This window comes from Lampetra fluviatilis, chromosome 16 (genome assembly GCF_964198595.1).
Source record: "Lampetra fluviatilis chromosome 16, kcLamFluv1.1, whole genome shotgun sequence".
NCBI lineage: Eukaryota > Metazoa > Chordata > Hyperoartia > Petromyzontiformes > Petromyzontidae > Lampetra > Lampetra fluviatilis.
In genome coordinates, this window is record NC_136290.1 from 8262227 (window position 1) to 8372552 (window position 110326).

At 44.6% G+C, this 110326-nt stretch overlaps 1 protein-coding gene across 4 annotated transcripts; it reads right to left on the minus strand.

Annotated features, from left to right (window-relative positions):
* Positions 1-22260: 22260 nt before the first annotated feature.
* Positions 22261-68932, minus strand: LOC144936497 (tetraspanin-18-like). 4 transcript variants are annotated; one of them, XM_078863609.1, is made up of 9 exons: positions 68784-68932; positions 47523-47618; positions 36740-36855; positions 35845-36042; positions 31614-31688; positions 29343-29441; positions 28592-28783; positions 26178-26261; positions 22261-23397 (listed from the first exon to the last, which is right to left on the minus strand). In XM_078863609.1, the coding sequence occupies exons 3-9, from the start codon at positions 36800-36802 to the stop codon at positions 23350-23352; spliced, it is 759 nt and encodes a 252-aa protein (XP_078719735.1). In that variant the 5' UTR covers positions 36803-36855; positions 47523-47618; positions 68784-68932; the 3' UTR covers positions 22261-23349. The 4 variants fall into 4 exon arrangements, with proteins under 4 accessions (XP_078719735.1, XP_078719734.1, XP_078719736.1 ...); XM_078863608.1 differs by lacking the exon at positions 47523-47618; XM_078863610.1 differs by lacking the exons at positions 47523-47618; positions 68784-68932 and adding an exon at positions 46050-46344 and having other exon boundaries at positions 28604-28783.
* Positions 68933-110326: the final 41394 nt, after the last annotated feature.

Consider the following 110326-nt stretch of genomic DNA (forward strand, 5'->3'; position numbering starts at 1 on the left):
ACCACAAGTATATGTGGTTAATGCAGACATAACTTGCAAAAGGTTGTTGTTTAGTGTTTTAACATCTTAACAGTTGTTTGATTGCCAGAGAGGGTGAAACACTATTTTAATATTTTGATACTGGCCAGGGACGTCATACGGTGTTACTTTTTGCATTTGATATGACAACTTTCATGTAAAAAATAACCAAAAGAGTATTTCATTGACATGACAGCTGCGGTTTTTTTTCCTTTCTTGTGGGGATTGAAATGAACCACAAACATTTCACTTGTATGTCGACGGACGTGAGGATACGTGGTCATGTCAAAGTCTGAGCGGCAGAAACTTCAGAACAGGCAAGAGAACGTGTAACATGAAGACGTCTTAAAAGCTGCCTTGGAGTTTTTCATTATTTTTAAAGTATGCACCACTGTCTAAAACATGGCTAGGTCTTATATATCATAGTGGAATGAATGTGCAATTCATGATATTTGAAACGAGGCACTTTATACGGTTTTTGTGCTTCAGTGAACGAATGTGTAAGTGCATCTTTCACATCACTTTCTCTCGTAGTTTGTGTGTTTTAATGCCACCATGTTAATGTCCAATGCACGTTACGAAATCCCTCGGTTTGGGGAATAGAGGCTGATCGACAGATCGAATAAAACATACATTTGAGACCAATAGTTATTATTAAGAAGTAAAAATAATGATCTGCGGCATTTTCTTAATTCACTGCCCCTTCCAAAGAGTATTGAGACAACTCTCCCCATCTCTGAGAGGGTGAACCAGTGACCTCTGGATTGCAAGTCCCGTGTGCTAACCATTACACCATGGCAACATACCTCGTATGTGTGTAGGTTGAACTTCTTTCGCACCGTACGTAGCCAGCCGTGCTCATCGGAGGTGCGAATAAAAACCACGGCAATTAAGAAATACCACTCAACGTTTTAGAGAGGTGGGTGCATAAACTCAAGTATTTGTATTGCCTTGCATGATTCCCCCAACTCTTACGTCCAAAGTGCTGGACTATACCTGTGAGCCACATTGCTCTGCTTTTAAAGGTGCAGAGTTAAGCGTTCATGAAACGCCGAAAATTGTTAAGAGTCATACCGATGAAACAAGGTATTTAGGTTGTTCAAAGTTGATCACTGTAGCCGGATTGTGTTTTAGAAATTCCTGACTTTCGTTTGTCATCTCTGTGGCCCTGCATTTGTGTCGCCCTCCGGTATTTTTTTGCTCTCGGATGCGTTCACGGGTTTGCACCGCGTGTCGTTCAGGCACGGTGTCCGACGTTTTGGCTCCACATGCTGGGAGCTTCTTCAGGAACTAACTGAATGGGCTCATATTCTCCCTCCATGATGTCGTGGCCTGCCGCCGCTGCTCGTTTCCGACGTCTTGGTGTGAAGGCAGCCGATGTTACTCGTGAGATTCCGGCAAAGTTCGTTGTTGCAAAAAAAAGTTCAAGTTCATTTATTAGGTATAGCCCTGTGAGCCATTCGGCTCTTGAATCGGGTGCAACCGCAACAAACAAAAAACTAAAACATGAACAAAAAAACATCTTAAAGTGAATATGTGACTGAGTGCAAACAGAAAATCCAAGAAAAGACAGCAAAATATTGCAGAAAAAATCACCGTACACCAACGCTGTGTGCAAAAATCCCAGTGGGATGCAAGTCAAACAACCAACAACAACAACCATAAAACAACTTAGATTAAGGCCATCAGTCTAACTCTGTACTACAACAAACAAACATGGCTCAACCAATACACTTTTCGAAATCACCAAAATAAAGCCATGAAACCAATGCAAAAAAAGGCAGCGCTGCAAAGTCACTTGCTCTTCTGCATGCGACGATTGTCGATTGTGATCGAGTTGCAAGCCTCGTCCACGTTGGGGTGACGAGGCGACTTCAGGACGTGCGTTGTCCAAGAAGCTGTCGGCACGTGCAAGAGAGGGGACAACACATCGGAGAAGGCACACACGGCACGACTGCAAGAAACAAACTCCACGAATTTCGATTTAAAGCTTTCGTGACTGCAGGGATTCATCTTGGTTCTTTCGGTAAAGTCACGTAGAAGGGAAATAATAATACTTGACAGACCTGTTCTCCACCTGAAGACGGCTGCTTGCGTTGTGGCCGAAACGTCGTGAGAATTATTTTATTATGTTTTATTTTTGATTATTTTATTACTTCCCTTCTACGTGACTTTACCGAAAGAACCAAGAAGATGAAACTCCACGAAGTTAGAACACTTGCCTTTCACCAACACCGCGTTTGACTGAACGCTGAAAATCCATAGGTCCAGTGATAGCTCTGCCTTTATTAACGGCGATGTAACACATCTGGTGTCAACTGTGGGCAGCTGCAATTGTGATTAACAACGCGTGTAGATCCACTGTCCTATTAATGAGAAGTGAATCAACGTGGGACATTGTCCAGAAGCGTGGGAAGCCCAATGGCTGCTACGTTGTGTTTATATTGTTGAATGGGTTTGCTGGTAGATTCCTTCAACAGTTCCACTCAATCAATATTAACGGGCCACTGCTATTTTTCAGAAACTATCCAGACACAAAGTTTAGCGATTTCCTCGTATTTTCGGAACGCGCTGGCTGTATTTCAACGCATTCAATCAGAACATGTATAATACCACACTGCAGGAATACACTGCGTTTGGAGATGCATACCTTTTCAAGATACGTATCTTATCAATGTAGATGTGTAACATTTAGTGTGTAGTTATGCATGGGAGTGAAGCATTGTGGTTTGTGAACCTGGCGATCCTAAATCACGGTTAACATCAGTGGTGATTTATGCATAAGCAGACCCTTGGCCGAAGGCCGTTCAACCCGCAATGACCAACGTGATGAAATATCGCCCAGCAACCTCCAGGACTGACACGGTGAATATAGGGAGACCATTCAGCCGTGGATTCACAAAGCGCTTGCACGTGCACGTTATACTTCACGAGCCTTTTGCCCGTCCAAGGACGGGGGTGCATTGCAGTAAATCTGAAACTTGCAAGCGAAAAGCAGACCTCGACGTGATATTCATTGCATCCATTCGTGTGCAATTTGTCAGGGCGCGGTGACACAGACCTATGTCATTTAAAGGTTATAATCCCTTGTTCATCATGACGTCCTTTTTACTTCGATGTCTCAATAGCGTTACGGAGATCACGTGACGTGAGGGTTCTGCCTTTGTAGTGAGGGTTGTGAGTTGACGCCGAGGGGGGAGGAGGCGCCTCGCCCCCCCCCCATGTGGAGTGATGTCATCCGCTAATTATTATTAATGAGGGCGGGGGGTCCATGTGGAGGATGTCAGCTGTTCATGATTATTAATGAGGGGGGCTGTTCCATGTGGAGTGACGTCACTTGCTCATGATTATGAATGAGGGGTGGGGGGGGGTGTACATTTGGAGGACGTCACCTGCTCATGAATATTAATGAGGGGGGCTGGTCGATGTGGAGTGACGTCACGAGCGTTAAGGATATTCCTGGGTGATTATAATAGGTATAGCAGACTACATAGACAGGCATCAGTCAATCAACACACTGTGCTAGAACATTCACGTTTTTACTTTTGTTAAACTAAATATATGCACACATATAGGGTAATTATATCATTGCACACTATATATAAAAAAACTGGATAAAATTTTCTCCAGTTATGTTCTACAAAGCGGGCCTTGAATGCAGCGCAGGCAATTGTAAAATTGCTGCGACATTTACAGATTGTTCACGGCTGATAACGGAAAGTACCTCAGGTCTGCAAACTTGTTTAACTCGGCTTTTGCCAAACAATGTTCTGTGCAATCTCAACGACCTTTAGAGTGTTACGAAACCAACTAAGACAAGGGCCGATGTACTTCCACGCAATTTTATTGCGGACAGGTTTCTTTTCTGCCCGATATCATTTGCCTGTGCGTGAGTTGTTAGACAGGAACCTTTCGCAATATATCGATGGTAAGCACACAGCTCGAAACGGAACGGCGCTTTGTCTTGTTTGCATTGAGCAACGCAACCTGCCAGTGCAGAAGTGAAATCTGCCGGCTCGTGTGGGAGGAGTCTTGACGTGGGATGATTTGTAGCAACAGCCCAAAAAAAAAACACGCCTCCCTCTAAGTAACATCAGCACGCACACACAGAGAAGAAGAAGCGGTAAGTTCGAGACACAGAACCCACAGGCGAGACGCACTCGTCAGCGTTCGTGTGCACGAGGCAAGCGCGGACACACGATGTGACTTTAATGTTCGAGCTCGCTCGCAAGACGGGAGTGTGTCGGGAGTACATCGCTAACCTGTTTGCGTTTGTCGGACGAGGAGAGGGCGAAGTGGGACTGTTGAGTGAATTTGTCAGATTTTCCCACGTCAAAAGGAGCAAAGTGAGCAATTATTTGTTGTACGCATCTGTGCGAGCGTTTCGTGGACGGTATTGGACCGCGTGTTGAATTTAAAGACGCGTGCTTTTGTTCATTTTGTTTGTCGACGCAAAGCTGTTGAGTCAAAGTCCGTATTTTAATCGGGTACGTTTGATTCCCCTCCTGTGTTGCACGTTCATCAAAAAGCTCACACTGCCTTCCAAGTGGGCTTACAAGCATGCGAGTGTGAGAAGACCCCGACTGCTCTGATCAAGAAACAAGACATGCGTATTCGGACTTTATTGAGAATATCTTCACCTGCACGGCCATTATATGCTGTAAGTGATTGTCCGCAATTGTATTTTTACTCACCAGCTTCAGGCATATTTGTCATCGTAGTTAAACGAATTTGCTTTAAACAATGGGAAAAAAATTCAAAGGGCCATGCTACCAGAATTTTCTGCTGGAGATGTAGTGAGTTGAGAGATGGATGCAAGGTGTATGTATGTTTAACTTCTTTTGCACCGTACGTAGCCAACCGTGTTTATCGGAGATACGTGGAAGATAGAGGTACGAGAGGGGATTTGATCTTTGGCTAATGAGTTTATTCGGATTTTATTTTATTTTTCAACAACCTGTTACCCTTTTAGCGACTTAGGTCCCTCAGCTTTTGCTTTGTTTTCTTTGTTATATCCTCAAACCACCACTGCTGCAAGACTCTACATTATATCTATTTTAAAATCTCCAAATCGTTCATCTCTGATTTATTTTTCCCTTAACGTGCCGTGGCTCATTCGTCAAGCTTCTCTCATGAACAAAACATTGCAAGCACGGTTGTGTTACTTGTGTAACAAATGAGCCTTGTAAATATACTCATGTTAATATGTACTCTACTAAGAGTGGAAAATGTAGCAAAGACATAAAAATGTACGATGTTAAATGAAAAAAAACTAATATGTTACTTGACATGTGCTTGGCTTGATGGAAGTCGCAAAATGCGCTTTTCAAAAGTGTCAAGATTTTGATGTATCACTGGCTGATGTATATTTAAAGAATTAGATGGCGTTGTGGCCAAACCAGTTGTTGCATACCTTCTTTGGCAAAAAACGTTGTCCAAGCAAAAAAAAACTATTGCGCACTGATTCTAGTATCAGTGCTATAGCGCATTGATTCTATCGTTTTTTTGTATCAGTGTGTGCTGCCTTTAGTTGTTTGACAATCGCTTGTGCTTCGTCAGTAACTATGTTGTGAATATATATATCCTAACCCCGTTTTTAATTCAACTTCAAAACAGAGTTGGACTGAGTCACCATTCATCCAGCCAAATACTCTAAACGCGTGATGTTGATGCTCAATGTGGAGGGGAAAAACCGGAGGACCCGGAGAACAATCCACGCCACCAACGGGAGGGAGACATGCAAACTCCAAATATAGACACGTCAATTCTAGATTTGAAGCTTTCGTGACTGCAAGGATTCATATTCTTAGGTTTTTTCGGTAAAGTCACGTAGGTAAGACATCAAAATTAATAAAAATAAAATAAAACACAAAAATCACGACGTTTTATTTTATTATTATTAATTTTGATGTTTTACCTACGTGACTTTACCGAAAAAACCTAAGAATATAGACACGTCAAGTTTGAGATTGAACCTACGACCTCCCGCATACCGGGAAAAGGAGATAATATCTCGGCCAGCACCACGATTGGGTTACTGTGCAAAGACCTGGTTTGCCCAATGGCCCACTCTAACCCTGCCTATGCACTTAATTCAGGTCATATCTTGGCGTCCTGTGCAGTGATTTGTGGGATGCTTTTCCTTTAAAGGCTAACGGTGGGGTCATCGGACATGGGTGCCCATTTATCAGCTTGAGCGCTGTATTGTCATTTGAAATTCGAGATTTCTCAAAGCTCTCCAAATGTGCAGTGTTGATCGATTGCAATGAACGTTGACGCTTGTTGAGATGTCTGCTAATGTCTGTCTTGCGTGTGAGCCTGAAAAGTAATACGGTACTTGTGATATTGACATTTTTAGATGCTGATGCTTCTGCTTTGCACGCATGTCATAAAGGTAAGAATCAATGAAAGGATATTGCTCCAATTACATCTGAACATTTATGAGATACAAATTGTTAACAAAACCCCACATGTTTTATGCAACTACATATAATGATACTTGTTTTGTTTCAGGGAAATGTTGATAAGAGAAATTTAAATTGTAATAAAATGATCGATGTCAAGGCAAGACAATATATTGATGAATTTGTAAGTATATGAATTCAGATCAAGCATATATTATATAAATATACATTGTTACATAAAAGCGTATATATATAAAATATAACATGAATGAAATACCAGATTAACATAGTGAACACATTCGCGAAAATCTACGTGTTAAACTGATAGTGAACACATTCAGTGGAATAATGAAATATGTTGAATTCCATGCCAATTTTATGTTAACCATGTAAGCAAATACATTAAATAGCAGAGACTTTGAAATTCATTGCAATGTCTATATAAATAAAAATGTATATGGCCTTGTACATGTTATGCCAATGTTCTTTTAATGTCAATAATAATCATGAAACGTTGTGAAAACTGGATCGTTGTATTATTTCAGAGCAAAGGCCACGATAAAAGACGTCCTATAAATTATCTTCAAGTAAATTATACATTCTCAAATGAGGTAAGCAACCACTACCGCATTTAAATTCGACATTCACATATACTGTATGTTTGTTTGCTGAAATTGCCTTATTTGACTTTTGCAAATATTTTAATCGATTCTTTTTTTTACATTTATAGGAGAAAGACTGTAAGAGCATCATCAATATTTGTTTGATAAGAATATATTTTCACGAATACAAAACAAATGTTGGAGAAGGGTCATGTCCTCATGAAATCACATCTTACATTTCTGAAGCGTTAAATGATGGCTGTAACAACACGTTCAAATTGGTAAGTTTGAAGCATCATTTTAAATGAAAACAACTTCATCGTGGATTCAATGTAAAAAAAAAATCATCAGGAGCTGATATTAAATTATCTGAGCTGTACCAGCATATGTCCAAAAATTAAAACTATTTGTTTTTTTACCAAACACCTTCCCATTTAATTTGTAAATTCGAGCCCAGTTTACCACGTGACTTTAGTACATGTTTGTGAGTAATTATGCATATATCAACACAATGTATGTGTAGTGGTGGTGTTGACGTGCGCCGACTGTGACAGTGATGGATCACGGGGCGGCGCGGGGTGCGGGGTTGGGCACGCGTTGTGGGCGTGGTGTGGACGCGCGCGCCGGGAGTGACAGATGACGGGGCGGCGCGGCGTGGGTGGTGAGGCACGCTGAGATGTGGGAAAACAGGATCGTAGCCAGCGCCCAGTGATTGGTCGAATAAGATGGGTGCTCGCAGCGACGTCCGCAGGTGGGGTATAAAGGGGGACGCGCGAGAGCACTCGGGGAGAGTTACCCAGTTGAAGACCAGAAGACGGAGCTGAAGACCTAGTGCCCCGAGACCCCTAGTCCCGCCGTCCTTGTGGGGACCGGGGCCCTGTGTGGCTCGGAGGCGAGACTGTGGGACCCGGGGTCCGATGCCCACGTGGGTCGGGCTGGGGACCCACAGTCAAGACGGACACCCCGGGCAGGGAGTGTCCCGAGTAGCTCAGTGGGCGTTAGTCGCCAGGATAGCTAAGTGGGTGTTTGTCACCCGAGTAGCTCAGTGGGCGTTAGTCGCCAGAATAGCTCAGTGGGCGTTAGTCGCCAGGGTAGCTAAGAGGGCGTTAGTCGCCAGGGTAGCTAAGAGGGTGTTAGTCACCCGAATAGCTCAGTGGGCGTTAGTCGCCAGAATAGCTCAGTGGGCGTTAGTCGCCAGGGTAGCTAAGAGGGCGTTAGTCGCCAGGGTAGCTAAGTGGGTGTTTGTCACCCGAGATACTAAGTGGGTGTTTGTCACCCGAGTAGCTCAGTGGGCGTTAGTCGCCAGAATAGCTCAGTGGGCGTTAGTCGCCAGGGTAGCTAAGAGGGCGTTAGTCGCCAGGGTAGCTAAGAGGGTGTTAGTCACCCGAGTAGCTCAGTGGGCGTTAGTCGCCAGAATAGCTCAGTGGGCGTTAGTCGCCAGGGTAGCTAAGTGGGTGTTTGTCACCCGAGATACTAAGTGGGTGTTAGTCACCTGTGAACGAGTTTGGTAAAATAAAGAGTGTGCTCCCCGTGAAGTCGTCTCCCGCCGAGTTACTACATTACATATGCAACATGTGGATGTATACGAACAATTATTTTATATTAAATAATTGTGCATTTCAATCAACTTTCCATGTTTAAATAGTTTATTATTGGTGTAGAGTTTTAATTTTGGAGCTTTCGTGACTGCAGGAATTATTCTTTGGTTCTTTCGGTTAAGTCGGTTAAGTCACGTCTAAAGATAGAGTTGTGGCACTGTGATTCGAGCGCTGTTCTACGCACCCTGTGACTTGAGTTACATTCTGCGCTGTGAGTCCATGTGTAATAATCTTTCTTGAGACGGCTTCGGAATCAGTCCTTTTATTTCCACTCCACAATACACTTTGCTCACTCACTCTCCGTTGCTGGCAGACAACGGAGAGAGGACAGACCACGCACTAAGTCCCCACCGCGCACGTGGCACCCCGAGCCCCCGTCCGCGCGTGACCCTGCTCTTGTCAGTTTCAGTCTGCTCCCGATCGTTCCGCTCCACTCGCTCTTAATACCTTCGTCACGTGGTCCCCCCAGCCAATCGTTCATGGACAGCTTCGACCATTCTCGATGGTTCCCTGTCAATCCCGGGACCACGCCCCTCATCCGGCTCCCCATTAGCTGGGGCCCCGAATGGCTAGGCCAATCACTCCTGATGACCTGTCGTGATCACGCCTGGGCCATGGTCCCTATCTCAACCCTTATTGGCTACAAGCAGGACCGGCAAGCCAATCCCCACGTGAACCCTCTATGGCTGTTATTACACATGGGCCCAGAACACATCTCTGACTCGCCGATATTACTCCGAGGTGGCATAACTTTAGTAGTTCCAACGTCTTTATGTGGCCAAGAACATCGAATTATGTGATGACAATTTTAAATGAGTGGGTTATAAAATGAATCACTCTCATTAGCCATGCAAATTCAACAATACTGCAAAAGTTGTGCTACCTTAGGTGGTACCAGTTTTCTGCTCTGACCCATTGGACACATAGATAACACCATTGGTTATATCTGAACTGGTCTTGGACCTCCCCCACCTTCACCAACTCATGCTGACCAGCGTAGTGAAATATGGTATGGGGAAGCCATCATAGGGCATAGATTGGCAAAGGGCTGTACTTTCTAAGATTTTTTTTTAGTTCTGCAGCTAAGGTTAGCTACCTGAATTTGTAATGTAAAAGGAATCTATTTTGATACATTAATGGTATTGGTAGTAATGTTGGTTTATTGTAATCAATTATGAAATGTTGAATTTAATACGTGTCAACGCTGTAGCCGGGCTTGCAGGAAATGAACAGCAGGTACTTGACTAACGTTGAAGAAAATCTGGACAAATTCATGGTCCACTTTAACTCAACAATAGAGAGAGTTGAAGAATTCTTGAAGAGATGTCCAGACAACCTTAAAAAGAATGAAGCTGTTTGCACAAATGTTATGCGAGTAACTACCGGTAAGCGGATATTACTTTTGTCGGCACAAATGTAAAATGTACACTTGTTCCAATTGCACTGGTGATTGTTAATTAGAGAATCGTACACAGTAATTATAGGTGAGTAATTTATTTACGAGGCAATTACAAGCTAATGACAAAATTCAGCACTGATCTATCACGTACACACAAACACTTAAACCAGATCATGTGCCTATGGCATCAAACATCATGCACGTTCTAAAGCTGGAAAAATTTAAATTAATAATATACAATGCATTCACTGGTCCTTTATTTTCAACATCACCCATTTGTGAATTTGCCACCACATCACTGCAGTTTGCAGCACTCCATGTACTAAGCATTGATTATTATATGGTCGCTCGAAGAAGAATTTTGATCACCATGATGCCATCCCACCCCAACCCCTAACTTCCACAATTACCCAACACGACCTAAAAAACGCATCCAGAGGAAGGGACGGGGGGGGGCTTAACATAAAGAGGTGGGGCCTAGTGAGTAAGGGGCAGGGCATACCCATGAAGAGGGCGGGCTAAATATTAAAAGGGCGGGGCATAAATATGAAGAAGGTGGGGCCTAAAGAATTAAAGGTGCCAGAGCCCAAAGAGTCAAAAGTCGTGGCCTCGTCAGGATGGGGTGATGCCTGGGGAGTAAAGGGAGAGGCTTTAAAGTGGCATGAGGTAGGGAGTTTCGCAAGGTTGAACTTCCCCGTTGCGTTAAGGTCAAAGTGTAGAATGAAACACGTGCAAGCAAGCAGACAGCATGACTTAAACTCCGCAAATGCAACCACAGGCCACCCAGTTACGGAATAGTTATATTTATATGTGCTCCATTAATTTCCCCAAAGAGTAAATAATTGGATTTAAATTCCAGTACTTTCCGCCATCTTTTGAGATTCGTGGACGCCAACATATTTCCTGGACTATAATTATTAACAATTTATACTTAACAAAGGCTCTTTCTAATGTCTGTGTTCATTCTTTGTGTATATGCTTATTTACTTTTTACGGCCCGTCTAGTCCTGTGCTTGTAAATACACGAGTACATACAAGGGCTCTATCTTATAAATAAAGGTCATAACGTACAATTGCGTGGAGTGGTGGAGCAGGGAGGTTCGTACATTGTGCTACGAACCTGTCGACCTGAGTTTGATTCCGTCCACCCTCTCCCCTTCACCAACCCGCACTGACCAGCGTGGTCAAGTATTATCAAACAACTCTCCATGACCGATGTGGGGGGGGGGGGGGCATGGGTAAACCTTCATCCGGCAGTGAATGAATGAAAAAAAAACGTGTCTAGATAATTTCCCCACATCAACGGTGACGTTTTGCTTTTTTCAGATGGCGATCCTCATACGGAAACGTATACGAAAACATACGCAGTGGCATTGACAACGTCAGGTGTTGAAAAAAAAAAGACCACAACACAAGTTGATTGCAATGGGTGTTTCACTGGCGAGTGTAATGTTGACGGAAAGAGGCGGGGGCTAATGAATAAGGGGGCGGGGCATAACAAAGGAAAGGGCGGGGCTAACATTAAGGGGCGGGGCGTAACGATTATGGAGGTGGGGGCCTACAAAAATAGAATGCTTAGAGCCAAAATAGCCAAAAGTTGTGGCCTCATCAGGGTGGGTTTGAGGCCTGGGGGGTACAGGGGACAGGCTTTAAAGTGGCGTGAGGCAGGGCGTACAGAGAGGTTGAACTTCCCCGTTGAGTTTAGGTCAAAGCATAGAATCAAACACGTGCTGCTAAGCAAGCAGGCAGCGGTGGCTTTAGCTCCGCAAATGCGGCCACAGGCCTTCGAGTTACTGTTATAACCATTTTCTAAAAGTTTTCCATCAATTTTCGCCGAGAGTATTTTGTTGGGTTTCATCAAAGTAAATTCCAGTGTCTTGCTCCGATTTCATGACATTTGTGGACATAAACTAATTTATTGTACCATAATGAACCGCTTATTTACACAAAGGTTCTATCTAAACTGTTTATATTAATTATTTGTGTGTATGCTTTAGCACTGGCCAATCCAGTCCTGTCCTGTGCTCGTAAATACACGATTACACGCAAGAGCTCTATCCTATAAATTAAAGGCATACAATATAATTGCGGGGAGTGATGGGGACGATCGTGCATTGTGCTGCGTCGAACCTTGCCACCTGATTAGAACGTTGTTGGCTTTCGTGACCTATATCCATAATAGAGGTTTTTGGGTTAGATCGCGTAAATATATAAATGTGTCGTTAAAACCCGCCACCACCCGACACAGCCAACTAGTAAGGGTTGTCGCGTAAACAGAACGTGGCCAATGCGTCACTAGTACAGCACACCGGTTGTGTGTTGGAGAGCCAAGCCACAACATTTACAAACTGAGTACCACGTATTCTTGGTTCTTTCGGTAAAGTCACGTAGAAGGGAAATAATAAAATAATATAAATAAAAAACAATAAAAATCCACAGCAAGAAAATTTTCTTGCTGTGGATGTCACACCTGATGACGATTGCTTGTGTTGCAGTCGAAACGTGAGAATTTTTTTGTTTTATATTTATATTATTTTATTATTTCCCTTCTACGTGACTTTACCGAAAGAACCAAGAATATGAATCCCTGCAGTCACGAAAGCTTTAAATCAAAATTTGAGTACGACGTGTCGCCAGCAATTACAACTAGCTTCATCATGAAGTTAGTCGTACTCAGATTGTAAATGTTGTGGCTTGGCTCTCCAACACACCGGTGTGCTGTACTAGTGACGAATTGGCCGCGTTCTGTTTACGTGACAACCCTTAATAGTTGGCTGTGTCGGGTGGTGGCGGGTTTTAACGACACATTTATATATTTACGTGATCTAACCCAAAAACCTCTATTATGTTTGCCACCTGAGTTCGATTCCCTCTACCCCTCCTCATCACCAACCCGCACGGACCAGCGTGGTCAAGTATCGTCAAACCACTCTCATGACCGATGTGGCATGGGTCAACCTTCATCCAGCAATGAATACAAAAAGAAGAGGTCGAAATAATTTCCCACGTTAACAATCCACTCTTTTTTTCGTTTTGTTTTTGCAGGTGGCGGTCCTCACACGGAAACACAAACAGGGACATTGACAACGTCAGATGATATTAAAGCATACAAAAGCATCTTGATTGCAACGAATACATCATTTTCGATCGTAATACTTATACTATTGATCATATTGATAATAGTCTCATATCTTCTGTATCGTGCAAGGTAATAGCGGCACGAACGCAACTACATTTGTTTGCAGCTGTGTTTGATTCATATTGCCACCGGTAACATTGCAGCGATCTCCATGGCAGCATTGCCATCAATAATTAAAATCCTCCACCATCACGATGTGTTTACTGCTGTGTGCAGTGGCACACACTTCACGTGGCCTCAGGGTGCACATGGCCTGGCACAAGCGTCGTGGTGACGTCACCGCCACTTAGTGGCGAATGACGGTTGTTGCAGTGGCACATGCCAGTAATATAACACTTTTGAGGTTGGGTAGGTGGATCACTCAAACGTGTGTGTGACTATCACCTGTTCGACAATAAGGTGGCCAGCATATGGGTTGGACAGCAAGTGGGTTGCTGGGCAATCTTCCACTTTCTATTTGTAGTTATCATCTTGAATATTCGTGAGTTTTTTTTGTAAATCTTCCAGACAGTTTCACGATTTAGCAACACGGGATCCTCATGTTAACGAGCTGCGAATTTATTCTAATGGTGATATCGACATCGGGTCGTATGATAAGGAATCCATAAGGAAATATCACAGCAATTAAACTTTGAAGTGTCACAGAAAGCCTGCAAGGGAAGATTTTTTGTCACAGGACTTATGTGAAATTCTCTATTATTTACGCAATTAGGCCAGGGGGGAGGGGGGGGTGAAGGTGCACTTTCCCCACACATTCTGCAATGAGATCGGTGCATGACAGTCACATTTCACCAAATCAAGTGCAAAGCAAAATTCTTAACTTCGTTATTTTTTTTTCGTGCAGTCATCAGTGACCAGGCGGAGACAATCGAATCCTTACGCTAGAGAGCCACGTTCAACCACATTGACTTCTGAGCCACACGACTAACAATGTTAAAGTGATTTAAAGCTTTCGTGACTGCAGGGATTCATATTCTTGGTTCTTTGGGTAAAGTCACGTAGAAGGGAAATAATAAAATAATATTGATATAAAACAATGAAAATTCTCACGATGTTTCGACTGCAGCACAAGCAATCATCATCAGGTGTGAAATCCACAGAAAGAAACATTTAAAAAAGTGAAAATTTGAAAACAGTGAAAGCACTTTTTTCAAATTTCCGGTCTCTCTCTCATGTCGGATCGTGGACTCTGCCTACTCCACCGACCGGAGAGAGAAGCAGCTCTACGGCTACCACCGGCTTCTCCCCAGACTCCCTATTCGATCCCTCTCTCTACCCCTGGTTCCCTCTTCACCCTGCTTACGTTACCCGTTCCCACGGTGACCCCGCTCACGTCATGGGTACTCCCTTAAGTACCCTAGGAGACGTGACGTCATCGCACTGAACGGCACACCTGACGTCACGTCCCCATTTTACTCCTCTACACATGTATCCAGGTGGCGCTATGGCAAGAACATTTAATCGCAGACCGTTGCGGCTAGAATGCCACATTGGGGCCTAATTGAGCGTATCAGGACTCTAGGATTGGTACAAGTATCAGTGTGTAGGAAGACAGCATCGTTTGCACTCCGGATGGACTGGCAGTGTCCATGTGAATGTGGATTTTCCACCAGTGGTACAGGGCTGCACAGCGGTGATAAGCACTGCCTCATTGTTTGCTTAAACGGTGAGACACTTTGAGCTGACCTGAAAACAGATGTAAACACTCGATTAAATGGCCAGCCAGGTAATTACGTAATGACCCACATTGTGTGTCGAACGATACGCCAACAAAAATTTTAACTGCGTTGTGTCTGGAATGGCAGGCGCAAGAAAAGGACTTCAGGGGAACAGCAATCTCGGCATAAAGCATTGGAAATTGAGACTGGTGAAAGGCCCAGCACATGTGATCAAACTCTTCAATCTGTTGAATTGCCGGAAGTAACTTCAAAGCATAAAAGACGCGGACAACAAGACCACAGATGTGGGCTCTGATGAAAATCATCAATTGGAGGCTCCTGTACAAGTCTCCTGCCTCCTTGTAGGGCGGAACACCTGGGATGCGGTGTGGTTGCACTGCCTAGAAAGTCCACAGGTGAAACTGCTCGACGAAGGTGTACATGTTCACTGAACACCGCAAAGTATGGAAACCAAAATAAACCCACCCCCTACGACTTTGAAGGCAATCATCGGCAGCAAGCGTCTGCCTTGACATGCATTGAGGCCCACGTGTGTGGAGAAGAGGGACGTGACACGAACGGCTGGCAGTGTCACACGTCCACGAAGCTGCCCGAACGTGTCACCCAATGGCATCAGCGAGAAGATACCTGCCTTCGATATGAAAGCCTTCTGACAAAAAAAAAACTCTCAAAAAACACCCCTGAGAGAGAGAGATAGAGAGAGCGTGCAACGAACGACAAAGACTGCGACGGTGGTCCGGGGTAAATGGTGACCGGCTGCAAAGGAAGGCGGTGATGGAGCAAGACCGGGATCTGAATGGACGTCATTCGTCGGGACACTGGACGGGATGGAAGCTGGCTCAGTTGACAGGTGCAGTGATGGGGACAGGGAGAGCATGGCAAGGAGAGATGAGCGAAGGAAACGGTCACGCCTCGACAGCTCAAGGCACCAAATAACGAGTGGAAGATGAATGACAACGTGAAATATGGGTTCAGCTTGGTTTTGCACAACTATCAACTCAAAACATCAGTTGACTTCAATTGTTTTTTTCACAAATCACATTCTGGATAACTGAGCGGAACGTGCAACTTTTTAACAACTCTGCAACTTTGTGTCCAAGATGACAACGATATGATCAGATAGAAAGAAAAAAAACATCCAGCCATTCAGGTTTACTTAAACCTTGACACTGAAAATAAAGAAATGCTTACTCAATAGCACTCTGCCTGAATACCACGTACAAATACCTCTTAAATATGTATATTTTTGTACTTTTTTACTCGGTCAATTTGACTATTAATAATGACTTGTTTCAGTTTTAAATCCGTTTGTGAATGACAGCAAATGCAATTACTCTCTATCTCATTAATGTCACTCCAATGTAAGTTTCTCCTACATATAAGAAAAACAACCTAACACATGAGTCTGTAACACTGGCGTCATGATGGGGCAGGGTTGTTGGTGAGTGTGTTGAGTTGTTTTGCTATGTGTGCTTGTGCATCACTCTTAAAGTAATACACATGTGTTTCGTCCATAAAACACTCCCTTAGAGGCAACTGACGTCACATATTCTTCGCATTGTAACGCTTTATTAAAAAGCAACGGACGTTGTATCCAACATAGCCCACACAATAGAGCGCATGTCTGCGTGCACAACGTTCATGGACAACGATTGTATCTATAATTGATCAGATCCAAACCACGTATCGAATACACTCCTTCATATTGCGCCCACGTGTGCACGACGTGTAAGCTCAGCTCACTGACCTATACAACTCTTTTTCGGAAGCGACCTGGCCACAAATGCGAACTCAATGAAGTGGCTTATCACGTGGACATGTATTGCAGCCAAATAAATGCGGAGGGAAAACCCGGAGGTACCCGGAGAAAAATCCAAGCCACTACGAGGAGGGAGAGAGACATGCAGACTCCAAATATACAGCAGCAGGCGTCAGGGTCGGAATCGAACCCACGACCTCCTGTGTACCAGGCGAGGTAGTTAACATATCCTAGCCACCGTGATGATGATGAGAGAGAGAGACGCAAACTCCAAATATACAGCAGGCATCAGGGTCGGAATCGAACCCACGACCTCCTGTATACCAGGCGAGGTAGTTAAAATCCAGCCACCATGGCACCCTCTGTTGAAGTAGTACATTATATTTGAACGCGTGTGTCTTCCCCACTATATGCCATAACAATTGGTGAACCAAGTGATTAAATGACAAGTAATTGAGGCAACTACTATTACGAGAAAACTTACATCGATCAACTCCCTTTCCACGGCGGTCACAGCTCTATAACAAACAAAAAACATCTGGCAAAGATATTCAAATAAATGTTTTAAAAACTGCCTGACATGTAAAATGTATGTGTTTTAATAAATAGTTAAGCTTGGAATTATTAATTATTAATGAATTATAATTTCAACCAAACTGTTCAGAAAGAGAAAATAGGTATTTGATGTGTCATGCGGCAAATGGAAATTGTTGCTAAAATGTGAGATTCACACTGTACAATGAGTGACTATAATTCTATTAAATCGTAATTATTTAAGCGTCTTACACCACCAATTCTTCGTGGCACATTCAAGTCCAACATTTATCGATGATCACAATGTAAAATAAATGCACAATTGTTTGTAAACGTTTACTATGTGAATGATTAACAGTGAATTCTTTAAACAATTATTTATCACCATCATCATCATTAGCCAATATCTTTCCACTGCTGGATGAAGAACTCCCCAACACTCTCACCATGCCTCATAGCCCATCTAATCCCTGCACAAAAAAAACTGATTTCATCGCTCCACGCGGCTTCCATTCTGCCAGTCTTGTCTATTAGGCATCATCTCTCGGAGCAGAATAAGAATCGTTATTCATCCTGGACGAATCCGGTGAGCTTGTCAGATCTTTTTCACGGATGTCCAGTCGAGGAACGGGGTCAGCATGTTACAACAATAAACAAGAAAAAAACACGATTGGAGCGCAAAGTATAGTAAAGGTAAACAAATCAGTTAAAACATATATACAAATGAAGCTAAACAATTTTGTTTCATTTTACCAGCAACGTGTCCTAACCAAGCCCACCTATTTTCCTTAACAGGTGCATGTGACGAAGCATATTTATCTCTCCATGCATGGTTGTGTATTGTTCAGCCTTTTGTTCCACTTTCATTGTCATTGTTTTTGCTTCTAATCCATGAGCAAAAATAATGCACTGATTGTAAACCATTCCCCTTTGTAAAAAATGTTTACTTATTTAAAATATATACCAATTATCCGTGGGCTTTGGACACATTGTTTGAATGGGAGACATGTTGATAGATTTATCGAAGTTATTTCATTAACAGCTCAGACACCTCGAGACGCAGCCCTGTGCCAGAAAATGTGTCTATTGACAAAATGTTTTTGTTCGTTTGTGTGAGATTTTTCTTTAAAATCAGTTCATGGAAAAAGAACCCAAAATGCCAAGAGGGTAGCAATAAGCAGAACTGTCGAAGCAGTTGAATTATACATCTACAGTGACATTGTGGATGTCACTGTGTGGTGCCGGCCCTGGAGGGCCGTGGCGTGCGATGTCCCTACAACGCGGACACCCCGTAGGTGGGTGTAGTACCAGCCCTAGCGAGGCTTGGTGAGCGCTGGGATAGCGAGGGCACCACGCATAGCGTGCAGTGCGGGCTCCCACAAGGGGGAGCGGGAGAGTGTCAGCCCAGGGGCAGGGTTGCCCAGGGCCATGGCACTCTGGTTGACCCTGCAGACACGTGATCTCGAGGGTCCACAGAGAGGCCCCCAGGTGGGGGGCTAGGGGTGATCACGTGTCCAGGGAGAGCTCTTGAGAGGGATCGATTTTATCGATTTTAAGCTTTCATGACTGCAGGAATCCATACTCTTCGGGGGCGGAGCCGGCCCCGACCCGGGAGGATATAAGGTGGGTCCCTTGGAGGGACCGGGGTCGCTTCGTTCTACAAGCTGAAGCTCCATGTCCTACGTCTGAAGACGCGAGTGAGAGTCCGGTCCATCGTAGCCATAACTCCTGTATGGTTGTGTTGTTAGCTGGGTGGTCACCACCCTCGGCTGTATCTGGTAAAGGGGCAGTTATCCCTTTTGTATATACGTGTTGTGAAATAAATGTTGTTGCCTCTCAAGAACATGGTCTGTGACTCAGTTGGACTCACTACACATCCATGCAATAAACTTTTTTGAATGCATGCAAATATTTTTGAAGAAAAAACAATTAAGAGTGTTGATAAACGAGTGAATTGGCCAATAAAGATTTCACTGAAACTAAGCGATAATACGTTGCCGGGAAATTCCGTACCAAAGTACAACGTACTTTGCATTATTGCACTCTGGGGCATACATTTGCGCGGCAAGCACAACCAATAAAACCAAGACCTTTGGCATTTTTACGAGTTGGTGATGCATGACAACACTTTTCACTTGGACAAGTAAAACGTATTATTTATTGCTACACAGGTTATAAATTTAAAATATAGCTTAATATATGGGTTTACTCCATACGTATCACGATTATGTTCACTGCTAAGTTGATGTCCATCCCTTTGTTCTCAAAGTCAGGTCTCGAAAGTTTGCCAAATGCTTTGCAATATTTATTGAGCAATATTTTTTTTTCCAGCTGTGATTGTTATCCTTTCTTCATGTTTTCCCCACACTAGTCGGCAAAGCTGCATGCACTTCTCCATTGATAAAATCCCCAAAAAGTAAACGCGTTGTCAAGCCTGGAAGACATTTGGAGCCTATAACAGCACTCGGCATCACTCATGTCACCGTTTTCTTTCAACGAAGTAAGCCAGGCTCTTAACTTCTTCTCATAATGGGGCCTCGCCTCCATAGGCCCGAGCCTACTTTCTTCTAGCTCTAGCCACTGATTTAACTCGGCTAACCCTAGACACTACCTGCTGTCTTCGAACACAAGTCACAGAGTTAAGCTCAGCTAACCCGAGACACGAGCCAAAGTCTTATAACACAAGTCACGGAGTTAGCACTAGCCAATGTCTTTTAATCTGATTTTAAGCTTTCATGACTGCAGGAATCCATACTCTTCGGTTATTTCGGTAAAGTCACGTAGGTAGAAAAATAATAGATCACGACGTTTCAATCGTAACACAAGCAATCGTCATCAGGTGGACAACCACAGCAAGTAAAAGCTGCTGAAGTAGGCGAAAGATCTGCCGTGGCACGAGGTTATATAGACCTCGGCAGTAGGGGGGAGAGAGAAGGGGGGAGGGAGAGAGAAGGGGGCGGGGAGAGAAGGGGGCGGAGAGAGAAGGGGGCGGGGAGAGAGAAGGGGGCGGGGAGAGAGAAGGAGGGGGGGGGCATAAAATGGACCCCGCGGCAGCACCCAGGTCACTGGAGTAGAGATCGGAGAGAGATGAACAGAGAGAGAGAAAGACACACAGAGAGTCGGAAATAACAGCTGACATAGGCAGGTAGGATGTATACATCACAGTCAGTTAAGACTTTACCTGGTTAATAACGTCCTTCCAATGATTGCTCAGTTTGTACCCATCTTCTCGGTTGAAGTTGTGTCTGTGTTTATATATCTGGATGGCTTCATGAACAAATCTCTGATAATAGCTGGTGGGTTTGCAAAGTACCTTCGTCTTAGAAAAGTCAATTTCGTGTGAGCCCACTGCGTTAAAACAATGATCAGCAACGGCAGAAGTATTGGTCCTACCGTGTTTCAGATCTGACTTGTGTTCGCGAACCCGGTCCGAGACATGTCGTTTAGTTTCCCCAATGTAACTGCTGCCGCAGCCAGAACTCAGTTTGTAGACACCCGGGTATTGCATATCAGGAATCACATCCTTTACAGATGGGATCAAATCACCGACTTTGTATAATATTTTTGGTAACGCCTACTATGTATGGCAAAGTGATGGTATTTGTTGAATCCTCAGATGGTTGTCTCCCCATGGCTGGGGAGACAGCTTTGCGGATTGTACGGTCAGAATATCCGTTCATCCTGAGAGCTTGGTGTATGTGCTCCAGCTCACTGGCTAGGTGATGCTCATGGTGTAGACAGAGTGTCCCAATGAGCCATCAGGTCTCTTCTCGATAAAAACATTCAGGAATAGTAGCTTGCCATCCTTTTCCACTTCCATGGTGAATTTGATAGATGAGTGTATGGAATTGATGTGGTTGAGATATCGGTTCAGTGCTGGCAGGCCATGTGGCCAGATGACGAACGTGTCATCTACGTATCTCTTCCACAAGGACGTAGGGTGGATGTTTGGATGGCATCTGTCTCAAATTTCTCCATGAAAGCATTCGCTACCACTGGCGATAAGAGAGAACCCATTGGGGTACCCTCATTTTGTTGAACCGGAATTGATAGCTTGAAAGCATTTAGCGCGGGGCCCTTGAAAGTGCGGGGCCTGTAGCATTATGTAGCTACTTTTGCTACGAGGATCATCCGGCACTGCTATCGCCCCGTGTTCAGAAACAACCTGTCTCCTCGTCCAGGGGTTGGCGGCCTGCGTCTCCGAAGCCGCATGTGACGCCTCTTTGGCTTTCAAACCCCTGGCGGCTACTTGCGGATCTGTTGCTGCCACCAAGTGGGCAGCCGTTTGTTGAAAAACAACCCTAATCTTAAACACTATTTAACGCAAAGATCTTCTTGGTTCTTTCGGTAAAGTCACGTAGAAGGGAAATGATAAAATAATACAAATAAAACATAATAAAATAATTCTCACGACGTTTCGGCCACAACGCAAGCAGCCATCCTCAGGTGAAGAACAGGTCTGTCGGGAAGACAGCGACAGACCTGTTCTTCACCTGAGGACCTGAGGACGGCTGCTTGCGTTGTGGCCGAAACGTCGTGAGAATTATTTTACTATGTTTTATTTTTATTATGTTATTATTTCCCTTCTACGTGACTTTACCGAAAGAACCAAGAAAATGAATCCCTGCAGTCACGGAAGCTTTAAATCGAAATTTAACGCAAAGATAATTTGAATTTTTTTATAAAATGAAAAGTCACTATGGAATTGTCTTGGTGACACCAAAATGTACAAGGGTCAAATTGTATTCATAAAGAACATCTAAAGGGGGGACAACGACAAAATGGCCGCAGTTTATTCCATCACCTATTTTGTTGATTTCAGTCGGAATTTGTTTCTTTGTCATCTGTCGTAGAACCTGCCATGTTTGTGCACGTGTACAAGTAGCTCTGCGTGTGATGCAAAGCTCTTGGGCTATTTTGGTCGAAAAAAAAAATGTCTCCTTCGTAAAAGGTTGTCAACCCCTTGTCTCTAGTCCAATGTAAGCATGTGGGGGGGAGGTTGGGGGTATTGCGGAGACGCAAGACACCCGCAGCGTCTGCACCCATAACTAGCTCGCATTCTATCCAAGGAGCACACGTGGTGTGTATTGCAAAGCGGCAAATCTAAACAATGTCTTCAATGCATAGGCTGAGTATGGACAACTTTATTATTTTTTTTCAAAAGCAATGCACTTTAGTTTTCCTGTGAAGGGTACAGAATAGATTTATCATGAACGTTTACACAAGATTCATGAAATCTACACCAGCTGCACATTTTAGTTTCGTGGTGTAATCAAAATTTTGTAAAAATGTATAAACATAAACAACCCATCTACACTATGGGAACCTCATTTGCCAGTAAAAATATGATAATTGGTTTTTTACCCTTCTATCTGGCGTCATCTGGTCCAACCCATGTGAGACTAGGCTCTAAGGAAAGCTGTCTCGGGTGTTGACCAATCAACTTCAAGGACAGTGCACATTATCAGAGTTATGTTTTTTTTTGCATTATGACTGCAGATATTGCGGTCTAGGCAAACATGACTCCTTGTAAAAAGGTGTCAGTTTTGTTGCCAGATAGAAGGGTAAAAAACCAATTATCATAAACAACCCAGTTGTTACGGAATAATAATAATACAAGTCTTGAACACATTGCTCACACTTAGTGCACATATATGGATTCATTTACTGAGAGATCAGGAGTTTAATCGCTTCGTTTAATGACACGATTAATGGGGCGAATAATTACACAGTATACAAAAGTAATATCAGCTACAAGGTATTTGTAACAGACGTGTTCACCGCATACGTTGATGGGCGGCATTCTTAATAACTGGCAGGTGTCTAATCTTCCACAGCAAGCTGTTATCTCTCCACTACGTCGACAAAAAATGATTTAGATCTTACATTTTGATTTCATAAGAAACACGTAATAGCAAAAAATTAAGACACACCATACAGTACAGTCAATATGTACACGTGCTGCGTAGAAAAGGTGATCATTAGCGGGAGACGTTTTCATCTCCTTCATAAGTGAAATCATAAATTGCAATTTGTATGTTACAGATGTACAATTGCGCGTGGTGGGAAACTGTCCACTTCCACACGCACCGCTAAACGTCAGGAGAACGTTTGCTTCCCTGGAGTTTTTTTTTTAAGAGGAGTTGTAGGTTCTTGGGTTTTATGATGATGATGATGATAATGAATAAATCTGGTTGTCGGATACGAACGAAATAAATCATATCATTCTTCGGAAAAGACACAGGGTGAAGGACATGGCAAGCAGCTGTTGAAGAGAGAGAGACACACACAAAAACACTGTGTTATTGATGATTTTTGTGTATAATATGAAACCTAAGGAGTGCCTGGGGGAGACATGTGATGCAAAGCAATGTGATATATAAACAGCATCATAATCCTGATATCAACATTGGCATTAAGCGAACATTTTAGCAACAGAAAATCATACGTTAACAATTTGACAAGTTAGGGAGTATACTTTTTTTATCGACATATAACTAATTTTCCAGTAAGCGACACTGCAAGTTATATTTGTTGTACATTTGACATTTTAAAATAATAATATAAAATTGCTCTACATTTGTTATATATTGGGTACAAACCATATATGTGACCTAAAGTTTGATTGTGTTCATTTCGTAATGAACGGAAACCTGTATAAACATTTAAGCAACAATAAATCATACGTTAACAATGTAAAACAATTAAGGAGTATACTTTTTACGTACATATAACTCAATTTCCAGGAAGCTACACTTCAAGTTATATTTGTTGTATATTTGACATTTTACATAAAAAATATGTAAAAATGGCACTACATTTGTTATATATTGGGTATAAATCACACACGTTTGATTTTGTATACTTTATTTTCATAAGTATAATAAATGTGTGCCCTGGAACAATCTGTTTTCATTTCGTAATGATTGGAAACCTGTAAGGGGTGCCAGCGGTCTAAACGGCCACGTCAGGAGGATTCTAAATTACCTTTTAAGTAATGTTGTACTGTCCCGCGAAGAGAATCAATGCACTTACACAATTTAATTTGGACATATACAGAGTGGAAATTCAGGAACCATTTCAACAATCAATCCCAGGAATTATTCGTCCCCGTTCGAGACGTTCACTTCCTCGCCGGTACGAAAGAGTTCGTGGCTTCGATCCCGACCCTGACGACGCATGCCTGTTGTACATTTGGAGTTTGCGTGTTTTACCCCGTGGTCGCATGGATTTGAATACCTCTCGTCCGGTTTTGCCACTCCGACTTTAGAAACCCGCGTTTACATTACTTCGCTGCTGCGTGAAATTCCCACGTGATGATGATGACGATGATATAAACCACTGCGATGAACTATCACATGTGGCCAGGTCACCTCTGACAAAGAGCTAATAACTCAGTGGGGGCTTTGGTTGCTGATGTAAAAAAATTATTACAGAAGAGAAATATAACGAGAGAAACAATTCCGGAATGGATTGCAAAAATTGATTCCTAAAGGACGTATTGAGCCAAACAATCGTTGTAATTGTTTCCTCTCAACTACAATGTGTGCACACAGGATGGTATTAGAATTCCGTGGGGTGGTTTCAATTTTGCATTTTCTTTTAATTACAGCCCTGGAGGAAAAGGGGGATGCAGGCGTAAGATGAAATTCCATCGCAGCAAACAAAACGTGACCTTGATTGCCAATCCTTAATGGCTTTCTGCATAATAGCGGGCGGTGTTTTGAGAGCATTACAATTATCCGCAGTCTCAATTTATTTCTGGATATTACGTTGACCTACTTCACCGTTCATTCATCGAAAATATTGTGCGCGGTGGGCTTGCTGACTGAAAAATATTATCGCCGACAGAGCTATCCTTGTGTGGCAACAAATTTGGTGATGCTGCGCTGGCTGTCAGTGGTGCACTAGCACAATTGACACACATACACTCGTGACCAACACTGTGTGGCCTTAACGAAAGAAATATTGAAGCGGCCACATTTTGGGGAATTGCCCTCCAGCTTCATAGCGCAACATATAGCACGTGCTGTGGAGAAGGGTCATTGCCAGAAATGTCACCCATTATATACAAGGTGGCCCAAAAGGCTGGCACTGTGCATAAGCACACGTATTCCTTTATTTTAAGGAAGTGTTGTTGACGACATGGCCGGATTAAGGTTCTTATAGGCCTTCGGCACTTCTGTTTCATAGGCCTTTAGTGATAACTTCAGTGATAATGTCTTGTCTTTCTTTGCACCACTCTCTATTGAGAATTAGATTGTGCAAAAAACACCATTTGAAGATGTCATTGCTAATTTTTACGTGAAAATATCTCGACAAAATTAATCTCTGGTGTTAATTCCTCTCACCTTGTGAAAAAAACATTAACATTGACATGACTCTGCCTCTTAGTATATTCACTGTGCCTCTCCTAGTTATATGAATATATTTCTTCTTGGTTCTTTCGCTAAAGTCACGTAGAAGGGAAATAATAAATAATAAAAATAAAACATAATAAAATAAAATTTTAAATGTATTTTTTTTTATTACGTTTTTTTTTCCCTTCACGTGACTTTACCGAAAGAACCAGGAAGATGAATCCCTGCAGTCATGAAAGCTTTAAATCGAAAAAAAATGAATATATTTATTCAACAATATATCTTGGTTACATTTTGTTATCATACAAACAACAAAAAAATATGGTTAAACATTTTTTTTCGTAGGCCCTTTAGTTTTCACTGTGCCTATTGGATAATACGGCCCTGGTTGATGGGCGTGTTGAGTTCTATTGGCTGGCAACAGTCACAGAAGGACATCTCCAGTGGCTTGCATTAAGTGATTGAAAGCACGCGTTAAAACAAACATCGTGGGGCCAACGAGTTCTTGTGAAGTGCACATGCTAGCTACAGATTCAGTAAACATTGTGATCAACTAACGGGTGCCATTACCTTCAATGTAAAGTTCTGCTACTGAAGAAATGACATCGGATGGTGTAGTGAATTATTATTCTCAACACGAACAAATTGACTTCACATTGAGTGAGTATAATTGTGCATTTCATACCTGTATTAGGAGTAACCCTATGACCACTCCTCCCACAGTCAGTATGTAGTTGTGAAGGGACTGCATAATTTTCGTGTAGCATCCCTGTCAAGGAACATTTCCACCAGAAATTAGTTTCGTCGCTAATCTTGCTTCGTTACGTCGGCAGACCTGAAAACAAAAAATCGTGTGCGCATTCTACGCGCTAAGAATACTTGACCGTGAGACCATCTGCCACCCGGTTTTTGCTGACAGGTCCCAACTCACTCCCTTGGTGCGGCTCCGTAAAAACCACTGCTACCCTGGGGGCTTTAAGGAAGAGCAGACCTATGTCTGTCAGTGAAATTAAACAATTAAACCATGACGCTGTGCTTTTTGCAGCTGCTCACAGTTTAGTGCAGCCACGCTGCATTAGGATCTGTCCAGCGTCCCACTAAATTATAAATGGAAAACACATAAAGCATAACGACCACCCAGTCTCCACATTTAAATAAAAAAACAATATTTTTAATTCAATCAGCCTATTTGGCTTTCCAGGCCAATGTTATCAAGCAGCCTTTGTTTAAGTGAGCAAAGCGTGAACCAGTTTCAACTGTCCGCGTCTTAATAGCAGAGCCAGGCTTGTTAAACAATTGCTGTTGGATTAGCAGGTACTATTAGTAAGAGCACTCCACCTAAACTGTGAGGCCCTGTTAATAGCCAACAGCAAAGTTATATGAAAGAGGTATTTGTATTTAGCTTTGAGATGCAATTGGACGAAAGATGCTATAAATAATAATAATGATAATCATTATAATAGGTATGGAAAATATAAGACTCTAATTTACCATGCCTGAAATACCAATGTTAAATTGAAAAAAACGAGACAAATTTAGCAATAGAAAAATATATACTTGACAGGCACTAGAATGAAAGTGTGTGTTTGGTTTGTACTTCTGTATTTTATATTTTACGTGGTATTTTTTAAACACAATGGCCAGGGACATAATTCCATAATTAGTACAGAGCATATGCCTAAAACAATCATAAGAAAATTAACCTCAAGAGCTACAAAATGATAAATTTTAATGCAATTCTCAAAATGGAGTGGTCGCTATTATTCCGAGTATGACATATCAATAACAATAATTATTTTATGGCTCTTTGTCAATCCACTGCTGAATAAAGGATTCCATAAGCCATGCTGGCCAAGGGGATTGTTTCCATGCTGGTCAATGTGGGTTGGTGATGTGTGGGCCTGATGTTAGCCATGACCAGGAATTGAAATGTGGGTCGCGAGGATCATAATGCAGCGCCCTCACCACTTCGCCACCACGCCTGCCAGATGTAACAATATCTGCGGGTAATGAATACAGTGAGGGAAAAAAGTATTTGATCCCCTGGATTTTGCTGTTGTTATTCTGTCTCTCACTGTTCAAATAAACCTACCATTAAAATTATAGACTGATCATTACTTTGTCAGTGGGCAAACGTACAAAGTCAGCAGGGGATCAAATACTTTTTTCCCTCACTGTAGATGCTGTAAAATAATCATCACCCCACCTCCATTTACAGTTGTCTCAGTCACTCAACTCCAGTGTCAGCCATGGCCGGGAATCAAACTCAGGCTTCCATAGCGCTGTGCGCGCTAACCGCTGCACCACCGTTTCCCCTTCATTCGGATAAAATTGCAAGATTTAACAATCGTTCCACTGAATTTCCAAAATTTCGAAACTTATATCGCCATCTGTTTTGTGGCTCTGAATCGTATTACTATGACGATATCATCACGAGGAGTCATACTCCCAGTATGAACATCGTCTTCAAATCTCGAGCCACTGTCCGGTAAATGGTTTCCCCACGGCATAGCCATTCATCACGGTTCTGCAGGTCCTCTTGGAAATGTATCCCGAGATATGTTTTGTTAAGTAACAGATATCGTTCTTTTCTATCATGTGTATCAACAGGTGCTTGTACATAGACATGTCCACGTACACTTGCACCCCGTACTCTATTTTAGCCCCCCCCCCTCCTCGTCCAATACGTTATCATGTGCAACAATAGTTACTTGTGCACAAACACGCCCACGTCGCCGACGCCTACGAGCACTTCGTGCCTTCTTTTAGCCCCGCCCCCCCCTCCCGATACGTTCCATTCATTGGCTACCACATTCTGATAAGCTCCCCCCCCCCCTCTCCTCCCCCTTAACTTGTATTTAAGAGCTTGCATCTTGGAATCCCTGCCTCACTTGATGCAGCAAATCTGGCTGTGACGGTCCCACCTGATGACGGAGACTTGTGTTGCCTCTGAAACGTCGTGATTTTTATTTTATTTTTATTAATTTTAATTTCATTTTTTTACCTACGTGACTTTACCGAAAGCACTAAGAGTATAACGGATATCCGCCAGGCTCTTCCACTGCTCCCCTTCCACCCTGGAGGTGCCTGTGGAGGTACCTGTTCATGTACCTGCTCATTCCGGTGTCGGGGGTCCCCCAGCAAGCATCTGAGCCTGTCCATCGTGGCCTCACTCTCTGCGTGAATGTCCCCCTTGCAGCATGCCTCTGGGATTATCTTGCCCGAGGACAGCTGCCAGAAGAGGGTTCCTTCCCAAAAATCCGAGGGACCTCGCACCCCACAGCATCCGAACTGGATATGCAGCGGGGAGATAGTGGTGGGGGCAGGGGGAGGGAGGGAGGGGGAGGGAGGGAGGAGGTCAGGAAGAGGGGGTTGGGGAGGGAGGGAGTCAGGAGGAAGAGGTTCAGCAGGAGGAGGTCAGGAGGACAGGGAGGGAGGGAGTCAGTTGGAAGAGGTTCAGGAGGTTCAGGAGGGAGGGAGGGAGATTTTACAACATCAAAATCAGCATCTTTGTTTAGACTGGAGGAGGAGGAATCTGATGATCTATGAAGCTCTTTTTTCACAGATGTCCAGCATGGGCGGGTCAGCGAGTTTCGACAACAGCAAACGGTACAGCAACAGCAACAACAAAAACCGATAGGAGTGCAAATGAGAGAAAAAGGTAAGCGAGTCGCTAACTATAAATTAATAAAAGTGTTTTTATAAATGAATTAAATGAGTCCGATTTATCAGGCTTGGGCAAGGCAGCAAAAACAACAACAAAACCGAGGGATGGGTGGATGTTCCAAGGGCACGGCATTGACAACAAAAACAGCAACAAACAGGTCCCATGAGAAAAAGGACTCTTTACCGTCTTCATAGCTGAATTCCAAAACCTTGAGAAAACATCAGTGGCGTTGTCTCCTTGATAGCGCATCTTGAGCTCGAGAGCAAAATAATCTTCGTTTAACTACGCAGAGGGAGGGTTAAGGGGGAAGCGAGCACAACGGAATTACCGATGGAAGCATTGCATCGCCAACTCCTGACACATAATGCGTTTATGCGTATATTGTAGACTTTTGAAGGCTTTGTCTGTGAGTAAGTGTTTGCGAATGAAAAGGGTAACTGTTGATCTTCCAATTTAAGAACGGTCAATATCGACGTTGTTTTTCCTCCCTAAAATTATGTCGATCAGGGTCCCATGGTGTCAGTGTCCAACTATTGTTCTACTCAATCTCTCAGGATCGTTTTAGCTCACCCCTATGAAGAAAGGGGCATTGCTAAAAACATAACCTCTTGTATTTTTTTCCATTTTTTTGAGCGGAAGTTATTGGCCAATGGTTTGAGCTTTTGTCTGAAAGCATTGCTATTTTTAGATGGTACTAATTTGTTAAAATGTCCACATAATGTACCGTACAGTTTATTGTGTTTTATGAATACGATGAGAATGATTCTGTGTTGTAAGAAACAAAAACAAACTTGAAGAGGGACACACAGAGAAACAACGCCTCTGTGTCGAGGCCTTAAATAGAGAGGGGGGGGCAGAGAGAGAGGGGGGGGGGTGTCTGTGTGTGTCTCTCTCTGCGTGTCTCTGTGTGTGTCTCTCTGCTTGTGTGTGTCTGTCTATGTGTCTCCGTGTCTGTGTTTTCTCTCGCTCTCAAATTTAGCCATCTTTGGAAGAACGTAATCAACCAGGTGGGGTGTTGACTGTTGTGTTAGCCGACTCTCTGTGTTGTATTGCATTATATTGCTAAGTTTACTAGGTTTGTTTTTTCTCATTCATTCTTACCTAATGATGGTTGCTTGTGTTGTAATCGAAACGTCGTATTCTATTATTATTTAATTTATTTTCTTTCTACGTGACTTTACCGAAAGAACCAGAGAGTAATCCCTGCAGTCACGAAAGCTTCAAATCAAGTTTAAATCTTGAAGCTTTTTTCAAGAAGCCTGCATTCAATAAACTGGGTACGCAAATCGCAATAGGCAATACATGTGGCATTGAATCACGTAAAATACGTAACTAATCCTCTATTCCGAGAAGAGGTGAGCGTGAAGAGGTAAAGGTGCAGCCCAGTAACATGTTTGTCACGCCACTGCTGACAGAATGGCCTCAAACAGAAGGCGCTCTAGAATCTAGACAGTCCCTATAGAGGGTAACTTGGCCTACTCTTCCACACCAGCCAGACACCGTAGAAGAGGTGGAGGTACCCATACTTTACCTCACCACACGCGGCATGCCGATCAACTAACTTGTGGGTGTGTAACCAATTTACACTATTGGATTTAAGAAACTTGACCACTGACTTTGCAAGGCAGATAGTCGAACTAATGACCTCTAGGTGGAAAATTTGGTTGTGTTGACCATTACACAACAGCAGCATCAGGCAGGATAAGTACAGGGGATTCCTCTACTCACGAACGAGTTAGGTTTCAGAGGTCTGTTCGGAAGTCGATTTGTTCGTAAGTTCAACTTTACTCCTCTCGATTCCAAACATGTTGGACGGCATGTACACTAAACACGGGGAAAGGCTTTAAAAGTTGTATCATTATCTGTAGATGTAGATGCCACTGGCTCTTCATGTTCTACAGATATAGATGCCACCACCGCCATCTATTGCGCGGCGGTTGAACTTACGTCTCTCGGTCCGAACAGGCAACTGGACATATGGACAGGTTTGTTCGTATCGCTGAAAGTTCGTGAGTCGAATGTTTGAAAGTAGAGGAGTCCCTTTAACACGTCAATTGCCCGATGATGCTGGATGTAATTACCAGCGAAACGTCGTACTCAAATTTTAAATGATGTTGATTCACTCTTCAACACACTGGTGGGCTAAAGTAGTGAACTATTTGTCTTTTGTAAACGTGACACATTTTTAACTGTTTGGCCATGTCGGGTGGTGGAGGGTTACGACACATTTATAAATAACGCGATCTAACCCAAAAACCTTTATTATGAAGAGGAGTCCCTGTATGGCAATACATAAACGACAGGTCGGTGAGGACGGAGGATCATGTTATGTTTAAATCGTTTGCTGCATTGGCCACTGTCAGAAATCAGGAACGATCCACTCCGTGTCTAGAACACAAGGGGCTGGGTTCAATGCTTGCGATGGATAGAAGCCACGGTTTTGGAGTACAGTACCTGTTCTCGAAAAACAAATGCCACGATCGCCGTAACTAACTCGACCATGAAGATGATCAGCAGCAGAATGAAGAACTGGAACCGAAAACACACACCAGAACAATCACTTGAATCGTTGTGGCTGAAAATACAAAGGTCAACAATGATTCACTCTCCCACGTGTTTTTTTTTCTCACCTAGGCAGAACCAGGGGACACGAGTCACCTGGAGGGGTCACAGAGAGAGATGTGTACGTATGTTGAACTTCTTTCGTACCGCACGTACCCAACTGTGCTAATCGGAGGTGCGGGGGGAAGGACAACAGTTCAGTTTCTGAATAAGCTACCAGTACATGCAGCGAAACATCGGACGCCATGCCCTACAACAATGCAGTGCACCCCAAAGAAAAGATTGGAGAGCTATAGAGCACGACTTCAAAATAACTCTGCTGTAGTATCAATCAATCGTCTAACAGAGTACATTTAGATTGCCAATTTATTTTCAAGGTATATTTTAAAAGCCTATCGTTCTATTGGGCCCGTGTTGTAGCGAGATGAAGAGCTTGCCAAATAAGGTCCGGTAAAGCGGCAGCAGTTATTTCGAAAGCCTGGTTGCTGATGAGCACCTGATGGGTAAAAACGGTTCAGAATTTGCACGCCTCTAGACATTTTCTCTGGTTAACAGCGGACCAGTTGGCTCGGAACTAAAAGAAAATGTTGTTCATATGTGCGAATACAGAATGGAAGTGGATATATGTATTGTCCAAAATGCTCGACTCAGTTGCTCAGTGAGTTTTTCTACTCTATTTTAATCACGTTACGTGAATGTGGCCTGTAAGATTATACCTTACCAACAATGTCTCCGCATTTTATGCCAGTATTCTTGTCATTAGCTCTCCACCACATGACAAAGATTGTCACGTTTACAAAGGTATCGTTTACAGATTTCATGACTGAATTCCACATCAACGTACGTTTCTCTTAAACTGCTTTCATCTTCATCAGGTAACGATTTATTAGTTACAAATAACAACTGCTCAGTACATACATTTGATACATGTAAAGAGGTTTAATTAGAAACTCAAAACAGAGCCTATGAAGTCCCTACCAATCCTTGACATATATATGAGTGTGTGTATATATGTATTTACGGTAGTGTGAGGGGGAGCGGTAATGTAGCGGTTAGCGCTACGCTGCGCTACGAACCCGGTGACCCGAGTTCGATTCCCGCTCACGGCCAAGACCAGTGACGATTATCTGAATCAGTCCCGATTATCCTTGGCTTCGACGAAGTCGACTCAGTTGAAATGAGTACCTGGTGCGATGTGTGAACATCGCTGCTGGGAAGACAAAGACGGCCGGGCGTGGTGCGGGCCACCCAACCCCCTCGTGTGCCGTGCCCGGCTTCATAGGTGCTCGCTAACAGCACTTGCCCCAACAATATATGAAGGCTATACGGGCGATCTTTGTCTTTGTTATATATATATTCTCTATTATGCCATTACGTGCAGCCTCATAAAGAGCTCATCTTACATCCTGGAGCACATATGGTGGAATCGTCTAATAGCACTTCGAAACGCTCTCTAAGAGCAGAGAGAGAGAGAGCGATCTTTCATCTCCCATGGCAGCAGATTTGTTTAAAGCGTGACAATTCTACTTCAATGCCAATGTGACTCGTGGACTCCAGGTTCATAAATGCATCCAGGAAACAATCATGCACAGCGGTTGGCAACGCAGTGGAGATCAAAGTGACAATGGCTCTCATTCCTAATCCTGTCGTAGTTTTACGAATGGTTACATTTTAAAATAGCCGCAAAATGTCGACTACTATGATACACAGGCATATGTTGAAGTGGAATTGGTGTGACATTAGGATGCGAGATGAGACATTCTAAATTGAAAACTTCTTTCTTTAGAACTGCTTTTTGTGTTTAGTTTATTGTCCTTCCCCTCTCCCGCACCTCCTATAAGCATGGTTGGCTCCGATAATCACGGTTGGCTAAGTGTGAGAAGTTCAACATACATACATACATGCATTGTCTCACCTAGGAAATGGTGTAAAAGCAGGATGCGAGATGAAACAATAAATGTCTCATCTTAACCTAACACACTGGATTAAGTCCTGCCTTCAAAACAATGCTTCCCCTCTAAATCTAATAATCCGCAGCACCCTCTTCCAGATGTAGCCACCAAATATCGTAGAAAGTCAGATAAATCCCGGTGGCGTGCAACGATGGTAATCATAAGCAGACCGTGGATCACATTTGTGAACCGGTGTGAACTTCTCGGTTAAGTTCAGTGGAGGCATTGGAGACATCCCACAGCTTCCTGTGCCTGGTCCATCAGACCTGGGCATGGACTTAGGAGTTGCGACACAAAGACATGGGCAAGAAGGGAACTAGAAAGGGGACAATGGCATTCAGTGTGTAATATGAGAATATATCCGGCTCACTGACGTATCACAACTTGTCATGGTGATTGGCTCTGCCGGTCCTGGTTTACAGCCAATGGGGGGAAGCCTGGGGGCATGGCCCTGACGTGATGGAAGGGTGACAGCTATGGAGATTGGTTCTGCTGGCTTTGGCCTCAGCCAATGGGGAGATGAGTCAGGGGCGTGGTCCCGGGAGCTGACGAGGGAGCCTGGAAGATTCGATGCAGGCTAACGAGGATTGGCGGAAGCGTACCACGTGACCCGGGTATTAAATAGGGGTAGAGAGGAACGACACGGGGGTCAGAACGGGATCCAACGGAGGAAGGGACCACGCGGGAGCGGGGCTCCGAGTTGCCACGTGGCAGTGCGTCTCTCTTGGTCTATCTGTGGGAGCGGGGCTCCGAGTTGCCACGTGGCAGTGCGTCTCTCTTGGTCTATCTGTTCCCTTCACGTTGCCTATCAGCAGCGTGAAGTAGATGTAACCCAAAGTGAATAAAAGACAGATTCCAGAAGTCGTCTCAAAGAGCTTTATTACAAGTGGATGAATGGAATTCAATCCCTACTCTGCCTTTGAATTGTTCCAAACACGCACTGTTGGCCAATCTCTGATATATCTCTCAAAATGTACCGCTTTGCGACTCGCAGATGGCAGTGAGGCGGTGTTTGTGGAGCTGTCAATCTTCTTCATGGAACATTTTTGCCCACTCTCCGAATCAGGCCGCTCCCTTCCAAAGCACACACTTTAATTTCGGAAATGGAATTTATCTTTGCCGATATTTGGCGCATCCCTCGTCCTTGCTCCTACCTTTTGGTTATTTAGTTATAAGTCATATAGCCACCTCTGATTTTTCATCAAACCCCATTACATATCGCGGGAAGAGGAATAACTGACAATGGCAGAAGAGGGGGCAACTGCATGTATTTGCATTGTCTTCAGGGGTGTGTTATACTGGTAGGAACGAAGTGGACCAGACCACCAATAGATTATATCGTCCGTCCGTCCGTCCGTGTATCAACATCGCCCCCTACTGCAAACACTTGGCAGGACCCTACAAAAACCTTTGACTCAGTGGGGCTTTCCTGGCTTAACAAGTGTAATAATACATTATGTTTATATTCTTTGGTTATTCGTTCCTACCAGCCCACCCCGCAGGGTCCTGTTTATGCAACTGACATAAAATGGGGCTTGTAGTGCCCCAGGAAGACTTACACATTTCCCAAGGCAACTACCTCAAAAAGGGGGACGACTCTGGGTAAACCAGGGCCGGTGGCAACCCCCCAGTTACCAGCGTAATGACCGATACCTGTGAATAATTCAACAGTGGCATGGCGGAAGATACGAGTTGAGATTCAGTGCAAAAGGTGGCACATCAATGAACACCAGAGCGCACACTTTAAACTACCCAGCCATTCGGGAGAGGTGTCAACTTGCCATTCTCTCTCCCGCGCACAAGACAAAGATCCCCCGTATAGCCGTAACAGACTGTAGGGGCAAGTGCTGTTAGCGAGCACCTATGAAGGTCGGAACAGTACACGAAGGGGTGGGTGGCCAGCACCACGCCCGTCCGCCTTTGTCTCCCCAGTGGCGATGTTTACACATCGCACCAGGTACTTTTTTAAGGCTGAGTCGACCTAGGGGACGCCCAGGACCGGTTCAGATAATCGTCACTGGTGTTGGCCATGAGCGGGAATCGAACCCGGGTCGCCGGGTACATAGCACAGCGCGCTAACCGCTACACTACCGCTCCCCATTCTCCCGTGCACGCACGCCCACACGCACACACGCACGCCCACGCACACACGCACGCACGCAAATACTCACGAAAGTGAGCGTCCTCCGGCTCTCACAGAGAGCTCCGCAGCAGCCCAGGAGCCCCAGCAGCAGAAACACGGCCCCCACGGCCAAAATCACGTGCACGCTCCTCAGCAGCAAGGGATGATGGGAGGAGACGACCTCGGCGACCCCGCCAGGGTCCGCCACTGCCCACACGCCCACCGCGACCAGGCAGAGTCCCGCCAGCTGTCAGACGGGATTCAATTAGCGGCTTGCAGACACCCAGAGCCTGGCAGCCAGGAATGCTCGCCAGCAGCCTCGTGGTATTCCAGGACTGCAAATATTATTAGTTGGGAGTGAGGCTGGTGGACGGGGGCAGGGGCGGGGGGGACTATTTTTAAAATTTGTCATTTGGGATTTGTGTGTTTCTGTGCTGTTGTTAGCCTGGCGTAGGCTGCTCCGATGTTCTGGGTGAAGTTGAGTGGCAGTTGGTAAAAAAATAAAATTTTTATGTTCTGCCGTTCAAAGAAACATCGTTTAAAAAGATAAACAGTTCTGCAAGGAGAGGGATTGATGTTGTTGTTGTTGTTGCTGCTGCTCAGGTCACAGTCAGCTCTTCTCTAAACGTTTTACAGTGACTCGCAAAACAAAAACAATTCTAGAAACTTCTTAAATGCCTTTGGGGCAAGGTCACTGAGACATATAAATTCTGTTTAAGTACACTGCTCAGTCATGCAAGCCACGGAACATTAGCACTATATGATCCATCGTAAACGTGAAAATGGTAGGTAATGTTAACACATGGCCTGCCAGCTGATTTACTTGAAACCAATAAGGAAACTTCTAAAGGATTATGGACAGCAGGAGGTGTTACTGCTAAGCCTAGGTATTTGGAAGCTTACGTGCTTAAAAAGTCTGTGCAGACGCGAGGGTTGTGGCTTACAAAGATAAGGGCGTTGAAGAACACCATGAGGTACTTGACGCAGCTCATGCATGTCCCCTCCATGCTGACGACAGCGCCGGTAGGGAATCCTGGATCGTAGCGTTTGGCGTTGGGCTCTGGAACAGACACAGACGCCGCATGAAGCTCGGGTACGTAAGCAAGCGAGGGGATGATCCTCATTTGCATTCCCGGCCATTTATGTTTCGCTTCACCAAAAACCTCGGGGCTCACACAATGATGGATTTCGATTTAAAGCTTTCGTGACTGCAGGGATTCATCTTCTTGGTTCTTTCGGTAAAGTCACGTAGAATGGAAAAATATAAAAAAATATTCTCAACCTCCTCCACAATAAAATAATTCTCAATTCTCATGCGTTGTGGCCGAAACGTCGTGAGAATTATTTTATTATGCTTTGTTATTGTATTATTTCCATTCTACGTGACTTTACCGAAAGAACCAAGAAGACAATGGTGGATGTTTTATTTATTTAACGAAATAGATGGTGCGCCCAGCCGGTTTCGTTCCTGGCCACGGCCATGTCACCGGCGGTGTGAATGACCTCTGAACCGATCGTTGGGCCCCTCTACCACACCCAATCCTCGCTGGCCATCGTGGTGAAGCATAGTCGTGCAACCCATACGACGGAGATGGGATAAGGAGGCCTTTATACAGCATCGAGTTACAGATCGTTCGCGTATTCATAAAGAGTTTAATTGACAAACTGGCTTAATTTAAAGGCAAGTGAGAAACCTATTGAGCTGTCAATCTCCGTTTAAAAGCAAATGTCTTTAAACACAGAACCATATCTGCCGGAGTAGAAGCAACGGGAAATAAATATGAACAACAATGCAACATCAATATGATGATTTATTAACAGTTATAATTCCGCCACTTTATATATTTCTTAAAAGTTAACATATTTTGAATCCTCATACTCAAATAGGTTTTCATTAAAAATTACACTTACAAAGCGCCCTGCGTACAACTACAACTTACTCAAGGCAATTTACATCACACGCACACACACACACAAACATTGGCCAAGGTGGGAAAACAATCCAAGCAGTAAAAACGCTAAGTCAGAGAACCCAAAAAGCAAGGGACTATGAATGCACGTTTGAACGTTGAACTTCTCTCGCACCGTACGTAGCCAACGGCACTAACAGGAGGCGCGGGGTTTAAACGCCGACGGTCGTCTCCGAGCGGCAGACACCACTGGGCGAGGCGATGGCAACGCAGCGAGGGGCAGCACTGCACAGGAGGCACCGAGAGCCACCGTGCAGAGGGGGCAGCCGCGTCCGGGAAATGCGCAGGGGTCACCGGTCACCGCAGAGCTAAAACTAAACTAACTAAATCAAATTTCGATTTAAAGCTTTCGTGACTGCAGATGTAGTACCGTCGAATACAGGTCGACACCCGGGGTTGAGGCACACTGAGGTTTATTACAACAAACGTTGTGACATACACACTTGAGGGGGTATCGGCCCCCTCACCCGTCTATCTGAGGACACACCTCCTAGCTAACCCTAGCCTGCCTCAGAGTCCTCCTCTCGTGGACTAGGGGAGGCTATCTTGGCCCGACACTGGTCAGTCGGGCCCGGTACTCAGAGTCCAGACCAACACTGGCTCTGGCTCTGGCACCACGCCACTGGCTCGAGCCTGCGCGGTCCTGACAAGGACGGCGTAGCAGGGGGAGACCAGGGCTCTATCTCGGACGTCTTCCGTCTTCTCTTCTTAGCTAACCCAACTTCTTGGTTCTTTCGGTAAAGTCACCTGAGGACGGCTGCTTGCGTTGTGGCCGAAATGTCGTGCGAATTATTTCATTATGTTTTATTTTTATTATTTTATTATTTCCCTTCTACGTGAATTTACCGAAAGAACCAAGAAGATAACTAAATCAATTTTTTTTAACCAGGTGGGTAAGGCCGACTGAGCCACACAGCTCTTTTTCAGAAGCGACCTGGCCACAAATGATAGCTCAACGGAGTGGCTTATCGCGTGGCAATGCATCGCAGCCAAACACTCCAAACGCACGTTGATTTTAAATATGTAGGGTGAAAAAACCGGAGGAGCTGGAGATAAATCCACGCGACCACGAGGAGAGAGAACATTTAAACTGCAAATATACAGGCGTCAGGGTTGCCATCAAACCCATGACCTCCTGTATACCAGGCGAGGTGTCTAACGTCTGGTAAAATAAAACAAAACATTTACATTTATCGTTTTAAAATCATGGCATCACATTTAAATCATCATCCCCAGCCTGTTAAATATGTCCTAATCCACATAAGTGCCAAGCCGGTCACCCCAACAGTGGACGACTCGGCAAGGAAATGCAAAAGGACGCCGTGATCGATCGTGCCAATCGCTGCTCTCAGGTCAAGGAGAGCGAGAATGGACAATGCCCCAGTCAGCAGCAATGAGCGAGTTGTTTGTGTCCTAGACCAGGGCTATCTCTGTACTATGCAAAACCCAAGGCTTTTTCGGTAAAGTCACGTAGGTAAACAATAATAAAATAATAGTAAATGAAAATAAATCAGTAAATTACAGTAAATTTAGCTGTGACGGTCTCATCTGAAGATGGAGACTTGTGTTGCCTCCGAAACGTCGTGATTTAATTGATTTATTTTCATTAACTATTACTTTATTTTATTATTTTTTACCTACGCGACTTTACCGAAAAAAACCTAAGAGTATGAATCCTTGCAGTCACGAAAGCTTCAAATCTCAGACTGAAGGAAGGGGCTCTAAAAAAAAACATTTGAGGTCAAATAATGGTCCTGCGATCGTTTTTCAAAGATCTTCGAAAAAAATTGAACATTTTAGATTGGTCAAAAGTTGAGGTGGTTCGGGCACCTTGTATGGATGGATAGCCCCCAGATAGACACCCCCTGGAAACTCTTCCGGACACGTCCCACTGGGCGAAGACCCGTGGGCGGGGCCAGGACCACGCTGCTGCTGGAAGGACGACGTCGCTCGGCTGGCCTGGGAACGCCTGGGAATTCCCCATGAAGAGCTAGAGTCTGTCTTCTTGGTTCTTTCGGTAAAGTCACGTAGAAGGGAAGTAATAAAATAATAAAAATAAAACATAATAAAACAATTCTCACGACGTTTCGGCCACAACGCAAGCAGCCGTCCTCAGGCGAAGAATGAGACATTATCAAGCTTGTTTTATTATGTTTTATTTTTATTATTTTATTACTTCCCTTCTACGTGACTTTACCGATAGAACCAAGAAGATGAATCCCTGCAGTCACGAAAGCTATAAATCGAAAAAAAGCTAGAGTCTGTGTATAGTAGTGTATAGTGTATTCATTCTAGATTTGAAGCTTTCGTGACTGTAAGGATTCATATTCTTAGGGTTTTTTTTCGGTAAAGTCACGTAGGTAAAAAATTAAAATTAATAAAAGTAAAATAAAATAAAAATCACGACGGAAGCTTGTGTTGCCTCCGAAACGTCGTGATTTTTATTTTATTTTACTTTTATTAATTTTAATTTAATTTTTTTACCTACGTGACTTTACCGAAAAAACCTAAGAATATAGTGTATAGTGTAGTCTAGCAGTGTATAGTGTAGTGTAGTACTTGTATAGTAATGCAGTGTTGGAATCTGTTGCCAGGGCAAGGGAGGTCTGGACCGTCCTGCTCAACACACTGTCGCTGCGACTCTCACAAGCGGGATTGAGAAACGAACGGACGAAGATTGGTCAAAAGTTTGCTCAATGTATTTGGGTCTAAATTTTGTAGAGGAGGGGGGGGTGTTTTTTCGAGAGGAAATATGGTGGCGATTTAGAAAGGAGATAGAACATTGCCGGTGCGAAGTAACAACTGGGTACAGATAAATGCAACAATTGAAGTTAACAGTGCAAAGGTGGCGCACACAAAAGGGTCCAAGGAGTTGAATCGAGTGGACGGGGGTTGTTGGCGTCGATTTGGCAATCAATGCAGCAACATCAGACGATGAGACATCTGAAAAATTCGCCAAATGAGGGCACGCTAATGTGTCTGAACACTCAGGCAGATCGGATTAATTATCAGAAATATTTAAAAGCACCATTACGCCATCACAAATATTCTAAATTCTATCACAGATGCGTTTAATGATGAATCCTTGCCAAAAACAAATATATTTCTGCAAAATTTATTCGGGGATAGATTTCATTTGATGCGGGGCCACATTTCCAAATCGACCAGCAAACTAGATCCGAAAGCGTGAAAGTCAGACGCGTGTCGCGTTTCAAGAACCACAATGGGTGGCGCTGTGACAGTGTTACAGTGATAATTCAAACTGCGTCACACATTTTAAGGACGAGTACGTTGGGTAAGTTCCAGCTCCACACTGTGTAGACGAAACGCAAGCCTTGAAGCATGACCTTGTTTAAAGGTGGTGGGGGGAGGGTGGTGGTGGTGGGGGCGGTATACGAAAACCTCAGGGAGTGGTGCAGAACATTAAATATAAAACAAACTTTTAAAAACTGTCAAACGCCCAAACAGAATCATTCGCGATATGATCTTCTTGCGTCTGTCATGAACTCTGCTCCGGCTATCACACCCCCCCCCCCCCATGTACAGTGTATGAAGAAAGACTCTGATGCGCATCACTTTACTTGAGCTTACACTCGTGGATAGAAATTTGTTCTACTCATAAAATAGACCGGGGAGGGATTATACTCATAGAATAGACGAGGAAGGGGTGGGGGAGTTTAGCTGCCCCCCACCCTCCACTTTGCCCCCCCTCCAAATGCAGTATGGGACTGATTAAACCTATCGTGAGTGAACAGTGAAAGTTGGGTAAACCCATGGCAGGGTGACTGACTGCAAGAACAAAGTCACGCTCTAAACTTTCCTGGGCGGTCCAATACAAAACTAAAAGTGTGTTTGTTATTTTTTCAGGTTGAGGCCCACTGGTCTTTCTTCAGAAGCGACCTGGCCATTACAAGCGACACGAAGTGGCCCATCATCATCCATCATCACGTGGTTATTCATAGCTGCCAAAAAACTCGAAACGCACGCTGATTCTAAATGTGGTCCAAGATGTCTTGTGACCCCCAATTAATTGACCGCTCACGTGTTTTTCCCTTTGCATATTAATTTCTGTTTTAAATGAACCTGGCTCAAACATATATTAATACTTTTACAGAAATGGGGGGTGGGGGGGGGGCGGTAACAAGAGATCTGGACCACCCTCTGGACAGCATTGCCTGCTGCTCTCTGCCGTGTCGCCCATTGAACCGCCCGTGCTGCTGCTGATCAGGAGCGGTGTCTCTCGTAAACGAAACGTCGGGTCTCTTAGCCCCTCTTGACCATCGCTTTCCAACTGCAGCACTGTCGTTCCATGCACGCGTTTATGCATTGCGGAATATCTCCGTCCGCCCGTCTGTCCGTGGCTGAGTGGGGTGGAGTCGTGGTGGGTGGAGGGGGCATGGTGACTCTCACGAAGGTCATCCATAATCAAGGTTTTTTGGGGGGTTAGAACGTGCCAATTCGTGCCAATTCGTTACTAGTGCAGCACACCGGTGTGTTGCAGAGCAAATCAACAACATTGACAATCTGAGTACGACGTTTCACCAGTAATTACAACTAGCTTCATCAGGCGACGAATTGGCCACGTTCTGTTTACGTGACAAACCTTAATAATTGGCTGTGTCGGGTGGTGGCGTGTTTAACGACACTTTTATATTTACGCGATTTAATCCAAACAAAACCTATATTATGGATGATATTGTTCGCGAAAGCCTAAACTGAAGTTGATACAATTTGAACGAAATTCGAGAATTAAAAGTCGAGTCGCCATTGTGGACTCAGCCTATTGGATATTGATCACGTTTATTAGAAGGGATTCCCAAAACCCCGAGAAACAGAGAAGGACTCGAGTACTGGACTGCGTTTGCCAATGGAGTGGAGCGGTGGTGCTGCACTTTGATCGCGGTATACCCGGGCAGGGCAGGACGATTTGGGGAAAATATCTAATTACGATTGTACTGACAGACATTGCGATTGCGATTTGATTTGCGATAAAAAAAATTAAGTCTAGCTTCAGTTCAATATTTACTGTGTAATAGATTTAAAACATGTGATGGAGCATTACCACATGATACCATCGAAATATGAACTGCTCTATATATTCTAATGCATGGATGAGAACTTAAAAGATAAGAATTGCTTCCAACATGTATTTATAAAAAAATTTCATTGAAATAGAACAATCAAACATGGAACAATTGTTAAGTTAAATAAAGTTATAATAATAATAAAATAAACAATTCCAATAAGAAAGTAAGAGGACTTTTCAAATTGCAAAAAATCGCAGCCTTTGCGATTTCCTCATTGCATTGTTTCAAATTGCCATTTCGATTTGAAATCGATTAATCGTTCAGCCGTGCACCCGAGTTCGATTCCCAGACACTACGAGCAGCATCAGTGGCGAGTGATACCTGAACTTGTTTTCATGTAGCCCGCATTGACCAGCGTGGTCAAGTATGTAAACAAAACATCCAATACGGACGACAGAGCATTGGTAGGCCATCATCCAGCAGCGTATTGACTAAGGTGTGTACACTAATTACACATTATTAACGATAGACGCCCGTTGGCTTCCATACTGCGTAATTAAATACTTCCGAGGACAAACAACCACTTTGGAAGGCGTTGCAGAAGCCCTGCATTACAATGATTCCCAACGTTTCTACTCGTGAGACCATTTGACTACAACTAGGAGAGGAGATCACAGTCGTCGTCGTCATCACCATCATCTGAAATGCCCTCGCTGCCAAGTGAATCCTCAAGGCGAGAGAGGTGGGCAGACGATGGGGGGGGGCGAGAGCAGTCGTGTTGTTTTATGTTGATTCTGTTGTACAGACATTTGTCAATCCACCTACTGCTGGATGAAGACCTCCCTCCCCACGCCTCCTTGTCAGCCAGACGGGGGGTGTTGTTGTTGTGTGACCAGACTTGATGCTGATCGCTCAGTGCAGGGTAGGCTGATAAAAACTCAACTATTTTTTGTTTCTTCCCGCTAAGGCCCACTGAGCAATGTAGCTCTTTTTCAGAAGCAACGTTGACCATCACAAACGATAGGTCAACGAAGTGGCGTATGGTCGCGTGGAAATGTTCAGCAGCCAAATACTCTAAACGCGTGACGGTGATTCAAAGCGTGGAGGGGAAAACCGGAGGACCCGGAGAAAAATCCACGCCGCCACGGGGAGAGAAACACGCGAAGCTCCAAATATACGTGAGTTCAGGGTCGGGATCGAACCCACGACTTCCTGTATACCAGGCGAGGCAGTTAACATCTCGCCACCGTGTGCCGCTTGGCCAATGATGGTTGGCCGTGGCCGCGAATTGAACTCGGCTCGCAGGGTTCGTTCACACAGCGCAGCGCGTCAACCACCGCGCCACCCGAAAAATCGTGAACATTAGGGTACAGCTCAATCAATCATCTGACCCTGACGCAAGGACCCATTAAATTCAAATTATTTGCGGACTAATAACGAATGTGTGCGTTTGTGCCAATGCGGCATCGCCAAATAATTTTTACGCAAATTACAATTTGCGTAAAAACAAGTTTTCATTTGCGTAAAAACAAGGATTGCGACAAAGTGGACGTTTTCAAGACTGCTGGTGGAGAGGGGGGGGGCTGAGACAGCGGGAGGGAGGGAGAGGGTATTGTTGAGCCAGAGTCGTGTGAGACAGGGAAGTGTATTGTCCCCGGGACGTGCTCTACGGTGACGACTTTAATAGCGAGGGATTCTCGCCATGACGGTGAACACAGTTTCATCACCGCAGCGCTTAAACATCATCTCTCGCTTGTTAAACGCAAGAGACTAGCGCCCCCCCCCCCCAACTTGATTCCGCTCAACGTTAACTGCTGCAAAGTGTTCTAGTTGCATGTGGAATGGCAAGTGCCCGAAACGTCGACTGCCAATACGCTCACTCAGGTTCAGTTTGATAACAATTGCTACAGTTTACATTATAGACTGCCAATACGCTCACCAGCAGAAAAACCAGGCTAGAGTCTACCAGCCTACAGTATACATTGTAGACTGCCAGTACGCTCACTTTTATTATGATATATATTTTTATCTACGTGACTTTACCGAAAGAACAAAAGAATATGAATTCCTGCAGTCACGAAAGTTTTAAGTTCAAACTGCTTGTGTTGCAGTCGAAACGTCGTGAGTTTTTTTTTTGTTACCAAAGAACAACTAAACTATATCGTTTTTTTTTCAGAAGCAGCCCAATATTCTAAACGCATGTTGATTATAAATGTGGAGGGAAAACCCGGAGAAAAAAATCCACGCGACCACGGAGAGAGAAACATACACACCTCAAATTATACAGCAGCAGGCGTCAGGGTCGAGATCGAACCCACGACCTCCTGTATACCAAGCGAGGTAGTTAACATCTCGCTACCGCGGCGACTTATACCTAACCCACTGCTGTTGTTGGTCATGGAAGTTGTTTGACCATACTTCACCAAGATGGCCAGTGGAGGTTGGTGAACGAGGGAGTTCGGGACCTGCTGTTCAGATATCTCTAGCCACTGATGTCAGCCACTCGAGTGCAGTGCTTTGGCCAAATGCATCATTTATCCACCGCAATCAAATCAGTATGAGCCCCCGTCTCATTTCCCTTAATACGAGACATGAGTCTACTAGACACAGCATGTCCTTCTCATGTACGCACGGAGAGAGAGAGAGATAGAGAGAGACAACAAATGGAGAACATGGCAGAGTGATAGATCTACGAATATATTCGTACCGGAAACCCGCTTGAAATAGTGTACTCATTTTAACGGTGAAAAAAATATACACAACACGGACTGATATTGTGTTATACCTGCTTAATAGATAACAAACTTCAAATCTAGAAAGATAACATAAATCCTGAGAACCAACTTCCCACCAGACAAAATAAGAAAGATTACACTCGATGACAATTATATATTGTAGATAAAGTATTCAGTTCATTATTAATTTTATTCAGTTCATGGTATGGGATATTATACAAATGTATATTATTTCGTTAAGTTTAGGCAAAGAAAATATGCTACAAGCTAGACTCATAGCAAATACACATGCCACAGCCTACATTGAATACTGCATAAGGCCAATATTAAGGAGCAATATCTCTAAACACTGACGTATGCTTTTGCGTTATTCTACAACAACTTTTACAACACCGCAACAATTTAGGACGATACGTGAGATATTTAACTCTCATCCGGCATTGGCCGAACTTTAAAAACAATTACACGTGTGTGTTTGAAGCTTCCTAGCCAAGCACAACAAAATACGTAATCTCTTCTTACCTTGCGGTCGATTGAAAACAACCAAAATCGCCTAAAACGAACGGGTCAATTACGAACACGCGAAAGCCACATTTGGCACCAAACGCTTCTTGAAAACAAACGAACAAATATATAAACCCCCTCCCACCGTTAACGAGAACCTTAGCAGTACTCTAACGAAGCATTTAGCTGAAGAGTAAAACTTCGTTGGAGCCGAGTTCGCGGAGCAGTGCCCTGGGTTCGGTTGCTCCCTCGTAAACGGTAGCAAGAAAACAGGACACGCCTGTCCATCACCACGATTCCAGATGGAGCCCAAAGCAAGCGTCCGTGGCCCCTCCCTCCTGGCTCCGATCCAACAACGGGAAGCATCGCACCCAAACCTTCACCCCCCCCCATCCCTACAGCTTTTCCCACCCCCCATCACCCCCCCCCCCCATTTGAACGAAACGTCCACGACAACCCTCCATCCTCTCTCCCAAACCCCCTGCTACCTCCCCCCCCCGCTCCCAAAAAAAGTCGTCATACTTCCCGTCCTCTCCCCTCCCTCCCTCCCTCCTCCCCCTGCTCTGCTCTACACAGACCTTGCAGTCGTTGCGAAACGTGCAGAAGGCAGGAAAGAGACACGGGGGGAGGGCGGCGGTGGCGGCGACCGGGGGGAGAAGGCCAGGCTTTAGCGTGGCAAAGTCGGATGCTTCGGGAGAATGTGAATTGGTGATGTTGTGTTGCAATCAATGTCGACGCCAATGCGTGCTTAGGAGGGTATGAGATCTGCTGAAGCGGGCTGCCCAGCCAGCGGTCGGGGGAGATACACTCGCTCCCGCCGTGCATTCACAGACTTTGGCCACGCTGGCTGATGAGTGCCTCGGTTTGTGAAACCGCTCGCCTGACCGGTGCTAAGCCGCCCGTAGCCTTCACCAGTAAAGAACGACTCACGTGGCCCAAGATTCACAGCGCAGGGCGTGCAAGCATGACACCAGCTCTTCGTTCGTTTCGACATCCCCCCCTCCCTTTCCCCACGTATTGTTGTTATCATCTTTAAGCGGTGCATTCCAGTTGGGAGTGCCTGTGCTCCTGATTACATTCCTCCTTTGAGATATCTCTTGATAAATAATTCGTGACTTTCAAAGTACCTCTATCAGTAGGGGGGCAGATAGGAAGGAAGTTTTGTTTTTCCCTCCACTGCACCTCACCAGTGTGTATGTGAGCGTTTATTTTAAGATAACCAACCAGTATAAGGCAATCGTGTGCTCGCATAGGGCATTAAACAAAAGTGAGTGTAAACATTAAGTCATTCAGCCATAGAGTATAAATGTTTTTTTTTAACGTCTGCAAGCATACTTATTGCATAGAATAGGAAATTCACAACCCAACAATTTTTGTTTTACGGATGTGCTGGAAAGAAGAGCCCGTAGAGTGTATTTGGCCTACTCTTCCTCGCTGGCCAGACGTCATGTGACCAGTCGATTCACCATTGTGTACACATTTACTGTTTACCGAATCAGAATGTTGATTGATCCTGGAGGAATCGGATGATCTAGGAAGCTCTTTTTCACAGATGTCCAGTCGGGGCGGATGAGAACGTTCCAGCGACTAAACAATACACAAACAAAACTAAATAAGTGCAAAGTATATGGAAGGGAAGTAAATAGGTTGAACCTATCTACGTGACTTCACCGAAAGACCCACGAACATGAATTCTTGCAGTCACGAAAGCTTTAAGTCAAGATTTAAAGTAAGTAAAATCACTAAAAATAAATAGTAAAGTATATAAGTTCAAATTGTGTAAGTATTCTAGATTTGAAGCTTTCGTGACTGCAAGGATCCATACTCTTGGTTTTTTTCGGTAAAGTCAAGTAGGTTAAAAAAGAAAACAAATAAATTAAATCACGACGTTTCGGAGGCAACACAAGCCTCCGTCTTTAGGTATGTATACCAATTTCTAAGCTTAGGCAAGGCAGCAAAACAACAGCAAAAAGAGTCCCAGACCAGCCCAAGACAACACAGTCCCTCAATAAATTTGCAAATAAAAATGTAACTGTCAATACATGGGTAAGGATAAAAGCCACAAATCGCATTCGCAAACGCAGTTGCATGCAGCACTAACCATCTGCTTCAGGATAATTTTTTGTTGAAGGAAGATTTTACAAAGTTAAGGGAGGAAACGAGGTTGTTCCAAAACGTTGCTGCCGCAACGGCTTTGTCATCCATTCCTATGCTTGTTTATTGGGATAGTTAAAAGGCGATTAGACGGACGTCTTACGTTTCTTGAGTTTGACAATGGGGGTTAATGAATTGTACGTGCAGTATGTTGAACCTCTTTCGTCTCGCGCGTAGCCAATCGTGCTAATCGGAGCTGCTTAAGTGTAGCGCAAGATTTTGGGTGGACAGGGAGAGGTGCGGTGGAGGATTTAAAGTAACTTCTCCCCCCTGCGTTTCAACTGCTGAGGGCCGGGAGAGTGAACCAGCAACCTCTGTGTGTAGGCATACTAATTGCATAACGTCCATAACGATCACTGGTCTTCCTTTGCAAAGATTGAAACGTGGCAGTCGTGCGTAAAAAAAAGAGGGTGTTGTCAGGTTAACCCAAGTTCAATCGAAACAATAACGAAACGCGGCAGCAAAAAAACCCCACAATAGTCGATCGGAAGCGTGGGACACGGGCTTTGTCTAAGAACGCTGGGCACACGGCACAGCTGTTTCCGTTTCACTGACAGGCGAAGGGCCACGATTTACAACTATTGTATTCGCGAGAGGCACTTTTATTTAATGTGCATTTTTTATAGGGTATTAGTTAAACAGCACCCCCCCACCCCCCACCTTCCCCCTCCAGTAAACAAGCACAAGTCTGAATATGTTGCCTAATTTAACCATTGGAGTTGTAGCCTGAAGAGATCTTGGTGGTGCAGTTCAGTGGCGCGGCGACTGCGAGAGGCACGAGTGTCCAGACACCCAGCCCCAATGAAATTAAAACGAGTTATCCACAATAGAGGTTGTTTTGGGGGTTAGATTGCCTAAATATATAAACGTGTCGCTTTTGCTTCCTAGATCTGATTTATTTATTTATTTTGGTCATACTTTGTACACGATTATAATGAGGCGGATAAACACTGCCTCTTAATAGTCGAGGTTTTGTGGGTTAAATCGCGTAAATATATAAATGTGTCGTTAAAACCCGCCACCACCCGACACAGCCAACTAGTAAGGTTTGTCACGTAAACAGAACGTGGCCAATTCGTCACTAGTACAGCACACCGGTGTGTTGGAGAGCCAAGCCACAACATTTACAATCTGTTGTGGCTTGTATATGGTGTGACTAGGACAACATATCGGCTGTGTTGGGTGGTGGCGGGTTTTAACGACACATTTACATATTTACGCGATCTAACGCCAAATAAATCTATTATGGATAATATTGCTCGCGAAAGCCTCCTACGTGTTAAAAACGAATTCGTGGAACGGCGTTGACAGTCGGTGCACAAGCACACACAACAAGTACTCGAAACACGTTCTTCAATAGCGCTGCCCCTTGAAGAGGAAATGCGGATATTATAGGCGACGTGAAGGGCATTGACCTTTATTCGTAGCAGACGGGCGATGGCCTGAAGCATATATATGTTTTAGATATGGCTCAGAGACACCCACGCAACGGTGCACGGCTGCGCTAGTTGATAGATGCGTGCAGCTGTTTTATTTATTTTCAATTAAGGGGAAAACCAACAGTGAGACACTTTGGCCTGCGTGACCGCAATTGAGGCTGCGTGTACTTAAGTGACACATTTCCCGAGTGGCCAGAAACACGAACGCATTTGGCGACGCGTAAAGAGGCAATCGGGGAGAGTGTACGCAGACACCAGATTTTGGGCCGCCACGCACGTGGCGTTTGTGCTGCCGGGTGCTTTATTGTTGGCCCTGGTGCGACGAGTGAGCTCGTGATGCAAAAAAACAACAAGCTTGCAAAGGGCTCACACATGGAAGTGGAACTTTAGATTCTGGCTTGAATCGTAAAGTGTGCTGCCTGATCGGTATAGCTCCAATCGGACAATTAAGTCGGTCAAATTTATTGAATGTGATCTTCATTTGAAGTTTTCATGGCTACATATATTATATTCTGCTGTAGATTTTTGGAAGAGCCGTGTACAAAAAGAGACAATTTAATGGTCGACTGAAGCTCGACCATTAAAGCAGAACAAGCCACACGATTGCTTGGGGCACAGGCAGTGCTATGCTTGTCCATGTTACCATGTCCGAGGATGAGAGCGAGACTGACTTTCATAACGCAACAGAACTCAGGTTGATTTAAAGTTTGGCCGACCAACACCTCCGTTATTTCTTTAGACCTGTAGCATAAATTGCCGGAGGGGGGGGGGGGGTGATGGGGTTAAGTCCACGATCACGCGATCTCTTTTTGCACACGGCTGTTCCGAAAATCTCTACAAAAAATTGAACATAAAACTACATAAACAAATATTTTAGCATGTAAGGCCCACTGAGCTATACAGCTCTTTTTTTCAGAGACGACCTGGCCACAAGTAACAGCCCAATGAAGTAATCCTTATCATTTGTAAACGTATAGCAGCCAAAAACTCTAAACGCATGACTCTAAATGTGGAGAGAAAAACCGGAGGACCTGGAGAAAAGTCCATGCGACCACGGTGAGAGACATGCAAACTCCGAATATACAGGCGTCAGTCGGGATTGAATCAAGACCTCATGTATACCAGGCGAGGTAGTTAACCTCTTGCCACTGCAGCACCGAATGCGGTTTGCAACTAAGAACTGGACATTATACTCATTGGCTGTATTTGCTGAACGTGATAGGATATTCACTAGTACAGCAGCAATTCAGCGGCTCATCACACCCTGCAGAGGGCCCATATTGGGTGGCCGATGACCTGACCTATGCGTAGTGCCCCCTACTGACAACTCAGCAATGTTCCTCCAACTCTCAGAGGGAAATACAAATTTGAGTAAAATAAATAACGCGTTAATTGTTAATGTTATTCGCTAATTGTATCCCGATTGTGCCATCGGCATCGTGTCATGCGATGAAGAATCTATTTAGATTCCTCGCAGAGCAGTGCAACGATTTTTGTGTCGAGGACGGCCTACAGAAGCAGATATTACAGAGCCACTTCTGAGGTCCCTTTCATCCCTTTGCTAATTCCCCTGCCACTGAGATTAACGTTTGTCACATGACAGTCAACCCGATATTGTTATTTCTCAGAGTTAGAATATAGCCAAATGAAGTGCAGAATCAAATGAAATGAGATGTTTTTTTGTACAATCGTTGGACCAGGCTGAGACCATCAACTCAGTACACTTGAAATCCCGGTTTAATATATCAGGCATCGGCCTGGATTCAAACCCAGAATCTCAGCGGTATCAGCTGAGCACTCTGATTTCCGAGCAACCGAGCTACTCTGAAAGTAAGCAAGCATTTATTGAAGTGGGCCGTTCTATGTATATGGTGTGAAACTCTTCTTAAACACAGCTCTATTACCCATGACTCATATTATCTGTGGCACCCATCGATCTATGAAAACTCCGATTATCCATGGACGGATTCTTCCTTCTCTTTATTTGTTTTCATGGTTAAGAGAAGTGGTCCGTAACTGGCAGTGACTTCAGCGTATTATCTGAGCCTTTTGCATAATCGAGTTACCGGCAGAGTGCCTGGAAGCGCCAAATTGATCTTATTCACATACAAGACAAGAGTCAGAATTAATACAACTCAACAAGCATACACATATAAATACTCAGGTTTTTTCGGTAAAGTCACGTAGGAAAAAAATTAAAATGAATAAAAGTAAAATAAAATAAAAAATAAAATAAAAATCACGACGTTTCGGAGGCAACACAAGCTTCTGTCTTCAGGTGGAACCGTCACAGCACGCTTGCTGTATCAAGTAAATGAGACGGAAGCTTGTGTTGCCTCCGAAACGTCGTGATTTTTATTTTATTTTAATTTTATTTTACTTTTATTAATTTTAATTTTTTACCTACGTGACTTTACCGAAAAAGCCTAAGAATATGAATCCTTGCAGTCACGAAAGCTTCAAATCTACAATATAAATACTCCACAACTTTCAATTAATAAACAAAAGTTGTTCAAGCTTGTCTTGTACTCATGCGGCAATTGTATGCTGACTCTTCATTTCTCATAAACTCAGGTTGAAAAGCTGACTCTGGGGTCTTGTGCCAATTTGGCCACTTTGCCACGGACATTTCCCACAACGTTTTCAGACGTTTATTTATTTAATTAGCCCTTAATGTGCACAACTGCTAAACACAACCCGCCGATAAATACAAAGATGTCCCCGCTAATGAGATTTAGCCAGATCAGCTCATGGTCAGATCATGGACGTGTCCCATGACGTGCTCCGGGATTTGATGTTGGCGGTGAAACAAGAGACCTGATGAGATATGTCTACGGACAGATGAGTCTGGTAAACCGCACTCACACAAACACAGCCTGCGCAGCGCCGATTAGAAAATGTCCGTTCTAAGAGGGTCATTGCGACGGTGTAATGGTTAGCACACGACTCGCAAACCAGAGGTCACTTGCTTGTTCTCCCCAGGAGGACTGTGGCGACACGGCGAGTTTCTTAAAATAAATCCCACCTCTGTCTACCCGGCAGTATAAATGGGTTTACGACGGTTGCGCTACTCGGCAGGTTACGTGCGGTCGATTGTATCTGGCCAGCGTGGAGGTGTGGGCCAAATACCATCCACTTGAAGGTCCTGCTGCTGCCTCCACTGGAGACGCTTCTGCCGGCAGTGGCACGACAAAAAACAAATGCAGGGTTGCACCTCCGCCGGAGAACGATTTGCACTGCCATTACGTTTGAGACTGTTTTTAAATCCTTTGTATTAAGTTCTTGCTTGCTTGTGCGCTTACGACCGTGCAAATCTTTCGGTCGTTTTTTAACCCACTTCCCGTGATCCAATCGAGCTGACATTTTGCACACAGACTCGTTGTGCGTGACAATTTATTTTCGTGAAAACAAATTTCCATAACTTTACACTTTTTAGGAATTTTTTTTTATATTTAATTACCAATTGCTTAATGGTGGCAGGCAATCATCTGACCCATAGGTGGCAGCCATCTCAAGCCAGAGGACGAGAGGACTCTAGCCGCCACGCATATAAAGGATTTATAGTGAAAAACTTTGTTTTTACGGGTTAATATTTTTTTTAAATGCTGCCGTTAGACGGATTAAAAAAACATAATCCATGTTCTCTTGTCGTGGAAAATTGCAATTGTGCTCAATCAAAGTAATGCTCTTCATTGTGCTGGATGGACGGCTGCATGTAGAACAATGCCAGCTCGTAAATACACCGATGACTGAGACGTACAACAGAAGGCCTTTGCTTAGGAAGGAACACCAACCTACAGTTCCACAGCGCCCTTCCTGTGCATTGTAACATATGCCCATCTGGACTTAATAAAATGCCAAAAAAAAATACACGAAAGAAAATACAAAATGGCAATCAAAATAATAATCGATTATTATGTAAATTAATATTACGATTAATGTATTTATTTACGTCCTTCGATTAAGCAGATGAGAGCCTAATATTTAAAAATCAAATAGCACGTGACAAATGCCATTAAAAACGTACATTGAGCACTCCATTGCATGCAGATTATATATCATTCACCTGTCTGGTCATCATCTCGTTACCGTAATGGATGTAGCAAATTGTTTTCTTAATGCAATTAATCCAGTTTTCCTGCGAGTTAAATTAGTAGCTAATTGCACAGCTGCCTGTTTCGAGTGTCCTAACCTCACCCCGGCAGAATGCCCCCCCCCCCCCCATTAAATTAATCTCGTACAGTAACAGAAAACCAGCAAATATGTCGTGCCCTTTGAAAATGTTCGGCTTCCGCTAAGTGAGAACAGATTTCGGAGGTCCGAGGCTTGGCCCGCATTAGCGAGAAGACCGAACAGATGGAGCCATTTAGGTTAATCTGCTGACCCCACCGGCTTTAGCTCGAGCGAGTGTAGTATTCCTGTCGCGCGCTGGACAGTTCGTATGCAGATTCGGGGCGCCGTGTGCATGTGGCGTGCAGACATCAGCTTGCCAATTTTCAGAAGTGAGGAGGAGGAACAAAAGGGGCACTGATTATTTTGGCTCTTTCACCTCTGACCGCAAACGTCCCAGTGTTAGACACACAATCGCAAGACCAAACACACGCCGCGCAGACTGAACTAACAATGATTCGCTGGACAGCCCGGCCGCTTTTTGGCAATTAGGAGGGGTTGTGTGTACAGTGGAACACTGTTCATCTTGAGGGAAGATACACGTGGTTCCGTTTTGCTATCGCAAATAATTGGTTCGTTGACTGGAAAACACGGCCATGCTTTTACAACAAACGAGCGGGGGGGGGGGATAGGGGGAGAAACTCCGTGTGGATTTCGCGTATTTATTATTTTATAGCTGACCCCAGGAGAGACCTCAAACTGCAATGAGTCCACAGGGACAATAAATGTTGCCAGAAGTAAACAAGCTGGGGAGCCAAAATAAAACTCAGTGGCTTCTTGGCAACACGAAGCATTTCACCATTGTTCAGTTGGCAATGCGGTGCGAAATCCTGCGGCTATGAGGGGAAGAAAATAAAAAAACGTACACCAGTGTTTTAGCAGGCGTTACATGAAGCACCCTATGGGTTTGATTGGTTGTATTGGTAGCTGGGCAGTGTGGCCACACGCCTAGAAGTCCAGCGATGTGGAGGCGAGGGTTGGCGGATCACCGCACAGCTGCCGTGAATCTCTCTTCCCGTAGGTGTCGGGGTTGCCATACCCTGGCTCGCCAGGAAAGGAACGGTGCAGCAAGTGGACCAAGCGCCATCTGTTTCCATCTGTACGGGGATCGAGTGTTGCCCCCTTGCGCCGCGTGAGTTTTCTACCCGGGTGCTCCGGTTTCCTCCCACGTGTATAATTAACGCAACTCGTCATTAATCGGATGAAAATATTCTTCAAATAACGAAAAAAACCCAATGGGACAGGGCCCTCCTGAAAAGGAGTCCTACGACTGAGTGTGGCATTCCTGGATAAATACATAATTTATATTATGAGCAGGGGGTCAGCAATTCAGATCTTAGATCCAGGAGCGGTAAGTTGGATGGCAGCGGTATTTCGTCACCGCAGCTTAATATCCCTGTGTAGGATGTCACAGTTGTGCTACGAAGTTCTCCGACGTGTTATCAACTCGTGCCGCGTGTTTGTTTGGCACGATGTCCACAACGTTTCGCTCCAAGGCCCTGACTTCAAGCATCCTTGAAGAAGCGGCCAGCAAGCGAAGCGGACAATGCAACACCAATCGAAAGCCAAAAACACGACAATTTGTTTCCGCACGACCAGAGTTGCATTTGCCCCGCCTGAAGTGTTGATCCACGACGGCTGTGGAGCACGCTGAACTGCACTCGGACGCAGCACGGGACGTGTCCATCGTCGTAAACGTTGTTCCATCAACGGGGAAATCAAAGAATCGTCGAAACTGCGACGAAGCCCCAAACCGTCAAACGCATCATCGACGAGTAGCGCCATCAGCCACGCGCCCACCCTGGCGGCATCGCTGCAATCCGTACGGCGTCTTACTGTCGCCTTGGATTGGTTGATGGACCTCAACGTTCAACTGTGGCGTCTATTACAAACGGTTTCTTACATGCCATACGAAAGAAAAGAAAAGTGTTGTGATGAGAACTAATCTGCCCACAACTGTGACATCTCTCATGTTACCTTTTGTTATTTATGTAGAGAGATATGGACTGATTCTTTATCATGTTTACCTACTGGCAGAGCCAGTGGGGGAGGGGGGGTGGCAGGTGCCCCTTCTCCCCAATGATCCGATCAAAATCCCTAATTTTCATCGGATCATTGGGGTTTATTAGTATTAAATCGGTATTTTGCGACCCCCACTGCCACTGTGTGCCAGGGACTCTATGAGATGATATGACAATAGTCTGAGTCCATAATTGACATTAAGTAACGGCAAAGCAGTTATAAGTGACTCAGAATTTTGCGCAATTGCGTATACAGTCCACGACTTCCCTGAAGGCATTCACCCTCAGCGAGCGCGATGCCGATCACACGCGGTTCGACTTCGACCCTCCATCGATGGCTGCGCCATCGCCGCACACGCGTCGAATAAAAAGCAAGGGACAAGTCCTTACTTACTAACAACTCCTCTATCATGTCTCATTGCTGGAGGGGTTGCCCCCCCTACCTGAAAATCCTGGCTCCGCCATTGTGCTTACCAACACGGTGATTTCATTGCATCTTCACCTTGTGCCGCACTTTGAGTGCACCGTCTCCTTGTGTGTTAGAAATAAACAAAATAAATCACGACGTTTCGGGCGCAACACAAGCGTCCGTCATCACTTGATGACGGACGCTTGTTTTTATTTTTTACCTACGTGACTTTACCGAAAGAACCAAAAAGTATGGATGCCTGCAGTCACGAAAGCTTCACATGGGCTCCTTCATGTCCATCAACCTTGATGCAGCTAATCTGGCTGTGACGGTCCCACCTGATGAGGGAGACTTGTGTTGCCTCCGAAACGTCGTGATTTTTGTTTTTATTTTATTTTTATTTTCATTAATTTTGATGTTTTACCTACGTGACTTTACCGAAAAAACCTAAGAATATATTCTTTACATCTCTACTCCATTGTTGTTTTCTTAATCTTACTTTGATACGCCCCCCCCCCCGATGTATTCCAAACGTGCTGTGATTATGTCACGAGAGAGAGAATCCATTCGGAAATCTTGCAGTGCAGTGAGATGCAGTAGAGATAGGTTGCAAAAGACATTTTTCACGGGACTTGTCGCTGCAGTGATGGTGAGATGTTATCTCCCTCGCCTGGTATGCAGGATATCGTGGGTTTGATCCCAACCCTAAAGAGACCTGTTGTTGTACATCTGGAGTTCGCGTGTTCCCCGTGGTGGTCGTGTGACATTTTTTTCTGGGTCCTCCTATTTTGTCCTCCACATTTAGAAACATGCATTTTATTTATTTGCTGCTCGTATACATCCCACGTGACGATAGAAGCCACTTCGATGAGTTTTCATGTGTGGCCAGATCACCTCTGAAATATAGCTTGTAACTCAGTGGGCTTTACCTGGTAAATAAAATAAAATAGATTCGTTTAGGAAACATCCTTCAAGTGGCCTTTATAGTTTTTGAACAGTAGGTGTTACATTTTCCCACACCTCTGCTATAAAATTGTTCATCACATGGCAGCCAACTCCATATCTTATGAATTCACAGAACTATAAAATATTGAATTAAGTGCAAAACCAAATAGAATATGTATTCTGATAGATATTTGTACCATCATTGGTAACCAGGCAGATATCATAAACTCGTTATACTTGAAAGCCCAAGTTGAATGATGTTTGGCTGCCCAGATTCGAGCCCAGGATCTCGGCAGCCCATGAGCAAGCAATTGAATGGCTGAACTTTTACCTTACACACGCACATTGGCAATGGGAATATAAACCCCTGTTCTTTGTTTTAACCACACCTCTCGCAAAGCCTGTATAATGTTCTGGACATTTCTCTATATTTATTCATACCCAATCAAACGTTACATGGGAGAGAATTTTGACATCAACCCAAAGAGCCATGTGGCTTATATGAATGACACTCAAAATTAACGCTTGATTCACGCTGCCATCATATACAGAGGTGCTCTCAGTCATGCAGTACCACACTGCTCTCGATGGCAAAACCCCACTATAATGGAGGCTGGGTTTCTTTTGAAGGACACATACCATCTGAGCGGGCATTATAGGGGGGCTGAGAGCCTGAGAACTTGATATTAAACAGATCCTAAGCATATTCCACCATAGGGCGTGGTGGGATGTTAACTTCCTCACCTTGTATGCGGGAGGTCGTGGGTTCGATCCCAACCCTGACGCCTGTATATTTGGAGTTTGCGTGTCTCTCTATTTCTCCATGGTGGCATGGATTTTTCTCCGGGTCCTCCGGTTTTCCCCTCCACATTTATAATCAACATCACGCGTTTGGAGTATAAACTGCGAGAAATGTCCACGTGAATAGCTACTTCGCTGGGCTATCATTTGTGGCCGGGTCTCTTCTGAAAGAGAGCTACGTAGTTCAGTGTACCTGGTAAAGTAAAACAATTGCTATTTGGTTCTTTCAATAAAGTGTTTTATCTTGGTGTGTGTCACGCTCGGTGTGTCTCTGTGTGTGTCTCTCTCTGCATGTGTGTCTGCCTGTGTTGTTTCCGTGTCTGTGTTTTATCATTCATTCTTACATGCTTATGTTGCAACTGAAAAGTCGTATTCTATTATTATTTGATTTTATTTTCCACGTGACTTTACCGAAATAACCAACGAGTAATTCCTGCAGTCACGAAAACTTCGAATCTAGTTTGTAAAACAATTGCTTATATATTTAAGCGAACTCCAACGCCATCTGTGTGGTGAGAGAAAAAAAGTGCATATTGTCTGAACAAACACACGTTTCGTCTGGCTCATTAATTTTGACTGGCAACCCTGAAGGAGATGGGCAAGAGGTGATTGTAGAGGTGACAGCAACGTTGAAATTTGAGTCAAATGTTTTTATGCACTGGACAACAGCCATAGATCAAAGTAGCGTAGGCATCGTGAGCACTCTACACACACGCACCTCTGCAAATCTGCGCACTAATGTAATTCAAACATTGCTTCATGTGTGTACTAACTTCTTATATAGCTATGTTAATCTTGGCTGACGATGATGCTGTATTTTCGATAAACAAGATAAAATATATTACTCCAAAACAAATATTGTTGAGGTTTCGAGTGATGCATCGAATAATTGATTGATATCAATACTTAATCTCACGATACATTCATTTTAAAATATCTTACATGTAATGGATTAATGTCACCCCTGGTGCTACTAGAAATGCCACGATTCGCTATGTCTGAAGAAAAAAATAATCGTCGATTTACGAATGGAATCACTGCCCTGAACCTTGACCAAGCCATGAATTTCCCGCAAAATAATTTCTGAATCGCCGCTAGAATCGGCACGCGACGAGTAACAGGCACTCTGACTCGTAGGAACAGGCACGTGGCGAGTAGCCACAGCCATGGCGATAGGTATACTGGATGTGGTGGACCGGGTGGTCGGAAGAGTTTCTGGTCATCGACCCGACCTGGTTTCAATGAAGCCAAAGATGGCAACACCGCGTTCACGTTGAGTCTCCGTGAGGACTGGCACGCATTTCTGAATATGCCCTCCAACCTCGTACGTTTTCCCGAATTGTGATCGCCAACAGCCACAAGAGTCTCGATGCTTTCCTGGAGACAGGAAGCAGAAGCCACTGCAACTCGTGCGTGCTGTTTCTTTTTTGACAAAAACGTTCCGCCTCGACAAATTGCAAAGGGAACACGAAAAAATGGACACGGTGCGCAAATGCACGCGTGCTGTGTTCTTCTAACTGGCCATGCAAAATAAAAAAATGTAAATGTTGTGGTTTCACGCTTCAATACACCGGTGGGCTAAAGCAGTGAACTATTTGTCTTTTGTCAACGTGACACTTTTTTTGCTGATTGGCCGTGTCGGGTGGTGGAGGGTTACGACACATTTATAAATAACGCGATCTAACCCAAAAACGTTGATTATGAATAATACTGGTCGCGAAAGCCTACATGTTAAACTGGCCATGCAACATTACATGCAATTAGTACCAAATAAAACCCAACCTAATGATTACGTACCAGTGCAGCATGTTAATATGACATTTTTTTTAAAAAGCACTGCAATGGACATTAAGCCACAGGATACTATTAATACATTTTATTTCATGCAATGTGTTTTTTTACGACATTGCCCAGACAGCACTAATTGGCCACACACACAAAAAAACGGCTTTACTCTTAGCCAAATGCACATGCGCTTGATCAAACAGACGGAGGTGGGGAGGTTTCCCCGAAAGTTTTGGTTTTAAGAGCAGGTTCAATTACAACAGGAACGTGGAACTGAAACGCAACCGCTGATTTTTGTTGCGTGTGTTTAATGCCGCAGCAGTTAATGTTAAACAAGGGCTCTCACTGTGGCTGTAACACAAGGGGCTACAGGGGCTTGTCAGAGATTCGTTAGGTGTGTGTGTGGGTTTGGGGGAAAGTTTTACTTTACGAGTGAAATGAAACCATGACCTCGGGCGTTCGGGCAGGGAAGGGGGGAATAAAATAAAAGGCAAAATGTGTGAAAGAGCTGTGGTCTTTCCAGGCGTTTTGACAACTTCAGGATGTGTGCGGTTGATGAAAGAAAAAGTTACACAGAGAGAGCCGACGTCAAGACTTTGGGCATTTTGTTTCAGTGTGTGTGTGTTTGTGTTTCAGTGTGTGTGTGTTTGTGTTTCAGTGTGTGTGTGTGTGTTGTGTTTTAGTGGGTGTGTGTTGGTTATTCAGTGTGTGTGTGTTTGTGTTTCAGTGTGTGTGTGTTTGTGTTTCAGTGTGTGTGTGTGTTTGTGCTTTAGTGTGTGTGTGTTTGTTATTCAGTGTGTGTGTGTGTTTGTGTTTTAGTGTGTCTGTTTGTTATTCAGTGTGTGTGTGTGTGTGTTTCAGTGTGTGTGTGTGTGTTTGTGTTTCAGTGTGTGTGTGTTTGTGTTTCAGTGTGTGTGTGTGTTTGTGTTTCAGTGTGTGTGTGTTTGTATTTCAGTGTGTGTGTTTGTGTTTCAGTGTGTGTGTGTTTGTGTTTTAGTGTGTGTGTGTTTGTGTTTCAGTGTGTGTGTGTTTGTGTTTCAGTGTGTGTGTGTGTTTGTGTTTCAGTGTGTGTGTGTGTTTGAGTTTCAGTGTGTGTGTGTGTTTGTGTGTGTTTCAGTGTGTGTGTTTGTGTTTTAGTGTGTGTGTTTGTTATTCAGTGTGTGTGTGTGTTTCAGTGTGTGTGTTTCAGTGTGTGTGTTTGAGTGTGTGTGTTTCGGTGTGTGTGTGTTTGTGTTTCAGTTTGTGTTTGTGTTTCAGTGTGTGTGTGTTTTGTGTTTCAGTGTGCGTGTGTTTGTGTGCGTGCAATTATTAACCTGGTGTGTTCAGCTATGCTGAAGTGTACGACAGAAACACGTGTTCATGGTTTAGTGTGCACTCATAATACAATTGGGGCTCGTGAGTCAGTTCGCATAATCATTTTAGTTTCGTACCCGACGTAGAGACTCGTTTATTTTATAGCTGCAAGCTAAGGGACGCAACAACTTTACGGATGCACTTTTAATCGCTAACACCGCCACCGTTTAATGTTGTCTTCAGTACAGAGCGTTCTGTTCTGGCCCTATTACCCACAATGGGCTGATCATATAATCTGGGTGAACGCAGTGTTTCTGAGCAACCTATAAACGGCGAGTATGACAGGTATGGGTGTTGAGTTCATTTGTTAAGCGTGTTATTTTATTATTTCCCTTCTACGTGACTTTACCGAAAGAACCAATAATATGAATTGGATCAATCTCGTTGAACACCTCGCAAAATGGGAGGCGCTCACCAGTTGCGCCTTGTTAAACTCGCAATCCTTGTGAATAATACGAAGCAAAGGTGCAGCTCAAGAGCCGAATGGCTCACAGGGCTATACCTAATAAATGAAACTGAAAACTGAGCTCTGAAGCGTCTTTCTCATGCCACTGCTGGCCAAAGGGCATCTACTGCGGTGCGGGCGGTGGGGGAGGGGGGGTACCAGCGGGTCCGTTCTCCGGGGCATGTTGGCCTACTCTTCCATTCTGGCCAGATGTCTTGGCCAGTGGTCAGAGTGCCCGCTATATACACCCCACCACACGTGAGATGACCACTATACACCCCACCACACGCGAGATGACCACTATACACCCCAGCACACGTGACCTACCGATTGACGAACAGTGGCGTGCCGGTGTTTGCTGCTGGGTGGATATAGGCGGGGAGATTGAGGGACATTGCCCATTGGTTCAACTGCCATGCCGGTCAGAATGTCGGAGCAGAACGTCAGATTAGATTCGAATGCTCGCCCACTCGTCATTTAGATACCTAAACTAGCTGCGCGTGCCTGGCAACCTACTATTGTCAGACCATTGCTCAAATCTTACCAATTGATCGATGTGTTCTTTTTTATCTCATGAAGTATACCTGATTTGCTGTTGTTGTTGTTGCTGCCTTGCCCAAGCTTGATAAATAAGACGGATATACTTAATGTGTTATTAATTTACTTACGTTTTAGTGACTTGCTTACCATTCTCTCTATTTTGCGCTCCTATCGTTGTTTTTGTCCTGTTTGCTGTTCTAACTTGCTGGCCTGACAACATTGGACATCTGTAAAAAAGAAGAGCTTCATAGCTCATCGGATTCCTCCAGTGTCAATAAATATTCCGATTTTGAACTGCGATGCTAACTGCAGGGATTTCACGAAAATGACAGTAACCGCAAATTGACTTCGTAATAAAGTTGGGGCTTATGATTCAGTCGTTCGCATTATTACATCCAGCTCCTACACGCGTCTGATGCGAACTGCAGCGGAGTAATTCACACGCACGTATGTACAGTTCATTGAACTTCTTTCACACCGTACGTAGAAAACCGTGGTAATTGGAGGTGCGGCGGGGGGGGAGACAACAGACGTAGACACAAAAATCAGTGACAGAATGAAAGCCCCTGTTTTTTTCAGGTATTGTGAGATCGTCACCTTCCCATGGGATGCCCTTGTTTTTTGAGCTGGCAACCCTAATTGAGACAAGGAGTCTTGTATTTGGAAAGATAACAATGTCCTTAATCTATCCAAGAAGGCGTCACCGAGTCACTGATTCTTTGCCTTCATCAGGAATAGCCTTTAAAATGCAAGTAGCCGATCAACTAGTGACCAAATGAAATTAACGAGTGTTTTTTTTTTGGGGGGGGGGGGGGGGACAGCAAAAGTAACCCTGGAGAAAGAAAAAAAAACCGTGGCACGTACGAGCGAGAATAACGCTCGAAGCTCCGCACGGAGAGATTCACTCCACTGCTGTGAATGTCCATGTCCTGGCCACCTCAGGCAGGCGGAGTCCCACAGCCGCACGGCAACGTGGTGCGTTCTCGTGGCGGTCTCGCATCCAAGCCCAGGACCACGTGGCGATATCCGACCTGCTGGTGACTGTGAACTTACAGGTGGATATGGGAAAATCTCCAGATACGTGATCCTCAGTCAATCACGACAGTTATACCGTGCACAAATATGTCACTGAACACAACGAATGCGCACCACACCGCTTTACACGTAGTAGTAGTATTAATAATAATAGCAAAAAAGAACAAAAAACACGCGGGATAGTGCTTCACTGCGCTTTAGAAGCAAGCAAATGCCACGCAAGATTAAGAATGCACGACCGCGTGTGAAACGGCGGTGGACGTGTTTTAAACATCCCGTAGGCAGCGACGTCGCGCACAAACACCGCGCTGGGTGAGGGCGGCTAATTATTCGTTCAGGGGCGAGATATGTGACGACGGTCGGACGTGCGATGTTGTACTGCACCGCAACAACAACAAAAAACCGACCCAACACGAACCGGGCTCCAAGCACCTGCTTGGCTTGACAAGAGCTCGGTGGATCGGGGGGGGGGCAATCCAGGGGAGATTTGATCGCGAGCAAGTGACGCGCGCAAAGTGTTCATCACCACCGCTTGGCCGTGCCAGTCCCAAAACCCGGCCGACGTGACGCTCGCCAAGCCAAGGGGGGCGCTAACTCGAACCAGATGGCGTCCAGGCTTAACTGCTCTTCCCCCCCCACACCACCCATCCATCCTCCATCCACGTCTCCCTCCCATCGCTCTCCCCCCACTGTGTGTCGTGTCGTGTCTCTCCACCCCACACCCCCCTCCACCACTTTTAATCTGCAGAATTACACGGGTGGACCACATGGAGCCCGCACCTCCGCTGGGGCGCGCGCATTCTTGCACGGTAACGCAACACCGGCAAATGCGACCTCCCTCCCCTCCCCCCTCCCCCAGCACTCACATGGTGGTGGTGGTGAGGCGGGTGGGGGGAGGCATGGAAAACAAGGTAGCCCCTATTCATTTGCTCTCCCCTTACTCATCATCTGCCAGTAACCAGCATAGTCGCAGTATTTTTTTGTTCACTTGCCAATGACTTTCTCTCCTCCGGCAAGCCTCACGCCCCCAGCCCCCCCCCCGCCCCCGACTTATGGATGTGACAACTTAATAAATCGTCGCCGCTGCGTCGAGGTTATTCGCGGTTGAGTTTGCTGTACGGTAGGTAGTGTAGCAGGTAGCGCGCTGCGCTAGGAACCCCGGCGATCCCAGTTCCATTCTCGCTCACGTACCAACACCGGTGACGATTATCTGAAACGGCCACGGGCCATCCCCTGGTTCGACTCGGCCTCAAATGAGTACCTGGCGCGGTGTGTAAGCATCACCACTGGGGAGACAAAGGCGGCCGGGCGTGGTGTTGGCCACCCTCGTGTGCTGTGCCGACCTTCATATGTGCTACTTTCTCACAGCACTTGCCCCAAACAGTCTGTTCAGGCTGTACGGGTGATCTTTGTCTTTGTTGCTGGATGGCTCTGCCCTCTGATATGTTTTCGGATTGTGCCGGGTGTTGTTTGACGTGGTGTTCCGGCGTGTTCCGTTTCACTGTTTTCAGTTCCAGGAGAAGCACGTGGGCCGGAACGTTGGACATCATGCCAAACAACGTCATGGTCACAACCGGAAAATACACCGAAGAGCTAAACTTAAATATTTTTTACAATTACGGACCGGAAACAGCCACTTGCACTGCGTTTGCATCACACACAGTAAGTTAATTTTTCTGAAATATTTCGAGGATAGAAGCGAGTGTATATACTTTTTTCTCACTATAGGGGAGAGGTATAGTCAGTCAGTGTTTGTACACCGCTACAACTGCGGGCCTAAGGCTACGATATTTTTCGTCGCATTTCAAAACAATTCCTTTAAATCGTCGCGCTCACGTCTGAACCAGAGCCAGAGTCAGAGGACGTCTGGTGGAAAAAAAACAAACAAAGAAAATAAAATTCCCACAACTATTTTTGTAAATATTACGCGACGTCTAGAGAATGTTTATTGAGCGAAAGAGTTGTTATGCTCTCCCAGTATATATTTTTTCAAAAAAGGGGAAAAAGTTGTTGGCCGTGTTCATGCCAGATCTGATAGAAGAGGCATTTACCGCGATCCGAGCCCTGTTCTGGAGGAGGGCTGCACATGTATGGGGCGGGTCACGAGCGTGTTATACTTGCTGCTAATCAGTTATCACTTCATCCATCACGGAGGTTCATGGCTGGGCAGGGACTCCACTCATTACAGCTTACAGCTAACAATATCCGTCCGATGTAAATCAACCCAACATGAACACAGCCCTCGCCAATGTGCGTTTGCTTATTTTCCAGCTACAACGCGCGCTACGCGGTCGCCACGTTCCACGTCAAACTGCTCTGTTGGACCAGGGCATGCTATAGGGGCCATCCATTTAGTAGGTACGCAAAAATCTGTCAAAACTTGACCCCTCCCTCCTCTCTGTAGGCACGCGTACTTTTTACACCCCCCCCCCCCCGAATCCTATAGAACGGCCGATATTTAATCGACGCAGAAACGATCAAGGATTAATAATATTAACGTGTTTAAGCAAACAGATAGTCCACCGCCGGCTGCATTAAAGAATAAAGTCGCGTACCTTGGCCACTTATTTTGCTGAGCTGCGTGATAGCTGCAGTCAGGGGGGCATACAAGTGACACCTCTCCCACAGTCCCACTTCGCCCGGCAGGACTTGTTGTCTGACAGCTGAAGACACTGAACTGTGGCTCATTTGAAGGCCAATGTAGACAAATTATTATCGAGGCTTCACCCCCCCCCCCCGTTTCCTATGCTTACGTACATTGTCAGTACGACCCCCCATACGCAAGCGTACGCATTTGGGTTAACCCCATCCCCTCCCCCCTCCATGCTTACGTACTAAATGGATGGCCCCATGCGTTGTGCACTGCATGTACGTATGTCAGCACACTTTTAGTACAACAATAATACTCAATTCTTATTTACCCAGGAAAGCCACACTGAGTCTCATTACTTTTCCAGAAGAGTCCTGAATTGCGATTATTTGGCCAACACCGGCGAAAATGTACGTGTTTAGCTTTGGGGAGAAAACCAGAGAAACCAGAGACAACATATGTGTAAGAGGAGGAGAACATACAAACTCCACACGGGAAGGTGCCAGAGTCAGGAATTGAACCCAGGTGCTTCTTGCTGTATTCATTATTTCGATTTAAAGCTTTCGTGACTGCAGGGATTCATCTTCTTGGTTCTTTCGGAAAGAACCAAGAAGCGGTATTCACTATTGTTACCACTTGCACTACTCAATGCGAGAGGGTGTCTTAATAATGCACGACGCCATTAAATATGAGTCCAAGTACATTACATAAAGTTGAACAAAAAGTGGAATACTGCTCAACGGGCCGAGTGATTGATTTCCCTGTGACATGAAATAACAGTGCTCGTGAATATGTTCACAAAACTCTTACGGCAAAAAGCAAGGGGACATTTTGTTTGAACATTTCATATGAATGATGGCAAACGCTTGACAGAGGTTAGGATAGAATTTCAAACAGTGGCCTTGAAAGTAAGCAAAGCTGCCTATGAGTATTTTCTGCCACCTCTAATCGGCCTGGGTTATAAACAATTTTACTCAAGTGGCAAAGGGTCGCCCCTCTTCTGAAAGTCTTTTGTGGCCAATGAATTTCCCAAAGAATGCACTCCCACCTTCAGGAATGGCAAGAAGACCGATTGCATTGTGGCTGAAGTGAAGAGATCCCACGAAAAGTGTATCCTGTCGAGGTAGCCCACTCGTGTCTCTCCCTAAGCCAAATCAACTTCATTTCTGGGCCCGATTATAAATTTACTTACTATTCTTCAAATAAACAAACATATTTCTGCATAAAATAAATTGAGTAAATATGTATTGCTTCCAGTGATAATTCATTTGTTTTAATGAAATGCACACATCAATGAGTGATTTAACAAATATAATTAATTTACATAAGTGTGTCCATCTACTCCTGCATAAAGGCACAAATGGGCTGGTCATGGAAGTTTTGTCATCACACTTCACTTACCCACCGATGTTTACCATGGCCAGAAAACAAACTCAGGTCACCAAATTCAAAGTACAGTCAAGAAAACAATGCTTTCTCACCCCACCCAAAAATGTATAGTAATACATTCAACATTATTAATAGCATCTTAATGATACATTGCTCATAAGAGATGACGTGAAACTTGAAATGAATGTGATATGAAGTGTTAAATATACTTTATTCGTGTTATTATACAATGGGTGGCCAAAACACTTTGGGAAACGTCGTGAGAACGTCGTGAGAATTTTTATTATGTTTTATTTTTATTATTATTTTATTTCCCTTCTACGTGACTTTACCGAAAGAACCAAGAATATGAATCCCTGCAGTCACAAAAGCTTTAAATCGAAACTTTGAGAAAGCTTTGTAAACTTACGTTAAACTTTTTCACCATCGTCGTTAAAACCATTAATGCACCGCATAACGAAGGATGGTTATAACCTGGCACCTGCAACTTTTGTGGACACGTTTTGTTTCATTGCAAAATCTTCCGCTGTAAAAAATAACACTGGAAAATAAAAATACATGGCCCGTGAATAGTTACGTACGAATAACATTGGCTCACTCGTTGCAGATTATAGAGTCACGGTGATTTAGACAGGCACTTAAATAATGTAACGTCCCACAAAACACCACCAGCAGTATATCATCCTCTCACCTTGTGTAGATAAAACATTATATTCTTAATATTGCATTGGCAGCGGTGCAAAAGCACAAATGGCAAAAACTCAACACATTCGTTAATAACCACTGCCTTAAAAGGAAACAAATAACTAATAGGTTACATTTCAGAAAATTCCCCTTCTTTAAATAAGATGCCAATTGCCCCAAACGCCACCTACGATATATACAGTATATCGTAGGTGAAACCATGGTGGCGAGATGTTAACCACCTCGCCTGGTTAACATTAGGTCGTCGGTTCGATCCCGACCTGTGTATTTGGGGTTTTAATGTTCTCTCTCCCCGTGGTCGCGTGGAATTTGCTCCAGGCCCTCTGGGTTTTCTCTCCACATTTTAAAAACGTGCGTTTAGAGTTTTTGGCTGATATAATTTTCCACGTAAGCCACTTAATTGGGCTAACATTTGTGGCCAGGTCGCTCAGTTGGCCTTAGCTGGTAAAAATACAAAAACATCGTTCAGTTTATATAAATATATTTTTCCTTTTAGGGCAGTGTTATTGACGAATGTGTTGCATTTCTGTCTGGATAAGTCATTTTGTCGAAACTAAACTTTTTATTTCACCAGGCAAGGCCACTGAGCTATATAGCTCTTTTTCAGAAGCAGTCTGGTGATCACAAATCATTTCTCAACGAAGTGGCTTATCACGTGGAAATGTATAGCAACCAAATACTCTAACAAAAGTTTGTCGATTATAAATGTGGAGGGAAAGACCGGAGGAGCCGGATAACAATCCACGCAACCACGCGGAGAGAGAGAGAAACATGCAAACTCCAAATATACAGCAGCAGGCGTCAAGGGGTCAGGATCGAACCCACGACCTCCCGCAAACCAGGCGAGGCAGTTGACGTCCCTGCAAGAACTTGACACGCTGACAAATCGCCAATGCACAGCTACAACAACGAACGAACAAGCGAGCGAGCGAGCGAGCAAGTTAGTGGTGGTTAGTAAAGCTGTAACTCACCGTGGCGAGGTGGGAGGGGGAAGAATTCAGTGCTCGAGGATGGAACCTTGCCGGGTGATTGCCTTGTGCATTGAGCAGCAGCAGCAGCAGCCCGAGTGGTGTTAGCAGCGAGAGTGGCTCCAAACGGGAAGCACGTGTCGATGCCTCTCCCTGTGTTCTTTGGCAGCGAGTGGCGGTGCAGAGAAAGCTCTGAAGGAGGCGGGGGTCCAGGCGATGGGGGGGGGCAAGAGGCGGTTTCACATCGCAGGGAAAGGCAGGCGCAGTGCCCGTTACTGCTGTTGCTGTTACAGTAGCGAGCGGTGGGAGGGCACTCAAGATAATTTGCGATCATCAATAATCCGGCTTGTCTCATGCCTCGTCTGTTGTCCCTTCTGTCGTTCGTGAAGGAAATTATCAATCACCGTCTTCCTCTGTAACCAGGTTTAAGTGCTACCCCTTCTGCAATGCTGCCGGGCGTAGTGGTTATCGCACACTCAACTGGACTTGCAGCAATTACGATGTTTTGTACCGTGGTAAAACATTTATTTATCTCTTCCAATGTTATGAATGACTTGGATAACATTGTACCGGTAGCTGGCCGGATAGGATGAAGAGAAACCAGACGTCACCGGTTTGGTTCGATCTTCAGGCACAGCAGTTGAAATAATGCGGCAAGTTTATTTAAACTACCTCGCCTGGTATGTAGGAGGACATGGGTTCGATCCCGACCCTGACGCCCGCTGTATATTTAGAGTGTTCATGTTCTCCCCGTGATCGCGTGGATTTTTCTCTGGGTCCTCCGGGATTTCTCTCCCCAGTTAGAGTCAACGTGCGTTTAGAGTATTTGGCTGCTATAAATATCCACACGATGAGCCACTTCGTTGAGCTATCATTTGTGATAGCCAGGTCACTTCTGAAATAAAAGAGCTATATATATAAGCTCCGTGGGTCTTACCTTGCAAAATAAAACATAGTTTAGTTTTGAGTTTAAATTCCCACTGCCTCTGTTCCGTCCGCGGTGTAAATGGGTGCAACCACACAGTGAGTCGACCGGCAGTTCAACAGCAGTTTACTCCAATCTCTCTCACACCTCCGATACGTGTCAAGGTTGGTTACTTTACAGCGTGAAAGAAGTTCAACGTGCAGATGTACACTCCCAGATTCCTAGCCAGTGTGGAAGAGTAGGCCAAACGCCCTCCGGAGGGGCTCGCTGGAGCGCTCTTTCTCGTGGAGGCCTTTCCGCCAGCAATAGCACGGCCAAGCAACGTTTAAGGCCGTACCCTAGCTCCTGTATTTATACTTTGTCTAATGTCTACTCTTATGTTCTAATTGTGCAGGAAATATTAACCCCCCCCACACACTTTATCTATAACCGGGGTTAAAGACTAGCACAGGCGGATCGGTGTTGAAAACAGGAATGAGCATAATCGACGACGAACTTTACAATGTTGATAAATGTGTCTGCCACTTGCCATTATCTCCGCGGGCAATCTACGTGCACCGTATGATTATTATGGGACCTTTTCAGTGTGATGCATCTGTCTGCCATTAATTACGCCCTTGGCCTATCTCATGGTCCATCTGTTCATCCGCTCGCTAACCTATAAACACAGGTCCCCCCCTTCGCTTGTCGGCTTATTTACCGCGACGGTAGCTATTACACGCACGGCATCTGCGTGCCCGTGACAAAGCAGACAGAGAGCACGCCTCGCATACAGAATACTCGAGGACTTCGATGGCGTTCAGCGAAAATTAAATATAAAGCGGCACGGAATTTAATGCAGTCGTTACTCGCGCTAACATTAGCCCTTTCACTCAATTACTGGGACAACGCAATTTCATTATCTTCGAGCGTCTTCGGAAGCCCGCTTGCGTTTGTTGTCAATTCCAGTGAGGCTTAACGAAGTTGACGGGTCCCGTTTCTCAAGGGGACGGTCAAATCTGCAGGGCATCCAGGGCCTATTCAGTGGGGATGCGACGAATTCAGCCACTTGAGCTCGCACGCAGCGAGTGACATGTGTTGTGTGTGTGTGCCGAGGAGCCTTTACTGCAGTTCGCTTCAAGCGAGACCCACTTTGATGGCACCAATATTTGTGGCGTTTTGAATGAAGGTGTACAGTTGTAGCGGGAGGCGTGTGATTAGCACGGTGCTGAAATGGCAGGTTAATTTTAAGAGCAATTTCCACGATGTAAAACACATTCCCTCCATCCATTTGAAAGCTCGTTTCTTTAGAAGCGATTTTTTTATGTTTAGTTTGTTGTCCTTCCCTCGCACATCCCATTTGCACGGTTGGCTATATATGGTGCGAAATAAGTTCAACGTACATTCACGCAATTTAACTGCTTTGGAAGCGGTGGCAGGCAGAAAGACTTACGTGGAGTGATCGTGGTGAGGTATTTTAAGCGAGGAATGTCGACTCAAAATGTGCAGAACACAAACTTCTCGAATTGTGCAACTTTAATGAACAGCGGTAAATGACTATTTCATAATGCATGCTGCTGCCATTTGTACTTGTGCATTTTCAAACTTAATAATGAAAATGTATAAAGCGCCCTCAAACAATCATCTTACCATTATTTATACCCAGGTGAGAGTGTATTTTAAGGGAGACATATTTTTGTCATGCAAATTAAATTTTATCACAAATGTGTGCACCATTTTTGAAAGAAGAAATCTAATTACATAGCTTGTTTACCGACATCTGTTACGATAGATTTCAAAACATGATACAAAAATTACCCTCATCATGTTACGTGTCCGAGTTTTACAATGGGTAGAGTGCTTGACTCACAATAGCGAGGTTACAAGATCACATCCTGGGTGGGGCGGGTCAAATCAGCTCATTATCCCTCCACAGTGAGTGATACGAGTACCACCTTGTTAGAAGTCAACAGTGATTTTTCCTTTTGGAAAGACTTGTCTCTGCCATGTGAATGTGGAATTTCAACCACTCTATCCAGGGCAGCCGATGAAAATGAGCATCACCCCCTTGTTTGAGCACAGATACAATTTGCATGACAACACTACGAAAAAAACCAACCCTCATCTGCGTGACATATTTTCTAAAAAATGAAAAATGAGTGATTTCCCCCCCAGATTTATCCCGATAGTGCTCTCCGTGTCACGCCGCAAGACGGAGTGTCAATGCGGATCTCTCGCGGAGCAGTGCAACTCCTCGGCTTAGAGAAACGCCCGAGGAAGTGGACATCACAGCGCTACTTCTGAGACCCGTTCAAATGATCTCTAAGTCTACGCTGTAGAGAGCAGCACTTTCACACCCACTCTGCACAAGAGAGTAATGTTAGCATAGAGGTCAAACTCATATTTTATTCTCAGGGCTGGAATTTAGACGGATGCAGTGCAAGAACCAAAATTGAACGAGATGGGTTGACTGTACCATCATTGGGGTGACCGGGCTGAGACCATCAACCCACCGACACTTGAGAACCCAGATTAAATCACAGACGACTGTCTCGATTCAAACCCAGGATATCAGTGGAACCAGCCCATCACTCTGACCTCTGAGCCATTTAGCCACCTCCGAAATAAACACGACTTTTATGAAAGTTTGACCTTTTTTAAAAAGAGGCTGCCGTGCGTATTGGTGTGGAACGCTGAGTCTCAGCGGTGATGTTTTTAAAGCAACTTAATGAATCGATGGTCTCACCGTGGACTGTGGCCAATTGGCGGTGGCCAGCAGCAGTCACGTCTTGATTAAAAGGCTCCGAGCCCCGCAGGCTTCAGGGCAGCGTTAATTAAGGGAAGTGTGGGGGCTGTCAGGGGCCACAGCAGGTGGTCAGGCGCTACAGATGCGGAGTCAAAAGGTCAGCGGCCTGCGGGGAGCCCCACGTGACCAATGCGCAGCTCAAGGGCATCCTGAGCCAACACGCGCACACACAAAAAAGAGCAATAAAACGTCTTGGAGAGAAGAAACAAAAACCCCACCAGAAGGGTCATTTTGATTTACCTTTGTTAACAGCTGTAACACTCAAGCCGTCGCTGTGCGGCACAGTTTTCCCCGCGATGAATGGATAGGTGGCGTGGAGCGAGACCGTAAAGGACAATTGGTATTCGATGAATAAAAATTACATTTGTAACGTTTTACCAATCCACGGCTGGATAAAGCCCCCCCCCCCTGCCGCCTCCCCCTCCTCCCCATGCTGTGTCGGTCATGGGGAACGTTTTAATATTTGACCATACTTCACCATGATGGTTGATGTGGGATGATAGATGGGGGGGTGGGGGTGGGTGGGCTGACAAGTTGAAATATGACTCGCCACTGATGTCACCCTTGGCCGGATTTCATTCTCAGGTCTGATTTGCGCTAACCACTGTGCCACCACTCCACCGCATGTGTACTGGACAGTGTTGTTCTCCTGTGACGCGTGTTGTTTTCATCACGCGAATTGTATAGAACGCGATTGAGCGAACGGAACTACGTCGCGCGAGTAGGAACAAGGCGTTCGTGCGGCTGCCTCGGCGCAGCGTCACGCGAGTCGGGATGCTGCTGGATGCTTCTAGACGCTACCCACGCGCCTCGGTCTTTGTTCAGCCTGCGTACGCGTGTCACGCGCTATCGCGGACTGTGCTTTACCCGATGTTATGGATTTGTTGTTGTAACGAGGTTTTTCCATAACGTGGTTTTCCTCGGGAACGCAACGACCGCGTTATCAGTCTGGATATGTTCATTGAAAGCCTAATCTTAAATCGCGAAATTAGACTGTATATGTTCATTGAAAACCTAATCTTAAATCGTAAAATTAAACGTGTTCTCGCCATGAAAGGTGCACTTTTCAACAGACTGTGGTCACAAATGAAATTTTTTACGTCAACGTAACTTCGTGGAATTATGTTCATGCCCGTCGTATGCTACACGCATGTGTGTACAATACCGCGAGTTGGACTTATTTATATATTTATATTTTACAAACGATCTTTCGACACGAGCTAAAAAGAGTGCAGTGGTGATGAGCAGGAGTGCTTTTTTAAGGACCGCCACTGTCATCACTTGCAACAAGCCTTGTATATTTATAAATCATCCATCACAAAATTTGGGTGGTCACTTTTTTAGCCTTTGCAAACCGGAGCATATTCTTCGTGTGTGACCTCATTAACTTTAACGATTCGGGGGGTCACAATTTTTTTTTTCGTGAATTGATTCTTATTCTCGGCCATTGTTGATCATTTAAGTGCCTCAGGTGGATACAGAGGTCACGTTAATCGATTACCATCCATAGAACAGAAATGACTCTCAAATGATCGGTTCTCACAAGCACAATTTTACACGTTGTATTGTGAGCGCAAGGCTCAATAATAATCAACGAATCGATACTTCACTATATCCCTGATATATATATGATGAAAATGGAATGCCTGCAGTTTATTAAAAGTGTGCCTAAACTCACACACCGTTTTAATATTTGACGTGATGTTTGATTTTTGTGGGCAGAATGAGGTCACATTTATTTCATTCATTACCCATAACCCACGGCGGGGGGGGGGGAGCGGTGGTTCAGTGGTTAGCACACTGCGCTATTATGAACTCAGCAGTGGATTGACCATGGCTGATTGATGTTAATGACGATGTCTGTAAGAGGGGGGGGGGGGGGTGCAGTGGTGAGGGCACTGCACTATGAATCCGGGAACATAAGTTAAATTCCTGACCAAGGCTCGCATCAGTGATGAACTGGCCCTGGATACCCCTCCTCCACCAAGCCACGTTGACCAGCATGGTGAAGTATGGTTGACTGGCATGGCTCTGGTAGGCCTTCATCCAAGTGGCGGTTTGATAAAGGTCTGTACATATTTTATTGTATTTTTAAGGCAGTATTCTATGGCGTGTGGCAATGTGTTCAGGAGCTACATGCCAATGTCGAGGTCTGCAAGCTACGAGAAGGCTTCAGGAGAGAGTCCGTGTCGTTTTATTATTCCTGTTGAAGGAACGCAGCCTACAGCGTGGTCCACATGTCTTGTGCCCCCACCCCGTGCCCCCCCTGCCCTCTCCCCCAATTAATTGACCACTAATACAGTCTTCTTGGTTCTTTCGGTAAAGTCACGTAGAAGGGAAGTAATAAAATAATAGCCGGCTACTTGCGTTGTGGCCGAAACGTCGTGAGAATAATTTTATTATGGTTTATTTTTATTATTTTATTACTTCCCTTCTACGTGACTTTACCGAAAGAACCAAGAAGATGAATCCCTGCAGTCACGAAAGCTGTAAATCACTAATACAGTATTAGTTTTTCCCTTTGCATATTCATTTCTGTTTCAAATACACCTTACTTTAGACACAAGACATCTGGACCAACCTATACAGTGGTTTACTGTACGGTCGAAAGTGTGGACTACGAGTTCCATGTGAATCACTGATGCGACGGTACAACTGGACTCAATAACAAGTATAACCCGTAAAAACAAAGTTTTTCACTATAAATCCTTTGTATGCGTGGCATCGGGGCGGCTAGAGTCCTCTCGTCCTCTGGCTTGAGATGGCTGCCACCTATGGGTCAGATGGTTGTCTGGCAGCATTAAATAATTGGTAATTAAATATTTTAAAAAAATTCCCTAAACAGTGTAAAATTTTGGAAATTTTTTTTCACGAAAATGCATTGTCACGCACAACGAGTCTGTGTGCAAAATGTCAGCTCGATTGGATCACTGGAAGTGGGTTAAAAACTACCGAAATATTTGCACGGTCCTAAGCAAGCAAGCGAACTTAATATAAAGGATTAAAAAAAAAGAAAGCTTCGTCGTGTTTTAATTTGACTCCTTTTCTGAATGTTGTGCTAAAAACGTTGGCACTGTCCCATACCTCTGCGCACATCCGCATGTGCATTGCACACATGCGGAGGGGAAAGGAAAGGTGGAATATTGGCGAGAGTGCGATTAAAATAACTCACACACACACTAACTCAGCTCTGACCCGCATCCCGTAATGTGCGGTGCACATTTTAGAAGGGAGAGTGTAATTCCAACGCACGTGACACCACCGCATGTTTTGATCATCTCCGCGCGTGGGGGCGAGTGATAGTAGAACACCAGTTAACATAAGAAAACACAGATGTGCAGGCAGAGAGCCAACATTCCTAACCCTAGCCTGTCCATCACATTGACTTCCCAGAGTATATTTTCACAGCAGAAGCATAATAGTGGCATTTAAGTATGGCATTAACATTCCACCAACGGCAGAAGGGATGATTGAGGGTGAATAGCGTGGACTCTTGCTTAGCCTTGGGTTTGTTAAGCCATTCGCAAGCACGTAATACGTTTTATGGTCCATCATTTCAGTATATCTGTGCACATTGCTTTCAGTTCACTTTCGCACTGCCTCATTTGCGCTTGTAAATGCAGTACGGGCTGCAGGAGGTCCACTGCGATTCCCCTTTCATAAATTACTTGCAGAGATTTCACCGAAGCCGTGTGTGTTCAAATGTGATGTCTCATTACTAAACGAAAACTATTTGAAACCAAACGTTTTTCTTTCTTCTACCAGGTAAGGCCCACTGAGCTGTACAGCTCTATTCCAGAAGCGGCCTGGTCACAAAGCACAGCGCAAAGAAGTGGCTTATCACGTGGGCATTTATATAGCAGCCAAATACTCTAAGCGCACGTTTGTAAATGTGGAGGGAAAAACCCAGAGGACCCAGAGAAAGATCCACGTGACCACGGAGAGAGAGAGAGACACGTAAACTCCAAATATACAACAGCAGGCGTTAGGGTCGGGATCGAACCCATGGCCCCCTCCTAATCAGGGGAGGTAGTTAACATCTCGCCAACTTTTTTTTTTACATAATCAACGTTTTTGGGTTAGATCGCGTTATTTATAAATGTGTCGTAACCATCCACCACCCGACACTGCTAATCAGCAAAAAAGTGTCACGTTGACAAAAGACAAATAGTTCACTACTTTAGCCCACCGGTGTGTTGAAGCGTGAAACCACAACATTTACAACCCACAGCAACAACAACAACAGGAAAGAGTGCCATGGGTAGGGAACACTTGTGTGTGTGTGTTAGTTCTGCAGTAGCGGTTAAATATCACGTGCAAATATCCGGCTTAATACAACAAAACAAAAAAACCAGCATGTGCTTATTCGTTGTAGGATTTTGAAACGTGGCTCTTATCACATCCCAGGCTGATGTAAATGGTAGAGCAGATTAGATAAGCTGACTTAGCAGAATTATGAGGTCGTCTTAATAATTTCCACCTCGTTCACATAAAAGCTTGCATATGAAATAGAACGCAATGGAATTTGTGGAGTGGCCAAGGAGGGCTTCTCTAGACAAAACACATACAGACATGCAGATCAGCCACTTACCATGCGCACAGATCATGCGCCATTAAACATTGTGCTTTGCATATGATAATTTACCCAGACGAAAGCCACTGCAGATTAATGGTCTCTTTGAAAGCGAGGCACGGCCAACTGAATTATGTAATGGCAGTTCTATTTTTTTTCACAATTAGTGACTGACACGTAGGCTTTCGCGACCAATATTATTCATAATCAACGTTTTTGGGTTTAGATCGCGTTATTTATAAATGTGTCGTAACCCTCCACCACCCGACACGGCCAATCAGCAAAAAAGTGTCACGTTGACAAAAGACAAATAATTCACCACTTTAGCCCACCGGTGTGTTGAAGAGTGAAACCACAACATTTACAATTATTATGAATTAATTATTATGAATTAGTGACTACTGAGTTTGGCCTAGGAGTTTAATCCACAGCGGTCTGCTTTGCTGAGTAACGTCGGGCGTTACCGTATTACTATTATAATTAAGGTCTCTAATATATACACACGCACACGATAGCAGATGGTGCACTCTGATTTTTAAATTAAATTACTGAATGAGGAGGACCATTAAATGTCTCATTAACCTGTAATTACTCATCGGTTGCCTTGGATGGTGCAGACAGCTTAGAGATTTATTTACTTTTCACATTTACAAGGAAAAAAACCTCCCTATTTCCTCAGATTTTTGGGAGGGATTGGCTAATCTCCATATTAATTAAAATGAAACGGGGTTAAACTAGGGTGAAATGTTACGATCATCGATGTGGAAATTCGCACAAGTAAACCCGTAAAAACAAAGTTTTTCACTATAAATCCTTTATATGCGTGGCAGCGAACTTAATATAAAGGATTTAAAAATATATTCGCCTGTGGAGGACGCGGGGATCGATCACGCGACCTTTGGCATGGGAAGCGAGGGCGCTACCAACTGCGCTACTCCGCCACGGCCTGTGGAGGGGTTACGCTCTGGGCTCTTACACTGTGACGTTCAGCCAAAGCCATGAATGAGTTATATTTGAATATATGTAAAATACAAAAATTTTGCCTAAAAAGTGTAAAATTTTGGGAATTTTTTTTAACGAACATTAATTGTCTCGCACAACGAGTCTGTGTGCAAAATGTCAGCTCGATTGGATCACGGGAAGTGGGTTAAAAAACGACCGAAAGATTTACACGGTCGTAAGCAAGCAAGCAAGCACGCAAGCAAGCAAGCACGCAAGCAAGCGAACTTAATATAAAGGATTTAAAAACTCTGCCTTGCAGTCGTTCACGTGGAATAGAATCAGAATTTCTATATTTCTTTTCACCGGCGGAATCCGATGAGCTACAAAGCTTTTTTTTCTCGCAGGTGTCCAGCAGTACAAGTTACGAATTCTTTTTTGAAACGTCGCCACGTTTTACAAGCGGCGTGCCCCGCGCGAGTGCAAATGAGCGACGGCGTGAAGACGAAATGTTACGCGCGGACACAAATGCCAAGTGTGAGCGCCGTCTTAGCCGAACGCCTTTTTAAATCCTTTATATTAAGTTCACTTGCTTGCTTGCGCGCTTACGACCGTGCAAATCTTTCGGTCGTTTTTTAACCCACTCCCCGTGATCCAATCGAGCTGACATTTTCAACACAGACTCGTTGTGCGTGACAATGTATTTTCGTGAAAAAAATTTTTCCAAAATTTTACACTTTTTAGGAAAATTTGTTGTTCATATTTAATTTAAAATACCAATGTGATAAAAATGAAACTCTTACTCAAGAAAAACAGAAATGAATAATAAAATAAAACCAATGCCACTCATATAAAGGATTTATAGTGAAAAACTTTGTTTTTACGGGTTAATTTTTTAGCTGTCGCGGATGGATCATCGTCAACGTTGCGGCTGAGAAATCGGGGGCTCGCATTCACACTCCACCCGCTCCGCAGCGACGGCCCGAGCAAGCAGAGCGCCAACATCTGCACACAAAAAAAAAGCTTAAACGGATTCGTACATGCACTTTGAACGGAACCGTTTGAAGTCCAGCTGTGCGCTAAATAAGGGGATGACGGATGGAAATCCACCCCGAAGACGGAATGCAAAACCCATCCTACGGTTACTGCTGCCCATTGATGTGGCACACGCGGGTAATAATCCTTGACATTTAAATGAAAAACGTAACCTTCAGCAAAATGTTTGGGTAGATAATAAAGGGAAAATAAATGCTGAAATAACATTGTAAATGTGCACCACGCATGCTCTTGCATGCATATATGTCGATATACGCACACACATAAATGTGCATGTACTTATCGTTTTATGGGTTGATACACTAGAAAAAGGAAGCTTAGGGCAGGTCAAGTTTTTTTTTTATTTCCAGCAATAGACCCCCATAAAACTCCACCTCTGAAGACACAGGCCCTGTGTTCCAGCGACGTTGAACAACACCCGTGTGTAGATTTTCGCGGACGTGCTGTGTGGTTCGGGTTGAAGAGTTGTTGTTGTTGTTGTTGTTCGCTGAGCTTGTGAGCTTCTTGGAGAAGAGGAAGCTACGCGGGCATCGTGCCGAACAACACGCACGAGGACCCGAAACACATCGGAAGAACTGTTGAGCAAGTTCGGAGAGCCACAACTAACGACGGACACCACATTGCTCAATTAATAAAAATATGAATTGACATTTATAATGCGTAATTCGTCCAAGGATCTCAGTTGCGCCATGCACGAAGTTAGAAAATATAAATAGTACAGAGTCCAGAATCCACTGGTCACACTTGGGAAGTGTAGGCCAGGCGCAGCTGGCGAGTCTCGAGAGAAGACGTAGACCAGGTGAGTGACCTCGACTCTATGACCACAGGTGGCAGTGCGTTCCATAGTCTTGGCGCAGCGCATGCAAGAGGCTCGGTGACACCAGGTGCAGAGTCGAGTTCTCGGCACATGGAGCAGATGCAAATTGGCGGATCGGACAGCTCGTGACGGTACGTGCGAGTGAATGAGCTGTTGAATGTAAAATGTTGCAAGGCCAGATTTGAAGCTTTCGTGACTGCAAGGATTCATATTCTTGGGTTTTTTCGGTAAAGTCACGTAGGTAAATTTTTTTTTAATTAATTAAAGTAAAATAAAAATAAAATAAAAATCACGACGCTTCGGAGGCAACACAAGCCTCGGTCTTCAGGTGGAACCGTCACAGCACGCTCGCTGTATCAAGTCATTTACTTGTCATTTACTTGATACAGCTATCGTGCTGTGACGGTTCCACCTGAAGACGGAGGCTTGTGTTGCCTCCGAAACGTCGTGATTTTTATTTTATTTTTATTTTACTTTTATGAATTTTAATTTTTATTTTTTACCTACGTGACTTTACCGAAAAAACCCAAGAATATGTTGCAAGGCCGTTTAAGGCCCTCTGATGTTAGCAGCAATACTTTAAATCGCACCGTAAATTGAGTTGGAAGCCGATGCAGAGGTGTTATTATCGGGGTAATGTGCTCACGCGAACGAGGTTCGTGTGAGCATCCTGGCGGCCGGCCGGCTGCGTTCTGGACCAACTGCAGTCGGCCCAAGACCTTGGTTCGGAACCCCGAGTAACAAAGCTTCGCAATAATGAATGCGAGATAAGACAACGGCGTGCACCTTCTAAGTCAGTAGGTGACAATGCGATGTAGGCGGGGCAATGTTTCTAAGGTGGAAGAAGGAGAGCCGGACCACCTTAGAAACGTGTGCATTGAAGGGGAGTGAACGGTCAAATAACACCCGAAGGCTATTAACCACTTTCACGGGACAAGTGGGTGCATTGTCAATTTCCAGTTTAAACGCCTCAACTGTTTTGGAGATCCGATGAGATGCTGGGCCCCCTTCACCACGAGGTGCCTCATTCGTGGGAAGCTGTTTTTGTTGTTGTTGTTGTTTCACCATACTTCACCATGCTGGGCAGTGTGGTGACTTGATTTGAGCTGTCCGATCCGCCTATTTCTCTCTCTCTAAAATTTACCAGGCCCTGATAGGTCCATTCGCTCTTTCTCGCCTTCAGTCGCTTCGGGGTGGATATTCACACAACTACAACTCTCTATAAAATTACCAGTCTTGTTGAGTCTTTCATTGGCATGCTAATTTCTCTGCTCCAGCAGCTGCTCCAGCAGACCCACCTCTCTCTCTCTGCCCCCCCCCCCTCTCTATTTAAGGCCTCAACACAGAGGCATTGAGTCTCTGTGTGTCTATGTTGTGTCTCTCTCTCTGTGTGTCTCTGTGTGTGTCTCTCTCTGCTTGTGTGTCTGTCTGTGTGTCTCCGTGTCTGTGTTTTGTCTCTCTCTCAAATTTAGTTCTACCTGATGACGGTTGCTTGTGTTGCAATCGAAACGTCGTATTTTATTATTTAATTTATCTTCTTTCTCCGTGACTTTACCGAAAGAACCAAAGAGCCAACATGGCAGTTCAGACATATATCACTTGCCACTGGTGTTAGCCGTGCCTGGGAATCAAACTCGGCTCGCCCTGTTCATCGTGCGTCGGCGGAGTAACCACGGCACCACCGCTCCAGCCCTGTATGTTATCGCTGTTTAACGTGAAACAATTGGGCCCTCTGCCACCACCATACGTTCCGAAATAGATATTTTCCTAATCGTGTGCAATAGAAGAATAAGAGTTTTTTTTGCATATTTGTGGTGCAACAATGAAATGATTGTTTATTTTATGTAATCAACAGACAATGAATTGTAGTTGCAGATTTCAAAAAATAGCACATAGTGAGATATCTGTGGCCGCGAGGTTTAAGTCCGTGTAAGGTCTTTTGTAAACTTTCAGATAATATTTAAAGTATGTAACGATGCACCCACACCTCCAGCAATTTCATTAATTTCACAATTTGGAGTCATTGCTTGATTCAATCATTTATTGTTGTGACTGCCATTTGTATCTGCCTCATGCGCACAGGCTAACCTAAATGTGGCCTTCATCCAGCAGTAAATAGATCGTGGATGATAATGATGGTTTGATACATGCATTATCTATGACTTAATGTATTGTTACATACCTGATCATTTTCATCTAATCATTGCCTTTGCGCATCTATAGCTCTTTTCCACAGCTCAGGAGGTGCTAGATCGTTTTTTTCTTCCACTGAACAACCCGAGCCCATGATTCAGACGTCACCAGTGCCGGATGATCCCCGTAGCAAAAGTAGCTACGTATGTAGCTACGGGCCCCGCACTTTCAAGGGCCCGCGCTAAATGCTTTCAAGCTATCAGTGATTCTGCACTTGCTCTATTACTATAGTACTATCCTGCCTTAAACTTTCATGAACGACAGGGTATTTAAGGTTAGCGCTTTGTCGTATTATCAGGCCGTATAGCAAATGAAAAAATACAATTACTTTACTATGCAAGTTAAACATTTGTGTTTTAATATTTACGTGGGTTTTATTCAGGGCCCCTTTATAACATCACATGCTACAGGCCCCGCACTAGCTTAATCCGGCATTGGACGTCACACGCTATGAATGTGTGACTGATGAAACACGATGACAATTGTTCACCCCACCACTCGCACTGCTCGACAATGAACCAGAATCAGACGTCTTGCGAGGCCATCGTATCCCGGTTTGGTTCTGGCTCGACTCGTCAAATCACCAATGCCAATGGAGAAGGGGTACGAGTGAAACCCCATTTCTTTAGAACTGCCTTTTGTGTTTGGTTTGTTGTCCTTATCGCGCACCCCCGATAAGCGCGGTTGCCTACGTACGGTGCGAAAGAAGTTCAGCATAAATCCATGCAAAAAAAAATTCGTGACAGTTTCTGAATTTATTTCCTGTGTCAGCATCACTTTGGGGGGTATTATCACCTCCACCACCACCACCAGGTTGCCAGTCGACTCGGCTGACATGGACGACAAAGCTAAGTGACGCTGAAAAGACGACGACGACGACAAAGATCCCCCACGTGTAGCCTCAACAGACTTTGTGTGCAAGTGGCTGTTAGCGAGCACCTGTGAAGGCCGGCACACGAGGGCGGGGTGGATGGCCACCCTGAAAAGAGAGAGGCTTCTCCACCAGAAGCAGCAAAAGCACTGCACATCGGGCGTACAAGGGAGTCAACATTTTTGGGTCCCTCCCTCCCTCCCTACCTCCCTCTCTCCCTCCCATTCTCTGGACAGGAAACTGGAGCACGACCGAATCTACTTGCATCCTGGAGAGAACATTCAATAACACAGAGCGTGTCGCTGGCAGGCAGCCAGCCAGCCAGTACGGGAAACCAGCTCACGAGAGGCTGCAGAGAGATGAAAATAGCCGGAAATTGACAACACAAGCATAACATGGCCAGCATAAGCCCTGCAATCTATATGAAAAAATGCATTTTTATAAACTACGCAAAGTTCATTACGACACTAGCTAGCTCTTTGGAAATGCCATTATTAACATCATTGATTTGTGTTTCTGTGGTTGCCCAAATGCATGCGCTTGGCATGGTTAGTGAAATAATAGGAGGAGCCCCAGCGATTCGCCTGATTAAATAGACAGAAGTGTTGACTTAAAGCTTTCGTGACTGCAAGAATTCATATTATTGGCTCTTTCGGTAAAGTCACGTAGATAGGTTAAAAGAAAATAATAAAAAAACAGAAACCTACGACGTTTCGATCACAACGTAAGCGGTCGTCTATAGGAAAAGGGGCTTCAGGAAAAGGGACTTTCCTGAAGATCGAAACGTCGTAGTTTTCTGTTATTCTTGATTATTATTTTCTTTGAACCTATCTACGTGACTTTACCGAAAGACACAAGAATATATACATAAGCGTTTCCCGAACATATGAACTTGGCGTGGGTGTATAATTCTTGGAAGGTGGAATGATTTTTTTCTGTTTCAGTGCAGGAAATTCGACCACAATGCTTTGCAGAATTGGGTTGCAGACATTGTCTGCACTATGTTGGAACGCCACTATTTTACAAACGCAACAGATTGCCACGTACTTTCCTGAGGATATTTAAAAATAAACACTCTCACGATAAAAAAAAATACAATTAACTAGAAACTCAAACCTCCGTTACAACATAGTTTCTGAATTTAAAGAAAACAATACCAATGAAATATGTCACTATTCCAGCTGTGTTAACATGTCACATTTCCAATGTTTTTTTTTATATAAATAGATTTTCTTACAATTTTTGCTGCAGGTCGGTAGACGTGTCAATCACAATTTTAATGGTTGACATGCAAAATGGTTTCCAACTACAATTATAAATACAATTTCAGCAAACAATGCTGCAGTATTTCTAATGAGCATTGGCCTCCAGGTCTGATCATATCAGAGCCAACCGTGCTAATCGGAGGTTCCCCAGAAGGGCAACAAACTGCACACACAAAAAAACTGTTCTAAAGATATTTCCGAGACTCGCTTCAAATAAATTTCGATTTAAAGCTTTCGTGACTGCAGGGATTCATCTTCTTGGTTCTTTCCGACAGACCTGTTCTTCACCTGAGGACGGCTGCTTGCGTTGTGGCCGAAACGTCGTGAGAATTGTATTTTATTATGTTTTATTTTTATTAATTCATTATTTCCCTTCTACGTGACTTTACCGAAAGAACCAAGAAGAGGTCTCTTCAAAAAGATATCCTATGCACACCATTTGCCACTTTAACTTTTTAATACACCCTATCCTTGCAGGACACACGGCAGCCGAGACGAGCAAAACTCATCAGCGTCGGCGGAAGGTGGCGCTGGATGGCGAGTGAGGTCGTCAAGTTGGGTGCTGGCAGAAACAAATGTAAATTTCTGGCGCCCCTCGTGACCAGCATCGAGAACTCCTCGCCGCATTGCACTCCGGGCAGCGGCGCTCAATCGCCGACTCCACAGGTCGGGTGGCTGCGTCCTACAGAGCAGCGGCCCCCAACCCTTTTGGCACCAGGGACCGTGGAAGACAATTTTTCTCACGGACCGGTGGGGGGATAGTTCATCATTGGGTCTTTCCCCCTTTTCAAAGAAGCTCTCCAGCGACGTTTGTTTTTTACTCATTGTGGCTACTAGGGGTTAGCAGCTTGTGCGCGGTGCGGGAAAGAGGCACGGATGGAAGTGGTGAATAATAAAATAATGGGGGCAGGCCACGCGCGCGGACTCACCGCTCTCACCTCCTGCTGCTGTGCGGCCCGGTTACCTAACAGGCCACGGACCGGTACCGGTCTGCGGCTCGGGGGTTGTGGACCCCTGCTACAGAGAGTGCACAGGTTTGCCTCGCTTTACGCGGTTGTAGATGCGATCAAATAAAGAAAAGGAGGGCGCAACGAAGCGAAACCGCACGAGAAGGAAGCTGCCTGCCGAGTAGCGTGCACAGTAAACACGCGCAATGTCGTCCCACGCCTGACCGCGTAGCCGCGTACGAGTGAATTCGAACTGCACACAGCGAATGTTTGGGGTAGACATTCGTTAGCTGCATATTATTGCGAAATAGCATCAACCGTACCCGCGTAAAGTGAACGAAGGCTGTCCATTGCGTCGTAATATATCCAGCATTTTTAGTTCTCGGAACTGTAATATGCCTAATCAAGGCCGTAATTATAATATATATTGGGGGGGACATTCAAATATGCTCAAAATGTCCCCCCCAATATATTGCCAAAAAAAAATTACGATGCTATGTAACTAAAAACTATTTGATAACCCTTGGCCACAATATCTGGACTTGTCTTCATATGAATCAATGCATAGATTTATGTTTATGTAATTGTGGTTATGGTTGTACTTTATTAATCCCTAATCTCTGCCATTACATACAATGAAACAAGAAATGGTAAAAAAAAGTTAAAACAGAGTAGTGTAATACAATACACTATTAGACATTATTGTAAAAACTAAACAAAAAGTCCATCCCACGTGTTAATGCATTTTTTATTTTTTACGCAGGCAATGAGTTTTCAAATTTAGATATTTTTCTGTGTTGGGACCCCCAGACACCCTGGAAGATTTGTTCCCCCCCAATGTTGACTCCATAGCTACGGCCTTGTGCCTAATTACATTGGCAAAGCAAATTGGACGTGATCTGTTGGTGCGGTCATTATTTATTGCATTGAGGCAGTGAAACTCTCTCTACGCTTGGCAAACCGCTCGAGAATGAGTGTCAGAGTGTGATCTCAACAGCTGAGTCGGTGCGGCTATGTGCCCTGACTAGGTGTTCTCTCAGTGAGTCACTTGGCAATGACAGCACATCATGATTATCAGCTCAATCTTTGCTCATGTGCCCTGCCTCGATAAGTTATATTGCTCCATAAATTCCAAGCACTAATTGTCAAATGCACACGCACAAAGGTTGACATGATGTCGAGATTCACGGACACAGTTGAAAATAAAATGTTCACGTCAAGACGACTGTCACTTTGTAAATGTGTGTTACACTTGGATTGCAATGTGTTTGTGCCGTGTTTAGGTTACATAAATAACTTTGGACAGGAAATAACCTAAAACATTGGATATTTTTTTAGGAAATTAAACGATTACCAGTACTCAAGACAAGATTTGTTTTTTCTAAACTGATACCACCCTCGACTTAAAGCTTTGTGACTGCAGGAAAGTCACGTAGATAGAAACATTATTTAAAAAATATCACGACGTGTCGATCGTACCGAAAGACCCAAAGAGTTTGATACCACCCTATTAAACATGCAGCGTTTGACCAATTCTGCATGCTTACCGGGACCTTATCTCGTACGATAGATGTGTCCTATGATCACATCTCGGCAACGATAGTACACGTTTATGCAGGAGCAGGTTGTTTGCTGCCCGCCTTAACAGACACAAGCGGTGCAGTGCATTGCGCAGTTTACCATTACTTCAAGGCACTAAAACATTTAAATGATGCCCTGTTTAATGGGGCGGCGCAACCACGCGAACCACCACAGCTCACAAAATGCAAGCGAGATAAATTAATGAATAAAGGGCCCACAAAGGAAGTATTTCCTGTGAGCAGGAAGTGAGCTTTGCTGAGTACAGGATGCCTGAGGAGGGTGGCAGGAAGAGAATGCAAGGAAACGGGCTTTACAATAAAATAACAACAACAAAAAGAAACATAAAGCGATATGAATGTAAAGCTTATACAGCTGTTCCGGGAAAGGAGTACAAAAACAAGTCCCCTGTGTGGCGGGGTCAACGTCTCTTCCAGGGGTCACAGCATGTAAGCCAAGTGGCCTGCAAGGGACTGCACGCGATCACCTTTGGGTTGGGCACAGGACTGTGAGCGGAGAGACAGGTTACTTGAGTCCAGGATTATTAACTCGAGGGATATCTGATTGAGCCAGGGCCAAGTTAAGTATGACAAGAGTTTGGGGTTGTTAGAGTTGTTGTATTTCAATTCTTTGTAAAGATTTAATTCCCTTCCTGGACAGTTTTTACCACAAACCATGCCCTTATGCCAAACGCTCGATTGTTATTTACCTTGGAAATTTGATATACGAATTGTAAAGATAGAATAAAGTTCAAATGAACGCAACTCTTTTAATTTAGACACAGCGGTGCTATTGATTTAATTACCAAATCACCTCCAGTGTGGCGTTTCAATCATTGTAAGGCAGTAGTGTATATTTTTACGTGGGCCACGAAATGTAATTCCCTGGGCTGTGGCCCCTAATCAAGAACTATTATTATTTTTATTTTTTATTTCCCTTGTTTACTCACAGAGTCTTATGACTTTTCAGGAGGGTCTGCCAAGTGTTTTGTAGTAGGGAGTGATGATTTTTCTGTAATAAAAAACAAACCTTGCAAATTTGAACCAGGGCACCGACACACAATGGCCTAGGCTAGCTAAATGACATCACGTGATCTTTAACGTCCGCTGTGAAGCAGACGACGCGCACTTTTTGGGTCCATGCACCCTCAGTAACCCTCACCTCCATAATATGTATATGTATGTTGAACTTCTTTCGCACCGTACGTAGCCAACCGTGCTAATCGGAGGTGCGGGGTAATGACAACAAACTGAAAGTGCTGGATTACAGGCGACCCCATAGCCACCACCGCCCGGCTAATGTGTCATTCCATAAGAGTGTAATTTCGTCTTCGAACAACAACGGTGTGAAAGATCGGGTGCCTACGATACGTCCCACCCGGGCGTGTCACCGGTGTCTGTTTGTGTTGCTTTGCGTTGGGCTGCCTAGCGGCCACGTGCGGCCCCACGCGGCGAAATCACACACTCACAATGTTGATTGTAAATGTGAGGTTGTTGTCAGCTGACGAAACAACACATCAGCATTGCCTGGGCACACATTCACTCGTTGAGGCTCGCACTCAGCTCGATATGGGCCGTTGCGTTGTGTGAACAATTCCTCCACCTGGTGGTTCACGTGGGCGCAGCGATTCCAATATATGACGGACACATCATCCGCTGCTGGATAAGAGCCTCCCCCCCCACGCATGTACTGCACGTTGAATTTCTTTCGCACCGTACGTAGCCACCCGTGCTAATCGGAGGTGTGCGAGTAATGCGGGTCGTGGTGGTTATCTTTGGCCATACTTCACCACGGCGGTCAATGCGGGGTGGCATTCACGTGGGAAGCAAGTGAGTGCCACGTGACAACGGGGTTTGCTGCTACTGCCCTCTGCTGGTCCACCAATTGCTCCTGCACGCTCAATGACGACCACCTACCGAATGGCAACGTACATTAACCGTATATTAATGACACATTCTGTAAAAGAACAATGTGTAACATGACGATTTGCATTCAGATTTTATATGGCACCCTATAACGACAATTAGCATCTCAAAGCGCTTTGGACAATTTGTAACCGTTTCAGAATCAACCACTGCAAGGAGGTTGTTCTTGGTCATAGAGAGACGAGCTGGTGGTTTTTTTACAAGATAGGCAGCGGTAGTGTAGCAGGTAGCGCTGTGCGCTACGAAGCCGGCGACCTGAGTTCGATTCCCGCTCACGGCCACCAGCAGTGACGCTTATCTGCGTTGTCTGCTGCACATTTTTACACGCTAAGCCACTTCACTGGGGTGTCATTTGTGATCGCCAGGTCGCTTCTGAAAAACAGAGCTGTGTAGCTCAGTGGGCTTTACCTGGTAAAATAAAAAAAATAGTACATTTTTAGTTGAGAAATCGGCCCTGAGCCTTCCCCTAGATCGACGCAGCCTCCAATGAGGAGTGTACCTGGTGCGGTGTGCGGTGAGACAAAGTCGGCGGGGCGTGGTGCTGGCCACCCCCACCCCCTTGTGTGCCCTGCTATACTATAATTGGCGATGTTTCGAGCAATGGCTCTTCTTCATAGCGTGTAAACGGAGCGGCCAGATAGAATTTAAAATGTTTACAGTCTGCAGTCACCACTCGATATTGTGTTAAGTGCAAATCTCGAACGCTTATTATAAAATCGAGACAAAACGTCGATATTGTCTCTCTTGATGAGCAACCCCGAAGAGTGAAAATGCATCAAATATCAGGCGAGGTAAGCGAGTAACGCCATGCTTAACGTCTCTAGTGCACAGTGTTTAGCAACGCCAGTTGCTTCGCGGCCCTCTCGTGCTATGCCTCGCCACGACTACCCATCATCGGGTGCGTGCAGCGCGCTGTGGTTCAATTTGCATATGAACATGAAAGATTGGTAACACGTGAAGGCAGCCTGGCGAATAATTATCTGCGCTTGTGCCGCAGCGCTCTCCGATACGCTGTTGGGTCACGTGGCGTGACGCTCGACGTTCCTGAACAAGCTCCCAGAACGCGGAGCGAAACGTCGGACGTCATACCGAACAACACGCGGAGCAATCTAAGGGGCCGTCCATAAATGACGTCACGCACCTAGGGGGGAGGGGGGGGGTCAGACATTTGTGACGATGTGTAGCGAGGGAGGGGGGGTTTGAGAAATGTGACGTCACATCAAAATGTGTAACTTTAAATAAATATAGACAACACGTTCTACTGAATTAAATAGACTTTTTAATAAATGTTTTCTCGCACAACAACAGAGTGCAGCGCCACATTAATTACGCACTACAGTGGCAATAGTTTAAAGCGATTTGAAGCATGTTTTATTTTCAAAATGGAAATTTGTTTTTTTTGGGGGGGGGAGGAGGCAGAGCTTTGTGACATCATATTTGAGGGGGGGGGGTCTGACTTTTTGTGACGCCGTGTGACGAGGGGGAGGGGGGTCAAAAATCGTCAAAAATTGCGTGACGTCATTTATGGACGGCCCCCAATAACCGCCTTAGCCCGATGTGTCCATGCTGGTTTCACTTTGGAAGTGACCAGCAGGTGGCAGCATGTTTACATCAAAAACACTAAACTGCCTAAAGTTATTCTCGAGAAAGAATTATTTTCAAAATGATTCAATAAAAAAGATCAACAATCAAGGTGTGATTAACATCGCATCTTGATAGGTGGTAATATTACATCAAAAACGCGAAACTGCGTAAAGTTATTCTTGAGAAAGAATTCTTTCCAAAATGATTCAATAAAAAAGATCAACAATGTGTGATTAACATCGCATCTTGATCGGTGGTAATATTACATACAAAACACTAAACTGCGTAAAGTTATTCTAGAAAAACTATTCTATACAAAATTATTCAATTAAAAATATCAACAATCAAGGTGTGATGCATAGCGCATCTTGATAGGTGGTAATATCACATAAGTGTACAAAGGTGTTCCCGGACGCTTTCAAGTGTAAGTGTCGTGGAACGGACGCACACTCAGGCAGTGGGGTCCCCAGACCACCAGCGGGCCCTGATGCTCCTCCTGGTGATACGGGGGGGGGGGGGGGCGGGGGCTGTGATGCAATCGCAGTTTATCTGGACATTAATGGAAATGTTTATACACCTTTTGTTTCGGACATAAATTCAGATTTTACTCGTGATTTTTTATTTTAAAAAAGTCTTTCGTGCAGTCGTTGGCCCATGTCAGTGGACTTCCCAAGTATACAATGCCACACAGGATAACAATGCCACCCAGGATAACAATGCCACACAGAATAACAATGTCACTCAGGATAACAATGCCACACAGGATAACAATGCCACCCAGGATAACAATGCCAAACAGGATAACAATGCCACACAGGATAACAATGCCACACAGGATAACAATGCCACACAGGATAACAATGCCATCCAGGATAACAATGCCACGCAGGATAACAATGGCACACAGAACAACAATGCCACGCAGGATAACAATGGCAGACAGAATAACAATGCCACGCAGGATAATAATGCCATCCAGGATAACAATGCCACTCAGGATAACAATGCCACTCAGAATAACAATGCAAAACAGGATAACAATGCCACCCAGGATAACAATGCCACGCAGGATAACAATGCCACACAGGATAACAATGCCACACAGGATAACAATGCCACACAGGATAACAATGCCATGCAGCATAACAATGCCACACAAGATACCAATGCCACACAGGATAACACTGCCATACAGCATAACAATGCCACACAAGATAACAATGCTACACAGGATAACAATGCCATACAGCATAACAATGCCACACAGGATAACAATGCCACACAGGATAACAATGCCATACAGCATAACAATGCCACCCAGGATAACAATGCTACACAGGATAACAATGCCAAGCAGGATAAACAATGCCACTGTGATCCATGGCACCACGACTTGGTTTTATTACGAAAGCATCGGGGACTGTCTCACTTGTCATCAACATAGCTGGCGAGTGAAGTGGCTCAGGGAGGTAACATCGTCGCCAAGAACAGAACCGGCACTGCTGATATTCGTGGAGTGATCATTATAGCAATCCTTCCATTCATCCATGTATGCACCAGGGCAATAAGTACTGTCATGCTATGTCTATACATTTTTTATTGACTTAATATTACTGTTGTGGTCATTTTTGTATTTTTGTCGATGTTACCTACTGACCCGCCCCTACTGGGCATCTGTGAAAAAGAGCTTCATAGCTCATCAGATTCCTTCTCTAGCATAAATAAAAATGTTGATTAAACTAAAATATTACTATTAACCTTTTTTATTTTATTTTACCACAAGCTGGGTCACAAGTGGAGTGAGTTGATCGTTTCAACCCAGCCAGCGATGACCACACAAACAAAACAGCAGAATAATTTGGTTTGTCATTTAAGTTGATTTATTCTAGCACCGATAATTGCACATTTAAGTTTGATTGGCACAAGACGACCGCTATTTGCAGGGCGCACGTAAAAGTCCTCCCCCTCGTGGGGATATATATGTATACGCTTATAAAAAGGGACTTAAGCAGATCTGTGATATCCTTTTGTCGGATCGCGTTGGTTATCTCGAAAATTGAATGTATTAAACTCATGGTATGGCACCGATAGGTACATGCTTTGCAACTCAATAGCACGATGTAATTCTGGGGGATAAAACGAAACGTGAAGTAGAGTTCTGTGGCTCTGGGAAATTATACCCATCACCAACCCAGCAATATCAAATGAGTTTCATTGCATCAATAACCCTTAAACCTAGAGCATGTGACGTACAGCATTCTATACAATAAATGTGACGTTATATAAAAGATTTCTCAGTTCTTTGCTGGATGAAGGCCTCCCCATGTTGTGTGTCAGTCATGGGATGTGTCTGACCATACTTCATCACACTCGCTAGTGCGGGTTGGTGAAGTGGGAAGGCCAGGACAGGCTCAGACGTCACTCACCGCTGATGTTAGTCATGGCCGGGAATACTAAAACTACGACTTTTTATTTGACCAGGTAAGGCACACGAAGCTAAATAGCTCTTTTTTGAGAAGCGACCTGTCCACAAATGATAGCTCAACGGAGTGGCTTATCACGTGGAAGTGTATAGCAGTCAAGTACTCTAAACGCACGTTGATTCTAAATGCGGTGGGAAAAACCGGAGGACCCTGAAAAAAATCCACGCGACCATGGGGAGAGAGACACGCAAACTCCAAATTATTAAGATTTCAGGGTCGGAATTGAACCCACGACCTCTGGTATTTCCAAGCGAGGTAGTTAACATGTACACACCATGGCGTTTCTTGGCACGCTGGATTCAACTTAAGACTCTGGATTCGTAGTTCAGCGAGCTTTCCACTGTGCCGCCGCTTTAGCCCCACATGTATGTAGAGTGTTAAAAACTAGCGAACCAAATTTAAAATGAAGTTTTTTTTACGGATAACATCACATTCGATGAGCACGGTTGGCTACGTACGGTGCAAAAGAAGTCCAATAAATATGGTTTCATCACAGCATGCACTGTCCACTGTGACGTCACAGCACTTTTGTCGCATTAGAGATGCCGGATGAATTTAAACCAGTGGCAGACAAGCAACGGGCATTAGCTCCTTCCTCATATACACAGAAACAAAACAACAGTCATTCTATACTCGTTGGTTCTCTAGGTAAGGTCACGTAGTTAGAACTAAAATAAAAAAAATAAAAATAAAATAACTACGTGACTTTAACGAAAAAAACAAAGAGTATGGATTCCTGCAGTCACGAAAGCTATCAAATCAAACAGTCATTCTGTTAAGGATTTAACATTTGTTTAAAGTTTTTAAATATATATTTATTTTTGTATGCCACCCCTGCTCAACTTGTAAACGAGGCCGTGATACAAGGGCTGGTCACCATACAGAACCGTACAATTGGCCACAGGCAATCTAAGATTTAGTAGAACTCTTCTTATCCGCGGTGATGTGGGGGGGGGAACTTCACGGAGCCCATTATACACGCGATGTCATTCACTTATCAACTTGAAAAATCGCGAGTAATAGTAGGACGAGAAGGGGCATGCACTATAGGAGTTTTCACGGACCTGAGAGTTCATGCGGATAATGGGAATCCCAGCTAATAGGGTTACGAATACGACTCCTACTTTATATGTCCACGCAGTAGTATATGCCGGCCATTGCGTGTTATAGGCCTACACGAGGGTGTGATAAATGTGGATCACACGTTGAAATGCAGCAAAGAGTAAGCCGAGGAAATGCATCACATTTTACACTGCCAGTTCATTGTTGCCCAAGGGCCCCATTAGGGGCTCCCTCTGGAGGCCCCCAAAACGCACGGCAAGAGCCCCGTGGAACTGCAGCCTCATCTAGCGAGAGGCAACGCACTCACAACACAACCACATGGTGCTGTGAGACACCCGGTGTAGCATTTCAGCGCTCAAACAATTATTATAAACCAATGACCTCGCCACTGCTGGATGAAGGCCTCCCCCACATGCTCAAACGTGTGTTGCACCAGGTGTTGTTCGGCATGATGTCTGAGCTTTCGCTCCGCGTGCTGGGAGCTTCTCACCATTCAGCTCCTGCAGAAGATCCCAGCACGTGGAGTAGAATGTGGACTGAACCGTCGGGCATCGTGCCGGACAATTATAAACGTTGAAACCCAAAACACATCGTAGAGCTATACAGGACAACTGCTAAAACAACTTCCGATTCATTATGGTTGGCTACGTACGGTGCGAAAGAAGTTCAACATGCATAAAGCCGAAGCAATAATACCTCCCCCACATTGTCACCACTCCCGTGAGGCCACACTCGGGAAATGTTTTGATGGCATTTCATTCTCGGTGTCAATGCTGTACAACTTCGCGTTCTTGAAAAGCTCTTACTATGAGATGTCCGGGTCGTTCAGGAGCTTAGAGTGCTGGACTGGCACCGCTAATATCATGGGTTTGAGAATCCAGGCAGCTGCCTGCAATTAAACCAGGTTTTCTAAGTTGATGGTCTCAGACGAGTTACCAAATGGCAACACAAAATGTTCTGTCACGTTGCAATCCGTTCCGCATTTCATCGCGCTAAATGTCATCTCTGAGAATTGTGACGATCGCAGCGAGGGTGTGAAGCTGCTGCCATGTGGACCGGGTGTTATTTTGAGAGATCTCAGAAGTAGATATGTGATATACACTTCCAAGGTTTGTCCTCTAACGTGGAGGGTTGCAGAGCTTTACAACAAATACCGATAGTATAGCTTCAGGTGCAGCCCTGAAATTCCACTGCTGGTAGAATAACTCCACTTGATGCATTGCTAAAGGGCTCCTCTTGACGGTATTTGGTCTAGTTGTCCATGCTAGCCAACCTCTTGAGAAAAAAAAATGTCAAAAAGACGAAAAATGCCCTCTCCATGCCTTCCATCGGAGTCTCTGTTCAGCTGTGTCCCAGCCCCATCGTTAGAGTATTCTCACTCCACTCGACGGCACAACTTCGCTGCAAATACAAAGATCGCCCGTATAGCCCTGACACACTGTTGGGGCAAGTGCTGTTAGCGAGCACCTATGAAGGCCGGCCAGCACCACTCTCGGCCGCCTTTGTCTCCCCCAGTGGCGATGCTAACATTGCAAATGTTAACATTGCAACACGTGCAGCGATTGGGGGCTAGGGCTTATAGGTCTTAGCCCCCCCCGAAAACCTATTCATCAGCTCTCGCGTTCAAACGCGGCCTACGCAGTAAGACCTCGGCAAGCTGAACTACTCGGCGAGGGAGCACGGGGTCAACCACGACCAGGGCACGTGATAGACTGCCGCAGGGGATGATCCCGTGCCCCTTGCAGGACTTGTCGGCCTGCCACGTGCCCTGCGAGTAGCGACCTTCCGCTCTGTTATGTTTTCGGACGTAAATTTTCTACTTAGGTGGGTGTTGAAGATAACTTCAATTTGACGTGCGATTGTGTGCACAGCGCAGTGACGTATGGTCAAGGTAACCCCCCGTGACCTCGCGACGGTGCGGGGAGGCTCTCAACCAGCAGTGGCTTTGACGAAAGGGCTGAAATTATTCCCGAAATAATTTGTGCGGCGGTAGAAAACAAGTCCGAATGCGCGCATATAACTGAGAAATCCTTTCGGCTACTGACTTCAGGTGCACCTGCAACATTGGGGACATTTGATGTCAATGCCCCGCTAGAACTCGCTGCAATTGCTGTGACTCGACGCAACGTAACCACGCGTGTCAGCTTTGATGCGTGACCTCGCCGTTATTAATTCTAGATTTGAAGCTTTCGTGACTGCAATGATTCATATTCTTAGGTTTTGTTTTTTAAAGTCACGTAGGTAAAAAAAAAAAATTAATAAAAGTTAAATAAAAATACAGCCATCATGCTGTGACGGTTCCACCTGAAGACGGAAGCTTGTGTTGCCTCCGAAACGTCGTGATTTTTATCTTTTATTTTTATTTTATTTTACTTTTATTAATTTTATTTTTTTACCTACGTGACTTTACCGAAAAAAACCTAAGAATACTCGCCGTTATTCTTTGGGACGTCATCGTGGCGCGTGGCCTCTCGACATTCTGATGACATTGCGCTCGCTGACTAACAAAATATAAGAAGAGGGGGTGAAATAACACCCGGGCTGGCTACTTTAAAACTTTTTAGGCAGGAATCATGAGGATTTTTTTGGATATCCTGCCCTCAATATGGGCCACGGGAATCGTCGAGAGTTTGTTGGCTACGCGGCACACTAATGATATCTCATTCAACACTTTTGACAGATTTAATGGCATTCATAAGTTCCGAAGCAGACATGGAATATATTTGTTTAAGAATCTGCATAAAAAGCCAATTTGTTCTGCTGGCATACTGCTCAAAATGTAATCTAATAACAAGCCCAACCTATTTGCTGACCGTTCAATTTTTGAACACAATAACCCGACTCACCCCACGCTGTTTAAGCAAGCATGCTGAAATGTAAGCCAAATGTAAGTAATTGTAATGAGATGCCGGTTGAAATTAGCACGCGCACTATCTAGCCAGCCCAGCATCTCGACGACGAGATCAAATCAAGATGTGTGAGAGAGAGGGGAGAGAGGTCCGACTGGAAGCTCTGCTTGACATCCCAAACCAAGGTCCCCACCAGCCCCCACCACCCACCCCGTAAGGTAAAACCACACTCGTACGATCACAATTCATCATCATTCCCTCATCGACTGGACAGCCCACGAACCATAAAAGCCTGTGGCGGTTACACTTTTAGTTACAACGGCGTAAAAAAATAAAAACTTGCTCAACATCAATCGATTTTGAGAATCTTAAAAATTCGCAAAAGCTGTGGTGTCACTGAAATTAAGGATAACTTTTTATTAAAAATGTTGAACGAATAGAGGAACGGTGTTTTGGAAATGTTGTTGAGAACAACTCGATGGGACATCAAACCGCAGTCTCCGAATACAACAATCAACCACGAAAGGACAAAACACCTGGCAAGCAGTGGCCTCTTACAATGTCCGGGACCTTAAAAACGATGTTTTGAGAAAATATGAGCTTCGTGTGAGCAACGGTTGTAAAATTTTAGTACGAAAAAAAGAGACTCTGAGTCGGCATCGATATTAGTTAGATTTTACCCCCTCAAAATTTGGGAAAATAAGCCACCGTATAAACGACATGATAGAAATTTTGTATTTTGGCGCTGTTTGCTTCACGATTTTGCCCTACTATGCAGCAAAGTTTGTGAGGCGTAACGGTGGAAAGATGTCAACGGCTTGTCCTGGTATCCAGGAGGTCGCAGGTTCGATCCCGACCCTGACACCTATATATTTGGAGTTTACGTGTTCTCCCCGTGGTCACGTGAATTTTTTCTCCGGGTCTTCCGGGTTTTCCCTGTTCATTTAGAATCAACGTGGGTTGAGAGTATTTGGCTGCTTATAAATGTCCACATCATGATAAGCCACTTCCGTTGAGCTATCATTAGTGGCCGGGTCGCTTCTGTTAAGGACCTGTAAAGATCAATTTGGCCTTACCTGGTAAAAAAAAAAAGTATGTAATTAAAAAACATTGTTTGGGTAAATCCAGTTGATAAAATAAGAATAGATCACGACGTTTCGATCGCCACACAAGCAATCACCTGAAGACGATTGCTTGCGTGGCGATCAAAACGTCATCATCTATTATTATTTTTTCTACCTACGTGACTTTACCGAAAGAAGCAAAGAGTATGGATTCCTGCAGTCACGAAAGCTTCAAGTCAAGAGTAAATCCAGTTGTTTAAAATCGCCGATGCGCGATGTGTGCTGAACTTCTTTCGCGCCGTACGTAACCAACTGTGCCAATCAGAGGTGCAATGGAAGGGGGCAGCCGTGGTACGTGTGTTTTCGGGTTGTGCGCGTACGCTGCTCAGCTCGATGTCCTCCGCTGCGCTGCACGTGCCGCCAAGAACTTTGTTGGGAATTGCACAGATTTCATGGGCTGCATGCGGTGCTGAATATGGCACGTGGAGACGGAACGTCGGACGCCGTGCCGAACAACGCGCGATAGCAACCCGAAAATGCGCCGGAAAGCTGGGCAGGACCACCGTGATAGGCCAAACACAGCCTCGTGCTAACGTAGGAGGAAACCTTGCGACGCCATAAACCACTGTTTGTGGTAACTCAGGAGCTGAGAAAAGCCAAATGTCACGAGGTGATTGTTTGGACAAAGGGAGAATTGGGGACGATACCGTTCGTCTTAAAGAAGTGTGAAAATCCAGAAAACAGCAGTTGTTTTTTTTGTGTGCAAAAAAAGACTCCCCCCGCCGCTCCTCTGGGGAGATGAGATCAGCTAAAGTGTAGGAGCTACGTGACTTGCTCCTTCGAGCGGGGCACGTGGTGGCTACGCTGCACGTGGCCGGCTGGAATCCAGCACTGTGGAGGCAACGGCGAAGGTTAGGGGATCACCACACGAATGTTGTGGAACTCACTTGCCGTGGGCGTCAAGGTGGTACCGATGCACTGGCTCGCCAGTGGAAGGGAGTACAGCAAGTGGACTAATCGCCACCTGTTTCCATCGGTGCGGGGGATAGAGTGTTGGCTCGTGGGTTTGCTCCGGGTGTTCCGGGTTTCTTCCGCTTGTTTAATGAACACAACTCGTCGTTAATTCGCTGAAAAGGTCTTAAATTTGTAATCCAATGTAGCAGGGCTTTCCTGAAAGAGGGCTGCGACTCAGTGAAGCTTCCCTGGATAAATAATGACATCACGGGGGCCCTGAGTGATCAGAATGGCTTGGAGACCTTCATCCGGCAGCAATTAGAGCATAGCTGCTGCTGCTGATGATAAACATGACTTACGTACAATATTTAATATATTCCGCACCTCCGATTAGCATTGTTGGCGACGTACGCTGCGAAAGAAGTTTAACATACATACATGACATACATATAAGACAATTAAAACTGTCGATTGAGCAAATTCTGGATTGTGCCTATAGCGACCTGCACCGAAACGTGCAATGACCTTTTGTATGTCTTGTCCTTAATGTGCTTATCTTCGAGTGTGTGAGTGTGTGTGACAAACAACCGCCATCAATACTACTGACAGGAAGTTGTAGATTTCAATCTTGATGACCACCAAAGTATTTTGACAAGCACTTCTTCTTCTTTGCTGTGGCGATAGACATCAACGGAAGAGGGAGGCTCCATCTTCGGTGGTCTAAGAGTCACGTGACAGACGTGGCTTTGTCTTGTATAAATGTGCACGGCGCTCCTGTAAATCTGTCGGTTAAATGTCAGAAACTTTGGCTTGGGGCAATCCATAAATTAACTACACCACTGGCAGAGGTTGCCGTGGTTATGCGGTGTTGCTCTGCAATGGGGTGCATGTGTCATACCACCGCGTGTTGTTTAGTTCCTGATGAAGCTACCAAAACGTGGAGCGAAACGTCGGACATCGTGGGGAACAACGTGCGGTGCAACCCGGAAACACATCGCAGAGATGTTTAACCACACAGCCTTAAATGTTATTCGATTTACATCAACATTGAGCGCAGCATATCATTTTCATAATTATAATTTAAATTATTTAAGTTATAGAGCCCGATTGTTAATTCTAATGGAGTCACTGGTGGCTTGGAATATTCTATAATTGTTAAATACCCAATTGTAGATTGTAATTACGATTCCAATAGAGAAATCGTAACCTTTTCAATGTCACGCACACAATTGAACAGCAAATGTAGTTTTTTGATGCCATTAGATTTTTAAACCTGAATCAAAGTCAGTGTGTCATATCTTCACCGTATTTTTTATGGCCATAAGTTATGGTCGTTTATATAACCAAACTGTCTACGTACTTTTTCTACATATTTTAAGTTAATTTAACATTGATCCAACAGCTGGTATTACAGTCAGGGTTAAACAGTTTAGGATGCGGTTGAAACAACCTTTTGGTTAGGAAGCTCTCGACAAAATAAATACACATTTTATCAGATTCTTGCAACCTTACAACAATGGCACATCCTAACCTCTATTATCTGACTTTCAAAAAAACAAACCTACCAGCGTGCTTTACTTGAGGAAGAAAAAAAAGAAAGTCCCGAGTATGAAGCAAAATATTTTATAATCCCAGAGGACAACTTTCCTTAAAACATGGAAATTCCCTGAGGATTCCCAGCGTGCCATTCAAGGGCAAGAACAGATCAGGCGAAGTGCTCCCAAGGTACGGATTCTTCTGGCAACGGAACATTCTGTACGTCACCAGGGCAGCCTCCTCTCGGCTCCGTTTGAGTAATGTTGTTATAAATTAAAGTAACATTGCATTACATCACGATAATTTCAACTTTTGCGAATTAACACACGTAATCTTATTTTGCGCCTAGCTTTTATTTGTGACGCAGCGATGAATCAAAATTCGCGTTCTTGCGTCGCCGATAATGTCTTACATATTTATTTATTTTGCCGAATTGTCAAATGTGTTACTGAGCATGAGGTGGGGTGGGGGGCATTTAACAGCTGGCATTCATAATCAATTAACGTGTTCCGCTAACGCCACAGCATTTACCGCATAGCAATGTGATAACGGAGGCTTGAAAATACCAACAATGAAGTGCTTACACTATGAGACCTCCTTTACCAGTGGCAAAATATAGTAGTAGGTTTCTACCCTTTAAACTGGTACAAAAAACTGACACCTTTATACAAGGCATCATGTTTGCAATAACCACAACACAAGCAGTCAAAATTCAAACAAAAAGAAACAACTCTGATTTGTACGCCTTTTGGCGTCATCTGGTCCAACACCAATGGAGACTAGGCTCTAAGAAAAGCTGTCTCGGGTGTGGACCAATCAACTTCAAGGACAGTGCATATCATTACCATTATCAGAGTTGTTTCTTTTGGTTTGCATTTTGACTGCTTGCGTTGTGGTTATTGCAAACATGATGCCTTGTATAAAGGTGTCAGTTTTGTACCAGTTTAAAGGGTAAAAACCTACTACTATAATGAAGTGCTTCCCAATGACAGAGTGTTCGCAGGATCGCAAGAGGAGAACATCCAGTCTCATCTTCAGCGCCAGCCCAAACGCTTGAACGGTGGGCCACGTTCGAGTGTGCCATCGACTCGGCGCCTTTCGGCGACGTCGAACGAAATCAAGGCGGTTCCTGCTGCAGAAGGAGAGGGAGATTTGGTTTCACTAACGCTCTCCATCTATTCGGATTGTGTTCTAAAGTCGCACATTGGGCTGCGGCTGTGCACTTCGTTCTTGAATTGTTGGTCTTAAAACTTTCGCGAATTCATATTCTTGGGGTATTTGGGTGAAGTCACGTATATAGAAATTAAAATATTTAATAATGAAATAAAATTTTAATAAAAGCAAAAAACCCCACGACGTTTCGATCGCAACACAAGCGGTCTTTTATTTTATTTTAAATGTTATTTAATTATTTTTATGTTATTTTCTATCTACGTGACTTTACCGAAAGAACCAAGAATATACTTCGTTCTTGATTTGTGCAACGGGTGATTGCGGTGTCGATACGAGGTTTCAATGCAGTTCGCCGTGATCCACGGCATGGCGTCAAGTTCCATCAGCAATGCTGATGATACACAATTGTACACCGCAGTGAAGTCAAAGGTCGATACGGAGAGCCTCGGTAACCTTGACGATTGCACCCGAGCGGTGCACGTGTGGTTTGCACGAACGAATTGCTGCCTTATCCAGAAAAAATCGGAGGTTCTGCTGGTTGGCACTCAGGTGAAAACATTTGTGGGAGGTTCAGGCGTGGCGGTCGCGGACTCCAGGATTCGTTTTATAATCATCTCAAGAACCTCGGCACCATACTCGACCAGAATATGTCGTTTGACCACCACGTGCAAAATATCGTCAGGTCCTGGAATTTCCATATCAGGGCTCAACGACACATTTGACCACTATTCAGTTGTGACAAAGCCAACACGGTGGCAGGTCGCATAGCATCGACAAGGCTCAATGATCACAACCCACTACTTTACGGGACGTCTGGCAAAAACAAAACATTACCAAGCTGCACCGTGTACCAACATTGCCTAACACGTACCGTGACGGGGCACTGCAAGATCCGACCGTGCCCGTCTAGTGCTCGCCCAGCTGCGTTGGCTTCTGGTTGCTGAACGAGTCCGCTTTAAGGTCGCACTCGTTACACACAAAGTGCTGATCACAAGTGAACCACAAACACCTTGCCGGTTTCCTCAAGGAGCGTAAACCGCCACGCGAACTCCGGTCATCCTCGCAGCGGCTGTTGTTGGCTGGCCATCGAACAGAGACGGTCACTGCATCGCGCACTTTCAGATGCGCTTCTGTGGCTGTGTGGAACGCTCTTTTTGTTTTTAGAATATAAGGAAGCCACTGGAGCGATGTACTTTTAAATCTAGATTGAAAACTAATTTCTCGAGAACTGCTTTTTGTGCTGAGTTTGTTTTCCTTCGCTCGCACCTCCGATTAAGTATGTTTGGCTACGTACGGCGCGAAACAAGTTCAAAATACATACACACACACATGTAGTGAAGCCACTTGGTTTGCCTGCAGGGTCTGCGATAACATCTGTGTTCTTGACTCTTGCATGTTTGCCTTGGTCTCCACCACCTGTCGTTTAGTGGCACTCGCGAAGTTGCGAGGGCGTTGGCCGCGAGCCACAAGGGATTCATCTTCTTAAGTTGACGTCGGCATCACGAGGTCCGGTGGAGATCTTCACCGTTCGCTGAATTTGGGATTTGTGATCGCGCGGTCGCATTCTCTAATTATCGCTTCTTCTTGAGAGGGGTGGTGGCAGCCACGTGGCGTGAGAGTGTGGGGGGAGGGGTAGAGGCTGAGCCCCCCATTCTAAATTGTTATGGTGGTCAAAAATGTTGGTAGGATATAGTGGTTGAAAACTACCGCAGAATTTATGATCGACAAAAAACAGATAATACCACTCCTCGGAGATGGGGCGAGGCATCCATCGAGCAGTGGATTGACCATGGATGATGATGATATACATTACCATTGTCTATAGTATTAAATTATCTGGTTTATATGGAGGCTCTGATAACATTCAGAATTAACTGAAAGCAAGTAGCACGAATTTGTATGTGTTAAAACTAAATAATGAATAAATGAACACACTACTGCATTCTATTATGCCTCTATCGTAACCGTGGTTGGAACGGGTGACAAATTGAAGAACTAAAACATATATATAAGATGGAAATAAATAAATAACATTCCGCTGGCTTGCATCAAGCATAGGTAATGCCGAGGGCCTCTAGTGGGTTACAGTAGTTGGCTTGATGCTGCGTTATTTAACGCCAAAAAATAACTTACAAGGCGTGAAAATCTGAACATTAAGCAAGACCAAAACTAATGCAGCTCCTCACAGTAATTGTAACGCTGAGGTCAGAGGCTAATGTCTACATTACAAGGGTGAACCAACATTGATTTTACCCAAAAAAATATTTCCATTTGTTATTTTGGCCGCACGGCGTTTTTTCTTCTTCTTTCTTTAAATTCTGCTTAACATTCGCAACGCTTTAGTAATTAAAAGTCTCGCTGCAGTAACGCATTAAGTAACATAATCAAATAGGCCACTAGGCTTGGCCAACGTACTTTTTCTGTTTATTTTTGCCTGTACAACAGCGGTGCTGTTTTCGCCTTATTCCCTCCCCCGTAAACCGCATGTGTTTGCCCAAGACGCCGGGGTACTGCAACACAAGCGCACGTTTCACTGCGCGCTGGTAAGCAACGGGACCCTCACTGCGACGTATCGTGTCGTTGTTGTCTGCTGAGTAACTCGATAGCTCTGACCTATGCTCAATGGTTATTTTGCACACACACACACACGCGCGCGCGCACAAAAAATTGAGAGATTCCTTTATGTAAGCAAGCATACTGCTGCCAGACGAGCATCCCATTTACGTAGAAGTTTCCAAGTTAAAACAAAAGTTTTCACCCGGAAATGCTAAATAATATGAACATGGTCAAATAATAGTCATCATTATAATTATTAGAATGCTCAAGGAGCTTTTTAAAAAATACAGTTGTTATTTATTTCTCTTCTTGGTTCTTTCGGTAAAGTCACGTAGAAGGGAAATAATAAAATAATACAAATAAAACATTATAATTTTTTTTATTTATTTGTTTCAGGTGTGTGCGAAAATAATCCACGTATGGTCTTCGAGCTGCCATCGATGATCGTGATCCACTGTAAAAGCTAAAATAAGCTCGTGTTATACGAGGAGGGGTGGTGGCACACGTCTGCTATCCAGCGCTGTGGAGGCGAGCGTTCGCTGGGTCGCACCACGCATGTTGTGAAACTCCCCTCCAGTCAGAATCAGAGCCTTTACTTATTTTGGTGGAATCCGATGAGCCATGAAGCTCTTTTTGTCACGGATGCCCCAGTGGGTGTCGTGGAGGTGCCCGACTTTGGCTCGCCAGGAGAATGTGGCTCAGCAAGTGTGACTGATCGCCATCCGTTTCCACTTGTATGGGATCGATCGTTGCTCCCTTGCACGCGTGTGTTTTCTCTGGACGATCCGGTTTCTTCATTAATTTCCTGATAACACCTTAAATGTAGGCACGCATTGAACCTGGATCGTGTTCGGATGGGCGACCAACTTGCACAACGGGGTTGTTAAAGCTCGCGGGGGCTACGTGGTGGACAGCAAAGGGCAGTGCAGCAGAATAAAATTGTTGTACTGTACTAATATGCCCCCCACGTCTACGCTCTACACCTTCACCAACCCCGCCGCCCTGACCGGCGTGATGAGGTATGATCAAACAACCCTAATGGCCTGCTTGACCTGGGGAAGCCCTCATCTAGCAGTGGAGTGACAAACTATGACAAAAAACGACAAAAAAGGGCTCTGCAGTACATGTAGAGGAGATCTTTGTAATTCTAACATAGGCAAAGAGTGAGAATCGTGTTTTCTGTTTTCACCCCATAACGGCGAAGTCGGGACTTCGTGCGGGACGACAAGACAGCGTCAAGCACAACACGTCTTGTTTTTATTTTCAATTTAGGTTCTCATAATTTATGTTTCCATAATCAGCGTCACGCACAGAACGTCGCATTTTTTTTTCAAATTAAAACTTTGATGGCGTGCTGCAAACAAAAACGAGCCGCAATTTTGTTATCTGGGCAACTAGTTCGGCTACAGCGACGCATTCATCCGTCGATTTGACGTTGATTATTTTTTTATGATATTTTTTTATTAAACAAGGGCCTGGTACAGAGCGCGAGCAATGGAGAAAGGCGGCACAGATATTCCGCGGGCCGACAAACCCCGAGGGCCAGGTGCCCGCGGGGCAGGCGGAGACGGAGGGCGGTTGGGCTCGCTGCCCTTACGTCGGGGCAACGTTCGGGAACGTCGTCAATTAACGTCGAGTCTTGAAGACCGCAACACGTGCATCTCGCCACGCCGCGTAGAAAACACGTGTTTTTTTTGGGATCCACGCATTTGCACGTGTGCAGGATGTACATGCGTATGCTGAACTTCTTTCGCACCGTGCGTAGCCAACCGTAACTCATTGGGAGGATAAGGGGGGGTGGGGGGCGATTGATGAGGCGGACAATGGAGTGGATCACTCTACTCCGACGAGCAAGCAGAAGAGAAGACCCAAGGGCAGATGGTGGGAGACTGCTGGCGCGGATCTTGGAGGTCGCTGCGATGTCTATGTAGTGACATAGAATGAGTCACTGGAGCACGTAGAGCTGGGACTGGTAGAGAATGGGAGTGGGGGTAGCAGCCCGTTCTACCAGTTGGACACGTGGGCGACGCCCGGAGCCTTCTGGGGGATCCAGAAGGGTGCGTAGCCGAGGGCGGAGCCTGGCCACGCTGGGGAGGATAAAAGGCGAGCTCCGACTCACAGTCGGGGCTGCTGCCATCTGGAGTGGGACTCGTCATGCTGCAGTCGTCGTGGTCCTCGCCTCTGCGAAGCTGTGGGTCCTTCAGCATGTTGGCTGTCCTGACCCGGTGTGTAGTCGTCCCCTATGGCTGTGAAGGCCGGAATAGAAGAGAGAGAGAGTGGCTCCTACTCGTGTCTCTGAATTAGTACACTACATCTACGTAGCAGCAGCTGTGGGATCGGTAGCGATGTGGTGGTGGTGACGGTGGTGGCATCGATGGATTTGGCCTGGGTGGCCTATTAACATAACGTCCATCTAGAGCGGTGTTCTTCACTAATTTTCATAGAGGGGGGAGGGGCACTTTCGCCGATAAGACATCTTCAGCGTGTGATGTCCGCCACACATTTGAAACCGGTGGGGTTTGACAGCACGTTCGATGGGGGTGTTTTCACTTTTGTGTATTGTCAGGGGCCGTCTTAAAGGCCACCATGGACGGCCAGTGGCTCGCTGGCCTTGCAATGAAGAACACTGACCTAGACCTCGTATATAATAGGCTCACGTAGTCCCCCCCCCCCAGCCACTAGAGGTCGCTGCATTCACTAAATCATAAAAGATCCTTGGGTAACAAAAACCCCTTGGCGTCGTCAAAACGCGCCTAAATTGAATTGTGAATCGAGCCTATTTAGCGGGATTGAATGCCACCCAGCGTTTGCTCGTAACAGGATGCAAGTGCGAGAAGGAATAAATAATAGTAATAAAAATAACGAAAAAATGTTTTGACTTTGTCACTTTGAATTGCCCGTCAGAGGAAAGGTTACAAGGTGTTTTGTGTGTGTTCCCTCGGTGGTTCAGCTTTTCAAAGGGACCAAAATACAATTTGTCACTTTGCAACGTTGTTCTAAAACGAGCCCACCTACTGCAGCGCCGCGTACGAACAGTGCCGCGTTATTTTCTCCACGGTTTATATAGTTGAACAATTAAATATATAAGTCAATTCAACGTGAGGAATGCAGAATCAGCCTATGGAAAATATCTCGTTGAGACTTGCAGGTACGCCAACTCAAAGCTCATGCCAACGCTGTCAAAGCCACACGACACATTTAAGTTTGTTTTCCAGTACGAATAAATAAATTCACAAACCCAAGCACTTGCACCACAATCTGAATACGTGAGCACAGCTTTTAAATAAATCTATTTTTTACGTAGATTTGTACAGTTACTGAGCGCAGGCCAAAAGACCATAAATGACGAGCATCCAGGAATTACAAACATCGCTTATTGAAGTTGAACGAGATAACGGTGAATACTTTTAAAACATTTTCATGAACTCTTTTTGTGAACCAGTTCAGGCCCAATGAGCTCGATATCTCTTTTTCAGAAGCGACCTGGCCACAAATGAGAGCTCAACGAAGTGGGGTGTGGGGGAATTTATAGCAGCCGAAAATGCTCTCAGCGCATTATGATTCTAAATGTGTAGGACAAAACCGGAGGACGAGGAGAAAACTCCACACGACCACGGGGAGAACATGCAAACAGCCAAATATACAGGGGTCGGGATCGAACCTGCGACCTTCTGGATACCAGGCCAAGTCGTTAACATCTTTCCACCGTGGCGCCTCACGAACTTCTCTGCATAGTAGGGCAAAATCGTGAAAACAAACATTCCTGCTGTATATTGGGACTAACATATCGTTTATATGGTGGATAATTTCTCCCATTTTTTGGGGGTAAAATACAACGAATATCGATGCCTCTTTTTTTCGAACCAAAAACTTTACAACCGTGGCAATGTATCATCATAGTTTGCTCATACGAAGCTCATATTTTCTCAAAACATCGTTTTTTAAGGTCCCGGACATTGTAAGAGGGCACTGCTGACCAGGTGGTTTGTACTTTCGTGGTCAGGGTCGGGATCGAACCCACGACCTCCTGTATATCACCGCTCCACCTCTTTCAAATACGTTTCTTGAAATAAGCCAAGGTTTTATATATATATCAGATTTCTGGAAAATAGGGAACTTCAAAGGTGGGTAGTGCCAGGGAAAAATAAGAAAGAGGAGTGTTGTCACCTGCAGCGCGATGGTTGAACAAAGTGTGGATGCCTGGTAGGCCGAATTCTCAACATGGGCAGAGGAATGCAAGAGTGAATCACGTAACAATTTGTTGAGTTTGCCCATTTGATGCTGGGATCACGTGTGTAAATGTGATATGACGACGTCTCAGATGTATCAGGAATGTAGTCCAGCACTTGAAGACATCCATTTGGCGATCAGACCTGGATATGGACATTTTGAATTTTTATACAAATCCGTATATATAAAGAACTCAAGTTCGGGTCATCTTGAATGCACTTGAATTAACTCAAGTTGGCTGACCATGAAAACAACATATGGTTTTTAGTCAGCATAGAATAATTTTCTTGAGATTGTGTGGCAACTTTATCAAACTTCCAGTCTACTTTCTCAGCATGATGCACATGTGTACGGCCGATGATGTCAACTAAACGTATTTAAATAAGGACGACTGGTATGAGTATCTGTAATGTAAACTACACATTTTACAAACACAATTCACCAGTAGAAATTGACCCATGTTCATGGAGCCAAGAGAAAGCCACTCTTGTGGAGATATTGGCTGATATAAAAAAAACAAAAACGTGGCCCGTTATCTGTTCACTCCATTAGTAACAGCATTCCAGGTAATCATGCCAAACGACTCAATATATTATTCACATTGTATTCATCCGGTCAGCCTTGTAATAACAAAAATCTGAGTCTTAACCCTCATACCATCCATTTTGCTGCGCACACGTTCCCCACAATTTCATTTGTAGTTGTTCATCATGTGCAATGATAATTGAAATGTTGCCACCAAAGGGCCTCCTATTAAACTCGCCAAGTAAGCAGTTTTTGGGGGTCTAAGTATTATTCTTACCATCCCGCGAGATCGTTCCTGTAGAAATTTGGGAGGCCTAAAGAAGAAGAGTGATAGATTTTCAGACTCAGCAAAACCATTCATCGGTGAGATTTAATGCAGCGTGCATTCGTGCAAATGATGTAATTCCCCACACACTATTAAACATGTCACGGAAAGTGAAACAATATCAACAACAACAACAACTACAAAAACAGATCTGTGTCAATATGTCACGTGACAGTGTTACTGCACCGATTTAAGACAGGGTAGTAATCTGTGTAAATTGTCATGACATCGTCATTCGTAAGGATGAGTCACATTTGGGAAAGGACCTTTAAAATCCTCGCCTGGCCCTAACGCCACCCCGAGACACTCAGTTATTTGATAGGAGTAATTTCAAAATATTCCTCTGGTGGTCATTAATATAGGAAAAGTGAACCCATATGAACTGGACCTGAATATTGTGTAAAATGTGCATTGGGTAAGTTTTTCAACAAACCACCATAACGGGAGAAGTCAAGGCAAGAAAAAGCGCTGGCAGCGGATCTTGACTTATAATAGTCAATCAGCACATTGGAAACTGGGGACGTATGGGATTGGCCTCTGATAATCCAATTTGAGCCAAGCGCAGTGTGTGCCTACCCCAAAACGCTGACCTCCGTAAAGATGTTAATCACACTGGGGACGAACCACATTCCCTGCCACGTGCCTGCACCACTTCAGCTCTGCTGCGGCTTGGAAAATTACTCTATTTTCTCTTTTACCTCTTTGTGGAAATTTATTTTTGTTTTTTTCTTTATATTTTAGGGAGCGTGGTCGTGTGGCTCACTAATCAGTTTAAAGGCTCCCTCAGTAGTCGCCAGCCAAGTGTGTCCTTACTGCGCTCTGCCTCATAAACTACGAACGGGAAAAAGATGTAAATTTAAAAGCAGAAATCAATTCAGCATGTGGCCTTCCAATGATGGTCATTGAAGAACACATAAATTATAATTGTCAGCGGTAATGGCCAGTTTGGGTGGTTAAATATGAAAAATACTGCGGGGAGTACGCTGCCAAAATGTGGTGTGTAAGGCGTTCATACAATGTATACAGCAGTTATCGTTTTAGAAACGCTTTATTATATAATCTTGGGTAATCAGTGCGAGTTAAATAGTTATATTTCTACTTCCGAGAAGAGGGAGAAATAATGCTATCTCAGTATGTTTTGGAAATGCAAATAAAAGATGGGATACAAACCATTTTCCTTATTTCCATGTGAATTCGATCAATTTCGAATATTTTATTGCATGTGTTATAAGCGTTACTCGTTTGAATATATCATTCACATTGTTCTGATAGTGATTTAATAATGTGTGTATTTTTAAAAGTACACGCAGCACACTTTTTTTTGGTATTTT

Coding starts and splice junctions, on each gene's coding strand:
- LOC144936497 (XM_078863608.1), bottom strand. CDS start 36,802: ATGGAGGGGACATGCATGAGCTGCGTCAAGTACCTCATGGTGTTCTTC. Junction 28,784..29,342: donor GGAATTCAGCTATGAAGACG/GTAAAGAGTCCT, acceptor CTGCATATCCAG/TTCGGATGCTGTGGGGTGCG. Junction 26,262..28,591: donor ATGAGCAGGTACATGAACAG/GTACCTCCACAG, acceptor GTTCCTTGACAG/GGATGCTACACGAAAATTAT.